The sequence below is a fragment of the Symphodus melops genome (assembly GCF_947650265.1).
Source record: "Symphodus melops genome assembly, chromosome: 2".
Classification (NCBI taxonomy): Eukaryota; Metazoa; Chordata; class Actinopteri; order Labriformes; family Labridae; genus Symphodus; species Symphodus melops.
This window is the reverse complement of record NC_136692.1, coordinates 5,650,453-5,788,481: the sequence shown is the minus strand read 5'-3', so window position 1 is coordinate 5,788,481 and position 138,029 is coordinate 5,650,453. Positions and strand designations below refer to the sequence as shown.

At 41.3% G+C, this 138,029-nt stretch overlaps 3 protein-coding genes and 3 long non-coding RNA genes across 8 annotated transcripts; 2 read left to right on the top strand and 4 right to left on the bottom strand.

Moving 5' to 3' along the window:
• Positions 1-48,429: 48,429 nt before the first annotated feature.
• LOC306820195 lies at positions 48,430-49,357 on the top strand. Its single transcript, XR_013778648.1, has 2 exons — positions 48,430-48,884; positions 48,922-49,357. It is a non-coding gene; the product is annotated as an uncharacterized lncRNA (long non-coding RNA).
• LOC306820194 lies at positions 48,939-50,102 on the bottom strand. Its single transcript, XR_013778647.1, has 2 exons — positions 50,021-50,102; positions 48,939-49,843 (listed from the first exon to the last, which is right to left on the bottom strand). It is a non-coding gene; the product is annotated as an uncharacterized lncRNA (long non-coding RNA).
• Positions 50,103-53,090: 2,988 nt separating this feature from the next.
• Positions 53,091-102,225, bottom strand: rab11fip4b (RAB11 family interacting protein 4 (class II) b). Of its 3 annotated transcripts, XM_079338270.1 has the most exons (16): positions 101,983-102,225; positions 99,034-99,121; positions 96,878-96,957; positions 67,887-68,137; positions 67,302-67,487; positions 65,490-65,624; positions 61,869-61,904; positions 60,554-60,653; positions 59,923-60,026; positions 59,686-59,826; positions 59,278-59,359; positions 58,706-58,843; positions 58,351-58,509; positions 56,755-56,835; positions 56,156-56,299; positions 53,091-55,502 (listed from the first exon to the last, which is right to left on the bottom strand). In XM_079338270.1, exons 1-16 carry the CDS (start codon positions 102,133-102,135, stop codon positions 55,386-55,388), a joined length of 1,995 nt encoding a protein of 664 aa, XP_079194396.1. In that variant the 5' UTR covers positions 102,136-102,225; the 3' UTR covers positions 53,091-55,385. The 3 variants fall into 3 exon arrangements, with proteins under 3 accessions (XP_079194396.1, XP_079194397.1, XP_079194398.1); XM_079338271.1 differs by lacking the exon at positions 56,755-56,835; XM_079338272.1 differs by lacking the exons at positions 96,878-96,957; positions 99,034-99,121; positions 101,983-102,225 and adding an exon at positions 79,340-79,813.
• Positions 102,226-103,982: 1,757 nt separating this feature from the next.
• LOC306820434 (uncharacterized protein) lies at positions 103,983-111,394 on the top strand. The gene is made up of 11 exons (XM_079338273.1): positions 103,983-104,072; positions 105,430-105,578; positions 105,669-105,831; positions 106,437-106,502; positions 106,629-106,910; positions 107,005-107,028; positions 107,212-107,313; positions 107,427-107,457; positions 107,824-107,873; positions 108,018-108,052; positions 110,909-111,394. The coding sequence occupies exons 1-11, from the start codon at positions 104,003-104,005 to the stop codon at positions 111,008-111,010; spliced, it is 1,074 nt and encodes a 357-aa protein (XP_079194399.1). The 5' UTR covers positions 103,983-104,002; the 3' UTR covers positions 111,011-111,394.
• A 6,482-nt stretch (positions 111,395-117,876) lies between these two features.
• misp3 (MISP family member 3) lies at positions 117,877-122,905 on the bottom strand. The gene is made up of 3 exons (XM_079338324.1): positions 121,428-122,905; positions 120,466-120,539; positions 117,877-118,680 (listed from the first exon to the last, which is right to left on the bottom strand). Exons 1-3 carry the CDS (start codon positions 122,806-122,808, stop codon positions 118,594-118,596), a joined length of 1,542 nt encoding a protein of 513 aa, XP_079194450.1. The 5' UTR covers positions 122,809-122,905; the 3' UTR covers positions 117,877-118,593.
• A 10,892-nt stretch (positions 122,906-133,797) lies between these two features.
• LOC306820447 lies at positions 133,798-136,671 on the bottom strand. The gene is made up of 2 exons (XR_013778669.1): positions 136,450-136,671; positions 133,798-135,642 (listed from the first exon to the last, which is right to left on the bottom strand). It is a non-coding gene; the product is annotated as an uncharacterized lncRNA (long non-coding RNA).
• Between the last annotated feature and the right edge of the window lie 1,358 nt (positions 136,672-138,029).

Here is a 138,029-nt window from a genome sequence, read left to right as displayed (position 1 = left end):
TATTACGTCGGTAAAGGAAAGTAGACACTTCATCGAACATATTAAAGTGTTAATTAACTTCCTTAAAAAATAGGTGAGTTTCTAATCTACTGCAATGAAAAGATATATGTTCGATTCTCAAAACATATTCACGATCAAGTGAAGAGAGTAGTTGAATGTTTAAAGCAGTGATGCACTCAACTATCATCACAGATTCCCCCCGTCGTAGCCCTTTTAAAACACACACACACACACACACACACACACACAGAAAGCAGATAATAAGCACTCTGTCCAAAAGCTCTCCATATATGCTGCAGGAGAGCACGAGCCAGCGCAGCTATGAGAGCTGAGGGCCTAGTAAGGGAGGCTTGGTGGAATGAGCCTGGTTTGAATAAGCAGCATGGCTACAGGGAGCTCTGGGAGAGTCACCAAGTGTGCTGATTAAAGTTGTGATATTAAACAGCACTGGCTGCTCCTGCCTGCCAAGCCTCTCTCTCTCTCTCTCTCTCTCTCGCTCTCTCTCCCTCTCTCATCAGTGGCATTTCACATTGTTTAAAAGGTCCAATCGGACTCATCTCGCCACTTGCTGCTCGCTGTTACTTACAACTTTTTTATTTTCCACCTCCCGTGTCTTCCATTGTCTGTAAGCAGAGTCCTAGATTTACTTTAAATAAGCTTTCACTGCATCAGCCACAAGCTTTTTCTGCTCTGGGTCTCTGGGTCACTGGGTTCTCTCAGTCCTCGCGTTGACCGTAGCGCTGAGTGAACGTGTATGTAATTGTGAGCATCATATAGAAAACTCTGCTGAGGTAAAAAAAAGTAAAAAAAAAAAAAAAGAGGCTCCACATTGTGTTTACGTCTTCTGTGAAAGCTGAACTCCTAACGAACACACCGAGCGCTCTTTCTCGGAAAGTCTGCTCTGAACTCATTCAACCCCTTTTAAAAGCGTCACTGCGAAACCCAATAAAACTCTGCCATTATAAATATACAATTCATAAATACTGGAAAGCATGCACGCTTTCTGTGAAATATGTGACCCGAGCCTTTTCTTAAAGGTCATATACTTAAAAGACGCTGTGGTCACTCTGACTTGTTGGATTACTTGAGCTGCTACTGAACAGATACCAAAAGTTATTGCACCAAATCGCACTCGAGGAGCCAGCGAGTGTTGTAGTTTGATCTGAAAAGTCTGGAATGAGACGTACGAAGATTAAGCTAGTGAGGGGAGGGAGAGAGAGAAAAGGCAGCAAGAAAAGTGAGGGACTTTTAGGGGCAGCTGTGTTTTATTAACCCAGTCATAATGCCCCTAAAAATCCTTATTGCTCTTGCAATGGTCAACAAATCTCCTGCTACAACATGAAGAGGATATCAGAGTGGGGTTTAGGGATTTTTTAAAAAACCTGCTGCACTTTACAGATCACTGGAAAATGTACACACTGGTTGATGGCTACATCTAGAGAATTTAACCTTAGTTTTTTGTCAGCATGAATGGAAGTATGCAATCTTGTAAGAGTTGCTGAAGTCGAACAGAAACCCTTGTCAAAAGTTTCTCAACATGTTTGCCGATGTAGATTAGCTCAGCGTCGTACGAGTTAGCTGTATCAGAACAATGGTCCCTTCGAGGGAACTTATCAGACATGCTTCTTTGAATATCTGCCCAAGTCTTCAGAGTTTAAAATGCAGACGAGGGAGTCGATGCGCTGTGTCCTTTGGTATTTTGACTTTGAAACCGAGTGCCAAAGGACAGATTGTAAAACACAGACAGAAAGGAAGGTCTGCAGGTAGACTGATAAATAAGACAGGCTGATGGCAGACAAAAAAAAAAAAATCAGAGTGCAGTTAAATATACGGTGCAGGCTGGTAGAAATACAGGCAGGCAGATGGGAGCGTAAGACAGGTAAATAATGAGATATCTTGACAAGACAGCAGCCGTTGAGCTAGATATAGAAAATTGCAACCAGGCGGGGAAAAGGACACAGAAATAGGAAGGGAAAAGAGACAGGTTAATACAGACTTGATAGAGAGACAGAAGAAAGCAGGCCGTGGAGGGCTGCGATCCAGGCCTGGGTGTGGTGAGGTGGGCTGTCCTGGCTAGAGGGCGGGTGATGTGGAGAGGAGCTCTCACTGTTGGTGAGTGAGTCATCAGAGGGAGACTATTCTGTTGAATCTCCCGCTGGGACGGGTCCTACTGCTGAAGGAAGATTCCTCTTCATTTCAAGGGACAGAGAGGGAGAGATAGACAAGGGGAGAGGGAAAGTGTGGACGATGACTCAGGGCCATGAACCACATGGTGACGGAGGAGGGAGGGAGAAATTACTCATCAGAGCATGTGGAATCTCATACGGCTATCACAGGACTGACAGCGTGCTTCCCCCATGGCTGTTGCTCAGCCGCCATGCAGCCGCCACGACTCCCTCAGGCTCCAACCGAACACTGATCAGCCTCGCTTTCACCAAATGAGAACAGAGCGAAGGTGGAGATCAGGGTGAGCCAGGGGTCAAATTCACACAGGAAGGGGTTTTTTTTTCTCTCTTTTTAATAAAATGATTTTATCAGAGCCGGGTCCCTGCCAGTCAGGGCACCTTGGGGCGTCACGAGGCACTAAACACAGAGAAAATCTGTGCTTTTATCAAAACGGAATCCAATCCAAAAGTGCAGAGTCACTTGACATTTTTCCCTCAAATATTGTAGACTTCTGTCACCTGGCTGTCTGCATCTTCTGTGGAACAAATGTGTGCTAATAAAGGCTGCACCATTATCTGACAGAGCAGTTTGAATACAAACAAAAGGGTGGAAACTCTCCTGATTAGCATGTTTTCATATTTAAGCTTCAAGTGTTTAGCTGTGAGAAATATACTTTAAACTGTAGAGCCATGGTAGTTTGAAGAAACACCCTAGCCTGGGAAGTCAGACTGCTCCAAGTTCTGGTTTTATTAAGAATGGGAACTATAATGAAAGTGTAAATATTGAGGTATTTTAAAACAGGAGTTTCGTCTCTGCCCCTGTCTGCTTATATTTGAGTTTTAAATTACAGCAAGTCGGCACAGGTCTCCCTGTTCTTGCTCCAAATGCAGCAGTCCTGACAAAATATTTTACAAGAGGAACCTTTCAAAGGGACCTATACTGTAGAAAAGGCTTTATAAATGTGCATCCACTGTACATGGTAAGGAGAGGGTGACATTTTAAGTCCAGCAGCTTCTATTCTCCTCCGACGCTCAGCTTACAAAACAGCTCTTTCATGGCTGCCTAGATCCATCCTTACAGTGATAAATGTGCCACTACTGTCAGCTCCTGGATGACAAAGTTGTACTGAGTTATGACAAGACAAGAGAATACAAAAGGGTGGACTACTGCCACGACATGCACTATAGCTTCTCTTTATGTACTGAAGACTCAGCTGCATGAACCTATATACTGTACATATATATATATATATATATGAGTGGTGCTGTTAGGTGTTAAGACATAGCTCAGTGGTGGAGGAGCTGCTTGTATGATGTTAAACTCATTTGTGCTGGTTTACTTTATATTTGTGTAATGGTCCAATTAACTGATGGCTACGGTTATTTGTAGGGATCAACCTTGAATACAAGTTTAAGGAGACAAAAAGGATAATGAGTCTACCATGGTGGCATGACTCAACAGGTGAAAGGACCACACCTATTGCCCCCCCCCCCCTTACCAGTGGCGGCACAGTCCCAGATCTGTCTGTAACCGAGGTTGTCATCAGGGTGTGGGCTAACGCTGCTCCAACACCCGAAGAACCACTCAAATCCAGAGCAAACACGGCACACAAAAGCAAGAGGGCAAGAAAAACTGGAGCACAGCTTCCCTGTGTGGATCCATCTCGTTTGAAAGAGAGAATGAACCATCCTGACCTGCTTTGAGCCAATCGGGCTGTCAGACGAGGCTTTGGTGTGACAAGAGTTAACAGACAGGAGGATGATTAGCTGTAATACTTTAAGCTAAATTAATGTGATGTTGTAGTGGATCCTCTGGAGCTTGTTGCACCAGGTATTTTTAAATTCAGGTGTAGTCATAATCACAGAATAGTGATTGTAATGTAATAGTCATTGAGTGTTAGTTAATGTAGAGCTAATGTATCACTGCGTTTAAAAATAGATTTATTCAGAGATTAGTTGTTACTTAATATTGACACCCAATAACTGCTAGGTGTAGGGTTTGCCTACCTAACTGACATAAGTAATACAGCTAACATTAGCCTGCTAATAGGTGTCATGGTTAAATTAAATACGACCAGATTCTTGTTAATCTTCCATAGATTTACAGTTTTTTTAAGTAACACAACATAAAATGCTATTCTGTTTAGTTAGGCTAGCTAAGGCTAGGCTAATGTGTTGCATCCCTGCATCTCACACTTGCATCCGTCACTTGCTTCTTAGTCCCTCTCACCAGAGATGCACGGAGAGGCACGAGGAAATGTTGCGAAGGAGAGAGGGGGAACGAGGTAATGTGTTTTACGGGACACAAGACTACTTCTGGCTGGAGCGAAGAGACCTCATGTGAGAGACTTGACATGCACCTTTACACAGCCTGCTTAGCAAAGCAGCAGCTTGGGTGCCCCAAAATGTGACAAAAAGAAAATCCCCAGTATTTTTCACATCTTGTGTCATAGCTTGATAGAGTAGAATGTAACTGTTCTGTCAAATGCACTGAGAAACATGTCTCCTTTGTAAACATGCCACAATCTTAAACTAGGTTAGCAGAGTCTGACTTCCTGCACTTGTTTTAAAAGGCACGAATACTGCAAACTCCAAAACAAACAAACACATTTCTTCACGATTCAACAAAACAATCTCGCCCTCAAAAAAGACATTTTAAACATCCTTGTCCATCTCATACTGCTACCTATTATTGTTAAATTTAAAGGAATAAATCAAGACTGTGTTGCTCACTGCACTACATTTAGGCAATAGGTGACCTCATGATTCTAGAGAGGATCTAGGAAGGAAGGAAGTGTCTCTCTGTTTCTAACATACTATATATATCAAAATGAGGTCTTTGGACTCAAAGGTCACATATGTGTACACTCTTTTGGTCTCAGTCACACGCTCAGTTCCACCTCTCCTCTACACTGAATGAAACTGTATTCAGCTCTCCTGCACTGCCTGCGTTCAGTTCAGTCGGCAGCTGGGTCTCATCTTCCACTGTTTGTCTTTGTGATTATGTTTGAATATACATAAGCGGAGAGCCGTTTCATACAACACTGCCATGTTGATATTTGTTTTCTGTGAAATAATTTGCTATAGTGTGAGGGGAAATACAGAGAGGTGCACCGGCCGTGCCTTAGCTCGAGTTCAGTCTAAATATTTGAAAAGTCACTCTTCCTTTCTTCTCCTCCATCCTTTGCCAAACACAGACAGGGGCACGTCAGTTTCCAGTTGTTTTCTGGCTGTTTGGGGTCATCGATGCATGCTGGCAGACCTTACAGGCACTTTCTCTTTGCAATGCATTGCAAAATGTGTTGCAGGCTGAACTCGACTCAGCGTTTGTGTGCCCCAGTGTTGAGTAACAATGAGCTCCGCAGGGCGATTGGCACATGTCTGTTTGATGCTGCAGATACAGTCATGCCATTGTGTGGAGTCAGCAAGTGAAACGTGTGTGTGTGTGTGTGTGTGTTCATATGTGTGTGAGGAAAACTGGGTGTTTGTTTTGGCAGAAAGATCATTTGCCAAAGAAGTTATGCCACTGCCAAAACATCCCCAAAGAACCTGAAGTGGAGAGTGTTTTATCTGCCAAACCTCTCCAGCAGTAATAATGGAAAAGGTGGCCATTTTACTCCCAACACCCACCTCTTCACAGCTCTTTTGTGAGCAAAGAGAGCTAATGGTGAGCTGTGGCAGGAACCTTCTTTAGTGTGGTGTTTAAAACGAAAGGACAGCAATGCAGGTTAGCTGCTGTTCCTCCAATCTTCTTCAACATGCGACGTTAACACGAAGATGAAGAGCTTTTTTTTTCAGCCCTTCAAGGCCGTGGCAAAGCCTCATGTTTGCGCTGATCATTTTGTCTATACTGCTGCGGCTCACATTAAGTCCCTTTGTCTGGCCTGAGCCAACATCCTCCACTCCAGAGAGGGCCTGTGTGCCATAACCACAGAGCCAAGCTGGGCACTGTGGTTATTACAAAAAAAAAAAAGGAAAAGCCCTCTTCCCAAAAAACCTTCTTCCATTACAGAAAAGAGGTTTTCCGCTTCTATCAAAGCTGTCAATGGAAGTTATTCAAGCCACTTGGAAAACATCAATTGCTGCTTTATTTTGGTCTTCATGTTGGGCAAATCATCAGTAATGGGGACAGCGTGATGCCTTCATAGTTGTTGTTGTTTTTTTTTTTTAGAAGAAGAAAAGGGAGATTGTGAATAATGTTGTATTACTATCCTGTTGATCAGCAGGGCATGTGTTCAGCTGGCAGTCCTCTGAAAAATCATCATCTGTGCTGCTTTTCTAACCGTAACCTAAGAAGCTGATGTGAACACGTATAAAGTGCTTGTGTGTTGAGCTTACCTCGTCATGTGCCGAGATGAAGAGTTGTTTTATGTTGGCACTGGTGCGATAGGAGCCACATTGTGACAGGCAGCCCCCGAGGCGACTTGAACCTCAGCTATGCGCCTTCTTGGACCTTCCCTCTCATTCCTGGGCATCAGAACAGTTGCACAGCACCCGTCTGACTCCAAAACCAACAGTTTTAGAAATATCTCGACTTCTGCATCCAAACTATTCAGATGCCCTTTCACGTGACTCCCTTTTGAGTTGATAGTGTTTTATTTCTTCCTTCTTAATGCCTCTTGTGTTCTTTGTTTTACTTGGCTCTTTTTGACTTGACTCATCTCCCTGGCATGTGGGATGGGTTATTTTGGGCAGTGTGGATGTGTGAATGTAAGCAATATGCATACAGTAGGACTACATGCATGAAAGGGTTGCGTATATTTGATGTCAGATTGATGGTGACAAATTCCCTTTGACGAGTCATATCACTGCTGTTGCAGAGAGACTACTTTCCAAAAGATGCTTTTTCTGTACTGCATCCTGCTCGTTATCAACTTATCAACAAGACTTTTTGGGGGAATACTCTCATTCAATATCTTACACTGAGTTAGATTAGAAGACCTGTACCAGCCTTTTGTCTGCAAAGTTAACACAGAGCAAACTTGAAGCTGCCCATTAGCTTAGCTTAGCATAAGGAAGGCAATCTTAATGCTGGTCTGAGCTTGAGCCACTGTTAAACTGAAGTCTATTCAATTACTTTTACATGAGGAACCTTTCTTAGGTTTAACACTGTGTCCAAACAGCACGCGATGCCAGCTACAAAATCAGCCTGATTCTCTTGTTTCCTATTGGAGTGCCCTAACTGCCCCCGAGCGACACGCTCTGCCGCCCCATTTCTATTTTCCTCTCTGTCGCTCGAGTCAATGGAGAGCAAACGAGGAAAGAGGGGGCTTCACAAGACTGACAGTTGTTTTTCTCACTCAACACAGCTTGGTAGCTCATCTTACAAAGTGGAGATAGAGGTGCATTGATAATATCCTCATCTGTGATTGAAATGTGGGGCTCTGGCTTGTGTCAACACTGGGAAAAAAATCATGCTGGACTTGATGTCTCAACCTAACTCAGTCAACCTGTTGATAGGAAAGAGCCAGAGACAGGTTTTAAAACTAATGACAAATAGCTACACCCCGTCTGTCATTCAGTCAGGTCCGCTTCACGTCTATCACCAATAACTCTTACCCTTCAAAACATCAAAACGGATGATTAATGAAAAATCCGCCCTCCCTCAATGTGTGTCGAGCCAGCCTCGAGCGAACGCTCATGTTACTGCAGGTTTTGCACTTCCACATTGGCTTCATTTTTCAACACTGAAGTTTGCCGCTCGTTTTCTCCACAATAACTGATAATGAGCTACTTAGCCGCTCAATAAACCTGTGGGTTTTTTTTTCTTTCTTCATTTCTTTTACTTGAAAAGATGGATGAAAAGTGGGGAGAGAAATTGGTGAATGACAAGGCCAGAAGTCAAACCTTCACCAGAGGCTGGATCTTTTTAATGATGATTAATAATGATTAATAATTTTTTGACTGGTTTGACTGCAGGCAGGAACACTGGAGCTAATTGTCATGAGGGCTTAAGGCCAGCCCAGCTGCACCCACCTCTCACGAGGTTGACCAGAGGCTTGGTTGAGATGGCTTTTTCAATATGGCGACCTACATTGACAGACTTTCAAAGTGCAGGACAAAAACCAATGGACGATGTCGCTGAGACGACGTCCATGAGCTATAGACTGATCTAGACAGGGTCATTTTCAGATGGCCATAACAGATGAATATTAGCAGCTTGAATTAAATAACACATTTTTAAAGAAATCAATTTTCCAAAAAGATTTACGTGCCAAATTGGTCTTAGATAACACAATCTGCCAACCAGCACTTCCGAAGCGCCCTGATTAACACTTTTTAATTAGTTTAAAACAAACTTTCACCTTCAAGTGGTTCTCTGTTCACTGTGTGATCTCTCCTCGCAGACAGTCGGGAGATAGTTCAGACTATCTGTGCATTTAATTGTCAAATAGCCTCTGGCTTTAAAAAGTGTGGGGTGAAAGAAGATGTCTCAAGGTAACACGGAGGAGGCCACAGAGGAGAAAGGAGTTAAAATTGAATGCAACAATCAAACCTTTAAACTTTCCGCTACAATCGTTTTATAAATTATTTTATTATTAAAAACATACGATCATTAATCGCAACCGTCCTTTTCTCCAAGCCGTGTTTGAGGATGAGGTTCGTAGCTGGAGAGGTGCCAGTTGACTTCCTCAGCACTACAGAGGTGCCCTTGAGCAAGGGTCAGAGGGGGTTAAATGTTGAAGGTAAGATTAGACATACATTATCTCCCCCCTTACATGTTAACAGCACACATACAGAGTGATAAGTTATTGAAGAATCTCAGTACTGCATCATTACCTATACTGTTGAGAACTCTAAAAAGCATCCTTGCATCCATTAAACTGCCCTCCAGGAAGGTCTAACACGAGTTCTTCTGTCTGACTTGTTCAGCTTTGTCTGTTAAGAGATTCACCAGCGACCGCATTTTCTCACCTAAATAATCCAATTCAGAACCACCAATACAAGATCAGGTCACATTAAATCTCAAACTCAATTTTCTAACTGTTAATGCAGAGGGGATTATCAGTTCTCCTGGAGTTCGCTGCTCATGCACTGCATACTTTGAGACTGTGCATCACGCTCAACAAGCTTCACAACCGTAATGTAAGCAAGCCGTTTGTAACGCTATACCGAAACTTTCACATCGACTGAAACTAACCTCCTGATTAATGGAGCTTGTTGACTCTACACCTGAGTTAATTTTAGCACAGAGTGCTCTTCTGGTATTTATATTTAACATCACTGAACATGCGATAGAAAAAGTGTCAGACTACGAGGTGACGCCCAATAGTTCTAAAAACACCAGTGTTTTTTTGGGGTAGCGATGTGTCCTCCCAGAGGTTCGCGTCAGATGCCGTCCACTACATAAAACCAGTTGCTCATTTCCATATTAACACCAAACACCTGTCAGGTTTGTCTTTCTTGAGATAATGTGACCTACAGCCTGATTCTGACAACTCAACACCCAGAGACCATTTTATCTGACTGTAGAAAGGATATCAGAACGTGCCCATAATTAGATCATTTTGTTGTTGAAAACCAACACAATCTCTATTATTTTATTGTTCTATAGCATGGAACAGTACAAATATTTAAAAAAAAAAAAAATCAAGCAAATTTTCAGTTAAGTTTTCACCCAAGGCTGCTGGGATCTAAATTGCACAAATACGTCGGCAACATTTGTTTGCAGAAACGTTGGCAATGTAACCTGCTAATTGACAAGAGAATTCCCAATATTGGGATACTAGGATGTCTATTTTTGTTGCCATGGTATCAAAATTGGTTTCAATATCAAACCATCAACCATTGGGGGGAAAAAAAAACTGATCAAACGTTTTCACCATTATTTCATTCAATTGGAAACAAGTAAAGAAAAGTCTTGTCAAGTGACACTTTTTGCTGTGTTGTCGGTTTTCTGCTGAGGTAATGTTATCAACCGGGCTCTGATTCCAACTCACTGCAGCTGTGTTAGTTCAGAACATAAAGGACGATGTGGGTGTACCCTCGGGCACGTTCTCTCTTTCGGAACAATTGCCTGAAGAGTCGTGTATGTATTTCCAGGATTCCCCAGTGCAGTGGATTTAAGATCCAACATCAGGGTTGTCAGAGTGAATAATAGATGATTCTTATGGATTAATGGCCAAAAAGAATTTGATACTCAATCCAATAATAGTAGTCACACAGAGACAGGTCTGCAACTCGGGCTGAGTCCTGGGAAAGCATTTAAGAAATGCTGACCATTTTAGACAAAAAAAAAAGGTCTTAATAAATGAGAGACCTATTATGGTTTGGGGATTTTTCACTCTCAGTTCTGAGTTGTTGCAAAAATCACATTCTGCAATTTGGCTCCAAATTAAAAAAAAAAAATCTACACAAAAAGTACACAAGGACCTTTTTGGGCCCACTTTAGCTCAACTCTGTGACACTGCTGCATACTTATAACCTTTGTGTCATTTTGGGAGTCATCTCAACTTACAACCTGATCCACCCTCAGTTGTGAAAACCTGTCGGGAGCTGTGTTGAAACTCTGGCTAGACTCAACCCAATTTCTTTTTTTTTCTGATGTAAGCCCGTAACCAGCACGCTTCACTGTCTCGCTCTTTGTGTGATGTGCCTGGCGCGGACTCAGATGTGCTGTGTTGTGTTTCAAACAACAAGATAATTAAGTGGTCACAGCGTAAATATGCTGGAAGTTGACTGCGTTAGTAATAATCTTCTCTATTTTCTCATCTTTGTTTTTGTTTTCTTCCTGGCAACCATCACGCAGAGAGCTTTGGAGTATGAGTGAATAAAGGAGGCATGCATGCTTAATGAGCAGAAGTAAAAACAGCTTCATTCTTTGTTTATTCCTCACAGTAGCGCTGCCTTGTGAACTGAATGTCAAGGCGTGGAATAACTGAATTAAGCTGCCTGTAAAAATAAAAGCAACAAACATGGACATTTGGTATTGTTTCAGCCAGATCCTATCTGTTTAATTTCATACTTTCTATTACAAAAAAAAGTCTGAAACATCTGCACCCAAACATTTCACCTCCTGAACTCACCTGTCTCACAGATTTACATCTGACTATGACTTGCCAGAAGCATACGAGTCCATATTAAATGTGGACAGTCATCTCTTCTGACGTGCAGTGTCAGAAAGTAAACGAGAGAAGTAATACAAGAAGTAAAGAACAGCCTTCAGCTCTCAGATTTACAACTGTGGGCTCAGCAGTGGAGCTGGAGCAGAGTGGTGCAGAGCTCTCCTCTTCCTCCCTCCTGGCCTCCTTCGCCTTCCCTGCTCCCACCCAACTTTTTTTTTTTTTTTTTTTTGGTGCTCTCTTGTTACTGTACATGGGTCATACTCACGATTAAGTGTCCACACTGGTAAATATGTTCTCTGTTCCAGGGAGGGTGTGGAAAGAAGTGCTCAAACCTTTACCTTGAAGTGAAGTGAAGTAATGCAGTGGAACAATGCTGCACTTAACGTAAAGGTCAGGCTTCTTAACGTTGTGTATAATAAAAATACATTCATCTTAAACTAGTGTGTCACTCATTGGGTTTGGAATGATTGATTTCATCAACAGTAGAACTTTTTCCTGATCTGTAAAAGCAGTTTTAACGGAGTTCAACTCAAACATGGGATCATGTTTAACTTCATGCTTAAAGATGTTCGTCCTCAAACTTCAGACTTGTGTCGTCATAAAGAAAGTTTGTACAAAACTGTCTAGGAGCCTGGGAAAGTGTACTTTGTCACGCTCCACTTCTGCTCCTTTCACGTCTGTTATCTGTGTGTACTGTATGTGAGTGTGTGTGTCAATGCACGAGCAGCCTAAGTCCTATGTAATCATTTACAGTGTGGAATCTATACAGTCAGGGTTTGGTCCTCGCCCTGCAGTCCCTCCCTTCACCTTGATTTTGTCAAATAGGGAAAATGGAAGTGTAATTATCACATCGTTGCCACAACAAACTTGATGGCAGTGCGAGGTAATATTTAAACTTACTGGTATGTGATATCACTCTGCTAAAAATAAACTGTGAAAGCAAGACAACTTCTGTATTTTTTTTTTTTTTAAGAAAACATTTTGGGTTTTCCAGTCACTGAAAATGTTGCTGCATCTTTCTGCATGTTAAGTGTGTGTTTGTGTTGTCACTAGTTTACCTGCGCCCCCCACTTTCCCATACACACACACACACACACACACACACACACACACACACACACACACACACACACTCCCCGTGAGAAAAGTCACCACAATCTCAGGCCGAGCAGGAAGGCAGGATGTTTTTGATGAAGCAGTGGGCTTAATTTAGGTCCAAGCATTCTCAGTATCTGTCACCCAACTCCCAACGTTCGCAACCAGCAGCCCGGGAGGCATGTGTGAGGTGGTGCTCATGTTTATCCAGGCAGGCAGGTTATAAATTCAAGAAATGTACACCAACACTTAGCCATGCTAAAAAGACAAGAATACCTGCACTATGTTAAGACGTGCCCGTCCTCTTTTTCACTATCTAAATAAAAAAAAACATGCTGATTTTCAAAGGTCTACTGTGTGGTATTTTGTCTCTTTTGAGAGTATTTTATGATTTAAAAAAAACCCCATTAACTCTGCCAAACACAAAATCTTGACTTCTTATTCTTAAGGAATTGGCTCAGTTGTAGCTCCTCTTGGCCATGAAATAACCAAACAGGCGTTTGCAATGCCAACAACCTCTGCTAAAGACTTCTGCTTGCACCCACTGTTCTTTCACTGGTACAAAGAGACGTTTAAATGCCTTCTTTTCTCAATTACAGCATTTTAACGCCTGTATGAAAAATGTTTTTTTGTTTTTTTTGAATAAGAATGAACAAAGTATGTCGTCATTTTGGCTACAAAGGTAATTGCACGAGCCTCGCCCTCTCTCTCAGTCCGCACTACAATATTTGATGAACATATGCACAAGCTGAAATGAACAGTGTGGGTCTTTAAAAAAAATAAAAAATTCAAAACCCATACGGGAATCTGGTGCCGTTCTGACCTCGGAGCTCATCGCCATTCGAGTGTTGCATTAAAATGAACGTGCTCGGACTTGTCAAGTGACTGCAGCGGGGCGCTGAGAGGGGAGGCGTGTGGTCGTCATGCATCCGTAACGAGTGGAAAGAAAGGAAGACCACACAGCAGCATGGTCAGATCAGGTTGTCAGAGACCATATTTAAAATCTGGGTCAGAGTCCAAAACCATAACCTCTCTCTCACTCACTCACTCACTCACTGTGGCTCTCAATTCCCTCCTCTGCTCCCCATTTCTCCTTCATCTCTTCCCACTCCTTGTCTCCTCTTCGTCCTCATACAGCTTTATCTCCTCCTCACACACTTAACAGACCCACACATCTTTATTTCATTCACTCCTTCTCATATCTCTGTTTGTCTTGCCCGGGACGTCCAGTTTTTATGACACAAAATTCAGATTAATATTATCCTCACCAGTTTGATTCTAAATGAATTAGATGAAAATTAACCCTAAATAATTTTACAGCCTGAAGATGTCATTCGTAACCTTAGATATTGTAAACATGAGAGCAGGTTTTAGTTTTGATCTTCTCTCATGATAATAAGAAAACGTGTGAGGAACAATTCTTTTAGCACACACTATCTGTTATCTATTTATACTATCTATTTAACTATTTAGCCAAAGCTAGGAACAGCCATATGGTTCATATGAAGGTGTCAGAGTTTACCAATAAAACAAGAATGAAAAGCTGCAGAGCTTCAACACATCATGCATTAAACTTCAGGCACCTCTAATAAATGGTAAACAAAGAGAAAAGCAAAAAAGAGAGTTAGAGAGCTTCAATGAAAGAAATAATTATGTCACAGAAAACCAATAATTCATAAAAAAACATGTTTAGTTGTGTTTTAAGTATCGCAGATTCTGTAGTTCTTTTAACCAAAATTCTTCTTTCCATGTTCAAAATGTGCAGAATTCAATGCAGACATTTGTCTTTCTTTTAACTTTTATCCAGGCTAAATATGATAACGTGTTTTTAGACGTGTTTGACTGACTCAAGCAGCAGGTGAGTATTTCAACTCAAAGCTGGAGCTCTTAGTTTATGTTGTGAAACTGTAAATTATCTCATGTCCTTTAAATAGCCTGCAGATGCTTTAGGGAAGTGTCACGTATTACTGCTTGGAAACCAAGATCCAGTGATGGAGTTTGAATTAAGATTGACGAGGTGCCACCCTGATGCCCATTCTCTCAGGCAGACCTGGCAGCGACTATACGAGTGCTCTAGCCACCATTCATCAGGGGAAAATGGCTAACACTGTGCAAATCAACTGGCATGAATGTCCAAGCTCCGCTTCAGCCGGGCGGCTTCGGGAGCTAATGTGGAGCTAACATGGCTGCCAACAATAAGACACGATGACATTGTCCGGTTTTCAAGCTGGAGGTCTCCCAGTAAGGAGCTTTCTTGAATGCCTCTTCAGTGTGACATGGAGACGAGCCCGCCGAGCAGCAGCGGAGCCGAGCAGAGCCCTGCTGAGACCTGCCAGACCCACAGCTTCCCCTGCCAGGGGCCTCCACTTGTACTCAAGAGTGAGTTACAGCCCATGCTCCTATCACACACATGCTAACAACATACATACAGCGAGCTTAAACATGCACAGTGTAAAGGCATGCAGGAGCATGCACGAGTGAAGCATTAAGGGAGGCAAATGTGCTTAATGTCACATAAATACATTCTGTACGTTAGCATGCAGACAAATGCTGATCTATGCACACGCGTGCTAAAACAGACACATAATTGTACCATTTAATACACAAGGAAGACTACTTGCATGCACCTCACATACACATGCATAGTCACAGTACACACACACTCTTGAGGAGTGTGAGCCATGCTTGTAAAAAAGCAGTAAAGTCAGCATGTCGTCTTCCAGCAGCTCGGGGTTCATTTCAGGTCACCGTACGGCAGCTGGATTGACTTGTCTGGGTAAACATGGAAGGTGAAAATGAGCATGTTTGTGATTAAGGGCTTAGCAGAGAGTGTGCATCAGTGTGAGGGTGTGAGTGAGCATCAATAAGTGACCCCACACTGTGCAGAAGAGAGCGAGAGCTTCACGTGTGGATGCATCTCTGATTACGTCTTCTCATTTAATATCACGACTTCGGTAGTTTATAGAAGGGAATCTCTCTCTCTCTCTTTTATTTTGCTGTTCTTTTTTCTTTCTTTTTTTTTTAAACAAGAACAACAATGAGCTGCTCCTCAGGAGGTGAAGTGTCTGGATGAGTTTCAGATTTACGGTGCATGTTCACATTTTCTTTCAAACTAAATTTTGGGGAATTTCCATTCTAATTTAATACAACCGTTATTCATTTAAATAATTCCCCATGTGTTGAAAAAACCCATTGTGTCATGCCGTCTCGAATACATTTGATGTTCAAAATGAATTAGTTAGAGGGCAATAAAGCCTGCTTTTGATATAATGAGGTAAATGTGGCTACAGTCATACAGTGAGAATCTGTTACTGACGGTGTTTACCGAGAAGAGGGACTTGTATTGTACGTACTACGTTGCCGCAGGGCTGAAACGCTCAGGGTTCATGTGAGGAAATGATCACACGGATGAACGTCAACCAACCATGTGTCAACACATCTCCCCACAAGCACAGTGGCTGGCTCTTTGAAGCTCGAGAACAACGTGACTAAAATCATTAACTGGACCTCGAGGGTCTTCCGTCATTCTTTTTTCTGCTGTTACGACAAGAACCGTCAATTGTAATGCAAATATTTTGATATTACAGATTTATTAGTCTGACATGGAGGCTGCAGCTGTTGTTTTTGAATGATGTAAAACCTCTTTCATGGTGAATAAAAGACTGTACATATGTTTACTGTAACTAGAAACACTTGGTGACAGTGGAACTGTGTTCCCTTTAAAAAGAAAAAAAAAGATTTATTGGTGTGTATTTTATGAGATAGGAAAGAGAGAGGAATCAGACACTCGGGAGGAAGAACATGGGGAACGACACGGTCTGATTTAAACCCAGACCGCCTCGCTCTAGATGATTTTGACCTCTGTACATGAGGCCCATGCTCTAAGCGCTAGGCAACCGGCACCCCATAACTCCATTTGTTTAATTTATTCTAGTATGTAGACAACTTTACTTCTGCACAAGCGAAACATTTGTATGATTGCATATGTGCAAATCTTAAACCTAGATTTTGGAGTTAGAAAGAAGTCCTACAAACTCGAGGCTACATTAGCTACTGTTACTAAAATGAGCTGTCAGCATCTGAGTTGGTTGTTTTTTTTGGTAACATAGGAGCCTTTTTTTTTCCTCTAAAAATTGGATTAAAGCACCTTGTGGAGGAATCCACTTTGATGTTTACAAACAGGGTGGCAAAGAAGGTGTTCTCATGAATAGTGCTAACCTATGTGCTACCATGCAGCCCTGCGCAGTACGTCTTTTTATGTCTATTGAGAAATGCTTTCAACAGTTTTTATTTTAGAACATCGAAACATGTGAACAGTTTTCTTCCCGCTCCAGCGAAAGCGATGTGAGAAGCTAAAGGATTATTTCGAACAACACGGCCCACAGACGGCTGTGTGAACGAGCGCTGTAGAGCCGTGCATACTTCTTGCGATGAAACAGTGGCCCGCTTCTACAGTTACAAAGTGCTGAAAGCAGGCGACCGGGGGTCGCTCTGTGGAAAAGGGAGAGACGCCAATCTTCCCTGTTTAAAGTAACTAAGCTATCGACTTTGAAAGGACTACTTTAAGGTGAAAAAAGTTGCATATTGCTTTAAAATAAGATGATTGGTGTCACTGCATTGATTTATCTAAATGTGGATTGTTAAAACAAACCGTCACCTCACAAAGTCGCCCAAAGTTCAGGGAAGTTTATCTCTATTAATTCACATTGCTGAAGAGGTCGGGGGTATTAATTCTCCTGGAGGAAACAGTCGATCATTTAATAGTTTTGTCATGGCCTACAGGCAACACAAACTTCACAATGTTGTATATAGACATCACATCTATTATAGATCTTGGCCTCTCACAATGGAGCAGTTTGTAAACACGAGCAGCTTTGCACTCACGCTCACACACTGCTTGTATGAATGTATCATGCAGCAGTGATATATAGTTTGGACAGTGGTAGCTTTAAAGCTTGTGTCTACGTTAATCCTAGGAATGTTGACGGGGTCCAGAGTTTTAGATGGAGGCGTGGGTGTAGAGTAAGAGTCCCCTGGAGCAGAGTTAAGGTCTAAAAAGCTCCGACCCAGACTGACGCTCCCACTCACAGAGACGCACCACCTCTGTCAGCCAGGCGAACGCTTTTTCAAACGCCGCCAATGTAAGAGAGAGCAGGACCATGTTCACGTAAGACGACATGCTGAAGAGGAGCACAAAATGTACCCGGCCGCAGATGTCGAACAAACACAAACGCTCATGCGAACACATCGCTGTTGTCTTGTGTTGCTCGTCATGCAATGAGGAACACATGACTTAAATCGGGTGTGGTGCATGACCTCTTATCGGACAAAAGCGTCCCACAGAGAGAGCCGATGGGGGAGGCTCATCTCCCCGCCTCTCCGCAGTCATGAGGTCTTCATCCCGTTCTCCACGCCGAGTCCCGTGGTTCAAAGACCATAAAAATGTTGGCGGCATCTTGTCAATAAATCAGCTATACTTAGCCTGGAGAGAGTGGCATTAACTTGAAGGGAAAGGAAGTGCAAAAGACTTCTTTTCAAGGCTTCGCAAGAATGAAGCCTTTGATAATATTTTGTGTTCCTTAAACGTCCCAACCTCGGGGGGCGAATGTCTGTCAGTGTGCATGAGGGGTTTGTGTGTCACATAAATCTAGAAGTTTCTACATGCTTATGTCGGGCGGGAGAGAATGTGTTGCATATGTTGCTTCCTGTTTTATCTCATTTACAGATCTCTTCAGGGGGACGTCATAAAACTGTCATGTGGTGTTCATACCAGCGTGCTGGAGTAAAAGCTGCGTCTCCTCAGCACTGCTGTTCAAACCTTTCTGTTCCTGAGTTTAAGTCACAGCAGTGCTGATGTTCTCACTGAAAAGCTGTGCAGCAGTTTGGTAACCCAGTAAGACTAATATTTTGATGTTGCAGGGTCGGTTTCATTGGCAGGTTGTGAAAATAGTTTTGAGAGTGTTAAAATGGCTTAACAACCTAATTGTTCCACAACAAGGTCGTGGTAATTGTATATATTTTTTTTGTAATCCACGAAACGAAGGTCGGCAAGAAGAGAAGATGAGGGTTGTAAAAGTTTTACAACTGAACATCCTCTGAGAAAAGCGGTCTCTTTGAATTGGCTGATAAATGAAACAGGCTGGCACAGTGTTGCTAAAAGAATGAAATCAAATTGAGCAGAAATGTGGGTCCACACACACTGTGGGTCCACACACACTGTGGGTCCACACACACACTGTGGGTCCGTGTAAGAGGCAGCGGTCCCATCACAAGGTACCATCACTGAGATGCCCGCAGGCCGCAGCACTCAGAGCTGCTCGTTGGCTTCGTCCGCTGTCCACATCTGAAAAGGGCCGATTGTCTGCTGCAGTGCTGATGGCTGCACGAGAATCAAGTGAAACAAAAAAAAAAAAAAAGCTTTAGATCGCACGACTATAGTGCACCATAGCTTACTGCGAAGTGTACTGAGGAACCAAACGACGGATCGAGGAGTGGTGAAGAAGGACGGTCGCTTCTCCTTTGAGGGGTTAATACCTGGAAAAATGACTTTTTCTAAATCACAATAAAGAGCAAAGTAAGGCTTGTATAGTCTGTCTCTGTGGATAATGTTGAAGAATGATGAATATGATGTTTAATAAAGACTCAATTAAACATTTACTGGGTTGTCTCTATGTGTTTAACATGTTTGTACGTTATTCTAAAAACAAAGGGAAGCATTCTGGTTACAACTCAAACTGAAATAAACAAACTTATATAGTAAGATATAAGGTTGGTGTGTCTTTATATCTTTTAAGCTGCCAGCAATTCCTACAACAAGTCAAAGCTTAATGAAAGACTTCCATGTTTCTTAAAAGAGAGATACAGAGGCTTCTCTAAAATCAACTGACTACAGGCTCTCTCTTATGAGGAGATATGTCACCCTGATGATCACCTTTAGACGATGAACGTCTGAAGACAGAGAACATAACGTCGTATCGAGCTCGAGCTTTGATAATTTTGTGTCCCTTCAGCTGCAGCTTTGAGTTTTACATTTACCAAGAACATGTAACTCCTTCTCATCTCAAACATCTGCCACAGTTCAAAACATTGAAAGAACTCGGGAATGTTTCATTACACACACACACACACACACTTAACTTGAAGAATAACCAGGAAGTGTGTCCTGTTCTCAAAGAGATAAAACACTTTGACTGCAGTTCTATGTAAAACAGAGCGGTCTATGCAAAGTGACAAACAAACTGTCCAATGATGAGACAGTTACCCTCCAACACACACACACACACACACACACACACACACACACACACACACACACACACAGGATCAATGAGTCAAACATTCCACACACTTAAGATACTTTCACACAAATGTTTGATAAGCTTCATCATTGTGTCTGACTTCCTCCGGTATGTGACATGCTGCTGTGTGCCAGCGAGACTCTTCAGAAAAAGAAAAAAGAGAAGAAGTTTCTGTTTCTGACATGGAAAGAGGATTGACTCAAATAGCGGAACAGCGGCCTTTTAATTGCAGCAGTTTTCAGTACCTTATCTGGTTTGTGTTAATGCTACGCACGTCAGAGGAATCTGTGGTGTTTGTGTGAGTTCCTGAGGCACGGTTTGGCCAACTATGAAATTCTTTCAAATCCTTCAACCAAATTATTAGCTGATCCGAACAAAGCAAATTGAAAACTGCTTGGAAACGTCAAAAGAAGCCAAGTTGATATAAAACAGAGTTGATGGACACAAGAGGGACATGATCCCTGTCCGGACAGGAAGGAGTGTCACTCTGGTTTAGTATCAATCCGTGCTCATTTGAAACTTTATTTGAGAGCTGAACTGTGAAAAAAACCAAAAAAAAAAAACCCTCATGAATGGAATAAAGAAGAATAAAAAGATCCGTTTTATATGACATGAGTCATTCCTAGCGTTCGGTGACATTTGAGTCCCCATGACATATTATGGTGTATTTTGTTTAAAACTGGGTCAATACTCTTTTTGAAACGTTTTTCTTCAAGTATAAATCTTACTCTACCATAGAAAAAAAGGATATATCCTCAGAATTGATTGTTTTAAATTAAATGTTCTCATGTTAGTGAAGGGCAGGTTAAAATGCCATGTCCCCAGTCATGTTTACGCAACTAAAATTGCATAAATATGGCATAAATATAAAAAAAAATTGAGATTTCTTTTTATTGGTATATAGTCTTTTTTTAAATGTTGCTCATCATATAATAGTTTTTGTCATTTATATAATTTTAATGCATAAAATCATTAAAAGACATTGTGTCCCTGAATTGACTGTCCACCCTGTTACTCTGGTGAGAGTCCCTTTGGACGAGCCCCCTAAATGTTCCCATGGTAACAGAACTCTTAGGCTATGCTCTCAAGAAGTGATACATTTTTGGAGGGAAACATCAACAAGAAGCCCAGTGAGTATCACTCTTTTATCAACCTTTTTTTCAATGTTTTAGAATTGTTTATAGATGTGGTAAAGCATAACATGTCCACTCTGTTACCCTTATATTTAGTGGAAAACAGTATTTTTTTGTGGTATTGAAAATATTGCTGATAAATATGTACAAAATACTCCTTAATGGTCGTTTTGTATTAGGTTGTTTTCCTTCATAGGGGTAGAAATGGCTAGGTTTAGGATAAAATGTCCCCCCTGTTACTGTCCACCCTGTTACTGTTATGATCAGTAACAGGGTGGACACGGTGAATGACAGCATGTTTTGACATTTGTTATAAGTGTATTATGTATTATCTATTATAATCATTATTTAAAAATGTATTATTTAAATCAGTATACATGTATTTGTTAGAAAAATGGCACCAATGTCTGCTGCGGAAAAGCAGCAGCGTTACAGGGCACGTTGTGATGCAGACCCTGTGAAAAGGTTAAATTACCTCAAAACAGAGAGGGAGAAATGGAGATGGGACAGGGAGGAAGGAAGGAAAAAGAAAATATCAGAACAAATGCCTTATCAAGGAGCCACTACCTCTGAATAAGAGGTCATTCAAGCTTGAGAAGAAACTATGGAGTTTCTTAGAAAAGAATCTTGGGATCTGGTTAGGAAAATAGTTAGCGTTTCCTCAAACATCTGTTGGTTAGTAACAGTAATTTTTTTTCCTATGTTGTTTAATGGGTAGGGAGTAAATATGAAGTTTGAGGTGGAAAGGTTCCTGTTTTGGTCAGGCGGTGGGGTAGATGAATTGTATTTCTTTAATAATAGGAACTTATTTGGTAATTTTGTTTATTTGTTAAGATCCCCAGTAGCTTCTGTGTTAAACAGTAGCTACTCTTCCTGGGGTCTCCATATTTTCATTGACAATATTTCATTAAATGGTGCATGTGTGTGTGTGTGTCCACCCTGTTACCCATGTGTTTTTGGGATATTAATAAAATAAAATACAACAATATGATGTTTATCTTTGTGGTTATTTGCAGGGAATAAATTGGTGAAATACAATCAATTAAAACATTTTTCAAATTCCATCAAACTTCCTTTTATTTCTAAAAGACTTATGTAAGAATTACGTTTTACGTCAAGCTATAACAGCTTTTTCAAGATAAAGCTTGTTCAAGAAGAAAAATGTTACAATGCTTTTCCAGTGTAAAGAAAGGGACATTTGAGCTTTAAGAAAATGTAATTAAGAATATGACTGGGTTTTCAAAACAATACGTAATAGAGATGATAATGTCTGGTAACAGGGTGGACATTTGACCTCTGTCACACGGAAAGAATCTATCTAAAATTAATAGATTATAATATCCTGAGCTGGACTAATATCATTTTCTGATAGTTTATAAAGCCCTCCTTCAGATCAAATGTTGAAATCATGAACATTTTGACATTTTTTTTTGAAAAGGTATCGAGCTGAAATGGCACCGAATAGCAGGAATGACTCACATGTGACTCCAACTGAGACCTGAAAATGAGTTCAACTGCTTCACTATGCAACCCATTCATAAATCCTATGAGCCCAACCCTGGAGCTGTATCTCAAGGTCTACCCACGCTGCCTATGAGCCTCATAAAGGAGCTGCATCAGGAGGCCTGCTCATACGCCCTGTGATCCACACCCTGGAGCTGCGTCCGAGGAACTGCTTACATAGTCCAGCGAGACGAGTCCAGGATTCGCAAACATGCAGACACGCCTTATCTCAGTTGTTTTTCTGCCAGACACTGAACAGACACTCAGAGATAAAAACAGCAAAGGCAATGAACCAACCAGTGAACTTTAAATACAACTCCTCATATCCTATATTGAAAAAAAAAAAACAACCTGCTGCTAACAATAGCTGAACGTTGATACAAAGCTGGAATATCGGCCATAAGTTTGTGTTTATAATTGGTAAATACACACAGCTGTTAGCGTCCAGTGTAGCTAGTGAACAATGCTGGCAGCTCCACACCTCCAGCACAAGGGACACATTAAGAGGAATAGAAGGAGGAACTGGCCCGCTCTCTAAAGTGTGTGTGTGTGTGTGTGTGTGTGTGTGTGTGTGTGTGTGTGTGTGTGTGTGTGAGTGGGATGAAAATCTTATTGGAAGTCTCAAGGATTGCAACATGACTGCAAACAAAATAAAAACAGAACAACCAAAAAGGAAGATGAAACAAATACAGGAGTTTAGGATCCATTTGAATGAAATCCATTGAATTAGACGTCACTGGTTCCCAGTCTGGGGAATAAGCCCCCATAGGGAGGGCGCCAAAGATCTCAGAGAGGTGTAAGGTTTTGTCTGCTCGGAGTTTGTTCAAATTAGATTCTCACATATTAACTTAAATCATGATAACACCCTCGCTGGATACATTTTAGAAAAAGATCTTTTAAGTACGAGTGTGTTGACTTTATCTATCTGTTTACTTTTCAAAAACTGCAACTGAACTAAGAGTTAAAAAGCTGTTTAGCGTGCTTCAAAATGTCGGCCCCTTTAGTTTCGTTTAAAGCTGATGGTCAATTTGATCTTATCTGAGCAACCTAAATGCTTACTAAGCTTTGAGCGTGTGCGGCTAGTGTTTCAACAAGCTGAGCTCTCTTAAAGGTGTCAAGCACGATGATGACTCGTGCCTTTGACCAACAAATGTTTTCTTACTTAGCCCTCCTGCATTAGTTTATTCCCACAGAGAGAGATGATGTTTCAGGAGCAACTAGAGAGAGATGGCTCGCTCGCTCGCTCACTGACATGTTTCATTGCTCAACCTGTTGATCAGGCTCTTTCCCAGAGGGCCTCAAAGCTAACTTCACTGAAGGCTGTTAAAAAAAAAAACCCAGCACCATGCTGAGATGGTGTCACTGCCAAATGCCCCGAGCTAAAAAGGATATTTATGTAAAGAATTGCCCTAAACTGGTCATACTGTAGGTACAGACATGCTGCATGTGCAAGTCTGTGCACATTCAGTTGATAACAAAGTAGGTGAAAGTCTGCACAAGCAGTGGCCAGGGAGCAAACGACAGTGTCCATCTTGGTTTTTGCAAGAGTATGAAATCTCCAATTTCAACAGCAGTCCCTATGGCTTACAGCGACACATGACCCCCCCCCCCCCCCCCCACACACACACACACACACACACACACACACTCGCTCACTGCTATGGTTGGCTGTGAGCACACACACACACACACACACACACACACACAGGAGGACCCCTGAGCACTCGCTCTTAGCAATCCCCCCTTTCTTTCTTTTTTTTCCGATGGACGTTGCGAGTTGTAGCAGACGGTTTTGCCATCTCACTCCCAAAATAGCCACCCGTTAGCACAGCCAGGTCAGATGGTTTTGAAACATCCATGGCAAACGGTGTTAGAGTGGAAGATCGGAGGGTTGGGTGGGGGGGGGGAGACAAGTGCGTGACCCTGCTCTTACAGAGAGCCCTAGAGAGGCGGTCATGGGTGGGCCTCGAGTGGAGGTTTCTTTCACACGTGGGTGACAATGAGTGCGAAGGGAGCAGAGCCGGGGTGTCAAAGAAAAACTGTTGCCGTGTGTGTGTGTGTGCGTGTGCGTGTGTGTGTGTGCGTGTGTGTGTGTGCTATCCTTTTTTACTCTTTTACTTAGTTGAAAAAATGCACATGCATCACACGCTCTGTTTTAACTTTAACAAGAGAGGCTTTAAGCAATGTAGATATTATTTATCATAATTATTATAACTATCCTTCTGACTGTATTTCATTATGATCAGTATTTTTTAATTAATATTTAACTATTGCTTGAGTACATTTTCCTCTGTTGTGAGCTGTTATGTCTACTCGCCGCACATTTTGACAAATAAAGGCGAGTCTCAGGTAGAGGCCCCTTTGCACTTAGTGTTGATTAGTTTGTGAATCAACTCACACACACACACACACACACACACACACACACACACAATCTCCCTCTCTGCTCCACAGTCCAGCAGGAGAATTTTGTTTTGTTTGTTTTTGACCTCCTCATTTTCTACAAAGTTGAATATTCTTTTTGTTGTAAATGTAAAATTAAAAGTCGGTCCTATATTTTCTGTGCATGAATTTTTTGTTTTGAAACAATTAAAGACCCATCTGTCCAAAACAAAGGTGCGGTTATTTTATAAACAGAAGGAAATAAAAGCCTGAGTTACTAATTTATGTTTTTTTAATGAATATCAACACATGAAGTCTACGTTGTTGTAATTGTTTTAATTCAGAGAAACCTAGCTGCAGAAATGAAAGTGTCATTAAAAAAGGCCATCCTGATTACGTCATATGAAGGCAACACTAGGATACAGTCTCATGAGAGGCTTGCTCCCTCGCTGTAAGTACATTCGCTTGTTGCTTCCACTGAAGGTATGGACACATTTGTCAGTGAGAGTCTCTGTTGTGTAGGAACTCTGCAGTGATTGTAATTAATTGCAACATATGGATAGAGCATAACTGGAAAGGAAAATGTAGGTTTTTATTGCCTATAGTAACCTGATACTCTATCTGTTAAGGCACCAACATATAAACAACCTGTGGTTTCTAGGAAACGTAACAAAGATCCTTCTTGTTGAATCCATTTGTGTTTTCATAGAGTAATCAGAACCACAGCAAAAGTGATTAAGAACGTCAACCCAGTGAAATTTTGCTGACAAATTTATAGGGAGTAGTGAGCAATCACACGCACCATCTGGTTTGACTGATGTCGTATGGAGAGCGCTCGTAGCCGCTCTCGAGCTCACAGTCTGCGGAGGAGTTGGCTAAAAGTTCAAAATGATCTGGAGCCAGGCGAACCAGAAGACAGATCTGATCTCACCCTCTGTTTGTCTCTTTCACAGGCAGCGATTTGCTTTATTGATTCATCAGAGAAGTAGGCCGAGCCTTGACAGAGCAGCCGAACATGCAGTCTCCTAATGACTTAACCACATCAGCTCCTTTTATTTTCTGTGTTCACCCTCCCTCCATCTTTCCCTTCAGGCACCCAACAGTGGCAAGAGCACGGTGAGTCACGTTGAAACAAAAAGCCCCATTCAAAACACACATACGCACACACAAACTCCTGATCAACTCTAACAGGCCTGCCTCAATAAAAAACTCCCTCTCGCTTCTTCTGCACCCCCCACCCCCCTCCTTCCCGTGCTCACTATTGCCAGGCAGAACCGGATCGCCATGACTGCAGGGAGACCAGATTAAGCCAATCCAGTTGCTTAGTGCAGATCAAGTCACCAAACTGGTGCTGCTCCCAGAAGGAACCAGGAGCCAAAGCTGCTCTCTCCACGCCACATGACAGAGCCGGCTGCGTGTGTGTGTGTGTGTGTGTGTGTGTGTGTGTCAATCGTGTCAATGTGTATAAAGATAAAAATCAGTGAGAGGAAGAGAGAGAAGCTAAGAAAAGAAAGCAGAATTGAAAAGATTAAAACCACAACAGAAAATATTTGTTTTTGTTGGGTGACTTCCTTCCTCTAGCGAGGCCTCCGTTGCCTTTTTTCTGTCCCACATGACACATCATCAAAGGCGCTCACTGGCCTCTTCACAGGCCTGTTGTGCTCAGCTGATTTTTATAATGTTGTTGAGTAATTCAAACAATGTTGGGGAATATTTAGTGAAACTCTGAAAGTCACCAAAATAAGTAAGCTGAGCTAACGAAGCTTTACACAAAACACACCTTTCCCCTTTTCAGTCGGCTTTTTCCTTTTCGATTATTGAAGGAAATAATATCCTAAACCGACAGCTACGCACTGAATTCAACTAAAGATGAAATGTCTGTCTCCTCACTGCGCTGCAGTCACCTGCGAGTCACTTCTCCTGATCAGGTCACTCATAGCACCTAGAGACGTAGTTATGTATTATAGTTGGGACGATCGGACGTCAACACTGTCTATTCAGAAGATAATGATCCTCTATGTGAGCGGGGGAAAGAGAGGCCTTTTGTAGCACTAGGTAAGCCACTCACTGTCTTTAATTCTGGCAGTATTGGTAGGCTAATTATATGCATATGTACTCAAGTTGGAAGCATTTGACCAAAACGGAGCAAAGTGCAAACATAGTTGTCTTAGTGGTCTTGCGTTTGCTTCCATAATGTTGCGTCTCGGTGTGGATAATGGTGAGCGCGGGCAGCAGGGGCTGATTCAACAGGCTGCTAGTAGCTTTCTTTGCACAATTGACGAAACAAAAACGTGAAAAAGGAAACACGAGTGATTCATTGTGAATGCTCACAGCTCATACATTTACTCAGGTTTAGTCAGAACAGAGGCTGAGATTAATCATGATGGAATTTATTGATCGATTGGCAGCTCTGGTTTTAAATCTGAGTAACTAGAAATAAAACATAACAGGATTTGGTTAAGTTTGAGGGAAACGCTGGTACAGATAGAGATGCTCACTTTCACTCTGGTTGACAGTCCCAAAAGTGCCACACTGATGTTACACTTCAACAGGGATTTTCAGGATCTCCTCACTGTTACCTGAACTCGCTTATCATGGCAGCGCTATAAAACTTTTTTTTTTTCTCCAGGCACTGTGCCAGTATTCACACCAGCAGTCGACACAGGAGGAATTTCACTGAAGGTCACAGAGTTTGAGTAACACGTGTGTGTGTGTGTGTGTGTGTGTGTGTGCCATGTATAATAATAATAATAATAATAATAATAATACATTAGTTTTATATAGCGATTTTCTAAACACCCAGAAACGCTTTGACAACAAACAAGCAACAATCAGTAAACGAAACATGAACTATCAATGTAAGGGGGAGGGATGGGAGTTAGTGATTGGAGGCGATGTTGAAGAAGTGAGTTTTTCAAGATTTCTTGAAGGAGGTGAATGTCGGGGAGTCTTGAATGTTTTATGGGAGGGAGTTCCAGAAGGTGCGAGCAGCAATGGAGAAGGTTATTGCATGTTCAATAGTCTAGTCTGTAAGTATAAGTAGACGAGGCCTGAGTGGCGTCTGCCATCTGTTACTTCAGGGGTCTCCGGAGCTTCATCGGCAGCCGCTGCCATGCTGGAAATCCTGTCTCAGTCTGACTATCGCTCAACCTGACGACAGGCGGGGAGTCGGAGCTGAGGTGGGTCTCGAGTCGTATTACAAACCGTCATATTGAGTCCGTCTGTCAATCAAGTCAGCTCCGCGCCTATAACACACATAGTTCATAAAAAGTGTGTATACGACTTCCAGGACTCAAGCGGACATCAAACAAACTAAAGGATTTTGCACTTCCACAGCAGGCTGCCTCTTGGTTTACAGTTGTGTTTCCTGACAGCAGAGTATACTTTCAACAACAAGTTGAAATATGCTTCATATACTATTCTAATCAATGCATTAGTGACATGGTTGAAACTGAGTTATTCCAGTTATTTCCCTCAGATAGACAAAACCAAACATATATTTACATTGGCTGAGTCCCATTGTGTGCACAGCCATTCAAACATGATCTATGTTATAATATATAGACATGAACAGCATGCCAGTACATTTTAACTCATATTATTTTTTGCCTGTGGCGAACAACATTTACTGTTTTCAGTTCTCATATAAGAAAAATATTACTTCCCAGGAAATCGGACTCAAGAAAAAGTTGGCGTAATCCTTGGTTGGAAATGAAATGTATGTGGCAGAAATGTGCATTCTGAAGTAATAAAGGCCAGATGTTACATGTTTTTGTGTCAAACAAGCTTAAGGGTCTGGGGGCCGAGCTCTATATGGCTGAGCTGGTGTGTTGAGCTCAAGTCTGACTCAAGTATGCTAATATCCTGGCTCAGACAATGCCATAGTGTTGTTGAGTAATGGAATATATTTCCACTGTCCTTGTTTTGTGTGTCAGCACATTAACATGTCCTGCTTGGACCTAAGCACAAAGCAGCACTGAGCCTGATGGGCATGTCTAAAGTGTAAATCTAACCTTTCAACCTGAAGCTTTCATTACGGTACTCTGTGGGGAAAAAAAAAAAAGACAAAACTGCAAGCTCATGTTTAATTCTCTTTGAACTAGGAAAGACGAGAAGAAAATGCATTTTTCCAATAACGGATTGTTTTTAACTGGAGTTGACGGAGATCTTTCCACCCATTGGTTGTGCACCAGTCATTTAAAAAAAAAGAAAAGAAAGAAAAAAAGACGTGACTTGACTCGAGGTATAATGTTACATTATAGGACCTTCAAGACTTGACAGCAGCATCTATAAGCTGGAACTGGGTTTCAATCAAATTCCCCATACTGTGTTATCAAGAGCCATGCCGTGTGTGTTGCTAAGACAACACAGTTTCTACATTTTTGTGAACTGAATAAATAAACAGTGTGTTGTAGAGGAAGCCTATACAGTCAGGTTTATACACTGTATCATGGCAGCAAGGTGCTACCTGATCAGATCTGGTTACAGCAGCGTGTGGTTGAATACATATTTCCGACATCTTGTTTTCCTTGTGAACATATTTTTTCAGACTATTCTGTTTGCTTATCTGCAGTATGAGTTGCATCATTAGGAGTCGACTACTGAACTGTACAAATGATGCAACAGCCTCCCTTTGCATGAAAAATGACATGTCTGCAGGCTACAGCGCACTTTCTCCTTACAGAGCAGAGACACAGGAAGGCTTCAGGTCTCTGTTCAAGAGTTTCACATGCTAATGTATCTGAATATTTGAGGCACATTCTTAATCTTTCCCTTAACTCTCAACTGGGTCTTGACCCAGATTTAGAAAAAAAGCCTTCAGGGGACTGTGCAGACCTACAACCCACTGTTCAGTGAATGCAACGCTCACATGATAGGGTGTGGTAAGAACAGTGGCCAACATGGAGAACACGAATCAGAAAGAGGAGAGCTTAGAAAGCAGGGATGACTCAGTGTCTTCACCCAGACTAGATCTCACTTTAAAGAGCAGGGGTGAAAACTGGCTTCCAAACACCCACTCCATCCCACCCATCTATTCACCACCCATCCTCAGACAGGGTGAGGAAGAGACCAGAGGGCGGTGAACGTCACCAAACCCTACGCCAACCCAGATTCAGAACTAACCGGCGCCAACTCAGTGTGAGTCACAAAGGAATTTCCTTGTCACATTTTTATTTTTTTTTTAATACCAAAGTCTGTCTTTCTTACCATCAACTTCCTATTAGACATGTGTGGCCTTGAGTAATGTAGGTCATGTGCTCAACACTAAAAGTGTCTTCAATAAAGATTCACCTTAACCAACGTTAGCGATCAACCAATTCAGCATCTGTTGTCACTTGTTCTTTACGAGGATGGGATGTTTATCTAACAATACTACAAAAGAAGAAAATTAGAATCTCTAAAAAATAAAAAAAATAAAAAAATCACATCCCCTGAATCCTATCGCTGCTCTCTCTTAATATTTTTGTAAAACTCCTTTTTTATATTCTATTATTGCGAAACTGTGTGTTTATTGTTATTATTGTTATTGCATGGCCTGCGGAAAAGTCCTTACATTTCACTGCACATCTGTATGAGCACGTGACAAATAAAAATCTTGAATCTTGAATCTTTTCTTTGACCAATCTAACCTCAGAGGAGTCTGAATAGAACCAACATACAGGACAAACCAATAAAAAATATCTGATTGACAAGAGAACCTGTGTATGTGTGACTGTATGGTTTGTTAGTGAGATGGACAAATACAGATAAGTGGCTGAAATGGAAGATGAGACCATATCATTCATTATTTGGGTGTCCCCATTTTTTTGTTTGTAATAATAATAAGGAAGAGATCGGCAAAGAGGAGGAAGAAGTGAGCCTGAGATCTATCAAATTGTTAAACAGTGTGTGAATACAGGCTGAAGGGCAAAGAGTTGAGGTGGTGTTTGATGCTTGTCTCAGTGGCAGGCTTCAAACAATGTGTCGCTCTGCCTCTGTCTAATTCATGCACACACACACACACACACACACTGAACTAACTCTGAAGCAGTCTTCCTCATCTTCTCTAGCTCACACAGGGATTTCTTCCTTCAACAGGGCCAACCTTAAAAACCCCCTGAGCCCACTGTGCTCGGCACACACAGAGTTTATATTCATGTGTGTGTGCAGCAGTGTCAGCTGCTCATAAGCATGCAACAGGCCAACAAACATACAATGACAAATCAAGTTCATTCTACACATCAGTTTGTACAAAACTAATTTTCTACGGAACTAATGTAAACGAGCAGTGGGAAGTATTGTCACACACATTTACACACACTAATGTATGCACGTCTGTGTGTCATCATACACACACTCCAAGGCACTATGCAAGTAGATAAAAAAGCAGGTTTATTCTTTTTCTCACGTACAAACATTTGAATAGTAGCTGGGGGATTTTCCTCTACAGTCAACATCTTTCTTAACCAGATTTATCACCATGCGTTGCACAAACCATTTGATAAGAGCTGTGTGTGTGTGTGTGTGTGTATGTGTCAAACACAGAGTGACCAACAGAGCTTCTGTGTGTGTGTAATTTGTTAAACAGACTGTAACATGTGTGTGTATCAGAGGGCCGTAGGCTGAATCTATTTGGATCAGTCGAGTGGTTAGATATGTGATCTGAAGGATGATAGTGCAGAGCACAGAACAAAGCAGATGCTATTTGAGAGAGGAAACTGTACTGGGCCAATATATAGGCCCTGAGGGATCCCCCCTCACAATGCTGGCTTTTAAGAAGCTATTACATTACATTTTGACATTTAGCATCTAGGAAAAAAAATCTGCCTCACCACATTTACAACATGTGAAAAAAATAGTTGATATTTCTAAGAGAAACTACCAGAAGCTATTGTGTTGATATGTGCCACACTGTACAGAGGTTAGAGACAGACAGACAGACAGACAGACAGACAGACAGACAGACAGACAGACAGACAGACAGACAGACAGACAGACAGACAGACAGACAGACAGACAGACAGACAGACAGACAGACAGACAGACAGACAGACAGACAGACAGACAGACAGACAGACAGATAGATAGATAGATAGATAGATAGATAGATAGATAGATAGATAGATAGATAGATAGATAGATAGATAGATAGATGGGAGGTTTAGAAGAGAGGAGAGTAAGATCAAGACAAAAGAGACCAGGAGGAAGGAGGAGATTGACTGATGGACGAGGAGAAGGCGTCTTGTTTACTGCAGCTTAATAATGACTAGAAAAGAACAGGAGTGAACAGTCAAGGTTGGAAGCAGTTCTGGACATGAATTTGCTGAGGTTACCGTTTTGAATGTTCTGGAGCTACACGTGATGACACATAAAACCTGAAAGAAAAGCCAAGTGGTCAGACATGAAACAACAAGAATGATAAGTCATTCAGAAAAACTGTTGGTGAGTCACTCTTTAAAAATCATTAGAAACCTACAGTGCGCCCACCTTTTCATGGATCGTTGAAACAGAGTTAGCTGTATCGTACATTTGGTTCAACTAAAAGAATTATGAACATTATGAAAATCATTAATTCCCTCGTCTTCTTTATTAAACTTTAACTTCTTCCTAAACTATAAAAACACTTATTTGATGATCATAATTGTATTTCCCTTGCATTCAAGATATTTGTTATACTTTTAAATTTGAACAGAGAGAGAATATGCTTTGTGTTTTCAGTAGCTGGCCCTGATAAAGACACTCATCATTTTTCAGAACTGCTTTTAATGTGTTTTCAAATGTGTTTTTAGGTGTTGCTGCACCCATCATGTGGAGTCATTTTGAAATGATGGCTGAGCTGCTCCCTCTGGTATCATATGACATTTTTAAAGAGATAGTGTCTGAACTATCGGACTACAGGAAAAAGGAATCGCAACAGCTTTGAATGGTGATTTATTAAACGAGGCACACATTCAGGAGAATGGATAACCAATCCTGCTCTCACTGATTTATTCTCCTAAATGTGTTACTCTTGATATTCAGTATTTTAACTTTAACAATGCAAACATTATTTTAAATGGAGCCTTTTTGTGGAGTCTTAGCATTTGTGTATTGTGATATGAGATGAATTTAAATGTTTTATTGCATTTTATGTATTCTGTGCTGACCTGCCCGGGGACTGCAGATGGAAATTAGCAAACTGCTATAATCTGATATGAAGCATCTTTTCTCTGTGAGCTCAATGTCATTTTTGTACATGTTCCCTGGCAACTAAACTAATCAACTAAACTAATCAACTAAACTAATCAACTAAACTAATATGTGTTTATGAATGTATCTGTAATTATTTTAACTGAATCATGTTTTGTAATTTTTTAGTGCTGCAGGGCACCTCGGTCTGGGTTCTCCCTGCTAAAAAGAAGATTACTAAAAAACAACAATAACAATAAAATACAGTGTTTAAATTATTTAATAGATAGGACATATTTTAATTTTTAATTTTGACTTAGATCTTTTTATGTTTAAAAATAAGATTTTAAAAGTTTTAACAACATTTTAGGACTTGTGATGATTTGAATCATTTATTCACTGGCCAGCTTACTGGACTGTGTCAGTTATTCATGTTGCTGCTTTTTAACAGTTATGAAACATTAAAGACCTTCTTCTGTAAAAACATCTGAAACTCTGTAAAAGCAGTTTAGGCAATTGTTGTTTTTGATTTTTCTACAATTCCGGTATCATTTCATATAACTGTATCGAAGTCTTTTGAAAAGAATGGAGAAAAAAAAGTGTGATTATTTAACAGTAATTTATTCTGTCGGGGACGTTTTAATACCTGCAAAAAAATGTGCCGACTTTCAAAAACAAAACGAAGTTCAGGAAACAAACAATTGAAGACAATTAAAAAATGCTCAGGAGCTGCTTTGAACCAAAATATGACCCACGGAGAAAATATATTTTATAAGTCCGGAGTTTCAGCCACTGTTCATGTAAACAATAAAATAAGTTATTTGAAAGCTAACAGCCGTGTGTCAAAAGGCATTGAGTAATTTTGAAATTTATTTATTTTTAAACAGATCTTATTCTCATCTTTCTTTTTCTTCAGAGCTCAAAGTCTTAAAACGCTGCTACGATCTTTGCAACTGTGCTGGCAGCAACATGCTGCCTTCAACTGGCTCCAGGACGACAGCGCAGCACATGAACACACACAAACACCTCTGGAAACATAATATCTGGTCTGTCTTCATGACATCTTTCACTTTTTATTGAACTTATTTAACTCCATTTAATCTGACAAAGCTTTAGCATCAACTGGCCAGTTTCTTACAAAGGGCTTTTCTGTCAGTCTCACTCTGTTTTCATCAGATCTCTGTTTGAGCTTCAGCAGCGGGAGCAGAGCCAAGCACATTTCTCTGAGTCATCAGATGGAGGAGGAGGGGGAGAAACGAAGGAGGAGAAAGAGGAGGAGATGAAGAAGAAGAATAAGGGGGAGGATTAAAAAAAAAAAAAAAAAAAGAGGAGGAGGAAAAGCAGGAGGTGGCAAGTCCAGAATTTCCCTCTCGCTTGTGCAGTTGAAGGCCGACACCGAGCAGCAACAAGCGAGAGAAAACGCTGCTCTATTGTTTCAGGCCCTGCTGGCAAAGGGAGCCTTCCTGAAACCCAGAAAACAACTATCTTTCTCACGCACGCACGCACACACACACACACACACACAAACACACACACACACACACAAGGGAGACCTGCCAAAACACTGCTCACTGAGAGACCTGCCAAAATGGAAGAAAGATGTTGTTTGAGAAGTTTAGAAGTACTTTCGTAGAATCTGTTGTTTTCTTTACCTGGCAGCCTGACAAGAAAAACTCTCAATACAATCTCAAAAAAGAAAAAATCAATGAAGCTGAGCGGTGTGCATTCGTTGCTGAAACATTTGGAGCTCAAATCTTAATATAAAACCTATGATTAATAATGAAAGATGTAAACTTTGAGGCAGTTAGAGCAGCAAGAATATTTGAGTGGCAATTTAAAATGACAAAGTGTCAACAAATGAAACCTTAATGAAAATGTAAGACACTTGTCCCATTAAACTGCATAATGAGAAGCTAAAATGTATAATCTTATTGTGGCTGTGAAAGCTGGGTGAGTCCTGACAGCTTTACAATGAAGTAATTACAAGGGCCGAGGCTTGATGTGAAAAAAGGCGGGACTTAGCAGCAGGAAGTGCGACATGGAAGTTTTCACTTGTATTTGCAGAGAAGAAAACCTCTCTCCTTCTAAGAATCTAAATAGATTCATAGAAGTGGTTTCACATGTTATACTGATTGTTGCAGCGTATAATTTAGTTCATGCTGTGAAGAAATGAAACCATCTGACAGCTTGGCATCCCCGGAGCAGGTGACGCTCAAACGATGAATAACTGCAGGTTGTGATGTAAGAGGGTGCTCCGGTCATGAAGGACGGCTTTTGTCCCAGTTTGTCTGGATATGTGGAGAAGTTCAAAGAAATAAGAAGAATGACAAGAAAGGAAACTCATCTTTAAAGTGCAAGCCTTTTTTCTTTTTTCTGTTCCCTGTGTGCTGTCCAAGCAGTCTGCAGGTTCCTATGTCCCGCTGGACCGGCCAGGTAGATCCACTGTTTGTTTTGAACTGCAAACGTGGGGACACATTTGGACACGGGTGACAGCGGAGTCTATTTTCTCCACCTGGCAGCTTGGAATGGAGCGGAGGGGGAAACCCAAGACTGGTTCTACCCGCTTCCTGGAAACAGTAAAGCAAGCAGGAGGCTGTGCTGTCAGGGAGCGGGTCGAGAGAGACTGTAAGACAGCGTTTAAAAGAGGGAGACTTAAACCTCTGAATGACAGATAAGAATATGTGTGAATGCATAAGGGGGCCATTATGTATCTGTGTGTGCTGAAGAGAAAATGATGGAAAAGTTAGAGCACGTGCCCCAGCCACGAGATGTGCTGATGCCCACAAAGATCTGTTTACAGTGAGTGCCCCCGATGACCCCCCAGAGGATGCAGGAGCCACTGCCAACACACACACACACACACACACACACACTCCCACACATCATCCAGGCCACATACTTCAGCAGACATAGATACAGGGTGCCTAAGGGCACCTGTTAGAAACATCCGGAAGGCTATATTCCAGACAAAGCTTGTATCCCTATCATAGCACAAAATCCCAGCCTGGAGGTAGGTGTTAGTGGACGAGCGACAGGGGAGAAAATGCACCCTGATATCCAGTGAGACCACGCAGCCATGCAAACTACATTTTACAACTGCATAGCTTTTTGAGGTTATGTACGAGAAGATAAAATAGGCAATACATACTCAAGCAGCAACGGAGGCCAACAAGGAGCACAAGTGTGGGAGTTTAAAGGCTCCTTTCAAGGCCTGAAGGTAGAGAGAGTGAGAAAGATTTGCAAAAGAAAAGACAGACGACAGCAGCAAAAGTAGAGGCTGAGGGAAAAAGACTGTGGGAGAAGAAATCTAAGGGGTTAAGGGAGAAAAATAAGGTGAAAGATCTAAGGATAGAAGCTAAAAATGTTAAAAATATAAACACTTTTCACAATGGTCGCCCCATTGGAGGAACGTTTGAGCGTTCTAGGAGACAGGCTTAGCCACATCAGCTGCTTAGTTTAGCTTAGCATGAAGAATACAAACAGGGTTTGGCTTGTTTTACTCGCACCTCTAAAGATCACTTATCATATGTTGTGTGTGGGGACAGCAGTAAGATAAGTATATAGGGACCAGTCCATCAAGTTCATTTAAAGTCAGTACTAACAGGCAGGCTGGCTCATGTAAGGCCATTAAAACGTTTGTTTGAGTCTTGCAGCCTCATAAGGGAGGCCGCACGGTTTCTGACATTTTGTTTACTTTATTTGTCTGTTTACTCATCATTATAGTCACTAGTTTAACCTGCTAACTTGTCTATTCTCACTATTGCACTTTAATATATATATCACTGATTTTTGTTTATATCTATATCAATACTGCTCACTTACATTTTTACATCATTGTTTTTGCACATGTATGTTAAGTCAGTTAAACATGACTTACAAATGTCACAGTTCATTTATCACATTTTTGACTAGTTGGTATACAATTAATTCCTGGTGTATAAATTATTCTTACTCATTATAATATGTTTAACGTTTTTGGTGCTTTTCTACTTTGTATTCTATGTTATATTGTTTTGTTTCTAACACTGTGTTTGATGTCCTACTACTGTAACGATACAATTTCCTAGCTTGGGATCAATAAAGTACATGTATCCATCTTAATGAGCAGAGGACCGAGGGAAAATTAGATAACTGCTGGCAACATATCCAGACAAATACTTTTCTTTTGTCAGGGTTTAATATTAGACAATTTGCTGACATGCTTTTTTAATTTTCTTTAGGGCCTTGTGTGCTTTTATTGGAGCGACAGCACAGTGGATAAAGTTGGAAGTTAGGGCAAGAGAGAGTGGGGAATGACATGCAGGAAAGTAGCAGCGGGCCGTAATAGAACCCGATCTGCCAGCTTCAAGGACTTCAGCCTCTGAAAATGGAGCGCAAAAACAAACCACACGGCCACTGGCAGAGAGGTTCGGACTGGCACTAGGTTTTACAGTGACGTATACTGTAGCTTTGTGTCATCAGCGCCCTTTTATAGTGCAGCCAAGTAAGAAAATATTATTGGAAAAATAAAAGTGAGACCCAATATCCACTGTGGAGATTTTAATTTTGTAAAAACTTTTGTCAAAGTGAGCCAATAGTTTTTTTTTTATGAAATGAAAAAATTATCGGGCAAATCTGGAAGTTTGTCATGGTGAGCTTGAGGAACAATCCTGCACAGATAATATTAATTAATATATCCAAATAATTGGAACATTTTTGACGTACATACCAGGCGATAAATTCTAACTGGAATAAACAAGGCACCGTCTTTGGTTGAGGTATCTAGCTCTTGATAATGCATCCATTTCTCTGCTAGACACAGGAGGGTACTGGTTTCCACCTGTTTCAGTCTCGTCCTGAGCTAATCAGGGTTATTACCTTAACATTAAATTACAGGGTGGTATGAGTCTTCTCACCTTTGTCTTGGCAACTATGCAAATAAGCTTAAATATTCCTTTAAATCCCGCTCTTCCTCCACAGATCAGCCCTGCTGTGCTTTTCAGATTTGCACCTGATGGCTGCGTTTGAAGCACGCCGGTTACATTTCAGTGGTAGACCCTCTTGACACACATGGACGTGAACGCCCGCTGACTCACCAACCGGCTTGTCTGTCGCCATGATTAAGTGTGATCAATGTTGTGCTGCAACCATGGCTGTGTTAATGTAGCATAATAAGAGCTGCACAAAAGGAGCCGGCGGAGATGAATAAGGCTGCTGAGACAAAGAGAACCCGTAATGTGGGCTCCAATCACAGGGTGTTACTTTGGTTTTCATGTTTCATAAACAAGGTCAAGGTCCAAGGCGTTCACACCAGAGTACACTGAACATGCACACTGTACTGTATGTACTGTAGCAAATAGAAATAGACAGAGCATAACTTTTCCCTGATAAGGATGCATAGTGTACTGTGCAAATAAGTGAGTTTATGGGAACAGAGAACCTGTGAGTGTGACCAAAGGGACAGATGTGGAAAAAGAGAGAGAGAGAGAGAGAGAGAAAAGAAAAAGTGGGACAGACAGCAGCGACACAAGCTCTTAACTCCCTCCTCTTCTGCTTCATCCTTCTCTCTCGTCTGCCACTGAGGGGACGCGAAGGAGGTCACCCACTCCTACAAGCACTCAATCAACCTGCCGACGACCTTGCTCGTCCCGGATACAGTGCCCGCTCCCTCTGCTTAACTGCTGCCATCTCTCTGCAGCTGCTGCCAGCCAACACCGCCACAAGCAAAGAGGTGCCGCTCCACCAGATGCCCACTTTTCTTTTTTGTCCGCTATGTGCCAAGACTCAGTGGCAGACAGCTCTGTTTAACGTCAGTGTATGGTGTTAGGAGACGTGTGTGACAGGGAACATGCCCAGGTTCATTAGTAAGTGGGGGATCTTTTCTCTCTTTGTATGTTGATGCAACTGACAGTTGAATATCTGGACCTGTGCCAAAGTAAAATAGAGAAATTGAGCGAGAGCGACCCCTCAACAGTGTTGTGCATTAAATGATGTATATGAAGCATGGAATTATGTAATCTATTCATTCATATTTAGTTATTGATTGATCATACCAAGAATGGTTTCAAATATCAGAAACAATTGATCTCTCAGAATTATTCCTGTAACATTTCCCGATACAGAGGCCATGAAGGCCTACAGTATGTAGTATTAAAACGAGTTGCTCGTTATTGCTGAGAATAACAGCAGAGGCACAAGGATCTGACAACGTAAAAAACTTCTGTCCTCAGAGACCCGAAAAAGACATTGAAATATTTCAACCTCAGAGCTATGGTCATCATGGTGTTATAATCAACGGCACCATCGGTCAACTGTCTTTCAAAAATGTTGTTACAGTTTTGCAGTCGTATCGATTCTGTGACATCTGCATGAAAACATGTACTGCAAGGAGCACAGCTCGAGTACACGCTTCTTAATAATATAAGGTCGTGTAGTTTGCGAGGCAGGTGAAATGTAGGGATGATGTAGAGGGTTTTAGCCCTGTTTAAAGGAGTTTACTGGTACGTCACCGACGTGTCTGAATGATGTCACACACAGCCAACAGCTGATTCCTGCGTGAAAATGCAGACATGGTGAGATGAAACGGTGAAAAGTCGAAGGCAGCCTTTGAAACACAGTTACCATACACTATTAAATTTGACAACACGTTTCTATGTAAAACTCTGCAAAAACGTGCACTTTCATATCATTTTACTGAATTTACTCCACCGGAGTTTATACACTGGATCAATGACGTGCCGCTTGAACCGAGGTACGTGACTCAAGATCATTGAGCTGTGATCCATTTCCCCTCTAAGGAACAACTGACCAATGGCTAACTTATTTCAAACCTTGGTATTGGATTCATCCCTTGTTATTATCAAAACTATTGCAGATTAATTTTCTGTGGATAAATTAAAACAAAGTTTGTTTTAAGCGCTGATGATTAAAACCTCATATTTCTACTCTGTTTATTTAAGGCTGAAAGAAGACACTGCGATTTAAATGGAAGTAAATATCATGTCATGAGTTTCATCTTTTAAGACTCATTATGAAATCCTGGAAGCATCCCAACACAGCAGATGGCCAAAAAGCAGTTGCCATGTTGGAATCTGCATGTAATTGCTAAATGAAAGGTGCCGCCTCTCACCTCCAAAAAGGATTGGTTTTTACGAGCTAATTCCCACACTATGATTCGACTCTTGACCAGGAGGTAAAGCTTGTTGTGCAGTGTATTTAAATGAGTGTTACTGCTTCATTAGAGAACTACTGTAATATTGTGAAGTCAGACTTGTTCTAACAAGACAATTACCCGATACTGTACTTCACCACAGCTACTACTAGGGTGCAAATTAACACACGAGGCTTGCAGATCTCTCTATCAGCTGTGACAGGTCCAGGCACATTCCTTTGTTATGTGCTGTCCGATGGGTCTTCCCCTACGGAAAGTTAGTTATTACTGTGGATACAGCTGCAAAGATGGCTCCACTGACCGCAGCTACAAAAGGCATGGAAAGACAACACATGGGTCGAGGCAGAGCGGGGAGGATGAAGGGTGGAAAAAAGGTTGGGTTTTTCTGAATGGATGGCAGGATGGCTGAAGGACCTTGGACTTAGCTGTGTATTAGCCTGTTTGTATATTTAGAGTGTGTGTGTGTGTGTGTGTGTGTGTGTGTGTGTGTGTGTGTAAGAAAAAGGGAGAGGCAGACAGACACAGGAAAGAGAATGTAATTCATCTCTGAAAGGGCAGATTCCTGGGTGATGTATGGTGTGCACAGTGCGAGTGTGTGTTTGTGTATTGAAGAAAATGAGTGTGGGAGGTGTGAGCGAGCCAGCTACAACTCCTCTTATCGCTCCATGGAGCAATGTAGAGAATGAGGAGTCCGGGCTCTGCCCCGCTGATCAAAGACACACGCTGAAAGGCTGAAGCAAAATCCCCCCCTTCTTCCTGAGCTGCTCTTCCATTCGCACACGAGATACACACGACCAGCAGATAGCATCATGGCTAATGCAATGAGCAACTGCTCTCTGACCAAAATGCAGGGGAGGGGTTGGACCTTACATACAACACCTGTTTTTAGAGGCACTTTAAGTCCATTATATTTCATAACTGTGCATGTCACACATTAGAGAGCCGAGGATGACTTTATTTCATTATTTCTGATTAATCAATGACTTTTAATGCTCAATAAATGGTCTAAAAAAGGTCCAACAAATTTGTCTTGAGCACTAGTTTTTGTTTAAATGATACTTCATGTCAGATTGATGAGTTGGCAAAGAAAGCTTTTTAGTTTTTCTGCACCTACTGCTTGTAACAAACAGAAACTGCAAAATGTGATTATATTAAATGTTTTTAAATCCTCATTGGCATCTCTTGAGTCCAGTCTCTTCCTGTAGGTGTTTGAGCTCATCATTTCAATGTTTTTTTGTTGTGTTTTGTTTTTTAAAGCTACCGTCAGGTCTCTGATCTCATTAAGACAAACTAAGCTCAATAAAAATGTAAAAAGCAGAAAATAAATTAAGCACCGTGATTTCTAATTTACAACGGCGGCAAAGCTTCACATTCATCAAGCAGGAAGCAGAGAATACTTGATTCAAGTAACCTTGTGAAGCCTGAATCATTGACAAACTGTGGGCTTCAGCCCTACACAGGAGTCATGATATCATTGCATACGTTGATTTCCTTTCTAAATGCTAAGTGTGACAAAACCACAGTCGACGCAACTCATTACTTTGAATGTTGAATTCTACCAAAAAAAAAAGTTCACGGTAACTCAAAGTGCAGGCTTTCACACTTGACGGTCTGATCTGTATTTCAGATGCAGCTCTCGTAACGTGCACACACCCGGGAGTCTAACGTTACACGTCTGCATGTGTGTGAGAAGGTGTGAGAGCCCTATGCAGTGGGGTTTTTATATCGTCTCTCTCTCTCTCTCTCTCTCTCTCATAGTCAGACAGCTCTGCTCCCCAGTCTAACACTGCATCCGCGTGTTAATTGAATAAAGAAACAGCAGCCGAGTGGAAGCCTCTTAATAAGCAGCATGACTCGACGTTCTGTCGCTGCTTCTCTTGTCACGCTGCTTTTTTCTCTCCACTTTTCACCTTTCCATCTGCTCCCGTCATCGCCTCACTCTGCTCGTCCTTAACGCACGTCTCTCCATGTGTTCATTTCTTCCCTGCCTCGCACTCCTTCCTCTCCGCACCCTCTCTTACTGTATGTGTGCACCCTCCCTTATCCCTCCTCCTCCTCCTCCTCCTTCTCCTCTTTCTCCATTTATCTCCCCTTACATTTGTCACAGCCTCCTCCACCTGCTCCTCCTCTTCATTCCTCCCACCCTCCCTCCTCGTCTCCTTTCTTGCATGCGAGCTGTGGATCCTTATTATCCTACACCTTTCCAGACATCCCTCGGCTGCAAAGCCAGACGGCCAGACGGGTAAGCGAGTAAACGGGACGACAAAAGAGAACCAGGGAGGAGGAAATGCTGACAGCCTGGCACCTGACAGGCAGAAAGAAGAGGCAAAAAAAATGTAACTGGACAGGAGAGAGGCGGGGCTGAGACACTCCGAGTAGCGAGTAGCCTGACAGGAAGACAGAGAAGCTGTCAGTAAGAGACAGCCGAACAGGTGGGAAGGCAGGCGATAAGACAGCAGACAAGTAGGCAGAGTAGCCAGACGAGCAGGTCGTCACAGGCCGATACGTAGCAGCCACGAGCACAGCATCCCAACAGGCCACAGGGTCAGTATCTGTACGGCTGACAAACACTGCCTCTGTCTGGGCCTGGTACGTCACTGCAGCCGTCATATGACGACCTGCACGAACACCATGACCCTTTAACGACTGAGTGTTCAGACGAAAACTCCCAAGACTGGAACATTTGACTCTTTTTAAACCCCGGGTGAAGAATCCTGCAGTACTAGAAACTAAAGGGCTAATTTGGCCTCGGCTGTCGTCATCCATCATAAAAAAAAAGGAGAACATTTGAACCTTGAATATTATGACATTAAACGGATACATGATGAGGGTTTAAACAAGTCAAAGTTATAAGGCCAATCTTTCAGGTTGTACTCAAATCAAATACTTCAAAGCCAGGAGGACATCAAACAATATCATACCTGAGATGAGCAAATCATTTATGATTTCACATACAAAAGCTAATACTGCATTGTCATCATGCTCACCTGTACGTCAGGGAGGGTGTAAGTAGAGGTGAAACTTTAACAGCCTTCAGAGAAAGATGCAGGAAGTTATTACTCAGTGTCCACACACTACTCCGTTTGAGCATGGCTTCTCTCTCGCTCTCTCTTTGCCGTCACTAAAAACCAATCCATTTTGCCCATCGCACAAGTTAACCGTATGTTTACAGTTATTTCTGCTGGCTTTCTTTCTTCTCACGCGGCGCCTCTCCGTGAGGTCTTCTGGATCCTCGGGGGGGAGCTGCGGCTCACACTTTGAGAAACGCCGTTCTACACATGTAATTCATGTTAAGAGAACGTATCCAGCAACTATTTTGACAACCAAATTGTCATTTAGCTATCAAGTTTAAACCCCATAAAAAAAACATTGAAGTTCAGCTGCTTGATGTTGAATATTTGCTGCTTTAAATAATCACTGCGATAGTAAGATAAACAGGTTTTGACGCTGGAAAACTATCCTGGCACTGTCATATTTCCCATTTTCTCTTCGAATGCCTGTCTAAATGTCACATGAAACAACCAAGCATGAAGCAGTTGTGATCAGTATGTGTTGTGAGAGTCAAAACAACTGGTCTGTCATTGTTTAAGTCTGAAGTATGTCTCTGTAATTCAAGGCAGCAGGGCCTTCTGTCAGAGCAGATGTATTTCCTTAACTGTACCCTAATAAAAGCAGTCGTGTTACAGCAAGAATGTCCGAGAAATAATGTAACAGTGACACTCCGGACATGAATTTACCAGACGCAGGCTTGTTGAACTGGTGCACGCTCCAGTTTCACCATATGGTGAAGGTTTCACTCCAGGCAAACGCCCCTCTTGATTCCAATCACTCTGACTCAGCGAAATCTGTCGCCCTTCCTCTGTTCCCCAGATGTGGCAACGCTTTCTTTTCTGTCTTCAACATGAACACACACGCACACACACACACACACACACACACACACAGACACACACACACACACACACAAAAGGCTCAGGGTTCAGGCCCAGAGATGATTTTAAAAGCTAACTCCAGTTGGATGAACTGACAGGAGCGTTGCAGCACCTTAAAAGTTTCATCACAAAGTTGGCCATCAGGCGCTTGTTGCCTTTGCAGTCCTGGCTGCCAGCTATTTCCACAGGCTGTGTGTGGTGTGACTTTTTTTTTCTTTTTCACAATGGTCTGTCACCCAGATCTCTACACCCCTGGCTTTCTTCCTACTAGGCGTCACAATGACAGGAAACCATGAACCTTCTTTTCAAACCTCAAGAAATGTACGTGATCACATCCTCACAGCCTAAAACAAGCCATTAAACGACATCCAACACTTCCAGACAGTTAGGAGAATTCAAAGTGCCAACCAATCATTACATTTTACACTGCCAGATTTGTGTGAGAAAAATCCTGACTGGCATGCATCTCGTCTGACTGAAGCACATTTTCCAAAAGGAGCCTTTTTAGTTTCCATCTTTTACCAATTTTCACCATTAAACTGAAGATATTTGTTCTCAGATTTACCAGAATCACTGTTCCCACCTTAAACAGCCAATTTCTTTCGGTTTTTTTTCTTCTGCTGGTTAGCTCTGGCTGTGGTTAGCTAACCGCAGGCATGTTTCTGTGTTGCCAGCATAGCATCACGAGATCAATCAGGACAAGGCAAAGAACAAGACCGGACACACTGAAAAGAGAAGAAGAAGAAAAAAAAGCATGACTGGATGTGAGTCACAGAGGAGAAAGAGATCTAACCAGTATATTTTATGGCAATATTTATCATGCACTGCAGGAGGTCATTTTAAGGAGGAGGACAGGATCTTATCAATACAGCACAGTGCTGTGAGGTTTTAAACGAAGAATGTGAAGGAACGAAGGAATGTATGTTGTGGTCATTCCCTCCCAATGGTGGCCTAATTAAACCAGACCAGAAGACTTTTTCTGTTTCATTTTGTGAAGAATTTGTTAAATTCAGAACTTGGGAGGCTGCAATTGATTGGCTAAAATGAGAGTTTTTACAGAAAGATGAAGAGGAATGTTGAAGAGATCGTTCTTTTTTTCCCTTCACACTTTGATTAGTTGAGCCTCTGTACATGGGGAGCACAAACTAACCACTAGTCCACAGGAAGTGATCCGTCTGATATTAAATCTATTATTCAAGCTACATGCTGGAGCTAATTATCAGTTAACTGCGAGTAAGTTGAGGAGGGGTATTTGTTGCCATTTTAATCAATTACAAAGTGCTATCAAGATTTAGACGTCAAAGCTCCTGTAAGGAACTTTTCATTTGTGTTAGCTTTGGCGCCCCCTATTGATGAAATGGGGTACGTCGTCTTTCAATTCAAAAAACTTTATTTGTCCCCGGGAGGCAATTCAAAGGTACACAGAACCACAAATGAACAACAGTGCAGCTGTATTAAAGTTACACAAAGCAAATGAAGTGTTGATAAAAATATATACATCAAATGAAATATACACACACACACACACACACACACACACACACACACACACACACACACACACACACACACACACACACACACACACACACACACACACACACACACACACACACACACACACACACACACAGAGCTATGTGTGTAAGCTAGTTTCTGCAGCATGGTGTATATCGCCTAGCTGGACATTAGCCTGCAGAAGCTATTTGAGCTATTCAAAATCTCTCTATAGAAATAATCAACATTCTCTCACTGATGGTTGTTTGCTTTTGTGTCTGATCCTTAGACATCAGTGTCACTTTCTGTCTGTGCTGAGGCAGCTCAAAACTCCTCAGAGCAGCTTTAAATGCTAAATACATTTCCATGAATGTTGAATCCAAAGACCATTTATCCTCTTACTGATTATTTAAAGCATTTATTTATTTATTAGCATTAAATTTAAGAAACAGAAGTTGAATCTTCTATTTTAATTTTTTAACTCCTCACTGGTGGATCGTATGGAGCCGTACCTGTGCAGATACTGTTTTATTTTACAGTCAATTATCTGAAGGACAAGAGCGAAAACCAACAGCCTTCTTTGTAGCAGGTGAAAATGAAGCAAAAGAGGTTGTGCTATAAATAATAGAGGAGTATATCAAAGCAAAGAGTCAGTCATTTTATCTTAGATTTACAGGAATATACGGCAGTGTATCTTCTGTTGAACTCATCCCTCAAGTTAAATAAAGAAACAACTTGGTCCTACACCGAGGGCGACTATTTAGCTGCAGCTCTAGTGAACAGGGACGATTAGCAACCCAGGACAGCTAGAATCACTGTGATTTTAGTGACAAATGTCCGTCTGTTTGGTCAGCCGAAGGAGGTTAAACTGGCCACACGCTTCCTTCCCGTCTCCTCCTGGGTGTCTTCCTGTGCCAGGCTAACAAACCATTATGTTGCCATATCAATCAGAGACGTTGAATGCTAAATGACTGGTAAGACTGGAAGCGGATGGAATAACTGGTGGTGATTCACATGTGAGAAATGTGCCGCTGAGGGCCTGGAGTTGATTTTCATCTCAGTACCGGGGACTCATATTGGAGTTCGGGGATATATCTGGCTGTCAATACACAAACATGACGTTGTATGCTTCTCATAGAAATGTGCAAACGTCGTATTAAAGTACTCCACTTAAACATAAACTACATGCTATAAGTTACTATTGACCCCTAGCATTACTGCAGGATGGAGGTAGGAGGGCATTCAGTACAAACCTCCAGCACTCTGCTTATTTGTCCAAACACAGGATGTGAAGGAAAGGTCCACTGAGACACATGGGGTCATTAATCACTCACCACGATTACTCCATGTATGAGAGACACACACCACTTCTTAACTCTCCTACCACCCTACACAATTAAAATGCTTTTACCCAGACTGCGCCCCCTTCACGGCAGGATCCACCCCACACAGAACACACATCATCTTTTTGAATAAATGCTGCTGCTCCAGTGAACACTGAGGGAATGTGAAGCAAGTTTTCCGAGAGCTAAAAAGTGAGCAGAGCTGATCCAATAACAATGAACAACAGATGGACTGTTTGTGAACAGATTGATGGCTTTAAGAGGAACTTTCAATGAACAAACAGGCACTTTTTTATTTTTTATTGAATGCCATTTTCTTTTGAAACTAAATAGCTCACATGGAAGACTAAAGTGTGACTGTTCAGCACTTCCTGTCAAAAGAAAAGCAGCCATGAAGACAATGTTTTCCTGATTACTGGATTTTGGAGAAACTTGTGCATGCACACAAATATTTATTGAAGTGTCTCAGATCAAACAAATAACATATGTGAGTGCTGCTCTGGAGCCGAATTCCACCACAGGGGCACGTGGAGTTCGCAAAGAAAGATCATGGGTTCAGCAAATGAACACTGACACTAAATGTGGGTCAGCTTCCTGGAAACTGATGGTTTAAATAAATAAGACAAACTCAGACTGCAATTCAGACTGATCATTCATCCATGTAGTGCACCACTCATCCTGTGCCGGGGGTGGGAGGGACAAAAGGGACCCTCGCAGACCAACGCGCACTTCAGTCCATCCTCGCCTTTATAAAGTCGCTTTTTTTTTCTCCCCACCAAAAAAACACCTGAAAATATGCAGAGCTGGGAGTGTGAAGGACACGTTTCCTGCCAGTTTTCAGGTACATTTTCTAGTGGTAGTCGCAAAGAGCTGCGTGTGTGAGCACAGCAGGTAAAAGGCAGGACGATTCACCGCAGGCGAGCAGGAGGGGTGAGGACGATTCTGTCAAAACGACTCGTTAGCAACCAGTGCGCTTGTCATTCAACAAAAAGAATCTGTTTGCCACTATTTATTCTCCTCTCCTTCATTGGTACTTAGAGAATGTCCAATAACACGTAGCATTCATATGATATCAGAATAGACTTGGACCTAGCTTTGATCGCTACCACCTGGGAAACATGATGTCCTTCCTCCTGAGACTCTTTCACCCTTTTCTCCTTTAAGAGGGGAAACTTCACCCTCTGAGGGACAAGCGTGAATAAAGACTTTGTTCAATATCTCTAGAAATATACCTGAAAGCAAATGTGATGACAGCTGTTATTGTACCACCTGATCTCGACGTAAAACGTTTGAAGAAAAGTCCCTGAGAAACACCAGCAGGAGCACTCAAACTTCCTGCCATGACGGGACAGATCGAGCCAATGAGTCACTGCTCCTCCTGAACAGATTATCTTTGTGTCATGTTTTTTCCCCCTCATTGTTCCACACTAATTCTCAACTGTTCTATTTACATTTCACTGACTCCTGAAAAGCCCATAAAGTGCTCAGTGGGTGTTCAAACACTACTGGAACTCCAGAATAAAAGCTTCCTCCTCCCCCATCTTCATTACTCCTGCAGTCACATTCGCTCTCAACATCAACAATGCAATTCACATAGAAGACTGGAGAACATCAAAAGCCGCCTCAACTCTTTGAAAGTGATGTTTCTGATCTTGAATACTTGGTTACCCCCCCCCCCCCCCCCCCCCCCCCCCCAAAAAAAAAAAAAGAAGCTCTGCTTAAAATTCAACTACACTCATCAGAGCACACGGCTGTGGACTGTGACCTCAATCTATTATTGACAGCATGTCTGTGGACATGAATGATTAAGTATAATTAGATGTCATTAGTCAGCTTAGTAACCGTTGTCTGCTACCCCATCAGTAGTTGCACTCCGTATGATAACTCCATGGAGGATTTGAACAGTGTGCAAGGAAGTGTTTGTGTCTCTCCAGTCCTTGGGAATGAACCCGATGAACTCCCAAAGGTGTGTGGAGTTACTGTGAGGAAGCTCATTCTGACGCCCACTGCTCCATCTAGTGGCAAAAATATGTCAACACGACTATAAATCCCTTTCAAAATAAAAACGAGGCTAGTGCTGCATGTGTTGAAGAATATGATTGGTGATCAAATGAGAGTGAGTGATCTGAACAGAAGAGAAGCTACCCGAGTGACAACTTGAAAAAAAACAAAAGTGCTTAGAGATGAAGTAAGAAGTGTGGATAAACAAGCGATGTTTGATACCACCTCGAAGAAAATTTAATTTATTGTGCTTTTGAAAATGAATATTTGAACATTATCCGGTAACTATGCGTTTTATGCTGACACAAAATCAAACCATAATCTTGTTTGGCTGTCTTTACCCAAATAATAATTAAAAAAAACGCTGCTTCATGTGCTTGCTGTGAACTTCTGCAGTTGATAAACAATGGAATTAAAAGTTTGGCTCAAAAGATTATTATGACAAAAGCGTTATTCTAAAAGAAAAGAAAAAAAAAAAAAAATCAGATAAAATCATTTTCGGACAACGATTGAAATCATTACAGTATGACAGAAAAAACAACCAAAGCATCTTCAGAAACATTCAACGGAAATATAAAGGAGATCGCTAAAATCATTCCTTAAGATCAAAGAAGTTCAACATATTCAAATATTTCAATACGTAACTGATATAAAATCTGAATACAATAAAAAAGCAACATGCCTGCAAAGAAGACTGGACCTGTGATAACATTAAACTATTTGATAAGCTAAACGCTGCAGTGCAGTAAACTAGACTACATATCTTTGTAGTCTAGATTTTTTTCTCCTTGATTTTTATGAGGAAAAAAGACTGACTAAAAAAAAAAAAGGTTCTACATGGTACTGTGGATTCATCAGTCACTAACGGCCAACTACATTCGCTGCAGAACTCAGTTAATTAATGTTTGGAAGTGAACATTCTACCTATCCTCTAACATGTCAGCATGTGTCTCGCTCACTCGTCAGCGTCCACAAACTGGTCTGGATCAGACGGGATGCTGTGGCAGGACCACTGGATGGGCCGCCGGTGATGTGCTGCTGGACTGTAGCTGGCTGTCACCGGCGGAGGGACTGTGTCTCGTTGCTTCAGTGTCAAATCCCGCAGAGAAAAATGAAGCAAATCTTCTGGACCTGGAGGAATCACAGAGGGTCAGTACAACACAAGGATTCACCACCATTTTGATTTTAGCCACACATTAACTGTAATCCCCTGTAGATTCATGTTTATGTACAGTATAGTTTGGGCATTCTGTCTTCAGTAAAATAATGTATGCATTTCAGGAAGAAAAAATGTAGTTTGTTCTTTACCATAGGGACAATTCCCAAAACACATGTCTTCCCAGCCGCTCAGAGTGACCTCCTGGATCTCCTTCTCCCAGTCTTCCTTCTCTTGAGGCGGCATCGGTGGGGGTGGGGGCATCTCTGGACAGTCAGCATTGCTGAAAAAAAAACAAAACAACAACAGACAGGTCTCAGTTTAACTTCTTATTACAGTCATCGTTTTTGTTGCAGAGATTCCAAAGAAAGGTTTCATATATATATCATTGTAATTTGTGGTTGTCTGACACTTTAATTGTTTTTTGTCAATACACACTTATATTATATATCACAACAGAAGACAGGAGGACTACATTTGTGCTACAGTCTTGGGACTTTTTTGGAGCAGAGAGTAAGCTAAAGTTTGTTTACACATTTTAAGATTCCTTATTAACGCCTTACAGCTTTTTAAGTTCCTGACCCACCAAGCAGGCGGTACAGAACTTGTAGTTTTGCCTCACATCGCCTTTTTGGTCAAAAAGTTGCACTGGAACACACCAGAAAAGACTACAGCCGACGGCCACGTTCGCTCTGTGCACACGTGAGAGGAAATAACTCTCCATGCCAGCAGGCGGCGGTAGTGTTATGATACGAGAAGACCATTTTCACGCCACTGTCACGCACCACTTGTATTATAGGCAGCCTACTAATCGAGAGTAATGTCTGATGAAGTGAAAAGTTGAAAATGACACTGGCGTCGTCAGCCTCTGGTCTTTGGGTGGAGAGAGAAAAGAAGAGGAGGAGAAGACAAATAAGGAGAAACATCACTAAATGGGTGGAAGCATGGATACTACAGCAGCAGGTTCAGGGGGCTTCCCTGAATACTTGCTCACGAGCTGGAGATACATGAAACATCTGAACAGCCAAACAGAGAGATTCCTCTCACAGACGCCAATTAAACATCGAATCAAATCGGCTAAAAGAAGGTTGAAGGGGGGCAATTAGTAGCACACTGCAAAAATCAGAACTATGACCACTCACCAAACTCTTCCCCTTTAACTATCAAGTGACGCACTCATTGGTGTGTCTGGGCCTTTAATCTATTTTTGTACAAAAAAATCGATTTATTGTTTTAACCTGGATAATGTTTATTTGAACTGATGTTCCCTTTTTCTTAGTATTTTTCCAACTTAAGAATACAGAAGAGAGCCATTAATGTTCTTATCTAAATGAGTTCAACTGTAACAAGTATAATTCGCTCTTCGAAATCTCTTTCTAGCAAACACTTAACTGCAAAGCTTTTTCCAACAGCAGGTTGCCCAAAATTAAAATTCAGGAATCTATTTCTCTCCTGACAAATGAGCCTCTCCATTTACAACGGCCAAGCACACCGATAAAGACCTGCACCCAGTCAAATGTCTCTGTCATCATCTGACAGAGTGGATACGTTACCGTTTTAACAAATGCAAGTGTCTTTTTAATTAGCCTTGTAACAGCTGACACTCAGGTCATGTGGGTCTGATTTAACTGACAGCTGTGAGTGGTTATGCATGAATAAACATTTTGATAAATTCACATCAACTGAAAATAAGATGTCACACCTCTTGAAGTGTTTGAATCTCTTCCTTGGTCTCCAGTTCTTTGCTTTGGCTGGGAAGCTCGACTGTGGCGCCATTTGGTCTGAATTACGGGGTGAAGCCTCAGTGTCCCCGTTCACTAAGATACCACCTGCACTGATGACCCTGCCAGATGCTGAGGCACCAGTGACCGTTGAAGTTGTGCTTCCTTGTTTCCTGATTGTCTGTGGTGGCACTGCTTTTTTTCTCTTGTCCTTGTACCCATGGTTGATGTAACCGTTAAGCCCACACTGAGGCCTGATACCATTCTCCATGCCATGCAGTGACCCATCACTGGTCCAAGAAGCAGCAGCAGGGACACCATTGTGAGCCAGGGCTCCATTAACCAAATCAGTGGCTGAGACCTGACTGTTGACTTTACAGGAGTTGTAACGTGTTCCTCGTCTTCTGCCCTCATAGTTCAAACCATTCTGAGGCATCACGCCACCTGTAATGTATATTTTAAGAGAGTTATGTAGAAGAGCAAAACCAAACACCTTAACAATACTGAAAACTTCAACTTTAATAAGTTTATTTTTGAGGGTTGAACCTCATGTTTTACTGGTCACAGAGAGAGACTACAGTTGCCTTTTTTTATACTATAAAGTTGAATTTAAAAAGGATATTACAGTGTTTATAGTTAAGAGATATGTTTTTTAACCAGCCTGTTAGATTCTGTTGTTAATCTAGGCTCAAACTAAATTGAAAGCAATATCTTGTAATCATTATCTAGTAGCTTATTTGTACTTTCAATATTTCTAAAACACATTTATTTATACTTTTAGCAAAATTACTTTTAGAAACTGACCCTGAAGCTTTTAACAAAATACTCAGGACGTTCTCTAAAAGGTTTTGCTCAGCTCTTAAAAGTATTTAGCCTGAATTAGCTTTCTTCACTTTGATAAAGAGGAAGATTATCAAGCTACATGTTGTTCAATTAACTGAGATTAAACCAATTAAACCAAATCTCCAATATTTTTTGACTAAATAATTCAAATAGCCCAGATCACTGTCTCTTCAAATGTAGTTAATTCACGTGTTAAAGTTGACTTCTCTTTTTATATAACATTAAAGAAAGTTTCAGCTTGCTAACATCACTGTCTTGCCTCCTCGGCTAGCAAACTGTTAACGAGCTACCTGCTAGCTAACAACCGCCTTTATTTGTTTGTTTACCAATCTAAAATTAAAGCTGCAAACAAAGTTCACAACACGTCCAATGTTAACACACAAAGCTTAAAGTGTGAACCACTCGAATAATTTTGATTTAAATTGTTACGCTCTCCAACTCACCTGTACGTAACCCTCAGCTCCACAAACACGCGCGCGCAGGCAGGTACACGCACACACACACACACACACACACACACACACACACACACACACACACACACACACACACACACACACACACACACACAGACAGACACGGGACCATCAAACAGAAAGTGTGTTTTAAGTAATTATAGTTTTCTGATTTTCTAAATGAAAAACACCATGAGTCAGCGTCACTGCCAAAGCCATTTTTATTGCTATTTAAAGTGACTACATCGCGTCGCCCTAATAAATTAAATTTTAAGAGCTACAAGAAATGAGTTTGTGACAAACTTTACAGCTTGATGTACCGTCGTTTATTTCTTTTTATCCAGCTAGAGTAAACGATTTGTGAAGCAAACCAAGACACAAATCAGCAGGAATTGTTAAATAAGTTAATATTGCTCATAATGCTCACCATTTAGCTTAAGTTAGGAAGACAGTTTACAACCATATAAAAACCAAGTTTGAAGCAAATTGAAAAGAAATGGACTCGCCATGACTAACGAAAACGGAGAAATACAATAAAACATTTCCCCATTGCATTAAAAAAAACTTCAAAATATTTCCAAAATGCTAACCTGGCCTGTACAAAGCATTGTGCTATTCTGCTATTCCTATAGGACAACTAAGCGATCACAAGTTCCTGATAAAACTGTATAAAATAGTTTTCATAGTATCAATCTGAAAAAGACTGGTGAGTGGCACATGAATACAAATTATCACTATATAATTACAACATTTACAAGTCAAGAAGAAAGGTCAGACTTCGACATAGAATGGAGCTTCAAAAAACTATGTCAATCATCAGCAACATTGTCTGGAAAAAAATGTCCCCAAAAGGCACAGACAGAAAAAAGGTGAACATGCGAAGGAAACAAATACGTCTCTTTTTTGTGTGTGTGCAAGGAAGCAAAACTCAAGTTTAGAATAATGACATAATACAGCAGATTTATAGCTTTCCCTCTTCATTACAGTACTGAATACTGTACCGTGCATTCTTATCTTTACTTTCATTTTTAGGTCAAAGCCTTTTTGGCCACACAGTGAGAGAGAGTGAAATATCCAGATGTACATTCATGATATTTACAGTATAAGAGAGTTTCACAGAGTCATCTGACCTTCAAACACAATCTGCAGGCTTCAACGAGATTGTTAATCCAGTTTGTTGTGACAAAAAGTAAGTCTCCTGTGCAGACTCACACACACACACACACACACACACACACACACACATTACTGAGATGATTCCACTGAGCACGGAGAGATGATTAAACCTAAGTAAACCATGTTACACTGGCTTTCTGTTAATCCGTCAGACATTCTTTACATTCATATCCTTACATTTCTGTGCAACGTCATCGGGCCTTTTTCTAGCAACAATGTAGCTTTTTAAACTAAGGCATTGCTAGCAAATAACCGCTATGGAAGTTACAGTTAAAGACACTCCTTGGTTGCAGCTTCTGTACCATAAAGTGACACTCGACTTCTTGCCTGAACCAAATAAGGGCCACTTCTCAGTTTTAAAAAATCATTATCGGACTGATTGACTGGTTGCATGTTTACTGGAAGACACGGTCCACGGAATAGACAAAAAAACTTACTCTTCACCTTCAATTGGCCATCATAGACTTTGCTTAAACCCTGTTTTGCTAGCACACGTGGTCCATTATCAACCCCCCCCCCCCCCACGTCTTTTTTTAAGAACATTTTCATTCCTCAAATTCATGACTCATCTGCTTCCCTTTTTGTTACAGAGGTTCTCATTGTTTCTTTCTTCTTGCACTTTCTCATACTTCTCATTAGAAACATGCTTATCAAAGTTCATCACCCATACTTTAGAGAACACTTGCATAACAGAGGAGAAAACATGGGAAGCGAACAGAACAGGGTATACGCCACTGCTTCACCTTCATGTCTCTGAGAGTCAGAGTCGGGTTCACAGTCTGCTTGCCACATCTCTGTTGATTTTCCTCAAATGTTTCTCTCCTGAACAGAGCTGCTTCTCTGTGGATGATACAGCTAATATTACACCAGGATACAGTCTGACCCACATTGGATTTGTTACATTGTTCCGGTATGTTATGCTATGGTACATTACGTCCAGTGTACTACATCGAGTAACTTTGTCGATCCTCAACGCATGTTGATCCCAGGATATGCCATTGAAAAAAATCTCCAGAATTGTCACAGAGATGGGAAAGGTGTGGCAGTAGCTACAGTTCACAGCATACACAGCAGTAAAGGAACAGTTCCTGGTTGAAATTCATGAAGTTCAGTAGAATCCCAGTCTACCTTTTCTGCAAAGAAGAAGTGTTTTGCTTTCCCACCTCAAACAGCAGGGGGCGATGTGTGTCTATTTATATTTTCCAGTTTCTAAGCCTCATTGCCTTCCTGGTCAGCACCCTGATTAAGGTTGTGTTCATACAACTGGAATGGTCCTCATTCTCCTGAGACTCGGAGGGATTCTCATTCCAGTTGAGTCGCTGTTAGTTCTTGATCTCCAGGATGGATGGGTTGTGGTCCAGGATGGACAAGATGATTTTGTCCATGTACTGTCGAAGACGCAAGTTGATTTCCTCCTGCTCCTTCAGGGCCTCCATTAACTTAGGAGAGAGGAGCATGTTGTTTTAGTTCATGAGTTTAATATAATCTTTCCATTTTTAAACAGCACCATTTGTTAAAAGACAAGACTTCTTGGTCATACAGCTCAAATATTTCACACTTCGTACAGCTGACATACAAGGTCTGTTTTGCAGAGATGCAGCTAAATGCTGAGATGTACTTCATCAATAAGGAAACTTTCAACAATTCTGATTATTCAGTTAATCATTAATAAAATCCAGCAGGACAGGATAAAAATACTCCAGGAGACAACATCACCTTTCTGTCTATGACAAATCCTCAAATAAATCACTTCATCCCAATAAAATCACGTTTTCTAATCTAAATGTACAGATTACAGGGGCTAGAATCAGTCTCTATGAAACTAATTATTTTCTAATGTTGTGATTGCTGCACATTTTATACAAAGGGTATTTTATCAAAGGCATCGAAAACTTATTTGACCTGGTTTCTGATGGTGTGTATGTGTGAGAAATAACCACGGTGATGATGACCTTCATATTATGCAGATTGGATTCTAATTTATGGTTGCGTCCTATCTAGAACACTGGGCTATGCTGTGGTATGTCCCAGAAAAAAAAAACAGTGTTATGACATGGAATCCATTTAGAAAGCTTGTTAGTCTTAATGTTACCTGGTCTCTGGAGGCGTTGTCTATCTCCGCTGCTAGAGACTGGGCCTTGGTCTGTGTGGCAAACAGTGTCTTTGCTTCATACAGACTGAGGCTGAGGATCTGACCGTTGAGCTCATCGTTCTGCTCCCTCAGCTTCTGGTTCTCCTAAAAACACAGAATCAGGATGCAGGGCAGAGGAGAGAGAGGTGGGAAGAAACATATCAGTATTTTGACCACACGTGTTTACAGGAGTGATGATGCGTTTAAGAAGCAAATGGTTGCTACTCAAGCCACATGATGTAACACAACGCTTTGTATCTCAGCCAGCAGCAAACGCAGCAATGCATGTCTATTTTGGCAACACCTACAGGACATGACACAGGTTAAGCGTGTTACAGAACAAACTGCTCCCCTGCTGGTCTGGTGTGTTATAAAAGCTCCATGATTGAGTTGCCTTTGAGTGCTGACATGAGGTCAGTTTGCGTTCTCCTTCCTCCATTCTCACTCATTAGTCAGGGAACTGCAGAACTGACCCCAATTCAGCTCGGGCAGGCTCATTCTACTCCGTTGTGATTAGTGGTTAATGATCAGGAAGGCAAAGTTCACGGCAGCAATTTTACCATCAGACCAGGACGGAGCCAGGCCCCAGACAACACCAGGTGCTGGAATTCAGGGGGGAGAAAGTCCTGGGACACAAATCGCTGGACACACACACATAGACATTTACAGAGGTGCACAGGCAGAAATAAAATAGAGGGCTAATCTTTGTGGATGCCACAGGCTGTGTGGCTAAAATGGCTTTAACAATACAAAGCTACAAAACCTGTTCAGTCACAAGACGCTAACAAAGTGAAATACTCTTCAATCTAAACCTGCAGGAAGAAGCTTAATAAAAGAAGTGGAGATGTTGAAAGAGAAAGACATAAACACTGAAGAATGAAGCTCATACAAAACCATGATCATTCTCTTTCTTGCTTTACAGCTCTTAAGTTTGGATGAGGCTGCATGAGGACAGCCTTATCATGTTCTTCCCCGATAAGATACACTCTGCAAATCAGCAATTCTAACTGACTAGCTGTGCATCTGGTAAAGATTTACAAGTTACCAGGCTGGACTGCTTTACTTCTTACTGCTTCTTATGCTGATTTTTGTCTTGGACAAAATGTATTTTGTATTTTGTCCAATTTTTTATGCTCAATGTATCTGATGCATTCAACTTGAAGAAGCATACAACTTCTTCTTTCAGTAGTGTTATCAGGAGGGACATCTGAAACACACTCTTACCTCCGATGTTGACTTTGCTTCAGGTGTGTAGACTTTGCAGTAAACTTAGTCACAGCTTTGAGTATGTCACTGATGCAGACAAATGGCCTTGTACTGACATAGTGAGAATATACAGATCTAGTGTTGACTATAATGCTGTTTGATGTTTTAAAGGAATGAGGCAGATCAGAGATTCTTCTTTATCCCCCCTGTATTTTATTTGTCCTCGTTCTACTTAGCATCAAGGATTGTGTTGCTCCATTTATAAAATCAGTGAACTTTATGTCTCTCTAGCAGCAGATACACTGATTTATTATGTCAAATGGAAACTGTGGTACTTACTGTAAGAGCACAGTAAAGAGCTGAGGTAAATATATCTTCAGTATAAATCTATCACTTTAACAAATGGCATACATCAGCCGTTGGACTCCGTTCTTTTTGAAAAACAAATCTGCACAGTTGTCACTTTTATTGTCACGTTTAAAGTAACTTTAAAACTTTTTTCATTGCTTTCATTTTTTTTTTTTTATACTATTTTTATGTTTTTTCTTTATAACACAGATGATGTCATTGAATGTGAAATATAACTGGGTATAACGACAATATGACCCATCTAATTCAAGGTGAGGATTATTGGAGCTGAACTGTTTCCCAAAATGAATCCGCTTATTCCTTGAAAATCAAAATGAACACGAAAGGAACAGATATTTACTACTAAGCATTCATTTCATCAACAGCATAGAGATGATAGGTTACCTGCTGTCTCATGTTTAGATATTTAAAATGACTGCCACCTCAGAGGAAAAAAGCATTTGAGAACTCTGTTTGTCACGTGCCATGAGTGGAAGTGTCTTAAGATTCCTTGGCATCTTACAGCTCACTCAGTAGCCTCAGTAGATTACCGAGCTAACTATGCACGCCCAACACATTTGAATGCATCATTTCATCAGTACCTGCTTGAGCCTCTTGACCTCGTGCTCCAGCTCCACCTCCCTGGTCCTGCAGCTGAAGTCTGCCACACTGGAGGAAGAGCTGCGGCTGCGTCCGGGCCTCTCCGTCTCCAGCTTGAAGAGTTGCAAATGCTCCAGCTCACGACGCAAATCCTCTATCAGCTAGGCAAGGAGAAAGGACGGGTGAACAACGTTACATAATGACAGTGCAGTATTTTGGGGGTGTACGTGTGTGAGCCAGTAAAAATGCAGCGTGGGAGAGGGAGGGGAGTGAAAAAGAGGAAACGGAGTGAGCGGAAGAGCAAACAACCCACACTGCTCATGCATGTGTGTGACTGCGTAAACAAGTCTCTCCCACCTCCTGCATGTCTTCTTTTTCCTTCTGAAACTGGTGTCTGTTCTGCCTCAGCTTGTCCATCATTTTCCTGTAGAGGTCCATCTCATCCTTTAGGCGCAAACTGGTGTCCTCCAGCTTGTCTGTCATCCTTTGCTTCTCCTGAGGAAGGACAGACACACGCTCATGAGATTAGCCTTTCTACTAACAGTATACAAACAAACGAAATGTGGCTACATCTAAATGGGAAACTTTAGTCAAACATTTTTGATATGTTGTTGTTTGTGAGCGCACATGCTGATCTTTTCATTTGATGATTATATCACTTTAAAAAGAGACAAGTGGAGGTCTAGAGACAGACACATGTGCTGCACGCCAAGACACTTTGAGCCGAGTGTTCGATTGGGCCAATAGTCTTCTGCCCTAGACTGACCCTGACTCATATGACATCACTTGAGGCAATTTGTCAGACTTCATACAGCTCTGTTTTAGGCAACAAAAAGGCTTCACACAACCAAAATCAAATGTGCAGAAGTTCTTTTTAAGAAAACAGTGTGAGACAGAGCAAAAATATACAAAAAGCAATTATGTCTTACCTCGTCCAGTTTCTCTGTCTGGGATTTGAGTCGACACATGGTCAGAGTAAAGTCGCTGTTCTCCTCCTCCAGCTGCTTTACTCTAAAAACACAAAACCTTCAATATTAGTTTATTTTCATTTATAAGCTCAGTGTTTCTCATCGTCAGCTAGAACAATGTTGAAGCGGACGTCCACCGTATATGCTGGAGCACCAGAGGAAACTAAAAAGTAGCCCTCAGGAGGCATCTCTAAGCTCTGATTAGCATAAAGTTTTACATTCTGCATTTTCTCTGAGCAGACAGTCGCGTCCACATCCAGGGGATTTAGATTCTTTCTCAGAAATAACAAACAAATCAGCAGTTATTAGATCATACCACGCAATGTATGCTGACTAAAGACTTTGTTTGTGTGTTGGTGTGTTCCTCACCGGTTTGTCAGCAGTTCCAGCTGTGTGTTTTTGTTTCTCTCCATCTTGCTGTAGGCCTCTCTGTGTCGTCTAAGCTCAGCCTGCAGAGTTTGTTCTGCTCGTGTCTCCTGGTCCTTCAGCTGCTCCTCCAACTCATTAACCCTGAGGTGAAGAACACGGCACACAAAATTCAGTGAATAAACTACTTCTGCATTATGATTTCAAGAATAGAATTAGGATCCGATTTTCTGACTCTACCTGTGAACTAGTTGCGTGTTCTCCTGCTTTAGCTTCGACTTGAGGTCACCGTTCATCAGAATCTCACTCTCCAGTTCTGCCACCTTCTTCTCCAGAGAGCTCACCTGACAGAGACAGATACAGTTTCAACACACTTGAATGTACACCATAAAGTAAAATAGATTTTATCATAACGAGGGATATTGCATGCTAAACTGATGCATGCTAAAAATGCAATTGCATTGCAGTAAGACATCTGGCTGTCTCCTTCAACAGAACGACAGATAGGTCAAATAAGTCTACAGTGGCACTAAACAACACAGCTCTGCATGAGCCATTTCCTCAAGTTTTTAAAGGCTTGAAAATGCTAAGCTCTGTAGTCAAATTTGCAGACGTTAGAGGTATCCTGAAAGGGCCCATCCTATGAATAAACATTCTCAGTTTAAACTGCATGCACTTAGACTCAGAACAGATTTTCTCCCTCTGTGGTTTTAGCACCAGTAATGTAGAGGAAGCTGAAGGTGAGATATATTTGATCACACAGAAAAGCAAAGGTCATTGTTGCCTACCACGTGCCTTTATTCAAAGAACTTCAGTCCATAAAGGACAGCTGACACAGATCAACATATTAAGGACACAGACACATTCCTACCTTCTCATTGATGTCGATATCACAGGAGTCGATGCTGTCTCTAAACAGGTCTTCTGTGCTGCCGTTGCTGCTGCTCAAGTTGCTGTTGTGAAGCAGCTGCCTGCTCGACACACAAACACACACACACGCACACACACTTTAAGAATCTGTGGGAATATCCAGGTCAGAACCAGCTGGTTCGGATGTGTGTGTGTGTGTGTGTGTGAGAGAGAGAGAAACTGAGAAATGGAAAGGGGTTTGTTCTGTTCTGTAATGATGGTGCCACGTAAAGAAGCTGGTGCAAACACACATGATTGCGATGCATGAGGCAGACACCCACATAGGTGTGTGTAGTTCTGACTCAGTCACACAAACAAGTGTGACATTCGTGGTGTGATGTGAGTACAGCTGCCCCCTTTCACTCTAATGGAATAACTTGAGAAAAGCTTCTGATCCATTACTGAGATTAGCATTATGGAGAGGAGAGGAGACAAGAGGTGATAAGAGGAGAGCAGAGGAGAGGAGAGGAAACGAGAGAAGAGGAGAGGATACGAGATGAGAGGAAAGCAGAAGAGACGAGAGGAGAGGAGACGAGAGAAGAGGAGAGGAGAGCAGAGGAGATGAGAGGAGAGGAGGTGGTTGGAAGGAAAGCGAAGTAAAAGGGTATAGAGAAGATGAGACAAAAGTGAAGATCAGATAAAGAAAGCAATAAGGAGGAAGAAGAAATCAAAGCAGACAGAGAGGACAGTAGACTGAGCAGAGGAAGAGAGCCAAACCTTATATTGAATGCATAGATCAGGTCTGACAGGCCATTTTCACTCTGTCACTATAACTCAGTTAATGTGGGTGGAAATAGCACAAAGGCCCCGATACACAAAACACTTCACCCAGTACGAGGACAAAGGACATGAAGATGGAAGCATGGCTGCCACTAAATACTCTCAAGACCAAAATCTTTTTCTCACCTTGAGGGGAAGAAACTTTTAACAGCAAATGAATCCGACCAGATTAATTCCACTCAGATGTTTCTCTGAATAATTAGTCAGTAATTAACTGTCTGCTAGGGTACAGTGGCTGGGCAGCTGACTGATAAGGAATCAGTGTGTTATCTCGTGTGTGTGTGTGTGTGTGTGTGTGTGTGTGTGTGTGTGTGTGTGTGTGTGTGTGCCTATGTCAACATATATGGCCAACCATGTGGTAAAGGCTGTGTGATGTGGAAACACAAAGAGTACAAGAAGGCAACCTTTTTTTCAACTAACAGAAGCACACACACACACACACACACACACACACACACACACACACACACACACACACACACAGGTGGATGGCATACCTTCCAAATGCTGTGCTGGAGATTTTCCTGTTGGGGCTAAAAGAAAAAAGAAAAGAAAAAAAACAGTGCATTTGTATCAGAATGAGTTGCCATGGATATGTCTAGACTTTCAGATCTACACTTCTTAGGAGCTACATGCTGATGACAATTAAGATTTTGGCTTTTCAGTGAGGCTGGTTTGTAGGAAGAACAAAGAGAGCGAGGTAAAGAAGCACTGAAGGACATGTCAATGATAACAAAATTCCCCTCCTGGTTCAGTGAGCTGGATTTCTGTTGGCTCAGCGATTGTCTCAGAGGGACAAACGCCTGAAGTCTCTCTCCGTGTGATGTGTCTGTCTGTGCCGGGTGTCACATTGGATTAACAAATCGTAAACTGAGTGTAGGGTCACGCAAAAGACAGTAGATGTAGACATAAAACCAAAATTAACAGCTTCTTAGTTAAGACAGTAAAATGGAATAAAGATAGTGTTGTCGCAACACCTGAATTTTAAAGGTAAAATGGTGCTGATTTCTGTGTCGATACCAGAACTCAACATTCAGACAAACTGATATGTTACATGTTGTATTTCTGAAATGTAGTCAGCGCTCTCTCTCTTTAAAGTGCCTTGTTGCAGCTTTGGTTTGAAACTATATTCTATGTTACTATCAATCAAGAAAGGAGCAGACTGTGTTGTCTAATGGAAGACTTTTTAAAGAAAAGTACGGATCACTTTGCCAACGTTAGACACTGAAAGAGAGCAGCGGGACTGTAGAGAAGAAGATATGTTTTAATCTCCACTGTGGTTTTCCCCCACCATTTACAGTCATGTGAAATAACTTGGTGTTCTCAGGATTATGGGGGATGTTGTAGATTATATCAAATATTAATATTGTGTCAATAAAAGATCACGCAAAAATGTCTCACATTCAATTATTTTCATTCAAAGACATCAAACACACCGTGATGAAGATCTAAACAGATATATGGCATTCAGGACAGACAGACAGAAGTCGTTGGGGAAAAAATGAATCGTAAAATATAACTTCTGACTGAGAGAGTGGTACAAAGCAATCAGTGACAAGAGTGTCTAACAGGCTGATCTTCAGGGAGGATCCTTACAGCACTGAGATAAAGCACAGACTGTATAATCCTGAGTGACAAAAAAAGATTACCCTGCAGCTGCTGTTTCAGTTCACCCAGTGTCGTCTTTGGTGAACAGTGAGAGGACAAACTTGGCAGAGAAAAAAGGACTTCTTTGTTTTTAATCTTTCAAGTGTCATCTACACAATTTCCACTCATCAACAACTTCTGTGTGAAAGTCCATGTATCAGTGCTTTTAAAAATCCACTAAAGGACAGGACAGAGGACTTACAACAGCTGCTTTTTGTTCTTACTTTAATAAGAAATTAATTTTACTTTACATATTGTAGCGCACACCTGTACCTTCAGTTTTCTTCTGTAACTTCATAACTTGTATCTCCTTCTTTTAAGATTTAGCTAACCTCACATTGGATTTTTGTTTTTTTTTAAATTGTGGAAATAAATATAATATGAATCAAACACCAGAGTAGGTTTGTGACCCTGTAGAGACCAGCTCTCTCAGAACGCTCCGTTTTGGTGAGTGTGTCTCTTTAAATGCTGTTTTTAACAGTTGACCCAGCACCACTTTATCTACCCATAAACAAAATATACAGGTCCCACTATGGACCAAATGTACCGTAGACATATCGGACTGGCTACTGGAAAGGTAGCAACAACTAAACAACTGAAACAACTAAAATGTCTCTTTGGGGTTTGATATGTTAAAAAAGAAGAACAGAATACATCTTTAACTCCCAAGAGTCTGTGGTTTGGTGATGATCCCTTTTTTTTTTTTTTACCCATGAATGATTGTGCCTGATATAATTTCATTTGTTTGCGTGAAAAGCGATTCACAATGCAGATTCTTTAAATTCTGCACCCTGTCTCGCTGCGAAAGCCTCTACAGTACCTCTCACCATTCTGAGTCAATAAGTCATTCTTTGAATTGATCCATATGGTCGCTTGTTTCTATTTTGAGACATGAACATATTCATCCACATAGCCTGCTATGTACACCTTAATATTTAACCACCTTATCATCAAAATCTGTTCTGTACACCTTCATAGTCTTTATCCAGTCTTTAAGAGCTTACAGTTCAAAGTCATTTCTGCATCGATAGCATCTCGCTCACTCCCTTTCTCTTTTTCCACTTTCTAATTCTTCCCTTCTGCCCATCGCCCCTTCATTATTCATACAGGGAAAGCAGGGGTCTAATTAATGAAGACATGTTGGATTATAGAGCCCATCTCCTCCAGGGAGAGAGATCCTGCAAAGTCAGCCGAGAGTTCAAGGAACAAAGACAGAAAGTTTGCACTAAATGAAAACATTACTCAGCATTTATTGTTCTCCGAGAGCTGTCATGTCTGCATGTGTGGGCACTCTTGTTTGCAGGTGGACAGTGGAGCCGTTAATGGTCATCCTGGATTATGTTTCCAATAATAGGTTCCCCATTACAATAGTGATGAGGTGAGTACAGGAGTGACAGCCTTATGTAACAATCAATGAGAGTTTGTGGGCATTTGTCGGTGCATGTGTCAAACAAAAGAAGGAACACCTTAACACCTCTGTTGCAGTATTATTTCATTACACTTCAAAAGAGACCACAGAGCAAGATGATCCCTGAGTCCGTCCCATGTGGATGGATCAATACTTTTTAAATGGCTGCACTTCATAGCCGACAGCTTGCATAGTTACTGTCAAGATATTGTTTTTCAATATAATCTTCCCGGCCTCAATAATTAGCACTGATTTGTCACATAAAAAGATTTCAGTAGAGATGTCGAGATTAGTCATAAAATCGTGATAAATCGATTAAAAGGTGTCAAGCTTCACATCCGTACTCTGAAAAACGAGTCTCAATAATATGGTGAGCGTCAGCAGCTGTAGAGCAGAGGAGGAGTTTGCAAGTTGCAGAGCAAGATTTTTAAATTGAGGACGCACCACATGTTGCAAGACGACGGGAAACAACACAAATAACACAACCAACACGATGCAGCATTTAATCGACAGCATACAGAGAAGCTCCAATCACCTCCCCTTGTTAAAGGAATAAAACCATTAAAGGGCCAAACCACAATGACAAGCAGGTTTGCAGCCTCTGAAGGAATCTTTTTCACTCATAATTCTTCTTCAGTCTCATTTTTTTTAAATAAATTGTGACAGAATCGTATCATGAGCCCAGTACCATGAATCGTATCGTGAGTTTAGTGAATCGTTTCATCCCTACGTGTCTTCATGAGAAGCTTTTCTTTATAGAGATTGTCATTGTGCAGCTGCTTCAGGACATTTCATGACAATATGTTAAGTTGAATTTGACTAAAAGTGACAGAACACTCTGCAGTCATCAAACACATCTTTGTGATTTGACATGATGGGCCTAACGTCAGAAGAGATTATGGCGGTCAGCGGGAAAGGTTCGAGGTGGTTTAGAGATTGTAATGACGTTTTAACTCAGACATTTTCTCCTCATTGAAGTCGAACTAAAATCTTGAATTCGCGGTGTGTTTATTTTCTATCATGCTGAGCTGTATGTGTTTTTGTGAACATGGGTTCGACTTACCTGTTAGCCTTGAGGTTTTTAAGGCGAGCCTCCAGGTCATTGAGCAGGTTGACCTTCTTGCTGCACTGAGAGCAGTAGACGTCCATCAGTTCACCGGTGTAATGCTGACGCACCTTACGGGGAGTCTGGCCAGCACTGTAAACACACAGACACAGACACGCACAGCTCTTATCTTCCGAGACACTCAGAACAAGTAAATCCACATCTAACTGACGTTCATTACGTGCTAGAACAGGCAACTTCTTTAGACACAATCAGAGAGTGTAAAGAGGCTGCCATGACAAGACACTCGGAGAGAGAAGTAATCACAAATACAGAGATATAATAACAGAAATAAAACTGAAAGATGAACTGAAAGAGAGATTGAGAGGGAGAGTACAAATCTTACCATGAATGAGATTATTGACATTGTCTGGGGCCAAATGATGTGCTCAAGGAAAATGAATACCTGAAAATATATCTTCCCAGTCCAGGTATAGTTTGTTGTTTTACAGAATTTGGCAGATATATAAAGTAAAGGACGCAAACCAATTAAGTCATATAGACATTTTTTGCCCCAAAAAAGAAAAAACAGTTTGATTCATAATCACTTTAAAGGTTTAACATTCACGAGAAGACAATCTGAATGACTGTCTAATAACATCCAACAATGATGTCATTATTTTCTCACGGCTCAGTGTTATTACAGGCAACGCCCCGCCCAGAGTTTTAAAATCTAAACCATTATAACCTTTAATAACCTAACCATAATAACCTTTATGGTTTAGGAGGCCCTCCATCATTATGCTTTAATGTACCTTTAACCCACTTTGTACTGTAGTCTTTCATACTTCTGGCCCATGCTGTGCAGTCTCGGACTTCTTGTAAATCCAGGCTTCATTTTGAATCTAAATCTCCACGCCGACTCCATTTGGGGACTTTTGTCTGCTTGGTATGCGTGGAAGGAGCATGGAGCGGTATTGCCTCTCTATCAGGCGGGAGACTTAATCCTATTAAACACAGGCCTTTGATGAATATTAATGTTTCCTTAAGGGCAAAAAAAACTTCTTAGCTTTACTTCTGGAGTCAAGTCTCCAAATAATACGAGTCAGGTAATGATTCTGGAGCTCACAAACTGGAGGAAGTAAAGCTACAGAAACTGGTTGATGTCTGCATCAAAACTCAACCTAATATAATAGAAACCCGTTCACAGAAGAATTGTATAATTATCTGCAGTGGTTTTCAACCTCTGGTCAGAAGCGCAACATTTGCATGTAGAAAATGCTATGAGTCATCAAGCTAGTTGAGTAATTAATTAATTACCTTTACACTGCAATTTCTCTGGACCATTGTTACCCTCCCTGCCACTCCCCAAACAAAAAAGGATCCACGTGGAAGCCATTAGTCATTAGCTCATCTTTGTCTTCGAGCGGCTATTAAAATGTACCCTTCATAGCTGTTTTCAACCAAGCAACACTTCAAAACAACCTGCCTCTGAAATCACCATGAGAAGCTCATTCACATGTCTGTAACTATAACGACAGTTTTTACATTTATACCAATGTTTTGTGTTAATTGGTTGAATTCACCAGTGGAAACAACATACTGGCAAGAACAAGCTTGACTGTGATTTTGTTGACATTTGAAAATTAGTCAAAATGTTGAAGTTTCCACAAAGGGAAGGGTCAGGTTTGGGGAGGAGCTCCGGCAAGGTCGGGAATCACAGCAGCAGCAGATTTAAAATAAAAGTTTCCATCCAAAAACTTCAATCATGTAAAATCTATTTTATCCAAACATTTGTGTCAGTAGCAGATAAAACGGTTTCTTTTTTACCTGGAGGGAACAGATGAGCCGAGATCGGAGTATCCGTTTGTACGGGTCTCGTCGTCTGGACAGGGGCTGCTGGGAGTGTAGTCTGGTTCCTCTCCCTCTCCGTAGTCCTCAAACTGCTCCTCGTTCAGAGAAGCTGAAGAACGCGTCGATAGGTCGGAAGTCACAGAGATGCTTGTATGACCAATTCTTGAAAAAAAAAAATAAAAACAGAGAGAAGTCTGTGGTGAAAAAAAAGCCCCATTTCATTCTTCATTTGGGTGAATCATAACAGGTGCTCAAATGGTAAAGGAAGCAGAGCTAAAGTTGTCATACTGATGACAACAAACAAACCCTTTAGTTTAATAACTGCTACTTCACCTTATAGGTCTTTCATGGACTATTGGGCAAAAGAGTGAACACAGTGTAGAGAGGAATAATGCTGCAGCTGGAGCTTAAGGCAGTGGCCTGAAGAGTGTGACATGAATGTTTCCAAATCTTACATTTTGAGTCTGAAAACATGGAGTCTAATCAGATGCATAAAGAAGTCTGTTTTAGACAGTGTGAGCCAGACAGCAGTAGAAGTAAAAAAGAAGGGACAGCACTTACTTCTCCCCAGGGTAAAACAGATCCCCCAGTACGTCTTCCTTGTCTCCCGCTCTGATTGGCCCGTCTGATGTTTCTGACCCTTGGGTGCTTTCCACGGCACTGTCTCTATCTGACTCCCTCTCCCTCCCCTCGTCTGTCACCTCCTCCTCAGGCTCGTCCACCTCTCCTGGGAACAGCTGGCACTCAGGGACGGGGTCAGGATCGGCCCGTGTGCACATGATGACCGGACACAGCCGCTCCTCCTCAGCACCCTGAAGGTAAAAAAAAAAGGCGAAAGAAATGAGAGGACAAATTAACAGACACATTTACTGGTCCAAACCAACCCAAATACAAGTTTTATTGTGGCTGATTGTGTACAGGCGGTAAAGTGGATGACATTGAACATACTTCTCTACGATACACAGTATTCCTGCTGGGAAAGATTTTTTTTTTTTTTATGGCAGACAATTATCATGGAAAAAAAGCTCAAGGACATAATTCTACTTAAACTGACATATTTTCTTTTTTTTTTTTAAGGATTATTTTTGGCCTTTTTGCCTTTATTGATAGGACAGATAGAGTCGGAGAGGGGGAGAGAGTGGGGAGAGACATGCTGGAAAGTGGCCACAGGCCGGACGCGAACCCGGGCCGGACGCGAACCCGGGCCGCCCGCGCGAGGAGTAAAGCCTCGCAACATGGTACGCGCGCTGTCGCTGCCGCTGAGCTATCGGCGCCCCCGAAACTGACATATTTTTACCTAACATTTTTCCAGTACTTGTTTTTCTGATTAGCATCACTTCTAAAAATAAATACATGCTGAAAGCATGCTAAGAGATGTAGGAGAGATGCAGCTCCATTACATTTTCTTTCTTTCACAAATACAAATGCAGTGTTTCCTTACTGTGTCAGTATTTTAGCAAGTTGGCCAGTGGGCAGGAGATGACTTACAATTTTTAATTTCCCAGTATTGGATGCCTAACACTTGAATTTTGATTCTAATAAAATTGGCATCAACATTGTTTGTTTAATATCTACTTAAATAACTGTACTGTATGACAACCTTTCTTTCAGTTTAATGAGATGTATGCACAAAAAAAAAGAAAAAAAAGGAAAAAAGGAGAGTGCTGTTATTTGTCAGTGTCGAATGGATTCTTGTCCGTGACGGATTTGTGAATTCCTTCACTGTGGGAATGGTCTTAAGTTGGCCGAGGAGGTCTGGGGGGCTGTAGTGGGTGGGAAAGAGCAAAGGGTCGAGGTCACAGGTCCCCTTAAGTCTATTTCATTCTTCCACGGCTCCAATCCAGTGTGATGCAACAGAGAACAAGGACTTATCTTAGCATGACTGAGCAGCTGAAGGAGGAGGGCAGGTGAAGAGGTGGGGGGGGGGGGGGAGACGAACAGAGAGGTGGAGACCGAGGGAGAGGAACAGGCAAAGGGTGGAGGTGGGGAAAAGAAGACAAGAAGAGAGCTTCCAACACACGAGGAGAAGACTAAGATGGCACAGGGAACAAAGCCAGAAGGAACGGAAAGGGATAAGTATAAGTACAGAGTGAGGTGAGATTAGACAAGAGAGAGAGAGAGAGGGAGAGAGAGAGAGAGGGCTGTAAAGAAAGATGTAGGATTGGCTGAGAGATAATAGAGTAGACGGAGTACAGTCAGGTCAGTATTAAACAACATTACAGACCAAGAAAAGAGCTCAGCGACTTAGATTCAGGCTGCTTTCTTTCTCTCTCCACCAAACACAAACACCTCCAGTGTTGTAAAGACCATGGCGGCACATGTCAACATCATATCCTGAGTTAAGAAACAACAGATCCTGTGGCCTTTACGCAGCTTACCCCGGTTTTTAAAAGAGCCTCAGTCAAAGTGACGTATCATTTAAACTCACGTGGCGGCAGCAACAAGAACGTTTTACAAAAGGACTGCGAGGAAAATGTGTTCTGTCTTTCCTGTTGGTAAAACATAAGGTGGGTACACCACATCTGCAAAAACAAGGCTGGCAGTAGCCACAGCGGTCTCATTGCCGTGGTTTGTTTTGTAAAAACGAAACATCACAGGTGCCAGAAACGGAGATAATAGTATTTAACACGTGAACAAGGAAGTGAATCAACAAGTTCCTCTGTGTGCATGTAAATGCAATGTCCTGAATATGATCAAAAGGGGATAAAGCTACTGTCTGTTTCAATGTGAAAATAAAACATCTCTATTTCTATTCACTGGAAGGAAGCTGGAGATACGTCACCAACATGGGACAGAAAACAAATGGCTCCATTTCTCTGTTAGATTCAGTTGAGACTAATTATCCTCATCTATTGATGAAGACAGACCTGAATCAATCGTTGAAATATTTGAAAATGTGTGGGTTTTTTTTAATAGTGTTTGAAAGTGGGATAACACAGGACAAGCTAAGCAGCGTACTGAATGGAAAGCAAAGTTGGTTGGAAGTTTATTAGGAGAAAACTGGTGAATGGTTGAAAAGAAAAAATGAAGTGAACCGCCTCGAGAGACAAATTCTTTTATATGAAAAAGGGAACGTCATAAAAAAAGGATAAAGATTAAAGGAAAGGAAAGTTTAAAATAATTACAGCAACAGCGGTTCTGCTTTCAGCTCACTGTTCATTGTCAAATAATGCATCTGTGTGCGTCCCTCACTTAAACCTTAAAAACAATAAACACTACGCATGCCAGTAGAAAACTAAATTAAAAAGTATACAGTATATATTTAACTCATAACCCGAGGCTCTGTTCTGTAACAAAGAGCCAACATGGGGGCTGGCGCTGAGTCACACTGAATAATAGGAAGGCTGAAGGTCTCTTTAGCATTCCTCAGTCCGCTCCCCTTATTTCCCTGAAGCACAAAACGAATCAGTGTGAGGTAAGAAAACAGGGGCAGACCCCCCCTCTGCACGGCACCAAAACAAGTCAAGAGACTGAACGAGCTGAGGCGGCGGGGCGTTCGACACCTGGGGTGCCCGCTCTGACAAAGACAGAAGTTAGCCTATTTAGTTAGCCAATGAATAAGTAGAGAATAAAAGCCTTCAGTCCGCGCTGTAAAGGTCACATAGACTTCTTATGAAACATGAACTGTAACCATTATAAAAGACAACTTCAATATATTTACTCTGTTTTATTGTCCTTAATAACATGTCTTTTTATTTATTTATTTATTTTCATTCCCTGATGGTTAGATTGCGGCGCGCTCACCGCTGCGGCCGGGTTCAATTCCCACTCAGCGAACGAATGGGGACTTGGGTTAGAAACTGACGGTTCAAGTAACGGTGCGGAACAGATCTGAAAGTTGGTCTGTTAGCTGGAGAGGTGACAGTTCACTTCCTGAGCACTGCCTTTGAGCAAGGCATGGAAGCCCCCTCTCCCCCAACCACCAGCTCAAGAGCCCTCGCTGTGGTGTGTGTATTAAAATCTATGAACGTTACCATAATAATTCATGTGAGAACCTTGGATTGAAACATGAAGCGGGTTGCTTTTAGAAACGGTGCAGATCAAAAGAAGCGTGTGTGCCATCATTCAGGCTTCTGATGAAAGTTTTTCTGACATCAGTAATTTCAGGCAAAGACGCTGAGCGACACCTCTCATACAGCGTGTGCATTTTAGAGACAGAGGAGACCTGATGAGAATAGCAAGACAGCAATGTGTCCAAGAAGAAGCTGTGTGTTTGTGTCTGTCTGTGTTTATTGTACGCCTATCTCTACGTGTGCTTGTGTGTGTGTGTGTGTGTGTGTGTGTGTGTGTGTGTGTGTGTGTGTGTGTGTGTGTGTGTACAGCCTGGGGCCTGAAACTGCCAAAACATGAGCCTGCAGTGTGTTTTGAGTAGCTTGATTCCCCAGAGCACAAACACAGAGATCCTGCCAAACAGCGTCCATCCTGCCGCTGGCTATAAGGAGAGGACGCTAAATTCTGCTGAGCTGTTCACTGCCTGAAGCCCGACACATCTTCACATCATCCTTTGGCCTATGAAGGATTCTTTTAAGCATTACTAATGTATGCACGGAAAAAGTCTGCTCAGAGATTTTGTTTTTTGCAGATTTTGTAACATGAATTTATTAATGAGCCTTTCTGTGTTTGGTGGTTGTATACTCAATATATTATACTTACTAAAACAGGTTCCTTTGTTTTTACTGACAACAATGAATCAACAAGGAGACGAGAACTCCAGATGAGGTTGAAGATCACAGTGAAGAATAGTGAAGTAAAATCCTCTCCATATCTTTTCTCAGCACAGCATGCGCCCTGTCGAACATATTCTCGTTTCATATTGTATTTGTTCCTTATGAGAACAGGAGGACGAGTCCTGATCCCTCTCTCAGTCTGTAGCTGCAGGCTCTGACCTAGTTATGATCCAGACGTTCTATCACTTCTTGCTCGTGTTTCCTTCAAACCTCCCAGGTGAGACTTCAGTCAGGCATGGAGAGAGGAGACATTCGGGTTGAGAGAAAAACACATTTGCTGTGTGTTTGAGTCTTGAAATGATGTTTTTTTTTTGGTTTTTTTTAGGAAGACAATGCAGTGAGTGCAGTGTGTGTTAACACCAACCAGCAGCCATATGTCTCAACGCCAGCTTTGTTCAGTTCCCTCTCCTCACTCATTCCCTGTCCAGGTGCTGCGTTCAAAGCTGAGCTGAAGAACTCATATGTGGCCGGTTTATTACATGCCATTTATTACATGTCATGTCTGTGTTAATAAGCATGTAAAAATACAGGTCAGCCAGAATATTCCAGGTAGAGGAAAAGCTGTACAGCAATACTAGTTGAATGTGTCCAGCATAGAAAGACTCAAACAAAGGCTCCACTGGAAAATGATACTAATGACATGTTCTGCAGATTAAAGAGAGGAGAAAAGAGAAACTCGACCGGAGGGACACTTGACACTACTTGACACGAGGTTTAAAAGAGAGATTACAACATGTGAAGAGGAGAGACATAAAGACACCGCTTCATATCTGTGCCGAGACTTGGAAATCAACTAGAAGTTCCGCTAAACTAATTTAACCTCCCGATGAACTTTCAAATTAGCTTGGCACCAGCTGTGCATTGATTGAAGCTCAAATAATATGCGACTTATGTCATGTTGACACAGACAGGAAACATTGAGCAACGCATTTGTATAGCTGCGTCTTAAGCAACAGCGTGCTAGCTTATGGTGTTACAATAGTATGATGTTACTGATGTTGATTCAGTTTCCTGCTACAGTTGCAAAAAAAAAAAAACCCTGCAGTAGCTTTTGGTTGCAAAATATGAAGTATGTGTTAGGTAAGAGGAAGATTTACAACAGAAGAGCTGAGTGGGAGAGAAAAGTGCACTGAAGGTTATCTCTTCCTCTCTGATGTTTCCTATTTCCACTTTTTATGTTCACTTCTCACCTGTACTAAAGCTGTCAACCATTCCAAGTACGAAAAGACGGTCAAGTTACCAAAACGTCAAACTGGATTTCTTAATTTGGATTCCTATTTGGGATATTACATGGGATGTAATAACAAGTATTTCCCATGTAAAATGGGAAGTTTACACTCTAGTTATCACACACATGTATGACCTGAATCACACACATGCACAAACAGGACCTGCTCGAGGGATGTCAGAGGACACTTGGGGGTTTGGTGCCTTGCTTATAGGCAGCTCGGCAGTCCTTGGGACTATGACCAGGCACATCCCACACACACACACACACACACGCACGCACACGCACACGCACACACACACACACACACACACACACACACACACACACACACACACTTTACATTAAGGACAGCCTTCCCGGGTGAGGGGACATGTTGTCTTTAAATCTAAGGTTACCTTCACTTTTGTGCTGTAACTTATGAAAGTGTAAACATGCAGTTCTGAAAAGTGAAACGATGAGTTGAGACGATAAATGAGTTCAATCTAATGGCTGTAAAAGGCTTTTTACTGCCGTTTTCAGAAGCTGAACACGTCTAACAAAAAAAAGTGCACAACATGCACAAAACACTGTGTTACAGGCGGAGTGACATGAACTAATCACTTCCTGAAAGGCCAATTAATTTGATGTTAGTGATCAATTTTAAACTCACCCGAGGCCCAATCTCAGGTTGAATTACAACAGTATTGTTACAGCAGTCATTAAAAAGATGAACTCTCGAGCCAGCGCTCCTTGCACCCTTTTCTCTGAGTGCTGAGAGTCAATACCATTTTAGTGCTGAACAAATCATTAATCTGCCCCTTTTGGCACAGCGCAGAATGATGTGCATGACGGTGCATTTCAGGGCCCTTTCTTCCAAAGAGAGGGAGGGAGTGAAGCCAGTAGAGGCAGATTTACATGTTTTTCATTTGTTCGTCAGAAACTTGCAGACCCTTGTTTTTGACTGCGGGAAGTTGCATAAAACTGCTCAATTAGGGAACAAATAAAACAGCAGATAATTCCACAGAAATTCAAATTCATGGTCTGCATTTGATTTTTTTTCCACATCTGAAATGTTAGCCTTCCTTTGACAACAGCTAAGGAAGTGTAACTATAGGCTTTAAATGAGATCAAATCACTCTATTGCAATTATTCAGGAGCTTTTGTGTTGCATGTCATTTAAGAAAACCTCAATTAAAGGATTATAGAGCGCATACAGGTAGGGATTTTTAAAGTGTAGTTCCTGTTGTGTGCTTGTTGTATATCAAGTAAACATAGCGTTGCTGTGGAATAATGCAAAACAAGTGTTGTGCAAAAGACTGAGAAGACAAAACAAAAGATGCAGAGCTCCATCGGTGTGGGCTGGGTCGAGCTGAGCAGAAGCATGAACAGACATCGCCTGGATCGATCCACACTGATGAAGCTTTCATTTAGTGTGAGTCAGCAGGAGAGGGACCGGAGGATGAAAAGGGGAGAGAAAGTGATGGGGGGGGGGGGAATATAGAAGATGGATCAGGGGGAAAGGGGGGAAAGAGAAGAGATGGGAGAGAGAGAGAGAGAGAGAGAGAGAGAGAGGGAGAAATGCAGCCGAGAAAGAACAGCAGTGTTTGTCAGACTGAGCTCGGGAGAAACAAGGCGTTTCTCTGCAGAGGCTTTACATCTCTCTCTTTGTTCATTTTATCCCCTCTTACACTCTTTCTCCTCAATCTTCTAAACCCTGAGCTCCTCAAGTGAACAGAAACATCTACCTATAAAGGGACTCATTTGATGCCTCTGCTTTGATATTCAGTATTTCAACTGTTATCAGTGGGTGCTTCTGTCATTCTCAACCTCAGATCTCACCTAAAAAAATCTCTGAGATGAGAGGGCATAAGAAGCTTAACAGAGCCCTTAACAAAGATGTCTGAAGTCACACATGCAAAAAAAAACAAATCTTCAGAGTCACTTCTAAAGATCAGAGCTTGTTGCACCCTCAGTGCAAACAAACATGTTTTCATTAACCACAACATGTTCTGTCGATACCCTGACAGGTGAACATGTGCATGTGTCTGCCCGAGTGTCGGTGTTATTCAACCCTAATACTCGTCCTACGCATTCACACGCTCACACATTACACAGACGGGAAATAATGATGACTCATAACTCTGACTATTTTGTTAAGTCAACACTGTGGGAAACCAACACACTTCAGCAAATGAGACACACACACACACACACACACACACACACTCTTGATAAACACACCTGAGACTCCCCGGTGTGAGACCGTTCAAATAAAGCCTCTCTTCCTCCCCGCTCATTAATCTTTAAGTCAAAGTGAAGAATCAACAACAGACCTGCTACAGAGCAGCTCGACACACACACACACACAGCTACGCGTCTATAAAAAAACATGACGGGTGAACAGTCTGCACAGCTTCACAAACAATCACACATCGCACATATATTGGTTTCCACCTGAGTCTCCAGGGAAACAGGTAGCTGATTGGATTACCAGGAATGCCGCGGCACAAAGGACAATGTAGGGAGGGAGTGGATCAGCACACTGGAGACTGTGTGAGGGTTTCTAAATGAACCCATTTTACATACACACAGGAAACCCCAAGAGGCCTCCGTGTGTGTGTGTAGGTGTGTGTGTGTGTGTGTGTGTGACTTCAGAAGAAGAAGAAAACGTCACTGAGAGGCACAGAGACAACTGTGGCTCGGCCTGACTTCGTTGGGGGGTTTTTAGAGGTAAAAATGTGCATTGAGAGAGATTAACCCCCAGATTAGGATTAAGAGTGAAGTAAAGGGTTAAAACGAGGTTGTGGTGACAGTTGAGGTTAGTGGATAGAAAATGTCTGAAGTGTTTCCAGCTCCATTACCTGTGTGTGTGTGTGTGTGTGTGTGTGTGTGTGTGTGTGTGTGTGTGTGTGTGTAAACTGTTGGCTCGTTGAACAAGGACAACTTGAAATACATCCCTTGATTGCGAGTCGACTATATTCTTCTGTTTGTGTTTGTGTTCCCATGTGTCTGAATCAAAAAACAACAACAAGAACAGAATTGCCGAGGACATGACAGGACCATTTAGCTCCAATCATTGTTAATCACAGAGCTGCGTCCCAAAACAAGCGTTGTCTCCTGCTGACAGCTACCGGAGCACGACGTTGAAACAACGCTCTGCAGAAGACAGTATGTGTGTCACTGTGTCAATGTGTGGACGCAGAACAGACACCAAGTGAAGGTTAAACCAAAGAGCTGTTCTATTTGATCCAGCTCGAGGTGCACGTGTCATAAATCTTTGAAAAATGAAAGTCACGTCAAGTTTATTGATGCTGCACATGCTTCATGTAAGACATCAAACCCATCAGGACAAAGAGACAAACAAGGAAGTCATAAAAAGACTGATATTTATGAGGCCATGTTATTGTAGTGTTGTGCCCTTTATTCTTTATTTACCCGTCAAATTATTAATGAAGCAAAGAAAAAATCCCAAAACTTTCCATCCATAACAAAGATAAATGCATTGTAATGCACAGTACAAACTGTCACACAGATGCAACAGGTGTTTGTGTTGAGAGTTTATTTTCACTCGAGGTGTCAACACCCTGTTCCGGCCTCTCGAGCCTCTGACAACGTCTGATCAGAAACAACACGCGGCAGCTTTACACCAAAACAAGGAAGTCGACACGACCTGCGGGAGTCAGAGCGAGGTGAGCAGTGTGCTCTCGGCGTTTCTACACCAGAGCAGGCCGCGTGATGCAGCTCACTGGGGCTGCACCACAACATATCGGCTCAACAGTTACAGTGATCCTGAGTTGTGTGATGCGTTTATCACAGTCCTCGGGCCAAATCTCAACATTTACATCATAAAACAGGTTTAATGGCACTACTATCAGGTTTTCCCTGGCACTTCAACCCACTGCATCCTCACTTCATGAGTCCTCATGCCGGCGCTTGTGACATGATTGATTGAAGAGTGATTAGACCTCAAATTGGATTGAAGCAGTAAAAGAAGACAGCTGGATAATTTCAGACAGCGGAATAATCGCTGCTTACTTCCTCTTTAAAATCTACATTTTGAAAAAAGAAGGCTTGAAACTAAAAAGTTTAGCTGTTTCACTTGACTTAACTCCATATCCTTGATGACATTTTGACACGCTGTTTAGCTCTCTGAAGTTTCCCATGATTAATCACCACTAGAATAATCATGGCATGGAGACAAGTTGGACTCATCCTGATGGAAAAGCACCGCCACGACTCACACGCACCAACCACTCCCGCTCTCACTCGCTGTGCAGGTCTGTCGTCTCTGAGCCACAGTGTGTTCTGCCGACGTGTTGAACGTCTTCACTCTGAAGCTCATCCAGCTCGCGTCCAGTGGAGAAGAAAAGAACGCTTCTCGCTGTCTTTGTTAAACAAAGTGCATTGTCTTCTCTTTGACAGCCTTGTTGCTCTCGTCCGTTGAGTCAGGGTTTTTTCAGTTGCAGACCCTCAGCAGGTGGTCAGGCCACTCGCCGCCTCTTGTCAGCTGCTGCTTGCAAGTGCTGTCATATAATTGTTGTTTCTATGTTAGAACTTCTAAATTAAAAAAAAAAACAAGTGAAGCTTCTGCAAAGGACAATATTTTGCTTTCAAGCCACGGTGCATTGCAGGATGTGAAGGCTTCTGTTTAAAGTTTGGTCTGCCGATCGTTCTTTCTTCTCACTCAGTTTCAATGTATTAGAAAGCACAAAAGAAATCACAGTGAGGAGTGACTGTTTTACCTGCCATGGATTAGCCTCCATTCATCCAGTACAGCTCAGCACTGCATGCTAATCTAGTTATTCTCGTCCTGGTGTACATACTGTGCACGGACAAAGACACTTGGCTCAAAGTCAAACTTGTTCAGGTACAAAATTAAACTAATGGAAACAGCAAATGTATTTAATGACATACAAAATAAGCAAATGATTTGAGTGGATAACAGGGTTGTTCGGGGCTCTGGGACAATCATCAGAGAATTTCCTTTTGGCGGAAGAAGAGTAAATCTCATTACGTAACGTCCAGTCACAGACCAGGAGCATTCAAAACCTCGGCAGAGTCTGACGTCACATGTAGCTGTTGAGAACCTCACTAGACAAACACAAGCTCCCCTTCTGTGTTTCTATTCTCGGAGTAATGAATGAAAACAAACGGTACACAAAGTCAGAATCAGTAGTTTCGTCAAGATCGAATTGTATTAAACATGTTAAGTTTTTTTTTTTGATCTTTTTTTGATCTTATGCTGAGAGTTTTGAGTTCATGGCTAAAACATCTTTAGGAGTTCTTCTTCAAAACCAAATGTATCAATAACTTCTGCATTACACCTCCGATGTGTATTATCCATTGTGGTGGTTTGAAAACACAATGGGACTTTTTTTGGTTATAAAGAAAACATGCTTTACTATCGAGACACTTTGAAAACGATAAATAGCACTCAAAGAGTGTGAAGCTTCTCAATCTTTTTAATTTCACTGAATAATAATATTAAAAATGTCAAACACTTGAAAAAACTCAAATTACAGCCTCCACTGTCTTCATTAACGTCAACCCTAACTCACCTCCTGATATATACAGAAAACCTGTTGTTCTCACGTTGACAGTTCACTGCACACTTTTAATCACAACATCTCTACTTACAGCTACCCTACCTTCCAACTAATCCCATTACACTGAAGAGATGTTGAGCCACAACAGAGGTAGCAGCCACTGATTCAGAGAGGCAAACTAGTAAGAAGGGATAGTGGAAAGCAGAAGTGACAGGACGGTGCAGGGTGATGATACAGAGGCCAACAGCTGATCAAGACAGACATGCAGACGAGGAAGCTGTGAGGCAGGGTCAACTGCAACACGCACAGGCAACACATTCACACACAAACAATGGACTCTGCACAAGCTCTTTTTAACCCACCAGTCTCCCCGCTCCACCTCAAAACTATCTTTTTTTTCCCCTCACTCAGTAAACCCCTCACATCTCCTGTGCTGTCTGTGTATTGTTCTCATTCTGTCAAAAATAATCTTCCATCACCCCCCTCCCTCCGTTTTCAGCCGGCTGGGTGCAGTCTGGATGCTTTGCTTACCCCTTTTACTAGTGAGGAGGGGAGTCCATGGTCAGCAGTCCCCCTTGATCCAAACGCCAAAACCTCAACCACTGAAGTCATCCACTCGCCCTGTTCACCAGGGCTAAGTCCGCTGTGTGCCCGCTTACACACAGAAACACACACACACACACACACACACACACACAGCACAGGTGTTCCCTTCAAAGGCGAGAGGAGGAGGAAGCGTCGGGATAGTCCAAAGGGTGAGTCCCTGTTAGTGGTATAATCCAAAGAGAGGTAGAGGAGCAGTGCAGGATGGTGTGTCGTTCACTTTAAAACACAGCACCGGCTGCCTGGCTTCTGTAAGAGAATGCCTCTCTCTCTCTCTCTCTCTCTCTCTATCTCTCTGTTACACACACTGAACACAAGCAAGGACTCTGGACCTTGCTCTCTCACACTCTTTCCCTCTCTGGTTCGCCGGCTGACTTGCATTCACACAGTGAGAGCTTAGATCAGGCAACAGTTGTTGAATTCATGGCCCCTCCTTCCCCTCTTCCCTCCTTCCCCCTTTGCGGATGGTTGCTTAGCGACTAGCTTCTGTGGGCGTGGCTTGTGAGAGTCCTCACATTGCTGCACACTCTGCTCTCGACTGCCGCCCACTCAGGCTATATTTGCATATGAAGTCCTGCCTGCCTCTGTGTTGTGTCCCTGCTGTAGAAGAGGGCAGAGTCTGTGTGGGCTGAGGAGAAAGGGAGAGGGGGGATGGAGGGGATTGTTGTCACTTTAACCCAAACAGTTAGTCTTCTGTGATGCAGTAGATTTACCAAGACGGGTCAAAAAGGAAAAAAAACGCTCACAATGAAGGGAGCGAAGGGGGGAGGAAGCATTAGAGAGGAAAGGAGGCGCATTTCACTGTCAAATTAGTTGAGAAAGTCATCCTTATCTGCAATGAGTTCTTTAACATGTGAAAGAAACACCAATCAAGCTGAAGCAAAAACTCAGCAAACTAATAAGTCAACCAACATTAAACCACTCCCGAAGAAATCAGCAGTCATCAGACGAGGACTCAACCCCCGCAAGCCGCAGTCAGCTCTTCAGGGCTTCTGGTGAAGTCATCGGTTAGAGAAGAAAAATCTGTTCTTTATCATTTTATTTTAGGGGTTTTTGATGCTTTATTTTTGAGATAGGAAAGTAAATAGATTCAGAAATCCAGTAGAGAGAGAGTGTGGGGAGTGACCTGCTGGAAAGGAGCCACAGGTTCTATTAGAATTCAGGCCGCCCGCCTGGAGGAGCATGGCCTCTGCACGTGGGGTGTGCACCCCCAGGAAAGCACATTTTCTGCCAGGTCTCTCCCCCCCCCCCCCCCTTGTGTTAATTTGTTGATTGTCTGACTACAATAAAACGAAAGCAACAATGGAGTCAGATTTAAGAAACTTCTGCAGTTGAATGCAGGTATCTGATGAAAGAGCTTTTCTTTAATAAAGCTAAATCATTGAGAGACGACTGCTCGTAGGGTTTGGGATTGCATTTTGGGCTTCCCACATTTTCTTTCTGAATACAGTCATTGCCACAGAAACACTGGTGGACACTTCTGACACCAACATCTGGTCCCACTTCTACAGATTCTGAGCAGAATTATAAAAACCCTTCAACACAAGAAGATGTGGTTTTTTTACATGTTGTAAAAGTGAGGAAGGAGAAGGAAGGTTAGAACATTCATTCATCACAAGCACAACCTCTTGAAAAGAGGTTTCCCTTCGAGTGATCATTTTGTGGTAAACCACCTGAAGAAGTTGTTTGCTTGTGATTGTGATGAGTTTAAAGTTAGTGTGGCATTGGAGTAAGTGTGCAGGTCTACCGTCTTCCTCAGCCTGTTACTTCTGCACGGCCCTGTGATGTGTGTATAACTACCTCCTGTCTCTATGTTGTAAACATTAATATCATTGATTTTGGGCTAATCTATTTTGAAACAAAACATGCAACTCAAAACACGTACATGACAGACTTATTACAACCCCCTTCACTTTAATGTTGGACATTTGGTTGCAGTGTCTGTATAGCTCAGAGGTCAGAAAAAAGGCTGCTGGTTCCTTGTCCTGCTATATACTATAAACTCTTACGTAAGCATAAGCACATAAGTTTATTCTAGGAAACAAACAGACGATTGAACTAAAAGTAGGAAAAGCTTCTTGGAGTGTGCTCTCCACAATATTTACCATCATTCCTCTTTCTACACTTATCTCTGACGTCTGCAGGGCATTTCAATCATCTCTCAGCTGCCTCTCCAAGCTTTACTCACACTTCTGTTCCAGTCAGAGGCCGAACAGGCTCTCTCATCAGAATCTGAGACACAAGAAATCAAAATGAAGCCAGCCCTGAAAATCCTGTGTTTCTAATCACAGCTCCAAAAAGGTGAATCCTGGATTTCTTTCATCGTTTTTGATCTCAGTCCAGGACAACTTTAGCACCAAGACTATTTTGAATGTTAAATAGTCTATACTACTACTACTACAACTACTACACTACAGTATTTTGAATGTTAAATATTCTTTACTACTACTATACTATTTTTTAATCCAGAGGCCTTGTATGATATTGTAGTTTTTTTGGGGTTTTTTTTTTCAGATAGACCCTGATGAGCTCCACTTCATAATAAATTCAATGTTTGTTCCTGTAACCGTGCTGTATTCAATTTTTTTTGCATTCATAATGATTCCACTACATTGCAACACTGGTGTCCCAGTCTGTGAATTCACGTTGGTACGGCACTGCAGAAGCACGACGTGAAAACAATGTGAGCTCCTCAAACTGTACGCGCACTCTCAGACACGCACACAGGCTCTTCACTGTTTTCCTCTGCTGCCTCCGCTGATCCTGCCCTTTAACGCCTCCTTTAACTACCTCCGCTGGCGGCACAGAGGGGGGACCTGTTCGTCCCCTCAATACGCCAAGGGAGGTTTGTCACAGGGGCAAAATATCCCGCCTTCAACGGGCTAATTATCCAAATGATGCTTAATTGTAAATTAACTTTTTTGTTACATCGATGTAGTGTCACTTATCTTATGTTCCTGTTAATTCCTGAAATAAGAATGTGGGGGAATATGCAGGTTATATGACAGAGAAAGAGCATAATAATAAAGGTATGAGCTAGGGTAAGAAAGGTCATCTTATTCTTTTTCACATGTGTTCTTGTGGAGATGTGTGCCAGTCTAAATCTATTTGATGCGTTCTTGTTTTCAGATAAAGAACCAACCACAGCGTGCTCTATTTCACTGCATGATTGATCAGATACAGTATGGGGCTGCGGTGCACTTGTGCATTATTTTCCCTGAGTGAACGAGCTGCTATAATAACGCTCGGTCCTAATATGTTACCTGAGAAACTTCCCTGACTTCCACATTGCCGTAGTCCTACTTACATGTGAAGGAGCCGTCCCAGACTGTGTGCATGATATAAATCACAAACTCCACTGCCTCCAGAACAAATCCTCTCTGATCTCTGAGCTACCTGAAATAATAAAGAATTCTGTTTGTTTCCCTTTTCTTCGCTTTGCCCTACTTCTGTTTTTTCTAAATGCATTACTTCTTCATGCTGTCTTTAAACCTCAATACACCTAACCATTATGATTTATATTCTTAATCTTATCAAGTGAATTTCACTAATGCACGTCTGAAAATGTCTTCCCCACACTTGTGTCCGACAGGTGCTGGGGTTGGTGTCACAGGTGGTGGGACACCACTTAAAAAAAGACACTGTGCTTGTGTTTACAAGGTATCCAAGATGGCAAGCATAGCAACACCTGCTGCTTTAATGACCAGTGTTTCTGTTGCATTATTGCTCCCTGTGATGGGACAGTTCCATAGTTTCAAAATAAAGAGCAGAGAATAACATACTGTGAAGCTGCTTTATTACGTGTACGATGGCACCGGTCGCTCACTGCTCGTGTGCTGTAAGTCGACGTGAACGTTTGTTTTTCACGCATGCAGCATTTGTGGAAACACATTACATTACATTTACATTACAATCCTCACTAAAATCTCCTATTTTAGAGAAGGGTCAGCTGTGTGTTGTTGGGTCAGGTTTCGCCACGTCTATTTTTGGCAACTTGACTCAGCAGCTTTTGTCAAGAGCTGACTTCATTTGAGTCAAAACATAAATCCTCCCTCTGTCTCCTCCGCTTGTTGCCATATTCTCAGTGTTCCAGTGTTAATTTCATGACTTATACTCTGCCTGCTGCTGCTTGTGTCCTGATGCTTGATGTAAGTACTTTCATGCTGATGAGCAACGAGGGAGAGGTGGTGAAAGAGGGGAAGAGCAGAAAAGAGAGAGAGGATGCCAAATAAAACCCAATTATGTGGAAAGGAATGCATCCTTCTCGTTGTCTCCTTTCTTGCTCGCTCTCCTTCTCCGTCACCTCTCAAGGATGTTGGCCCGGTCTCAGCCAATAGCCTGAGGCTATTTGTTTATGTGCAATTTGTTAGAGGGCTGGCCTCTTTCCTTCTTTTCAAAGAAGCCATTTACAATTCTATTCATGTCTACCTGCCTCATTCAGACGGCAACACATAGTTATGGAACAAGGGCTTTCACAAAGTGTGAACACATTTATGTTAATGCTATTCAGAGAGGGCAGGATGTTATTACAATTCTTTCTTTTTGATTAAAAGACGAGGTTGAGAATCTACATAATACTCTCCAATGATGAATGGACGCAGGGCTTCAACAAACCCAAACACACCTTCAGACGCCGACTAAAAATCCTGCACACGAACAGTGACATTAAAGACCCAAACCTAACAAATGTGCAGGTTGCAGAGTTCAGCTGAAACAGCTCAGTGGGGATTCTCAACCAGCTGCCGGGGTTCGCAATGCAGCAAGACGAATGATAGAGAGGAAGAGGGTGGGGGGGAGGGGAGAGAGATGGATGAAGAGAGGGAGAGGGAGCGCGGGCCTACAGACTCCAAAAGAGAGAGAGAGAGAGAGAGCGAGAGAGAGAGAGAGAGAGAGGTGAGCAGAAGCAGCTTTAAAGAAATAGACGAGGCAGGGATGCTCTTCATGGGCCAGTGGGTTGGTGTTTAGGTGTAGCTTTGCGAATGCCATTAATTGTGTTATTCTTTTGCACATATGCACACCTGCGTACTAATGAGAAGATCTTATACTTGCTCAGCATGCTCTCTGAACGTGCACTCGTGCACTGCCACATGTGGGCTTAGGGTTTTCTTTTGACAGTGTTGTCATTCACAACTTGACCTTGTTACGGACCGTTTGGCCAGCTTCCTTTAGCATTTGTCCTTGAGCTGCTCGGCCTCCCTCGTCCTTGTTTTCAGCTCTGCACACTGCAGCTGATCCTACCGCCTAATTAAAGCCTTCGGTGCTGCAATAATTCCAGCCACTCCATCTATAACATTATTCACAGGCTCAAATAAGTGGAACAGTGGTGACACATTCAAATACTTTTTTTTTTGTATTTATAGATGACAGGATCGTCCTCTATCATTATAGTGAGTTAAGGTTTAGAGGAGCATTTTTATAGCCGAGGTTTGGTAGACAGCCTGCGTCCTGACAACATGCAAGAACTAACTGCACAACATTCATGGATTCACTATGATGACTAGGCGTCGAGAGGCGTGGAGGCGTCGAGAGGATGGGGGTCACTCAGAGTCTGAGCGAGCAAAGTGACTGAGACTGAGAGGCCTGAAATCTGCAGCCTCATTTCTCTCAAGTTTGCTGGTTTTGACAGAAAAAAAGAAAAAAAGGAAGAAGTGAGACCATGAATAAATAAGTCTGAGTATGTGTGACTGAAAAATGGAAAACATGAATTTGACTCGACAGGAACAGAAAACACAAAAAGGCAACTGGGATGAAGATAAAAAACATACAGTGATGCATCATGCAAATACACACACACACACCCACACACACACACACACAGACCGTGCAGACCAACCACACGGTTAAAACAGTAATATGAATATATCATAGTTTTTTAATAGAATACTAATAGCAGACATTTATAAAATACTTTGATTGAATCGTTCACAGAAGTGTAACGTTGAATTCAAACAGGATTGTATGTAAGCTGAAGCCTTCCCTCAGCAGGACGTACACATCTATCTGTTAGTGTGAAACCAGGCCACTAGGTTAGAGATGCCTGCAGGGAAGACTCACACATAAATATGTGGAGGTATTGATTTCTTTACACATAGTGAAAATGTATCTGCCTATGGTGGGTCATGATAATCATTGGAACTGAAATTGACGAGAAAAAGTTCTCGCGAACACTTTTAAACTTCACGAAGTGAGGACGACGTTCTTTGAATTTGTACAACTGTTTTTTTAGTGCATGAGTGTTTAGATGTCTTTTAGTCTACATCAAACAGCACCACATTACAAAAAGTCGCACGCACACACACACACACACACACACACACACACACACTGTGGGCGCTCATGATGCAAAATGTTGCACATATATTCAAAGTCAATTTTGAGAACGAAGTTCTGTTTGCTTTTCAGCAGAAAGCTAAAGATCTTTGACCAACTTACCGCAGGCTCTTCTGTTTTTCAGCGAGGGCTCAAAAGATCAATGAGCCAAATGTGTTTCATGTTTTCTGATACATGAAAGCTTCTTTTTTTTTCTCGTGATCAGGAATTGGTCAACATACATCATAACAAAACTCCTCTGAGTTGTTCTTTCTTAACTAAAAGGCAGAAGAGAGAATTTTTCTCTTTTGCAGTACTGACGTACCTGATATGGACTATAACCTCGTTCGAGCGAACACTGACGCTGTCTGGCATGTAACCTTGTTATTATGTGGTTACATGTATGGAGACATGGTCAGCACACGCAGACTCTCTCGTGTCAGTATGCTGAGCAGGCCGGGCTCACAAGTGACCGACAAAAGATCAAAGCCTGATGATCAATACACGAGAGGATCGTCCATCCGTCAAATCATGACCAGACAACTGGGACGGCATGTGACAGAGGGATCGATGAGGAAGAGAGGAAGAGGAACGTGAAGACGGGCCTGATTTCAAACTGCATCAGGGCGGGAAAATAAAGGGAGAGTCTGGAAAGCGAGAGAAAAAAGGTCAACGCAGAACAAGAGAGCTTTGTGTTTAGAAGTTACAACAACGTTCAACGTTCAGAGCTTTTCAGAGGAGAAAAAGTGTCACAGAGCTTCAGTAGGAAATGAGGTTTTTTTTTATTTCCTCTATTAAAAGGTCACAGTGGTTAAGGATATGAATGACACTGGAACAATGCAACGAGACAATGGCGGCTAATTAGCCTGCAAAACACAGAAGCATGACAGAGGTTATCGACCAAGGTCATGGAATGAAAAGCACTTTGCAAAAAGAAGAACAAACACACCAATAGAAATGATATATTTGAATGTAACCACTACACAGTGTTGTTGTTTAGAGACACCTGGGTGCTGAAAACATTTACACCAAATGTCTCCATCCTTTCACTCACAGTCGTCGTTTACCTGGGGACAAAAGAGGATTTGAGGATTCGAGCCAGCTGTGAGGTGACAGTGCGTGTCTGTGCGTCACCCTGTTGTGACACTGTGGGAGTCTCACATGCTGCAGAAACACCTGTTGAAACAGTTCATGCAAGCGTGAACTTCCTTTATTGGCTGCGTCGTAACCCTGAGCGGATGTGTGAAACTACCTGGTAAACTTTCTACATGGAGAGAAATCCGAACAGAGACAGAAGCACGTCCTTCTTGTCTCGGGTTCAACCAGGAGATGACAGCAGTGTCGAGGTGCATAAATTCACTTTTTGAGTGAACAATGCTCAACTGTATGCATGACGGTATAATACTTTGTTTTGATTTTCCGCTGTGATTTGCCAAACAACAATGCTCATGAACACTGCAAATATTCCTCTTTCTTCAAACAATGCAGTCCCTCACAGGTTTATGGTAATTCACAGTCAGTTTTGTGAGTCACCCCCCCCCACCCCCAAAGTGTGATGCAATGCCACAACTCCCACTGTGAGTGGGAGTGTGTATTTCTGTGTTGTTTATTAAAGGGGGAAGCAGAGGGAGAGATAAAGGGGGAGAAGGAGGAGGCAACCATCCAGCACTGAGCTCCTGTGACAGCTTTTCTATTCAGTGCTGACATCACAGGACAATCAGCGACCTAATTAAACAAGCAGAAAGAGAAAGGGGGAGCGAAAGAAAAAAAAGAAAAAGAGAGAGCGAAAGAGAAGGAAAGATGAGGGGACGAGAGGGAAAGTGATGCTGGTGGAAAGAAAAATATTGGGTGAGTGCTGGTGAGAAAAGAAAAAGGGAATCAAAGAAACCAAACGGCAGCGAGAGAATCTAAAGTGAGAAAATCGACAGAGTAGAAGGAAAGTGAAAAAGGAAAGAGGGGCGCTAACAGGAGTCGTGAGGATGGCTGCAGTGTTATACACATCGGCCTTCAGCTACTTAAGAATACATGCTGGCTCAGAATTGGGGGAGAGAGAGAGAGAGAGAGAGAGAGAGAGAGAGAGAGAGGCAGCATTGCTGTAGCGAGCAATTCCGATTATCCACTTCAGGAAGAGGAAGACGAGGTCTGGACACTAATTGTGCCTAACAAGAGAGACAGGCGGAGCTTTTCCCAGACCTCCAGCAGGAGTCACGGGAGATAACAGCGGGGACAGATGACAGCAAATTACAGAGCGAGGGACAGAAAGTATAAGGGAGAGGGTTAATTATTTTATTTAATAATGATCAGGGTGAACAGATAGCACGGGGGGAGGGGGGAGATACCCAATGACTTCCTTCCTTCTGTAGGCCAGCAGTGGAGCATCAACACACACACAGACTCTGCTGGACGAGAGCAACTATTACAAGACATTCAGGACATCATCTGTCCTTTACCCTTTTCATTCATCCATATCTGACGAACACAGGAAATAGGCCGTCAGTGTTTGGACAGGTGTGCTGTTATGGTGACTGTACTTTACCATGTATATGAAGGTTTTAGAAAATTAGGAAAAATATGATAAAGACAACGATAAGGAGCTGCCCTGAGCATAACACACATCAGCTCGTTTCAGTCTGGGTTACAGCCTTGTTCCTTTTGTATTTACTTCAACATGTGCACGTTTTATACGCACGTTACAGACATGGATATGAAATGCACAATAACTTCCCGTGATGCGCTCAGTACTTCGACTCAACGTTGTTCATATATAAGGGTAGATAATCAGTGTGCCAGTTTACATGTTGTCTGCTCTGTCTGGCACAGATCAACGACGGAGGCAGACTCACAGGCAGACAGAGAAGCTGTCTGGAAGTGACAGCTGAAAGTGATGGCAAAGCAAAGTGTTCAGACGGCTGTTGTACAAAAGGAAGGGCCGGAAGAGATTTCACAAACACACACAAGTTGAAATGGATGAGGACACAACATGGACATCAGCACAGTTTGTTCCAACAAGTCCTAAAAGATGTTGTTAGTGTTTTATAGTGTACAACAACGTTTGCTTGTTTTTCCTAATCCGAGCACAACAGCGTCAATTTGTGCCGACATCTTCCAAAAGTTTACAAGTCCCAGTTGATTCATTATTCACTTTAATGATGGAACATGATGGTTAAAGTACGTTTTATAATAAATACTTGATGTTAGCAGAGACTAAACAAACCAGAGAAAGCATCAGTGCTTGCAGCAGCTGACGGAGCTGAAACTTGACTTCTGGGTCTGCTGGAAAAAAGGTTTACTTTGAATGAATGCAGTAAAGGCTTCAGACTGTTTGAGGTATCTGTAGGGGTCACGGGACAAACATTTATAGGTTTGTGCTGTGCAAATGTCAAACCTTAACATTGGTGACAGAAAGCCCAATAAACAAAGTTGTTGTAAAGACGCTGAGAGAAACTATTGTGGGGAAATAAATCAGTGGGAAATCTACACTCTGTCTTCTATCTACACCTTTCTCCAGAGTAAGTCTTAGAAGACTGAACAGTGGCCTGAAAATCATAGAAATAATAAATACAGCTTCTCCACTTTGTGTGTGTGTGTGTGTGTGTGTGTGTGTGTGTGTGTGTGTGTGTGTGTGTGTGTGTGTGTGTGTGTAGGTCTGTGTGCGTGCATAAATTCTCATGCTTCATGATCTCTGTCCAGATGTTGATGGCAGGGGGTGACCTCTATCTACGGACAGACAGTCCAGACACACACACACACACACACACACACACACACACACACACACAGTAAAGCCTGCTCAAAGTCAGAAGGAGGTCATGTAAACTTACAGGAGAACTAGTTAAGGGGACAACAAATATAAACAGGAAAACCACCTTCCTCATCTTCTTGACTCCGGCGTTGCACACAAATGCTAATTCACCCCACAACACTGCCTCCAGCTTGAAATGCAGCCTCCCATATCAGCAATATGAATGTTGCTATAAAAAGAGCTTTCATGGAGCTGTTAAATATTGTGACTGAGATTTGATTAACTTACTAGAAAATCCCTGAAAAACACACACACACACACACACACACACACACGCGCGCGCGCGCGCACAAGCTCATAAACACCAACAAAGTGCGGTCGTCTGAGGCAATCAAACACCAGTGAAAAGCATCATCTATCAACAAGAAACAGAATCTCTTATGTGTGCAGTCTGACTTCAGACACGATGAGGGTGAAAGGAGGAATAAGAAGACTACAAACGTGTGAATATTCATGGGAAAAAATAACAAGTATGAGAAGGGATAGGTAAACGACCTCTAGTATATGCAAGAGAGAGAGAGAGAGAGAGAGAAGGTCTTGGGGTGGACGAGTGATGTTTCTGTTTAGCAGTCCTGCCTTATAGCCGGACAGTAACAGCATAATCACGTCTGCTCACTGTGTCCTTGATTGTCATTGGTGGGACTCTGCCTTGCCGTTGTCTCAATTCCAGACTGTGTGTATTGTGTGTGTATTGTGTGTGTATTGTGTGTGTGTGTGTGTGTGTGTGTGTGTGTGTGTGTGTGTGTGCATCTCTATAAATCCTTCTAAACTTTAATTAACTAACTGAGCCACAGACGTGGGTGCCAAAAAAACTGTAAGGCAGCAATGTTTGTGCACTTCCAAATAAACTAAATATAATCCCTTCCATTCCCGTCGGCCTATTGTGTGTGCTGTTTCTAATCCTCTGAGAATCGGATGTAAAACTGAGACAGCAACCAGTGCCAAGTTCTGCTTTTAACATTTAAACGTCTTCGTCTGGTAGCTGAAAATCAGGACTGGAAAATGGAGGAAACACAACAACGGTCTTTAAAAGAGGTTCGGTGCTGCGGCACTAAGATGCATTTCTTTATTGATAATATCCATTGATCTGTTTCTGCTTGAACAGATCTTGCAACTCCACAATACTGGGATGACCTGCAGCTCTGTGATCGATGCATGAAAAACAGAGCATATTTCCCACACAGCTGCACAAAGCTTACACTTTACATAATGTGATGGTACGCTGCAAGTGTTTTTTTTTTTTCTATAGTGACAAAATCGATCAATCAACCACAGATGAAGTCCAGTTAAAGACATGAAGTGCATGTACAATTTCTCTCAGTCTGACTTGAAACATGAAGCGCAGAAGTTGTTCAAATCTTAAAAAGTAACTCCTCCTCTCTGACTGGTAAGATCGTCAGCGGACATAGCTGATTACTTTGTATGACCTGTGGACACAGTGTTCATCTTTACGGGCGAGAGAGCCCGTACACTTCTTTTTGTCCATCATGATCCATTTCTCTGTCTGCACAGTTACTGCTGTAGAAGAAAGGTCTAACGAGTGTCCCCTTCACACTATCATGCTATCCTGATTTTGATCATGGAAAATGTAAAAGAAGTCAAATGTCATGTTATTTATTAGAGGGTAAGACTATGTGGTGGAAAGCATGACATTTAATTAAGATAATAATAGATTTTCAAAAGTGTCCCCTTCACTAATAGGCCCTGTCACTCCCATCCACCGGCTTAATGGCTCCCTCATTAATAAATTAGATAAAGGTGCAGCTTGGTTTATCTGACTTCTGTTCTCTCTCTCTCTCTCTCTCTCTCTCTCTCTCTCTCTCTCTCTCTCTCGTCATCCATCTCTTATCTTTTCTTTGTTTTGCTTTCCTCTTCTGTTCCCTCTGTTTCTTCTCTCCTCTGTCTCTCCCTCATTGTCTGCATTCTTTCCGCCGCTCTTATCTCTCCCCAAACTCTCATTCCTTCACATCCATCAGCTCACACTCCCCCCTACTGCATCTCATCTATCTTTCCCTTTATCACCATTCCCTCTGCTCAGACTGCCGTATTTTGCTTCTCCCTGAAATGTGTCTTTGTGTCATTCTTCTTCCCCTTGCCTTCCTCGGGATAAACAAAGTTTAGATGGTACCTACATGTACACATTATTCCATAACCTCCATTAGAGGTTCTCACAGTCAATATGCAATCATTATAACAAACGCAATGAAGCTAATAGATTTTAGCTTGAGGCTAAATGTGCTCCAGCGCAGTCCCGCACTACGGCCCCTGCTACAGAACATGCAAGGAGTGCTACTTACAATACATAGATATATAATAATAATCTGTTGTTTGAACAATACACTGCTAAAGTAAGATGAATCTTGTTGGGCTGCAAAAAGAAATTATTGGCTCTGACACAAACAAACAAAGAGGTAGTTTGTATGTTGTGATGTTAATAAGCTACTTGTTAGTTGTGTGGAGAAGCTTAAAAGAGATGTTCAGACCGAGCTTACTCACCTCACATTTAAAGTAAGAGGTGGGGTCAAACTGACTGTTTCGTAAAACTTACAGAAATCCTGACGAATGTAACAGCACGTTAAGTATAGCGAAGGTCGAAACCAACATTTTAAAATACCTAGCGCTCCACTTTTGTTATGTTTGGACATGGAAACGTCTTGTTTCAGGTTAGGAGAGGGCGTGTGGTCATTGTAGGAAGAAGCTAAAGTTAGAGTGTGTGTAGGAAACAACACCATAAAACCAGTCTCCTCAGACTCAGTCTTTGTGCACATTACCACCAACATTCACCTTCTGAAAGTCAACCGTTACAATCGTTATGCTTACCTGAGCTTCATGACAGGAAAACAGAACAATTCGATATTTAATATGAAACAGAAAACACAGAAAGTTGTGATGTAGCAGCTTTTGCTATTGCAGAGAATATTTAGCTCTGGACAGATGAACTTGTTTTTTAATGTGGTTTACAGCATAGATTTACAATGCTGCACTGAAGAACAGAACATGCTGAGTTAAAGGGACAAAACAACCACGTGCAAAATGCATGAGCAGTAACACGTAAACGTGTGCAAAAGAACTGTTGTTGAGCTCCGATCAAACTTTCACGTAGATATTTAAATCCTAGAAACTATTCACTTCCCTTCTCCACCTGTTCATGAGTTAATACGTTTTTACAAGGAAGTGTTCATGTAGACGACAGTGACAGAAGAACTGATCTTCCCAGAGTGCTTTGCTGAATCAAGGATCAACAACAAGTAAGCCCTTTGCACTGCCGCTCTGTTTTCCCCCTTTTTATTCCTGTTCTGTTATCTCCTTGTTTTAACTTTGTTATCACCCTCTGCCTCCCTTTATTCCCCATCTCCGTTCTTTAATCAGACCATGAAATGAGTGCAGAGGGTGACGGAGCCAAACCCCCTCCTCTCTGCTTATCTGAAGAGGAGAAAAAAATGATACGAGAGAAAATTCAAAAGAAGAGAGAGCAAGATGTAGAAAAGCAAGGGAGGATTGAGTGGATAGAGAGTGAGCAGCGTGATAAAAGAGAATCCCAGAGAAAGATGAGAGCAGAGCAAAGTACAAACAAAACTGCAGCAGAGAGTGATGTATAATGAATAAAACGCAAGATCTGTGCTCTCAACAAGTGTAGATAAGAAACAGAGGTGGAAAAAGCTGAAGCAGAGCATAACAAACAGAGATCAGAGTAACGAGAAGATGTCCGACCCTACACTTCGCCTGCAGCCGTGAAATAATCAGCAACGATAACCCAGGAAGGCTGTTTGCTCACCCTAACCCACCTATCAGGAGAGGAGAGAGAGAGAGAGAGAGAGAGAGAGAGAGAGAGAGGGTCAAGCTTTGACAGGACTGTAGGAGCTGGGATGATGCCTCGGACCTGCTGGAAACCCTGAGGAGCTAAGGATTAACATCTCTCCATGAGAGGACCAGTAATGAGTTCATTATTGATTATTTTTCCTGCTGATGGTGAGCAAATCTGGGGCAAACCGTTTTCAGGATCAGCTTCACTGAGGTTTAGGGATTAAAAAGGAAAGTTGGATGTGTCGGCAACATGGATGTATACTGAGGCTAAAAGTTCTCTTTCTGAATGTGAGCGATATGAATAAACAATGTTTAACTGTGTGTGAATCATTCAAAATGATAGTCCACTATGAAACGTTGAATGATATTATTGTGTGTGTGTGTGTGTGTGTGTGTGTGTGTGTTTAAAATGGAAAGAAAGTTTAAACTTAGTTGGAGTGTCTTTGTTGACACTCTCTTTTATATTTAAATGAACCTGGAAGTAGAATGATTATTAGAAGTTTAAAGATAGATTCAGTAGCTCTTTCCACATTATTAAATATAGACTTCCACAAAAGTAATGCAGCTTAATTGTCACTTGTGGGCCTCCATACATGTCATGTATCATGGTGACTGTGTCTGCAGAGACTCTGTCCTCTGCCTGGATTCTGATGTTTGGTTTTGGTTGACACGGGCTGTGGAGCTGGGCTTTTTTTTCTTCCCCAGACAATGACAGCAGGTGACTTTAGGAGTGGATTCAATTCCACTGTTGGATGCGATTCAAGCCAGCGACTTTGACGGACAAGGAACAAAGGGCAAAGGTGGCAAACACCTGCTGTGAGCTTGTGCCATTTCTGTACAGATCCAAACAGCAGACAGAAAACGTGTACAACAGGGGGATCAGAGATCTGCTCATTCTTTAAAATCAAAGTAGTTTTGCCCAGCAGAAACATGACTCAGACATGGATGTCTGAACTACATGCTAATGAAATCTTCTTTATAAATTCAAAATATTGTAATATGTTATGAGGTTATACGCAAAGCCAAATTAAATGTTAGTTTTTTTCAATGAGGAATATTCCAAACCTTAGATATATGATACATCTCTGTATTTTGTTCAAGTGACAGTTCAAGTGACAGTGCCCATAATATGCATCCTTTGTAACCATGACGATCTGCTCTACTATCAATCCTATGTTCAGAATCCTTCCAGCTGCTCAGTGCACCAGAGTCAGTTACATTCTCATCATGCCAAATTCATTTCAACACCTGCCTTGGCCATGCAGAGTCTTTCCCCTCTCTTTACTAGTGTGTGTGTGTGTGTGTGTGTGTGTGTGTGTGTGTGTGTGTGTGTGTGTGTGTGTGTGTGTGTGTGCGCGCCTGTGAATCCAAGCAGCAGGCGATAGTAACCTAATAAATCCTCTCTTACTATGTCTCCTGCAATAATGAGACACTTCTTATCTTTCCTCTCTCTCTGTTTCCTCTCTCTAACACACACACACACACACACACACACACACACACACACACACACACACCCACCCAGGGAGATTCAGGATTCCTCTCTCTCCTTGCTATGGCAACACAACTTTATACCAGAACATTTCTTCCCACAGTAAGAGACCCAGCACTCAAATAGTTCAGATCTTACTCTTAAAGATCTGCAGCCTCCAGAAAAGAGGCAAATGTGAAAATGAGACGGTTAACCTCTCGTGAGATGAGAGGTTAACTAAAGACCAGGTTAAGCCAGTCGACTGAAGAGATGTTAACAAAGTGAGAGTTGCTGCTGTGACGGAAACACAGCAGTTATTACTTTCAAGTTGACTTTTTTTTTCCCCACAAGATGAAAAGTCTTTTCTCCACAAGTGTTTAGTCTCTATAAATAAGCATCAATACTCACTTCATTTAATGACAGACCAAATGTGCTCAAAGAGCTCAGAAATCCTGGCATCCCAATCAAGTCACATGACACTCTCAGAATTCCCTCCCATTTAAAAGACTTTTAAAAACGTAAACCATCAAACACTCAACCGAAGCCATACACGCAACTCCAAATCCCACCTACCTGCATCTGTGTGGAGGGAAGCTTGAACTACCACAGACTGGTAAATAAGCGATGTTTCAGGGGGAAGTGCAGAAATGAGACAGCGTTTACAAAGAAAAGAGAAGTGTTTCATGTCGCCTGTCACAGAAACGGCAGGCAGCGACCGTATTGCATTTCACCCGGTGTGAATATTTTAGAGCACTTCTCCATTGGTGTAGTGAAATGTTACACTGAACCAGCAGCAGTGATAAGACTCTTCACTTCTCTAAACCTGTGGAGTCAGGTTTAAGGAAAACCATGTTTCTCTTTTGAGGCCGCAGCACCAATCCTCTTGATTCTTTTAAAAAGCAGCTGAAAGCGTTGATGTTTAGTCCGGCCTGAATGTCCACCCGGTCTACCTACTGATCTATGTTTTACTCTGCCAATCATTGTTCCTGGTGATATCAGGGTGTTCAACGTCAGTCCAAGAAGTACTCATGTGTTCCTGTTTTTACATGTATGTTGTTGTTTCTGCTTGATGTAAAGCACTTTGTGAACTTTTTCTGTGAAAAGTGCTGCAAATCATTGTCACCTACTTACAGTTTAAAGTGAAAATATTGATACAAACCGCTCCTGAAAATACTCTCCAGCAGTTATTTTCTCAAGTGTGATGCTGAGCGGATGTTCACTTTGACTTTGTTGTTGTGCTCGGTGTCCATGTAATGCTCGAGGCTGTGCTATGTACCAAAGTTACACATTTCCCCAGAGACAGCCCCAGGACTTTATGAAATAAGTCACATGTTGCACCTTGGGATCTTATATAACACAACCAGGATGAAATACACCAATTATCTCAGAGAACCTGAGTAAAACAAAAGCAACATATACACTCCACCTAGAATAATTTTCCATTTGGAAAAGGGAGAACAGTGAAGGAAAAAAAAATCATGAAAAAGGAATAAGAAAGTGTGTGCATTAGTCCTCTCTCTGGACTGGATGTCATCTGTGTCTTTGCTGTATATGTCATGCAGCTCAACACTACCACCCAGTGGTCAAAATAGTGAAGTACAAGCTCAGCTTTACTTCCATTGTTACTGCTGTTGCTTTGTCCGTCAACTTGTTTTTCTGTCAAATTGATCACATTACAGATGACACTCAGTTTCAGTGGTCTAATACTGAGCGAAGTTAAGAATTAATATAAAGCATTTTATTCTACTTATTTCAAAATTTGTTTTTTAAATATTGGACCTACTGTATCTATTTTCTTTTCATTACTGTTAAATGTCACTAGATGTCCGAACGGCATGAAACAATTCTGAACTGCTTCTTAAGAGACTCTCTTTAACAACTGCTCACGTGTGCACAACTGGACAGAGAAACAAATCAAGAAGAGACAGTGAAGCCACGATTCCCTTCTTAAGAGTCTGACTCTAAATCTGTTGGTATTTTCACGCTGAAATTAATCTAGCTACATCCAGCACTGTCAGCCTAGTGCAAAATGAAACCAAGCTCTAATCTTCGTGAAGGATGAGGGGAAACCACATCTTACCTTGTTGCATCTCTTAGTTGTCTCATACGGCCCTGTGATGAACTGTGCCCCACTTTTCTTTTTGAGGATGTCAACATAACCTGCAAATAAAAAAAAGCTTGCATGACACATCAAAGCCTTTTTAAGACTCTGCAGACAACCATTTCTGTTCCAAAACAGTAAGATTACGTGTGTGAAATACTGGTGCTTTGTAGTGCACACAGTGTGTGATGTGTTGAGTCCAGAATAAATGACCTGGCAAACTGGCTTTTGTGGTGTAAATGTAATAACAATGTGTTTTTGGATGTACTTCCCTGAATATTTGTGTTTTTATTTACTTAAAAAAATGCATTTAAAAGAGAAGAAGAAGAAGAGAGGAAAAATAGTAACCTACTTTAAAAGGCCCACACCACTTCAATACTGTGGGTCAATATCAGGACAATAAAACTCTTTGTTATAAAAGTTGCAGAAAAGAGCAGAAAAGTGGTGTACTTAATGAGTCCAATACATTATTAAAGAAGCCAAACCATTCTCGTTAAACACAAGGTGTGGGGGGGGGGGGCATAATTGCATTGGTGGTTGTGTTGTAAGAGGCATCATGGGATGCAAGACTTTTAGCAGCACAGGGATCAATAAACTGCTGTGAATGAAAACTGTCCCTTGAACTTGTAATAAGTTAGAGTTTCCTGAGTCACTCCATCCAGTACTCGTATGTCAGGCTGCTGTTTGGGGCTGAGCAGGTGTATGACAGTGGATTTTTAAAGATTTTTCTTCACAAACAGCTGAAAGCAAAGAATCGCACTCAGAGCTGTGAGGGGTGAAGTGAAGTCATGAGAGAAATATACATGAGCTTCAAAAAGCTCTGAAGCTTTGTTAAGCTGAGGGAAGCACACACGTTCAGGTTATTATTTTGACCTACATCACTCATTATTCACATTATCATTTCAGCAGTTATTCCAACAATTTTTTTATGGTTGCTTCAAACACACATTGTTGATCAGGGATTAGCATACATGATGCTGCTCTAGGGGACCTGCTAAGGAGAATTTAAATTTGACAGCACTTGGAAGTGATTCAAGTCTAATGGATGTCACTTGTTTCATAAAAAGAGTATTTACAAACTCTCTGGTGCTAAATGAAAAACCCTATTATCATTGGCAGGTCAACTCTAACAGCCTCCAAACAATGCAGAACTAGAAAAGGCCCCTTCCTGTGTCCTGGTTGGCTCTATCCACTGTGATGGACAAATTGACCTGGTTTGAAAAGACACTCACTCAGAACACAAATAGAAGAGAACTGTGAAAGAAGAATTATGACGAGCTGGCATAAATATGACTCATATACCTTCTAAATGTACAAAAACATATATTTGTTATGTCACATATCATATCATATTGAAGAGAGAGTTACCTGATGTCTCCTTATTGTGAAGTTTAAAGAATATTAAATGAATCTATGTGACACAAAAAGCTGAGTTCATCCTACACAAACAGACAACTGAACCTTTAGTGGTATCTGTAGTTCAGCAGAGAAGATTTACAGATTACACTAAGAACTGCAGGTTAAAATATCTCAAATAATTAGTCCTAAAGACCATCCTTCACCAGGTCTTTCTCTTCTCACACTCAAAAAAGAGATAAGGACGTTACTGTGAGTGCAGCATGCAGGAAACGGAAACAGAATATGACTAGTGGCGCACTACAGCAGCTTTATTATGATGTGAAAGCCCTTTGTGATACATCTTTGTATGAAAAGTGCTATACAAATAAAGTTTGATTGAATGATTGATGTGCTGTACAAAGTCAAGAGACAGGCTACGCTACATTAGCTTTACATTATATTAGTGCAGGGACACAGCAGCGCAGTCTTTACCCACTGAAGACTCAAGTGGAGACAAGGGACTTACTCAAGACGACAGAACTCTTGTTTGAAAAACTGGACAGATAAAAGTTGTGGTCAGTGTGTTAATGTGAAAAGAAGAAGAAAGGAAGCCTGTGTTAATTATTTCCACAGTAAAAATAAAAGGCTTTTAGAAATGCAGAATCACAACGTTCACGCTAAACCAGCACGACGCACACAATTCTGCTTTCATGAATCGTGTTTCTGATGTGCATGCATCACACATTCACACACACAAAACCTGAAGCCACCGCTGACGTGTCCGACTTTCTTCTAACCTGTCATGGTGAGGACGCCGCAGCAGAAGTCTTTGAAGCTGATCCTGCCGTGAGAGTCGCAGTCCAGACATCTGACCAAATTCTTCACCTGGTGAGAAACACAGAGAGAACGTGAAGCCAATCAGAGAACACCGGACGCATTTCTGATCACTGATGGTCATTTTCAACGCAGGTTATTTTCTTCTTTGTGACTTAATAAAACATTCATGTCCGTTTGTTTAAAACGGAAACATCTCTTTGTTCCGTGATGCTGAAGTTGCACTGGAAATGTTTATTGTATGTCAAAAATGAACAGCAATTCAGAAACATTTACAAACAGCAGCCATGTTTAATTCTTCTTTAAAGATTTAAAGAGAGAAAGCGGGCAATGACATCAGGGAAAAGGAAGTCCCCTCAGATTTGAACCCGGGTCGCCCACTTGGAATACTTTAGCATCTATGCATTGGGTGTGGGGGGGGGGGGGGGGGGGGGGGGGGCTAACTGCTAGGCGAATCACACCCAAATGTACCCTACATTTATATAATAAACTGTTGCAACATAAAGCAGACAGCTAACAAGAACCAATTTAAGCAGCAGATTTAGTAAACCTTTAAAAGCTAACTGTTATTTAAGCTCCCCTTTTTCCCTGACTGAAGGCAGATGGAGGTCTGAATCAAACAAACCTCACATGAGCTATCCCACTTCAGTACAATGAAAGTGACCAGGGCATGCCCTCTGCACACAGTGACTCATGGACCTCCCACATTCACATCGCTGAAGAGGCCTGCAGCTGAGGACTCGCCATTGTTGAATAACACATCACGCTCTTTGCAACCCACAACCAGCACAAATTTAACTGCTCTAATCTTAGCCAGGTTTGGAGTCAAATGGAAACTACCTCAGGGATTAAAAAAGAGTGTGATGTGACTTGAATGGGATGCCAGGATTTCTAAGCTCGTGACAGTATGCGAGACACATGTCCATGCAAACGGACAATTAAATTTTATCTTATTTTAGAAGAAGCTAAAGCTAACTATAAGCTACCCTAGGATCCTCCAGTTAAGTGGAGGACAATGAAACGTTTTAGAGGATTTATTTTGGATTCATGAGGGACATGTTTCAAACACAGGAATAATATTTTTCATTTAACCTTGAATCAACCAGGTGATAAACCCATTGAGAAGAAAGTCACTTTAACAAGGCCGACATAAAGAACAATAGAAAGTGAGCTCGTTATTTTTTGTGTATTTATTGCTATTGACATTTTCATTGCATATGTTTCTCATACGGTGCAGGCCTATACTCTTCAGGTGCTGCTAAAGACTGCTGACAGACTAATTAGCGTTTCTGATATTGCCCCATTTATCGAGGACAAACTGAAGGGTAAAGAAATGAGGTCAGAGGAGCAAAGTGTAGGATATGAGCAAGTGCACATCTACATGTGACAGTTCAACTGGGAGAAAGAGTCACCTCCTGCTGTGTCCCATTGTAGGTCAGGTCGTCACCGAGCAGCCGCTGGGATGTACGCATATAGGACAATGACATGAGAGGACAACACATGAAGTGGAAGGAGTATTTGACTTAATGCAGCTCATTAGGCGTAGTCGAGGTTTACATATGGTACTTTGAGCTGTGTAAAATAGAACCTGTTCTGTTTTTACCTGTGTTAAATAATGTATTTCAATACCAGAATATCAACTTTATAATTCAGTCACTAAATACAAAAGACCCCTTAAAGTAATCATTAAAAAAGTCAAAGGTTAAAAACGCTGATGCACTGTGAAATGATGAAGTGTGGGATCTTCTTTCGACTCTACAGATTGCATCTACATCCTCATGTCATCCCTTTTCCCAGGTCAATGAAAAGCGTTCCCCCTGGAACTAATCAGAGCATCTGCAGCGTTCCTGCTGATGAGCAACACAACACTGGGGAGCCAATCAACGTCAGCGATCCATTAACCTGACACACGATGGGAGACACAAAGCAGCGCAAGGGAAGACAGACTTTTAAAATACAAGCAGTCATGTTCTGGATTTAATGAACACGAGGCTCTTTGGGTGAAAAAAGTTGCAGAACATGCAACATTATTTTACCCTTTGTGTTGGAAGTTTGTCTTTCAACATGACCTGTACCTCAAAGCAGTCACATGAAACTAGTACTTAACTACACTTTGGAGAAAAAGGCTTTAAAAGAAAAGTGTGTTTATTCTTGCAGAGGGCAGAGAGCTACACGTATGAAAAAAAAATCATTAAACCCTTTTTGAATATACATTTCACCACAAAACAAACCAACAGAACAGGTTGGTGGTCTTCCTTAAATGACATCTGATCTGACATGTGAGGGGAACGCTCTTTGAAGATTGTCTTTAAAGATCAATACACAGTATTTACATTATTCATCAGAAACCTTCATGGTGAGTGTGAAAGTATGTTGTCAAGATATGTAATTTATTCATATTTCCAAAAACAAACTTGAGTCAAAACTATTTCTAGTAGGCCAAATAGGCTACATTAAGCCCTCATTTTATAGTCAAATGACATTCCTAGTCACTGTTTTGATTTGATTTGATGGGACTTTATTGTCAGACATGACAATAAAGGGACCAAATGTGTCTATTATCAAGCCTTTGCAATTAAAGTGGTAACAGTGAATCCACTCGTTCAGATCAGACAAGGACCCTAAAAGAGGAGCAGGCTATTTGCTGAACTCCACCTTTACCCTCTGCAGTGCAAGGAGACCAATTCTTCTTTCTGATCTGACTCCAACCGTGAAAAGCTCTCGTGTCAAACCCTAAAAAAAGAACTACATGCACGTGAAAGCCTTTGTAATATATATTCAAGAAGCAAAGGCAGCCTTTAGTGTCATGCAGAGTTTGGGAGAATGATGAGTGTGTTGCAACGTCTGAGCTTTATAATGGATTTGAAAAGGAGAGTAGGCACCACTGAAGATGGAGTAACATGTTCTCTCACCTGTTCTGGTTTACCGAACTGTGAGCCCAACTGCACCAAGTCTTCAAGGAGGATGAGACCGTCCGAGTCCCCGTCACACACGTCAAACACCTCTTTGAGTTTCCTCACCAACGTCAGCAGGTGCTCCGGCTGCGGCAAACAGTCTTCATCCATCTCTTTTGTGGCTTTGTTAATTCGCTTTCGGGATGTTTCTCCATGGCGTGAACCTCAAAGGCACCATGTTGCTTGAATGCGCTCGGGCTGCGTGCGCGCGCGCGCGAGTGGGAAAAGTGGAGGAGCTCGTGGATGCTGGGTCTGCGCGCGCGAGAGAGGGGGAGTGATGCTGGAGAAACAGATGACTGGTCTCAAACCGGAAGCGAAGGTCTGATAAACAATGTTTTTCCATTCAGTGTAGTTTAGTCAATTTTCGTACAAACTTAGGCTTCACATTGTGTTTGTAAAAATGTTGTTGCTACAGCCACACAATGTAAGAGCAGGGGCGTGTCCAGACTTTTTTGAACTAGGGTGGTTCAACGAGGCCACTATTTTTGTTTACCCTTTCTTTCCCCACCAAATATATGGAACTTGCTTGTACCTCTTGAAAGGTAGTAGAATTGTAACAGTTGAAGAAACACTAAAAATAACACAAGCATTTTTTTTTTCCTTCATTGTTTATTGTGACATGCATGATAGCTTTTCAAAGTACTTTGTGCAACTGTTTCATGTTGTGTTTTACTTTATCTTTTACCCATTAGCTTTATCTACAGAACAACAAAAACCAACGCTAAAAAGTTCTTTACATAATGTACTTATCCTGACAATACACAACACTTCAATAGATTAAATAAAACTCTGAAACAAAAACAACAATGTAGCAATAAACATGATGGCACAGCGCTTTCACACTTGCAGAAAACTCCTGATATTTTCCAGAGCACATCCCAGATCACCTGCACAGATAAGATGAACTTTGAATGTTGCCTAATTTATCCTGTTACTTGAAACTCAATCTTATGATCCCAGTTCATTGCTGCATTCACAATTTATAACTCATCTTTAACTTATTTTACTTACTCATTGACTCTTAATCTTTCTTGGTCTCCATGAAAGTAATGTTCATAGAACAACTTGATCTAAACCTCTTTTTATCTTTTGGAATATTTAACCACCTTGAAGTAAACCAAATTGATCACTCACACTTAAATTCTGCCTTAGGCTTGCTGCTTGACTCTCTCTGTTCCCTATATTACGTCAGAAAGATTCAAGTTCAGAGTTGTTGATACAGTTCATAAACATCTTTTCCCATCTGACCGTGACCATGACCCAATTCTTGGTCTTAGTAATCCGATTTCTCTGTTCTTCCAGGTCTGCAGGGATTTGCTGAAACAAACCTTTTTTTCCTGTTGTTTTTTTTTTTAAATCAATCTAACCTTTTTGTAGACAACTATTTCAATGTTTTAGAGCCATTTTTAAGTAACAGTCATTGAAAAACTGAGGGAAAAAAGTATATGCTCATTATCATGAATATACTTAGCATATGATAAATATGTTCATATTTGATCTCCAACCAAGGGAAGATCTTACAGCATTAAACCACAGCAGCAGATGTTTATAACTGAATGAATGCCGATTTTTTTTCGGTCACAGAAACAGGAAATATTATTGAAGGGATTTGTTCTCATTTTAATGGGGTTGCAGAAGCTCTTTGAGGAACTTAAGTTTTTTAAAGCACGTATCTCAGCCGAGTGTCACAAGATGACCTGTTAGGGAATATTTTCTTCATTTACACAGATATATTTCTACGTCAGGGTCAGTGAGACACCCACTTCGCTACTATTTATGTTTATCATAGCATACATCCGAGCAGGGGACGCCTAAATAGGAAGTGTGTTTACTGTTTCAACTTCCCCAATCGTTTTGTCTTCAAGAGGATGTCATACATATTACAAAAACAGAGAGAGAGAGAGAGAAAGAAAGACAGGGAGAGAGCCTGCTGGTTTATTCTCACTTTGATGATTCAGTCGTGTTCTTGCAGTCAAACATGCAGGTTGCTAGTGGTAGAAAATCATTTTGGATTTACACTCTTCTACTTTCCTTTCAACATTTTTGGGGTGAGTAATTTAACTCTAGTTAATCCTAAATACTTTATTTAATTTTACAGATGTACTGATTTTGGAAATTAGGGCTGATGCCGTCTGTTTTTTCAAATGAGCTATGAGATTTAATGTATGTAAGTTGTCCCTCTTGAATTGTCACTGGAACAGGTGATTTCTTTTGCTAAAAAAAAAATCTTTTGAAATTGGTGCATACAAGATTATTTGCCAGTTACATGTTTAGCTGTGGAGTTTAGAAAAGAGAGAAAAAGGGAAGTTGTCATAAAATGTACAATACTTTGAACAAACAATGCTGTGTACCGTAAATTCCGTACTATTGAGCGCACCTGGATATAAGCCGCACCGGCTAAAAATAAGTAAATAAATGTATTTGTACATATATAAACCGCACTTGATTATAAGCCGCAGGTGTCCACGCTATAACAAGAGCTATTTACACAGACCTAGGCTACCGGTAACATCCGCAAATACTGTAGCGTCCGTACGGACGTTAAAGGACGACGAGAGCGTTCAAATAATAACTTTTAATAACCCGATCACTGTCGGCCGTGACCACGCCGTTTACAGCAGAGAACAACACACATAACTTGCCGTAACAATCCAACTCTCTCCCCAGCGTTCTCTCATACAGCCACTCAACACGTTCTCACTGGTGCATTCACTGACTCTCCACATAATCGGAATTATGAACACATTATCAACTACTGACTTTACAACATGAACCGTTACAATACGAAGCCTAGCCGACGGTGTCTGTAACACGGCTGATGAAAAAGATGACCGTAATATATTTCACAAGAAAAAGTCCATCCATTCACTGCCTCAGAATGACTTCATTACTCACTTCCTCAGTCTCTGTTGTCGCTGTCAGTGTCATCTTAACGTGCAGCAGCTCTGTTAGCTTATTTGACAGCCAGGTCGATCGCCTTTAACTTGAAAGCTGCATCATATGCATTTCTCTGTGTGTTTGCCATGATGAGGGTGCGTGCATGAAGCGCAAAATGACTGATATTAAGATCCGACGTGACGAAGTCAAATGTTTTTGCGGCAGAAGCTCATTGTCCCCCATAAAAAATCCATGCATTAGCCGCACCGGAGTAGAAGCCGCAGTCCTCGAAGTGTGAGAAAAAAGTAGCGGCTTATAGTCCCGAATTTACGGTACTTTACGTTTTTCAACACAAATTGTTCCATCAGCTGCAATCACTGGTTTGGTAAAGATGTAGCGCAACCACATGAAGCAATCCCAGCAGTGTTTGAAAGTACATTTTTCACAGCTACACACTCTCTTTAGCTTAAGCAGGAATTTGTGCAACTCATTTGATGCCTGTTGGACTTCAAATTCTATTGTTGATAGGAAGACTATCAGCCTCCACGTCTTCTCCCACTCTTCCAAAACCTAAACTTCACATCCACCTGAGGACCGAGGGATCAGTGGTACTGGTCTGCAGGGCCTCGCAGGGCCACCGAGGGGTCCTTTTCATGTTGTACAGACACAGAGAATGGGTAATTATTTGGGGTTTTATATTGTATCTTTGTACTGTGGTGGGCCCCTGTGATTTTAGTTTACTTTGGTATTTTTCTTGCTTGCTTGAGGTGGACTCTCAGGAGGTGCAGTCAGGTGCTGAGGAGGTACAGTTCACTGTGAGGTTGCAGGACGGAGATTCAGGCCAACATGAACTCTTCTGCTGTCTCTACAAAGACCAGGTCGGTCAATACAGTGCCTTCAGTCCCTATTTGCAGCTGGAGCTCCAAAAAGGTATGAAGCTGCAGCTCCCTATTTTGTAGAACTCAAAAGTGGTTGTACGGTTAGTGTGTTGAATCTGCACCCTGTCCTGATTCTACATGTGGTTTAAAACAATAAACACTCCCATCCGCTGCTGCATGCAGGTGCTTTCTGTTGTCTCTCATTGTCTTCAGCACTGTGGGTGTGTGGTGTAGTTACATCCTGCTCTTCATACAGAAACCACACACCCACACACACAGTTAAACATTAAACAGAATGAGTACTGGCTCCAGAGTTGAGGGTTACAAGTAACGGTTTGGCTGGTTAATGTGGCAAACCAAGGTTGTTAGCATACTTAAAGACCATCTGAAGAATGTTTGGCATTTGGCCACAGCCATAGCATGAGAACGAGGTGTTACAACCAGTGAATATTGTTAATCCGTAACCATTGTATTTACCATTAAGTGAGACTCTGTGGTGGTAGTGGTAGACCACAACTGTTTATTTATCCGACTAAAAGCTAAGAGAGCTTGTGGAATGCAGTGGAACCGCAGCTTGCCAGAATCTCCAGTGAGATAGTCGCAGGTGAAGGACACACATGAGGTAGCTTAAAATAACAAATCTTCTTGTCCTTATAGAGAACCATAATCTTTCCGGGAAAAGGCAGACAACAATCCTGACTCCAACGCAGCCGGGGCCAACCAGTAAATAATTGTTTGATATCACCGAATGAGCTCTCATTCAAAAAAGAATCAAAACATATTTTGCGTGCAAAGAACCCAGATCCGATCCACAATAAAGTTTTCTTTTAATTTTTTTTTCATGATCAGACTTGTTGCCGCTGCCCACCCTTGTTCTGCAGCAGCAGACAGACGTGTGGCATTTGCTCTGCAGAGGCTCGGCTGCGTACCCCGGTGGTCTGTTCTCCCTCTACCTGGCTGATCATGAACTACCTGTTGACGTTCAACGTGCCAACATCATTCACCATCAGGTCACCTTCCCAGTGCCTGTCCAGGACACTCCACTGGCTTTATACCAGTGCCAGTACAGTGTCCTACTTGGAAGACAATGGAGCAACTCTGAACGGAGCCTCTCATTGGCTGTGTCTAGAGGTACGGATTTACGGTCAAATGCATGTGTGTGGTTTGGTTAGAGCGTAAATTTTAACATAAAAATTGACTGGTTGCTTCTTTTCTCCTCTCTCAGGACTTCCCCCTCCCTCATCATCAGGTAAAAAAACATGATTCATTATCATGCTGCTTGTGAATTATGAGAATGATAGTGTTAAATAAAGTAAAATAAAGTCATACATACGCTGCAAAGAAATGAGTAATTGAGCAATGTCAGTAGGTGCATTTCCTTCTGCTCCAGTGAGCATATTAATAGACCTCACACTGATTGTGATGTCTGCAGATTTACCTCATGTGGACTGGCCTCTCGTTCTGGGCTCCTTGGCTGCTGTGGTTTTGTTTCTCTGTTCGTTGACACTTGTGGTTATTGTGGCACACAGGAAAGGTATTGCAAACATGAACCTCTGACTTCTTCTGTTTTCTCACTAATAAATTACACTGTCATGAGTACTTTCCGGTGTGAAGAGTAACACATTTACTTTTACTCCTACTTTTAAGTAAAAGCAGCAGCAGAAGAAAAGAAAAAAAGGTACACACTACATTGGTGATAAGATGACTTTGTGTGTTAGAGATATTTATGTGAACCGCCTTACAGCAGTGACTCATTTAGAGTATAAAATAGTACAAGATTTAGAGTATGTAAACAGTAGAAATCTTCATTAAGACTGCAAATTCATGCTGTTCATGTACACAGCAAGACTGTGATTTATAGTTTGACTATGTATAAATGGCAACAGAGGAAAAAGCGGACTTTATAAAACCCTCTAAAATATCAATTTCTTATTATAGAATTGATTTATAGTATTGATTTATGGCTTTTAGAGGTTGGTTTTTAGATTGCTTGTTACTTTGCTCTGCCTTGTTGGTAATAAATGTCACTTCTTTCCTCTTTCAGAGAGGAAGCACAGTTTTGGACCCAAGTTCATTCTAAGGATCACGTTGTTGGTGTGTTCATAATCTATCTTTTATCCAGCTTTCTTTCTTTTAAATGTTTTGAGGCAGTGGCAGCAGTTCGACAGTTATTTGAAAGAATTTAACGAAGCAAACCAGACCTTGAAAATGTGCTGTCTTCTTGCTGTTTTTTTGCAGACCTGACCCTCAGACGTAGAAGCTTCACCTCTCAGGTAAATATTCATCTCATCTTGAAGATTAAATATTCACTGAGGATTTTGAAAACATGACTAAGGTGCCTACCTACCTTTAAGTAGAGCTAAACAATTAAAAACACAGGATAATAAGAAATACATGAACACACACAGACAGATTTACACGGATGCAACTTTGCCAACATCTCCAGAACCGAGACTATAGTCGGACTGTAATGCCACTTGATGCTCGACACAATAAGGGATCTTCAGAGGCATCAACTCTGCACATAAACTGGTTCACAAGACTTCTTAGGGCAGCTTTGAGAGTATTAACTCTTAAATTCATAAAAACCTCACTGGCACTGCAGACGCTCAATCTCTTGAGTAATACTCTGAAATTTGCAGCCTCAGCTACTTGCAGCCTCTGTTGACTTGCTTCCGTGTGGTTTACCCTTAAGTGTGAAGTGCACAGGTGTACAACACGCTCTTACCAGATGCTGTTTGACTCTTTCGTACACAGTCTGAGGTTAGCGTGTGCATACAGCTTACACTATTGCCTGTAAATATCATCATCTTCTCTCTTTTTTTTGTGTAGTAAAGGGATCAAGATACTTCACCATATAAGAGATATCAGCATAATTATCAGTCAACAAAGTTTTGATTCTTGTCCTCTTTGGTGCAACAGATAAACCCAGAACATGCAGTCAGCAGTTGTATCAACACCAACTTTTCTTAGTCTGAAAACAACAACATCATCTGCATGCATATAAGAGTTCACTAGACTGTTACAGGTCATGAACCCACTGTTACCAGATTTCAACTACAGGGACAGACAAGCGACATAAAGATTATTAGAATAGTTGGAGGCCGATAGCCCCATGTACGGCGGCATACTAAATCTGACCTGTGGCTCCTTTCCTGCATGTAGTTCCCCAGTCTCTCTCTCTTCCTGATTTCTGACTCGGTATCCACTGTCCTATCTCTAAAATAAAGACATAAAAAAGCTGCCCAAAATAGAACTGGGGACAAAATTACAACTTGTCTAATGCCATTACTTACTGCTAATGGGGCTGAAATACTAAGGCCCCTTAATACCAGAATAGTCTGGTGGGTGTGCCATAATTACCACTATGTGAATCTTAAAAATAGACCCCATGCAATAGTGCTTATAAATTGGATGAATTTACTGCTTGTTGTAATACTTTCATAAAGAACATTAAATTGCTCTTAATTTCACCTTAAAGCATGGTAAACACTGCAGTAGTAATGTTCATTTTTACACATGAAGCTACCCATGTCTTTCTTTCTGACCTCTTCCTTTGGTATTTGCGGTATTTCTGCAGCCTTCATGTTTGTCCTTTAGATTCCCTTTGACAAACATCTATTTACCTCTCTCATTCCTGTGCTGTAAACACACAAAAGTACACACATACTGTACGTATTACACACTGTCACTTAATGTACATACAAACCCACATACACTCCTTATCATCCCAGATACTTTAACAATGTTGTGCAGGGTTCGGATCTGCCTTTGGATTCATTGTAATAACATTCATATTTGATAAGCTGAACTGCCCTCCAGGCTCTCTCCTTCTCTTTGTGTTACCGAAGAGCCACGTTAGAGGACAGAACACTGTCATCACCAGCTGACAGAAAGACCAACAAGCTACAGTATCATGAGACGGCCCCGACGGGAGGCGAATATTTAATATCAGATGTGTCTGGATCTGGAGTGTCCTTGTTTTATCTTGTACTCAAAGAGAAGCAAATTGACCGAGAAACACAACCATTTTTTAATTCCTCAAGACAAATACATCTTATTTTTGTACATACTACTGCTGCTATTTCATTTAAAATTGTATTCAACTTTAGCTGTTTGAATTTGCTGTTCGTGCAACCCAACTAAAAATGAATATGTTAAATAGAGTTGTAGGACAAAATGTCTGTGCAGTCTTGGGATGCTGTGGCTAACAACATCTTACTGTTGAATCTCTGTGAATACACCAAAGGTCATTGTTGTTATTTCTGATTGTCTCTATGAACTCTGGTGTCATGGGATATCAGACGACTCAAAACTTAAATCATGTGGGAAGGAAGAGGTGACTTCTTAGTTTTAAGGAAGTGCAGAATACAGCCACATTTGCAAAAAAAGAAAACACTTTGTTCATATCCGTTTAGCTGGAGAGCCGATTTTCTTCTTCAAAACAATCATGATGAAAAATGTGTGGAAATAAATAAGATTGTAGACTACAGTTATTATTATATATTATAGTATTGTATTTCTTGGAAAGGGTTTGACAATGAGAAATTTTAGAGGTTGATGTACTGACAACAAGCGGAAACCTGAATGTTAAGAAATGAATCAATAGAAGAAGTGCAACAAGCTGTAGTGGCCACTTGAGTGTCCACTTGAGGCTGGCTGCTAATTCAGGCAATCCCCATTAAGTCCCATTTTTAACAGTAATGTGGTTGATTTTTTTTTTTTTTTTTTATCAAAGTCACCCATCTTAATTTTATAACGGTGAATACGTAGCTGTTTGCAAGGAGGTTACAAGCCACCTCTTTGCCTGTTTTTAAATTGATCAATAGTTAAATGAGAAATCATTTCCAATACAGTGACAATAACCTCTCTTCAGAAATCAACGACTGATGTCACTGAAACTACGTCCAGCACATGACTGGCAATGATGAAAGGGATAAAATAGTTACAATATACCTACAATTTCCATACATTCAAATATAAGCAGTGATATGCATTAGACAAAAGAAAAAGGCCGAAGTTAAATTCCATGTGTGTTAAACATACCTGGCCAATAAAGCTGATTCTGATTCTGACATCATGCTGAGATGTATAACAGCTTGCTCGTGTGTTTTTATGTTGTTGTGCAGGAATGGACAAGTGCTGACAGACTGACCGCAGAGGGCGGCTCCAGAACTCCTTTATGGAACTCAATGTCAACATTCACAAGCCCGATCCATCAGATCCATTAGAAAAGTTTCTCTTTCTCTCACTCTGCCACCTTAATCTGCTGAAGGAGACTTTCTGCATGCGCCTTGTTTGGTCCATCCAACACATGCACAGCACACTTTTCACACACCCATTCACTCTACAGACATCTAAACTTCATTTCTTTTGCAATTCAATCAGTGTTTATGTAAATAAATCAGTTTAAGTAAGTGTTGATTCAGTGTCTCTCCCTTTAAATTGGAGGCTCTTCTAAACTGAAAAGTTCTGGTTTTGTTCAAATCGGTTTAGGTTGTTTTGGTTTTTTGTAATTCCATTGTGCCTTGCTGTTATTTGGTAAGGTTTCCATGTGGTGATATAAGGACTTCCCTTTGAGCAGGCCATGAAAATAAAAATACAGATTATTATTATTTTTAAAAGTGTGACTGTGGGTTTTTTTCATAATATGCTTTACTTTATAAGACGACATAAGAAACACCTCAGCTCACATCTTTCAATTAAAAGTTAAATGTAGTTCTGTTAAATGATCTGCAGAGGGCACTGTTAAGACATGATTTAAACGTTAGAAACATATTTGCAGGAAAACAAAAAGAGCTCCTTATAGTGAAGCAATGAGTCTGTGATATGCCTAAAGCCTGTCATGCACTGAAAAGTGCTTTTTGCTTTAAACGTGGGAACAAGAATCAATCTAAAGGACATTGAATTCTGGCACTCACTATTCTTGTTTTTTGATCTTCTACATTGTTGGTGAGTGTGCTGAGACAGTGTGAAAGTAAGAAAGTGAAAGGACACAGGTGAGATACACCTTCCACCTGTTTATGTGGGGGTTTTTTTATGGTGGACAATAACTCAGCAGAGAAGGGCTGTCATTGTACTACAAGAAGCTACAAAAAGTCAACTCTGTAGTAACATTGAGTTTTATTGAATTTGCCTGTACAGTGCTTTCCATCAGCTGCACACCCGGACACAGGGATTTGTATGCATTTGTTCATTTGTATTTCCTAGACATAGACTCTCATACATTTTGTCTGAGCCATTGTGTGGGAAGCCACACAGAAGATATTCAGCTCCAAATAGCGATGAGTGATGAAGTTAAACATGCTGATGAATTTGAGTAGCACTCTTGCTGTATTGAAATTCCTCATACAGCAATTGCTCTAAGCAGCTGATGCCGTCTCCTATATTAGTGAACAAGTATGTGCAGGGGCTGAATAAGGAAAAGTGTAGGCTTTTCATTTCCCACCTGAAAGTTTTGGCGCCTGGGTCGGGTTAATAATTCAGTTCAAGCTGATGCAATGCACTTTATTCACCTGGTAAGTCATGACTTTAGATTAGCAGACAAATCAAGCCTTTCATTTTTTTCAGGTTGTTCTCCTGTCTCTAATGCCTTCACAGGCACAATATCAGAAAGCCTTGTGAAAGATCTCATGTTTCAAATGCAAAGGCAAAGGTGAATTCTTGAGTGTTGCCTTTATCAAACACATGGAAGTGAACAAAGCTTGAATTGTCTGCACCATCTTTAAAAGCACCGTTGACCTTTACTAACTGGCTAGCAAGCAGACCCTAAATGAACTTAAAAACCAGTTATATCATTACAAAACGAAACGTCTACTTTAGAAATGCCAGGAGATTCAAAGCTTGTCTGTCTTTACGACCATTTCACATTAAGCAAATGTTTGCAGAGTCTTTTTGACAAACTGAATTATCTTGTTTTATTGAGAACATATCAACTCAGATATGTTGTACTGTTGTACTTACAAGTCATGTCACCTGATTAGATAACTGCAGGCTGACTCTACCTCAACTGTACTCAGAGACAGTTTGACACATATTCTGTACATATGAGTGCATTTGTTTTATTATCTGACTGTACAAATGGTTTTTTTTTTTGCTATAAGAGCTACATTTAAAGTCAGGTGGTGGGGGTCGCCGGTGGCGCAGCGGCAGCGCGCGCGCGACCCCATGCATCAAGGCTCAGTCCTCACGCGCGGGCGGCCAGGGCTCGCGTCCGGCCCGTGGCCCATCTCCCGCATGCCTCTCCCCACCCTCCCTCCCCGACCTCCGACTCTATCCACTGTCCTCCCTCTATAATAAAGGCATAAAAGCCAAAAATAAAAAAATCTTAAAGTCAGGTGGTGGATACAAGTGATAATCACAGGTTATGTACATTATGCTATATTAGTTTTAAGTCTAATTGCTAATGCTAACTGCAGAGGTTTAACATATAATTATGTTTATTCTTAGTCACATAGGGGCTGCTAAATCTTGTTTGGGGGATTTGTATACAGAGGGGAGGGGGGACAGCGGGTGTGTATTGTAACTAATGTCTTGTGTCCTGCCTGTCTGTATACTGCTACTGGATGCCTTGAATTTCCCTCGGGATCAATAAAGTATCTATCTATCTATCTATCTATCTATTATATTATTACACAAAAATGTTGCCAAAACTTAATAGATTCAAATCACGAATGTCCAAACTGGAAAAATTCACAGAATGTTACAGAAACACAGCAAGCCACGGAGAGTCATAGGGGAAAGGATCTGACATGGTAAAATCTGACACGTAACATCCAAATAGAGGGAAGGAACACTGCGGCTAAAGAGACACAGGGGTATTCAGACACAGGTGAGATGATTGACGCAGTTGAAGACAATGAGGGCAATCAACACAGGAGAGAAACACAGAGACAGGCATTAAGACAAACTACAATATAAATGTGGAAACACAGAAGACACAGAGAACTCAAGAATGTAACTGGATTGGAAATCTAAACACTGAAATACCCAAAATACAAAACTAAACGGAATAAATCATGACAGTTTGCTAAATAACCGTTGTGGTTTTTTAGGATAATGAGTCTACAAACAAACTGAATCTAATTGTCGTTTATTTAGCCGAGGTCATCAAGAGGCTATATTCCTCAATACGCAAAAAGACAAGACAACAAATGAATGATTCAGTTAATGCTTCCAGTGAATGACTGTTAAATATGTATGCTCCATGTATTTATAAAACACAATCCAGACTGCATCTAATGTGCTGTCACATAGGTTTATGTTGATTCTGTGTGACTCAGTGACGCCTTTGTGTGACCTTCTATCTCGAACATCAAAGCAGGAAACCCACATCAGGCATTATACAATTCTAAGGGATAATATGGGAGCCAATCAAAGAAATCAGCTCCGGGTCTCTTTTATTGTCTGTTGACAGAGCAAACAGAGGGACTGGAGATCATTCACATACTGTAGTCAATACACTGTAAGTTATTTTACTGTAAAATAACAGAAAAGAGCTTCTTGAATTCTCTCTTGAATTGCCCCCTGGGGACAAATAAAGTGTTTTAATTGAATTGAATTGAAGAGCTTATAAGTACACTTTGAGAGGAGAGGACCAGGATGACACTTAAAAGTTGAGAGTTTGTAAAACTCCAACAGCAATCTGCCCAAACATAGTTAAAATTTAAATTAAGTGTATATTTGTATACATTATCCTGGCTGTTATTCAGATTGTTAGTTCCTTTCCATCAACTAACATATCATGTAATTGTCTTGATTTATTTGAATTATCATTACTACAAATTTTAAGTTTTAATAATTTCAGTAATTTTTATTATTATTAACTTTTCTTTCCTCTGCCATGATGCTTTTGATGTCTTGTGTAAAGCACTTTGAATTGCCTTGTTGTTGAAATGTGCTATATAAATAAACTTGCCTTGCCTTGCCTAGTAATGATGATGGTGGCTATAATGATGATGATATTGTTGATGAATATCAGTATCGTTGCTATAAAAAGTACAGCAACAGGGACTGGACCACTTCCCAGAGACGAACGACGGAGAGGAAATGGATCCACCTGTTAAAAACTATACATCCAAGTGATTTAAATGAAAAATACTAGGGTGGATCCATTTCCTACTTTTGGATTTTAGTGTTTATTAAATGCTGACCTTCTGATCTCCCAGGGCCTCTCCTACAGGTTTTATGATTTTCAATGCTTACACATCTTAAGCATGACTAAGTCAAGATCCGTTTTAGCAACTGTAACTTGTACTAGACACAGAAGAAAAAAAACTGATGAAACTTTGTTTTCTAAACATCTTGGAAAAGGACAAATTGAGCATTTTCTGAAGTAACTGTTACAAATGACTGTAAAGAAATGATGAGGTTATCTACTTTAGCACACCTTGGGTTTTTATTGATGACAAAGTATATTTCATGGAGCACATTTAGTATGGTACTAAAAGGCTGAAGGTTTTACGAGGACCTTACAGTCCCGTGTAAGGAACTAAGTCCACCTTTTTACCTGACCTTGATAGTTGAGATGTATTGTGCCTCTGCTTTAAGCCTTCATTTGCTGGAGAGAGAGAGAGAGTATAATGATGCCCTGAGATTTATTACAAACTCTGGTTTTCTTACTCACCTTTTTCCATATTGTAAACTCAACTGGACTGCTTTTAGTACATGCCGGCTCGTGCATTGCTGTATATCTTTAAAATAAAACCAATCATGACTAAAATACAGTCTACCTTTACTGCTTCTTAAGCTTTAGGGTTTGCTGCAACTTTCCTTCACATAACTCTTTGCAGTCTGACGTTCAAACTGCAACACTGAGTGACCCTATTTTTTTTTATTTTTTTTTAAATCTCACTGGTTGTGAAAAGTCTTGAACATATGGCTTTCTATATCTAAATCTTTCAGCTGATCTTTCTATATGTATATTGGACTATCCTTACTAAATAAAGAATACATAAAAAGTGACACTTTATTTAATTTTGGTTTTAATTTGCACTTTTAAAAGAATACACCAAATTCATTCTGATCTCCCCTCTTAAAGAAACACAGCTGAGAAAGTACCGGAAAATTGTACTTGTTCACAGGACTTTAGTGACTAGATTTGTTTCACCCAACCATTGAGAGACTATTCCATGCACACTCACAAATCATTCACATATTACAGTTAATCTGAAAATGAAAAAACAACACACACGCACACACACACGCACACACACACACACACACACACACACACACACACACACACACACACACACACACGTCCTTCACGTCTTTTCGTACTTTTGTCCTCGCCACAATGAGGCATTACAGGAGCAGCTGCTAATCCTCTGAATGCTGACTGTCTCACACAATGACGTCGGGCTGACTTTGAGCCAGCAGGACTTTGAATGACGATGATAATGAAATATCATGGAAATGAGTCTGGAGCTGAGCAGGTGATAGACAGGTGTGCAGGCTTTTTGCTGGTTCACCGCATCTGAAAAGCAGCCAGATTAGATATCAAAGAGACAGATAACAGTCTGTGTGGATGGGTTGGACGGTTTCAATATAAAAGAATAATCTTTGATCTTTGACTCAGACTTTATTCCTGGATAACAAAATGGAATTCAAATTTTGTATAATCGCATCTCCTTCAAACTTTGCCCTTTTAAGGAGTGTCTTTTTCACACATGAAGAAAATACATCTCTTGCTAAAATAGCAGGATAAGGTATACATTGTGCCATTGGAGCTGGTATTGTGGCAACATGGGGGAAACTGCCCTGTGAGGAATGAAGCTTATTAATAATTTTGAGCACTTAAGTTGCTGCAGCTTCACCATAATAATACAGAGGCATTGTGGCAGTGGGCTGCGTCCAGTCAGAATGACTTGATGAATTATTCACAGGAGATTGGGAGGTCAGTAAAGCGTGGTCTGCTGAGCTAACCTCCACACACACACACACACACACACACACACACACACACACACACACACCTACACAAACAAACATGCACGCACACGCGCACACACTGGTACAGAGGCTTGCTCGAAATTCTGTTTTATTCAAATAAATTCAACATATTTCAAAACTGTTTCCATGGTGATGTATTTTTGAATGATCACTGACAGTTTAAGGGAGCAAAATAAACACAAACTTTGAAATCAGTATTTGCACAGGATCTGGAGCATTTGTTTTGTGGATAAAAAACATAGTCTTAGTGCTAGCAGGTCAAGCTCTGCTGGAGAAGCTAGACCGACATGGCTCCATTATTGCCATCAGCTCAACCTACTTTAATAGGAATCTGTGGAACATGAAGAAGTTGAAAAACAGATCGCTCTATTGTACATGATGTGTGTGTGTGTATCAGTCAGGTACAGACAAAGGATAAAAGATGTGCATCAAGTCAAAAAAAAAATCATGAGAAATCTATTACAAGTCTGACAATATTCATTTAGCCATATCGGCTTTGCACTTAGGTGTGATGATGCTTAACTGAGATTTATTACAAAGGTTAATTCCAACCAAGACAGCTCATTGGACAGGGTTCATATCATGGGTGCTGATATAGAGTTAAGACTTCAGCTGTGTCTGAAGCTTCATACTAACAAACTGCCTGTTGCATACTCAAACAGTAAACACACAACACTAACCTAACAGTAAGCGAGTCCTTTGCACCAAACTGAGTCAAGGCACTTCATTAATCACGCTTTTCTAAGCTCTGTTTAATAAGCTATCGTCAAGCTAACTTAACCTTTGAACAGTACATAGAATTTATCAACAGCATTTACATTCATATTTATACAGCTGCCTGATTAATTTAATCATATCTCACCACATATAAAACATTACAGTATGGTTACTTTTATTTGCATAAGCTCTGCCATTAGATAGTCTAAAATGTACAGTGCATCATGGGGCCGTTGAGTTTGACAAGGAAGCTACTGCATCGTCCGCTATTCTTTTTACAACATGTTATATAGTTGAGATTGTTTTTTTACCCAATTACTAAGATTCAGTGTGCATAGCATAAAAGTGTGCTGTTTTGTACACAGCTTTGTCTTGAGCTTGTATCTCTGAAAAACCAAACTGAGTTATTTCAATGCCTGTTTGCTATATCAAAGCGTGTATAATAATATATGTATTTTTTATTCTCGACGGCAGGAGGCTGTTTGGTTTGCTCGCCAACTGTAAACAGAGTAAACTAGTGCGTGCATAAAAAGGCATAAAAGTGCAGGAAAAGAAATGTACTAACCGCAGAACAAATCTGCACACTGTTCCACTCCCAGATTATATTTTATTTAGACATTTAGACAACTGTTTGACTAAAATTGCCATTAGGAACAGTGTGCACCTCATTTTTTGCTCGCCACAAAGTCCAGTTGTGGGAGTAGCTGTGTTGGTGAAACAGAATTATCAGTTCTTATTATCAGAATTATTATCTGCTTTCAAATGCAGAGTTATCACTATTTTATTTAACCTTTTTACATTCATAACTCTCCCAGTTTTCCAGTGCCAGAAACAGGCCAAGTGCTTTATCTGCTAATAGGTAGCCTTCCTCCTCCTTTTCCTCTCTTCTCTGCTGAAGGGCTCTTCAGGGTTTCAGGTCCACCATCAATCCTTTTCCCTGTTCCCAATTCTCTTGACCCCCTTTGTAGCCTCAATTCCTGACCTCTTTCTCGCCTCACATTCTCTCTTTCCTCCTCTTCATCACAGCTACCTTCTCTAGCCTATTCCCACTTTTCCTGGCAAAGCTAGCTCTTATATTTATCCCACAATCTTTTCAGCACGTTGACTTCAAAAAGTGCAGGTCTCGGTTAGCCTTCTTCCATCCTCAGTCATCTCCCTGGCTGTGTCCGTTGATCAGGCCAGCCTCCCAGCGTTGCACCAGAGGAGTCTTCTTTCTGGGACTGTTGAGGACCTAGGTTTCATACAGAAGAAGAAGCCTCAGTGGTTATTGCCAGGTAAAGGGCGTGGAGAAGAGTATGTAAAACAGAAGGAAAATTCTGAACGAAGAAACATGAGATGTGTGGGACCAGAAGACAAGTATGCCACAGTGTCTGACTAGATCCTATGACTGACTTTTTGTCTACCTTTTTTTTGATTAATAAATCACACCCTCTGAAAAAAAATGTGTCATGCTGTACCTAGTACCAGGATCAACCACGCCTCTTCACGAAGATAAAAGTGTCTTTCCATTCTTTGCTCACAGTTGCTCTGAAAATGTTACGAAATCACTCCAAAGACTCCTTGCTAGGGATCTTTAAGCTAAATTTGGAGCTCTAGAGGATTCTCAGAATGTTTTTGAATACGGGCCCTGATCTTTGGAGATGTGTAAACAGGCCCACTTGGTAGAAAGAGAAGAAAGAAGGAACAGAGGGATGAACTCTTGAGCCAGCGAGAAGACGGGGAGAAAAAGATTAGCTTTGAAGATAATGCCATAGCTTGAATTTTGTCAACTAAAAATGGATTCAGCTTATTTTTATCCTGATTCATTACTAAATGGTCATATTAGCATTCAGCAACTTAGGTAGGCAGCGGCTGAATGGTAACATTATCTGTTGTCTGACCATATATATATATAAAACCAGGAATATGGAACCAGAGCGTAAACTCCCATAGAGAATGCTAAAGCTAAGAATTTATGCCTTTACCATTAATAACACTACAAAATGGTTACATCACCTTTCTGCCACAGAAGTTATCTAGTTAGTGGCTAACTGTTAAAATTAGCGGTTTTCTAAATGCAGCAAACGGCTTGTCAAATATGTTGTTTAAACTTGAAATATGCTCTCCGGGCATCTTTAGTGGCTGAGAATAGTAATATATCAGATTCCCTTAATTTTGTTCCACTCTCAGCCTGTAAGTAACAAAACAGACCGACATTATAACTGTGTTTAAACTCCGAGTGTGTGTCTGGTTTCATTCATTTATTCTTGAACTGTTATCAGGAAACAGGTCTATGCAGAGAGCAGATAAATAGAGAGAGAGAGAAAAAAAAGGTGGGCGAGGGAGAGACAAGTGAGACAGTAAGAGGAAAGGGAGAGAAATGGTGTGACTGCCAACATCATTTTGAACTCTTAGCTTAAAAACCCAGCCTGTAATGCCTTACTGAATTAAGGAGCGAAAGCCATGGAGCAGCACTCGGCTCTAATCAGAGATAGCACAGTTTCAAAGAGATGCAGGTAACGGGATATTCAATTGACTTTTCACTTTCTCTGCTGTTCACTGCACACACCATCCTCACACACAAAGCCACTCTACAGACTCGGCCTCTCTGTCTCAGGGCTGTTTGCCTTCTTCTCGTTATCTATAAAGATAAGCTCCTTACTGTGTGTTCAATATGTTATCAGATGTTTGTGGCCCACATTCGCCGCAAAAGAGATGCTAACATCCTTCTCCCAAGAGCCTCTCTTCATCCCTTTACAATCTGTGCAGATTCAAACATGCGTTCATATTCATGCTGCTGAGAGACTAATTGAAGCCCCAAAGCAGCGTTGCAATTCATGTATTAACTCTCGGTTAAAACCGCTTTAAAGATTGTGCAACTTGATATCCTCTTAGCTGCATTCAAGGGAGTCTCAAGAGGCTGATTTGCCTCCATTTTCATGTTATGTCACTAATTTCAGAAAGTTGTTGCCAGCAGTAGCCAAAGTTGTAATGTTTAAACTTCCTTGCAAAAGAAATACTGGCAATCATGACTCACCTCTGGGCGGCTAATCTTCCCTTCTTCAGCCTGGGCCGGGGGCCACACACCCAACTTGCCAACTGACTGGCGTACTGAAAGAGAAGAGAAAGAATGGAGTGGCTGAGGGCAAAATCAGAAAGACAAGGGCAAGTCTCAGGCAAATCTGTTTCTGTGATTTTGTTCCAAAATGTGGACATAAAGCCTCCTCGATTCTAGTCAGGAAGTGTGTTTGATTAAATATCCTGATAGAAACAGAAATTAAAAAGTGTGACCCAAAATCAAAGAAACACAGAAAAGGTTACATGACTCATGTTCTATGAAATATCACGAGTCATGTTTGTCAATTTTTCTTTTAAAGTAAAATCGGAATCACATGGAGATTGATTTAAAATGTCCTTTCAGCAAGCGACACAGGAACTACTCTTTGAAATGTTGCTGTGATTGTCTTTAGCCATTACACAGGATTTGTACTGAGAAATGTAAAAAACAGGTTGTATGCAGTCATGAATTCTTGATTAAAAATTCGTTTTAAATCCACTTTTCAACATGCAGCGCTCTTGCTGAACAAATTAAGTCTTAAGATATGAATCAGGGCTTTTCCTCAGCCAAGGTTTTGCAATTAACATGACAGACGAGAAGCTTTATTTATTGTGGAGTTAGAGAATTTTATTCTCTTGTCAGCCAGCTTATGGTCTCTGGTGCAAAATTATTGCCCATAACAGCTAATGCTGGTTTCGAATAGCTGTTGAAGGTTTTCCACTGACCATGAGAAAAATAAAATAATGTGCTCACTGTGCTGTTTCAGGAGGTTTTCATCATCTCAGCACAGATATAAAAATTTCACACATACACAGGCACTAGCATCCATCCACACAAACTCATTGTCTGTGCGCTGTTAAACCCCGCACGCACACACACACACACACACACACATACATAACACAAACGCCTCTAGCCTTAAAACTCACGACTCCACTCACCTGCTGGGGGTCCAGTTACCGGCCTGGATAATGAACCTGATGAGTCAGTTACAGGAAGTCTATTCAGTGAGGATGACCGAGTCAACTTGGTATTCCCTCTTTCTAAGTTGGCTGGCCTCCCTCCTCCCTCTCCTCCCCCACCACCATACAGACACATCCTCTGCTGGAGAAGCTCCTTCTCCCTCTCTTGAGCCTCCCTGATGTCCTTCTCCACTTTAACCAGATTTGTTGAGGAGCGTAACTTGAAAAAGGGGTTCTCCTTGGGCGTCGAATCCACCTCTTCTTGCTCCTCTTTCTTCTGCTCACTCGCTTTAATCTCGCCATGTTCTTCTGTCCTGTGTGATGGGATATTGGGCCTTGCAAAGTCGACAGCGGTGGTGGCCTCTGCCTTTGGTTTAACGTGGTTGAGATTCTGTGCCGCGGCACTCAGGTTACTTTCTATGATGATGATCTGGGAGCCTGTCCCCTCTGAGAATCTCGGTTTTCTGGGAGCCAAAGAAGTGGAGCCTCCACCCTTGGCTGGGTTTGGGCTCTTCTCTACATATGCACGTCTTATGGTGGATGTCTCCTGGTTCACCAGGTGTGAAATGTCATTGGGTGTAGAGAAAGGCCAGGACTGGGCCCTTGTCCTGCTTGGAAGAGGTAAAGTTGAGACAGTTGGTGCCTGAAAAGCCTCAAATAGCTTTTTTCTCTCCTTCAGCTGGCGGACTGTTCCTTTGTGGTAGAAACCTGGAACTTTCCCAAGCTTGACCAGATCCTGCTCCCTCTGGACCTCCTCGTGGATTTCATGCTGCATCACCTTGCCTGCAAACTGCCTGTCTTTTCCTTGACATTTCTCAGGCTGAGTTATTTGTGGCTGAAAAAGAACAGTTTTCTTTACAGGGATCTCTACATACTCTGGCAGAGTTGGTTGCTTCAGAAGCCCTCTGGATCGTCTCAGGCTGTACTCACGCTCTACAGCCCGCCGGATCTCTCTCTCAATAGGAGTCTCTTTGATTGCAGGAGCTGTCGCACCAGGAGAGACAGTGGTGTTGCCCTCCAATGTGTTACATGGGGAGAAGTCTGCTGAGACTCCACTGTCACTTTGGCTATCGTCACACGAGTCGCTCTCCATCCTGATGTGTTTAGAAGGCACAAATCTGAACCTTTTTGGCTTTGGCTTTCGGGTTTGAGCTGCTTTTGAAAAACGCAGTCCTTCTCTCTGCTGCTTTCCAACTGCTTTGCTCTTATCAAGTCCACCGTCTATCTTCTCTTCCTGTCCACCTGTTTGAGCATTTTCTCCGTCTGTTCTTTCCCCTGACTTGCTCTGCCCTTCTCTCACAGCTACAACATAACTAGAGCCCTGAGAACAATCTGCCCCTCCCTTATTGGGCAGCTCCATGGCAACCGTGGACAAAGGTGGAAGGGCCTGGCTGAGCACCTGTTGTGCAGCTTCCTGGTTTGCTCCCCTGAGGGCAAGTTCACGCCGGATCTGGGCCAACAGCTCCTCACGCAGTTTGGCTTGGGTAACTGCAAGCATTTTTAAGGTTGTGTCTGACAGACTGACAGAATTTGGTTGTCGGGGAGTCCTATTTTTGAGTTCTTGTTTCGTCGGTTGCTTCTGACAAGACATGATATTATTGCTCACATCGTTTTCTTCCTCACTTTCATCAGCAGAAGGCAGAGAGCTTATTGTGTATACATCATCTGCGTTGTTTCTGTCAGAAGGAGAATAATGAGTGGTTGAATTCATTCCAGCAGCTGCAGGCTGTGGTGTATTATTTTCAGCTTTATTGTTGTCAAAACCATCTGGTGATGAGTTTGGATTTGTATCATCTGTCTTTTTATCTAATGTTGAATCTATGTTTTTATGAACTGGCTCAGTAAGAGGGGGTGTCTGTTGATGTTCTTGACTATTATGGCTATCGGGAGATAAAGGTGGTTCTGGTGTGTCTAAAACAATCCCTGAATCACTGACACAGCTTGCATCCTCTCCCTCTGGGCTGGAAATTCCTGCTTTTAGTGAGACTTCTTCCTTAGTTAAAGCAGTGAAAGGTGGAGAAAAATGGGAAACCCCCAGTTTAGCCATTTCTTGATTACCCCTCGCGTCCAAACTAATTTCTGTTGATTCCTGGTTTTCCAGTGTGGTAACATCAGCTTCCTCCTGTCCTGAGAGCATGTGCTTCTCTTGCAGAGTTTCGTTGTGCCCTCTAGGCTTCAGGGTATCTAAATCATCTTGAGGTTCTGCTCTGGGATCCTTTTGGTCTTGCAGAGACAGGTTGTCACTTACATTTACACCCAACTCACCTTGTGCTTCAGAATCATCGACCTGATCACCATGCAGGTCAACAGGGTCATGTTCCTTGCACGCCAAGGGCTTTGTTTCCATGATGACAAGTTTTCTGCTTTATAACCTTTTGGAGTAGTCACAATATTTGACTTCTTGATGGGCAGTCTGAGTGAAAGTAGAGAAACAAAGAGGGGAAAGGAAAACAGCAGAATCATAAACAGAATTCAACATCCAACATAGCCACACATTTTAAATCCAATGTTTTAGTTGCAGATAAAAAAGACTTCCTATAGCACAACCAAGAGAGTGAATCATCAAACTGTCTTAACTGTGACATTTACTTTGGAACAGTGTTGAAATGCTAAGTGCTATATTTTCATTTCTGTTCCCAAACCTTGGTCAACCTTTGGTGGAAAACAACATCTTGATCACATTGTTATTTCAAAGCAAATGTTGAAATATTATAGGGTACAAATACCAAATAAACAAAAGCTTCTCATTTTGACATGTGTTCCTTCTTTCTCATTCTACGTCTAGACCTGTGCTAACCCGATGTTTGCTACCATACTCCTGATCAGTGGTTTGAAAACTTTATATGTCCTACCCCTGATCCTTGGAGGAGCAAGAATGTTATCCATAACCCGATCATCCAATAGCACTTAGAGGGGAAAGTTAAAATCCACATTCATAAGTTTGGGTTTGTGCAAAGAAAGCAAATGCAAAAGAGGGGCCTTGGAAGACTTGAAAAGTATGTTTGTAAGAACGACTCAAGTTAAATGGTCCCAATTAAAAGTTCTAACAAAAGGAAATGTGCCACATTGACTTTCAAAGACAGCTACTAGCTGACAAGGCGAATTGCCAATAATGGTGGAGGAATTTGGCTTGGAGCCTGAGATTTATCTTAATGATAATTAAGTAGAAGGTTTCCCTTTGTTTTTGACGCCTCATTGAATAAGAAACAATGCTCATTCTTTTATTTTTTTGCTGGTTTCTATGGAAACATCTAGTATTCTCTCTAATTATGTCAACAAATGTGCATGTAATGTCAGGATAAAAGACAAGGACCATGTGCAACACCAACAACATATCATGTTTCTCCAATAAAGATTAGAAAGGTTGACAGACTGTTAACAGTCGGAAAGACCAATTATTTTTTTCGGACAGTTAATTAAATATCAGGTCTATTGTATTAACAGCTAAGAGGATCAGCATGATGACCTTCTGGTATCAGGTAGATACTAAATGCTCTTGTTATTGCATTACTGTTTATGACTTTGTGTTTGGCTTTTGCTGTAATGGCCCATCTCTAATCCACTATGCAATGTAAGAAGTTTTCTGCTGAACATACCTTTCTTTTATCAGCTTACAGGCTTGGTAAATGGCTCAGTACCACACACACACTAATAATCAATCTGAAATAAAGCAGGGAACAGTGAAAAGAGGAGTCCAGCCCCTCTAAGATGAAAGACGCAAACTGTTTTTCAATTCAAGTTTGACCTGACTCCAATCCTTTTATACGAACACAAAGATGCAAAAAACTCCTGTTGTCTTAAATTGGGACTGCATTCTGTCAGACTTCCATCTCCCTCAATGTTGATTCATGCCAAGCCACTGTGGCTGGAATCCAGCACTGTGAGCACTAAGAATAATGTAGATCACAGCCCTGCAGATGACGAGTCTCTGATGAATTGTGACAGATTCGGTAGACAGCTAGATAGTTATGGTAGGAGTAAGAATATTTCCCTTTTCATGTACAGGTAGTGGCTGACAGCATGACATGATTGGAGTGCTGTAGAAATTATTATAGTTGAGCATGTAGGTGCAGCAGAAAGAGACGAGAACAGTAAAGGTGAAGCACGTCATGAGAGCTGTGGCAGACTCTGTTTACATTCAACAACAGTTGGTGTGTGAAACCACTCTCAAACAGCCCACCATCACTTTGCTCCACATGGACTGCTTTATACTGTATTGTATTCTTATTCGCAACTGATTTCTTCTGATGTCACACAGAGAGGACATTTAACGGAGCTCTGATGTGATGTCTCTTTACATGGCTGTGTTACATACTTGATTCTGATTAGTCAATGATGGCTATTTTTCCATGGCAGACTGCAGCTGTGGAGAAGGTTGGTTTACATTTAGTGTTAATTATTGTCCAGATTCACCCTTATCCCTTTTGCAACCACTATAACAATATCAATCTGCAGGGCATGAAAAAGACTAAAATACACACACACACACACACACACACACACACACACACACACACACACACACACACACACACACAGTGTGCTGGATAGCCTTGCGGTTATGTCGCGCACCCTGTGCAATATCTAACTCCTAGCTCCATCAGCTAAGTAAATGTTGTGTTGTGTTATTGCTGTTTTAGCTTTGGGCCACAATGTTCACAACAATTATATACAGTAGCTGGTAACTGGTTTTCTTCTATGTTATGTTTCTTCTGTTCACAATTGTGTTTTAGCTGCTTATCAATTAAGCATATTGAGATTATATACATTGTCAGATAAATGTGTCTTATTTTGCATAATGAAAAGGAGAACCCACATTCTGCCTACAACAGCTCAAACAGTGGCATACTAACCTGTTAGTATAGCATACGTTGTGAGTGTGAGTAGTAATTAATTATGCACATGCCTGTTTCCGACACTGTCACTATACTGTACCAGCATTGCAGATTCTGACCCTGAGCATGATTATAATGGCTGCTCTATATGGTTTAGCCGATTCTGTGGCAGCTCTTTAGTGAGGGCTCAGCATGTGCTATTGACTCAATGAAATGTATCCTGGCTGCTGCCTGACTGGTTGATTTCTCATGGGACATGAGTGGGGAGGAGAACGGGATAGTTGGCACAGTTATTACTGAGTCAAAAGGAGACCAAACCTCAGCTTACTAATTGAGTTTATACCTTTAAAGTCACAGAGAATAACAGGAGAAGGCTGTGTTTATATCACAATAGTACTTTGGTCCAGCTCTGTCAACATATGATGTATAATACATTACATGTTGACAGCCTCAGCCTCATGCAGTTCATAATAGTAGCATAATATGTCACTCATTTGTTGAGTGTTCAACTTCAGGTTTTATTGTGAAATAGAGCATGAACACGAGTCTTTGTCGCAGTGAGAAGGGGACTGCTGTAACAGTTCACACTTTCAGAAGAAATCTTTTGAAAATCTCAGCTTAAACAGTTTTTTATACACGTTCTTGTGAAAATCCGGCTGAAAACAAACAAGCTTAAATCATTAATACAATGATCCTTCAGCACTACAGTCGTTAGGCAATCTGCTCATTTACATAGCGATGTGTGTGCTCATGTACTCTGAACTGTGATTGTAATGTCTTCCAAAAGCTAAAGGCATCGCATATTTAATTTGACATGTAGGCCTATTGTTTCATTTTTGAAGAAAGTTTGCATACATTTCCAAAAACTCTCTCATTGAGTAAGAAGGGTTGCGAGAGATTGCAGATTAAAAGCCCATTACATAACAGACTTATGTTTTGCTCATTATCTACAAAGGGGCTCACTTTATATCAAAAGAACTGGAACATCATGATCATCATTAAAAATACATTTGTGTCCGCCCTTACAAATAAACGCGCCCCCCTTTTTAAGGTCAGCGGTGTCCTGAGGTACTTTTAGATCTGAGGGCATTTGTCAAAAATGCAAATGAATTTAAATAAATTCAGCCAACCTCATCCCTAATTAGATAAATTCTGTTGCTCTCTAATAGTTGCTGACATTGTTCTGTGCACATTTTACAGTCACTTGCTTTGATATGCTTTAGTCATTGTGGAAAAAAGTTACACCAGGGAAAGCTCTGCCAGCTCTGCTCTTTAGAAGCATTTCTACAGTCCTTTTGTTTGCTTTGAATAAAATTGTTGTGTTCAAGAATTTCCGATTAAAAACCACAATACGTTCCCTTTCCCATAATTGTTTAATAATGATAATAATACATTTTATTTATAACGCACCTTACATTTAAAAGAAAATCTCAAAGTGCTCCAGTCCCATAAAAACTATAGTAAAGAGTTAGACAATTAAAATCAGGCAGAGTTAAAAACCTAAGCATAAAACAAGATTTAGAAACAGTGGTTATATTGACAGGGTTTGTTTTTTGTTTGAAATGTCTTAACATGTTCAACAAAAGCAGAGTTAACTACACTGAACAAAACTATGCAGTTGTACATACCTGTTGGAAATATGCTTTAAAGTTGCCCTCCAAATGTCTGGCTCACATAGCTGAGGAAAAAAAAAACGGTTTACTTTACTTTTCTTTTACTTAATGGTCACAAAAAGCACAGTACTCTGCACAGAACAAACTGCCTGTGTTTCCTCCGGGTGATCACTAACACCCTCAGTTAAATCTCCTTTCTGCACGCCCACATTTTGCAATCCACTCTCACTCTAGAAAACATTCACTAATTAAATGTTTTTAATTATGTGTGCATGCCTGTGAGCCTGGATGAACATGTGTACATGCACAAACACATGTCATGGAGGATTTTGTTTTTGGTTTGAAAATGTATGGTGATAAAAAAAATTATGACACATGCATGTGTATGGAGAATGTCCCATGAGGGGTAAGGGAATGATTATATCACTGCACTTTCTTATTTCGACCTAAATCTTTAACAAAAAATACAACATGTGCTTTTATTAGAGATTTAATGTTTCGACTTTTACCATCAGGGGAATGTCCAGACCTCTGTGACTGGTTTGATCCAACAGAGGCACTGACCTATGTCGGGCTAGCATAAACTAGGCTGCACAAAAAGACATTTCAAACATTTGTTAACCATTTCTTTCTCCAAGATTACACAATGATTCCATTCTTACATTGCAATGTGTTGTATGTGTGTGTAACAACCTATAAGTCACACATATTTCATTTTTTATTAACACTGAAAAAGTCACAAAAAATACTTCAACCAACGTGCATTATTTAAACACCACAAAAGCTATTGTAGAGTTTTGCAAAACAGCAATGTAGTTGGAAAAAATTGCACAACCTCTCAATGGGTATAATTCAGTTCATGAGGGGGCCCCTGGGTTTGCCAATCAGAGTTCAGGGGTTGCCATGTCAACCAAGCAGCAACCTCTGGTGTTGAGAACAATTGAAGGCAGGGATGATGATTTTCGAAAAAATTAGCATGATTTTGAAATTAGCATTCCCTCTGTGCTCCGTCTTCAGCCACCCCCTCCCCTCTGTGCTCCCTCAAAAGCCCCGCCCCTCACCTATATGCACAAGCGCCATTGCTTTAGGAGTGTGACTCAGCTCATGCTTTGAGTGTGTACTCGAGCATGCATGGGGTAGAGAAGGAGCAGGGAGAGAGGGAGATGTGTGATTGGTTCATCAGATTGGTACCTCATGTCAGACATTGGTCAAAGTTTTCTCAGGCTTACAGCTGCTACAGACAGTTTTTCTTTGTTGCTTTTTCAGAGCACATGAGTTAATAGTGTCTGTCAGGACCTGAAGATGAATTCGACCAAAATATAATCTTTTCCTTTTCAAGACTGATTGAAAGAAGCGTGTAGTCACAGAGACTTTAATACGGGCTAGGATGTCACTCCACGCCACACTGTGGATACGCCCTGCTGAACATGACTGATGTCAATGATCAAACACATCTTAATGAATTCAGTAAATGTATCAAGATTTACACCTCTGTTATAGATACATTCATTTATTTCATAATACTTTCATCAAGTTAAAGGACTTTTCTGTTAAAAGACAAAATCAAACTTCATATATTTGCCCAAGAGATACATTTAAACAAATAAAACCCATCATGCAATTGGCAGCATCCATGTTTTTAATTATCATGCTTATCATGCAGTATTGAAAAAGTAAAGACTGTTAGTAGAATACATAACAAATCCAAAAATATTAAATATGTTATATATATAATAGCTGTCTCTTATATTTCACATACTGATGAACTTTCTAAGAGTCCTTCATGCCTTCACTTCTCCCATATTCTTCACCATCTAAACTGTTTCTGCTGGTACAGTGGGTCTGCTCTCGGTCTCTTCTGGACAAAGCTCCTTGGAAGGATCCATCACAACAGGTGGAGGCATCTGATAACACTTGACCTGAGCCCTGAACTCCTCCATCTCCAGCTGCTCCACCTGCTTCCTCCTGCTCAGCAGGTACAAGTCCTCAGATACTCTTCTCTTTGACCTCACAATCCACCGCATCACGATACAGTCCGGGCAGGAAGTAAAGAGGAGAGACCCTGCGAGGTCGAAGCGATTACCCACGTCGAAGGTGAAGGTGCTGCCTTCGAAGGAGACGTTGTAGAGCAGGGACCGACATTGATCCCCAAAGCGGTTGATTTGGGTATAAGAGACGGTTGATGTTTCACTGGAGTTGGCAAAGTACATTGTGATGCTGTCTCTGAGCCTCAGAGCGTCCATGGATGATGAGTGGTTGATACTTCCTGCAACCAAAGCCCATTTTCCCTCCAAATGACCAGGCTCCAGCAGCTCCAAAGGCTTTATCAAGTTCTCACAGACCGGAACTGAGTGGCTCACAGACACCAAAAAGAGGAGGAACAAAGCAAACATCTTTTACTGATTCTGTTTGGATCTAGTACCCTCCTTTAAATCTGCAGTCGCTGAGATGTTTTCTCCTCGAGAGTAGATCAGTGTTTGGAGACATCGCTTGTTTTATACTCTGGATTGCTTTTTAAATAAAAAAATTCCATTCTTTCGACACAGTGCAGGATCATTCCTGCTTATCAGAAAGTGGACTCTGTGATTGTGTAATGAAGGAAAGTTTGATGAAGTAGCGGTGTTTGTTGGTTTATTTATCGTCTACGTAGATATGTTCTCTCTCCTCCTCTCCTGTCGCTCTGCAGGTCGGTGATCTCCTTACTGCAGCTGGTGATTAAGCTCACCTGATGCCAACTATTGTAGCAAACAAAGCAAAGGGGAGAGCAGATGCCAGTGGATCATGCAGCGATCGTGTGGAAGCAAAAACTGAACTTACTTGGAGTGGAGGGAAGGTGTAGTCGTGGTTTCTCTTGTTAATTAGAGTTTTATGCCTTTAAATTTGTCTATTTGGCATCTGTTTTGTTATTTGTTTGATAGAAGGTTGTTTTCAATTAAATTGTTCATCCACTTGAAGTTTTAAATAAATAATTTTTTTGTTTTTCTAAATCCCCTTTAATTTTTGTTCATTCTCGATTTCCAGGGACAGGATAATTAAAGAAAACACACGTCTTATGAGGGTTTTTAAAACTAATTTCTAAATTGTTATTATTTTCTAACAAAATTAATCTGGATAAAGTCAAAAGTCAAAGTCATCTTTATTGTCAGTTTTTTGCCAAATATACCAGAAATAAATACTCACTCTCCGAACCTTTTTTACCTGCTCTTTAAAAATATGAAATAACAAAGAGCAAGGTCTTTTTAGCTCCTTTTTGTGAGGCGTCTGGAGATAACACGTGATTTTTCACAAGTGTATAAAGATGTCTTTATAAAATCTGCAAGGTGATCATCGTCATATCTGTGTCTTTAGCCAGTTTTTGTACTGTATTATGAAAGAACAAACTAAAAATCCTTGAGCAGGATTATTTCTGCAGAAATGCATGTTATGAGCTTTATTTGCCATTTGTACCTTTGCTTGTTTGTCATGGAAATAATCTTGCGTTGTAACACACAGTAAAGCTTAGCTCCCTCTGAATGTTGTTAATGAATGCTGTGGTTTACTGAACGATGTTGAAGGTGGTGATATTTGGTGTTGTAAGTGTGTGTGTGTTGATGCTATCTGCAGAAAAAGAGAAGGAACACATTTGATGCCCCTTTTTGAAAACCGTTGAGCAAATCCAACTGATATTTCAAATGGCATGCATGCATTGGAAGCATTTCATGTCAATTCAAAGAGATCTCCCATAAAAAAATAAATAAAATAAACTTATGCTTGTTGGAGTAAAAGCAATCAAAGGTTGTGGTTTCAAATACAATGTTTGTTTATTGTCCTGTTAAAATAAATCACAAGCTCATTCTTGCTTTCTTTTTCACATGTTTTATTGTGGGGTTCAAAACATACAAGCTCTAAGCTCAAGTGATTTATTCTTCTCCCTGCACCTGTCAGAACAGGGATCAAATTATGGATCATTTTCTGTGAACATCATGTGTTTTGACATGTGCAGAACAAATACAAATTAAATTTATAGGATACATTCCATTAAACTTCAAACTTGTCTTCATTGTTATGAACCAAACTCAATAATTAAAGTATTTCCTTAACATTTGTTTATTCTCACAAGGCAGCAAATGATATTTTATAATAATCTCATGGGAGCATGTATCCTTCGCTACAGTCCTTAGGCCTGACTTTCAGCTGCTGGTTGGTCGGCGGGCCGGTCTGGACACAGTTCTTTGGTGGGATCCATCATCACAGGTGGAAGACTTTTCACACACTCTGACTGAGCCCTGAACTCCTCCATCTCTGTCTGCTCGATCTCTCTCCTCCTACTGAACAGGTAGATGTTGCGGAGTTTTCCTGAATCGACGAAGCGCATCAGCAGGCAGTCCGGACAGGACGTGTACATGAAGGTAACGGTCAAGTTCGAGCGCCGGGAGGTGTAGCTGCTGCCCTCCAGTGTGAAGTTGGAGGCAAAATATTTACATCCGTCTTCGAAACGAAACAGACGATCCATTAAAATACTGGAGGTATCGCTGGCATTGGAGAACTTCAGCACTGCGCTGAGTCTAGTTTTGTACCTCTCAACGTAAACAGGATCCATCAGACTGCCTGCAACCAAAGCCCACCCGCCCTCCAAATGATGAAGGTCCACTTGATCCAGAGGCCGGACCAGGTCATCGCAGCTCAGAGGAGCTGAACAGCTCACAGACACCAAGCAGAGGAGAGCGATGGCACACACAGCAAAATACATGATGTATTCTCTGAAGGTACTCACTGGGATCAGTCTGTCTGTCACACTGCTGGGTTACACAGATACTGCAGGCAGAGACGAGTTCTGGCTGTGTTTATTAAGTTGTTACAGAAACATTTCTTGTTTCACAATTCACAAAACTACAGAGCGCAGAGTCCTCTTTTCACCTGTTTACTCTGTGTTTTCCAAGTATTCAATATTTGAGTTCTCTGGAACTTCTTTTGGCCAACACTGTGTGCACACTGAGAACATCTAATCCATTGCATTTTTCTATTTACTTCTCCCTAATGTTATATTAAGCTAGTCAATAATTAAATACTTATAGCAAGGGGAGTCTTTCTAATGCCTATGAAGGACTTTAAACACAACATTTGATTGGAGCTGATGCCAGCTGTCACTGGGCCAGAGGTCCGGTACACCCTGAACAAGTCATGTGTCAATCACAGTGCTGACATGGAGAGACAAACAACCAGTCACTCTCACAAACACGCCGCCGGGTAGTGAGAGTCACCAATCAAACCAAAGAGGCATGTTGGCCGATGCATATAAACAAGAAGCACCATCCTCGCCATCACCTCCACGGCACCTGACGAGCAAGCTTAGCATGTTCTGTTCAGTTTAAATCGAAGCTTGCTCGTCTGGTGCAGACTGCCATGAAGGTGATGGGCAAAAACTGTCAATCAAATCAGATCCAGACTGATGTTTTGTCAGGCTGTGTGCAAAAGTGTGACGGTGTTCCTATATGTTTTTATTTGTTCTTACCTTTGATACCTTTCTCTCTCTTGTTGGGTTTTTGCATTTCTTGTGCAACATTGGTTATGTGCATATGTGTTGTGTTGTCTTGTATTGGTATGTGCCTTTCTGTTTCAGCTTTTTTTTTAAATGTACATTTTATTTAGTTTTTTTTTAATATTACAAGAGAAATCAAAGACAACAGTTTGCGACAAGACAAAACAACAAAAAATTAAAGGCAATAAAATAAAATTAAAAAGTGCCTGCCAGGTGACCCCCAGACTGTCAGAACCCCACTTTGAAAAGCATTCAAAAGATTAATGACTCTTTGTTACTCATTTGTGCTGTGTACACCAGCTAAAAGGAGCCAAATCACAAATAAGTAAAACAAAATGCACAGGTGAAAATGAAGTATTTCCATTAAAGCTGAAAATCCAATGTTGTATCAAAATTAATTTTATTGCCAAGAACATTTACAGGTGTATTGGTGCAAAGAGAATAAACAAGGCTAAACTAACAAGTACTTTCATAAAATAAAATTTGAGAAGCAATTAGCAATATGTAAAAGCAACCATACCCCTGATTATGTGAGTGTGAAAATAAAACAATATTCTGTGCACAGTCTGGAGCTAATGCCGGGATTTAGATAGAACGTGTTACTTGAACAGAACTAAACTGCTTCACGTTTATAACATAATTTGATTTCATGTTTTAATGTCAAAATTGATATGATCAGCTCTTATTTGAAAGCAGTGACGGGTCAGAATATTTACTCTCTGTTGGAACAAACATTGTGTCAATATTTAATTGGATCTGAAATGTACAGTTTTGCGACACTGTCCCATCCATGCCAGAGGACAGAGTCCTTTCTCCATCTGTGGATTCTTGGATTGTGAAAAAACAGATTAAGGTCCACTGTGTGTTGGTCATGCACAGCTTCAAGTCATTTTAAGCATTAATATAGCAGATATAAAAAATAATCATCTTTTGTGCAGAAGATAATAACATGCACACACAATAGGATTATGATGATAATGATAATAATAGCTTGGATTTATAAAGCGCCTTTCAAAAAACCTACAAACAATAGCACAAAACAGGGTCGTAATAGAAGACAAGAAGAGAGAAATAAAACACAAACAAAGAAGAGAAAATAACAAAACACAAACAAATGAAGGAAAAAGAAGTGGGTGCTGGGGAAGTGTTAACTGAGGCTGAATGCTTTAGTTAACAGGTGATGTTGGAGGAGGTTTTTGGAGATGTGCAGAGATGCAGCAGAGTGGATTTCAGCTGGGAAAGTGTCCGAGACAGTGGATGGCTGAGGCACTGAAACTTCTGTCACCAAAGGAGCGCAGTTTGGTGTGGAGGTGGGAGAGCAGGCCTGTGGCTGAGTGCTGCAGCTGACCGGACGGGGTGTTAGAATGGAGGAGGTCGGTGAGATACGGTGAGGCTTGAGCAAGTTAGAGAGTTATAGGTGAGCAGTAGGAAGTGAGATGTTTTTTATTTATATTACATTACAAGTTATTACAACTCTAATTTGAGCTTTTTGGGACTTCAGTGGCTCCTTATGAAACTGTTAACGTTTTTGTTACTCTTACAAATGTGCTTGCATCTATTCTGTATTAACAATTTAAAATATTTTCCCGTAATCTGAACAGAGTTGTATCTGTTACCTAAGATATATTTAAACAGTTGAAATCAACACAAAAACTAAGTTGTGTCTTCTAAAATCATTTGTTATTTCACACACACTCTCTCAAGCCTCATGTCCCTCTCTTTGCTCCTCAGCTGGTACGCCAGCTGTCTGCTCTGGACAGAGCTCCTTGGTGGGATCCATCACGAGAGGTGGAGGCATCTTCATACACTCCACCTGAGCTCTGAACTCCTCCAGCTCCTCCTGGCCCACCTCCCTCCTCCTGCTCATCAGGTAGAAGTTCATTGTGTTGTAATGAGGTGACGTCACGTTCATTGTCATCACAACACAGTCTGGACACGATGTGTTGAAAAAGGTCGCCGTCATGGTAATATCCAAAATCTGTAACTTCAGGAGGTTCCTTTCTTTGGAGACTTTTCGAGTATCATACCGACACAGGCCTTTATATGGGTTTGCTTGGGTGTATGAGGAGTTGTAGAAGTCGATAGCCACACTGTCTTTTTCTTTCAGGGAGTTCACGAATATAGGATCCTTCATACTGCCAGCAACTAAAGCCCATCGTCCCTCCAAACGTGCAGGATCCAGCTCCTCCAGAGGCCGGAGCAGGTCCTCGCAGAGCGGAGGAGCTGACCTGCTCACAGACATCAAACAGAGAAGAGCGATTACAGACAGAGCAAACATGCCCGTGTGCGTGTGTTGTCTTGTATTCGGGATGAATATCAGCTGGAGTCTGAAGGCCCTTGATAGAGGCTTCACTTAGTTGGTTAGAAAACGCCCGGTTCTAAAGTGTTACTCTCATATCGCCCTTTGGAGTGCGTGATTGTGAAATGAGACATGATGTCACATTGTGGGCTGCTCATTGTTTACTTTGGCTGGATGTAGTCACATGAGGTTCTTCAAATAAAGTGGGAGAGTAAAGTTATCATTCAATCAAAATGTGTACAATTACTTTCCCTTATGGTCGTCACATTTAATGCACACGCACACTTAAAAAAAATCATGTTACCTAACACAATGTGAATAAATACAAGAATGAGTGGAGTAAAAAGATAGACAGTTCACTCTGTTATATTCATTTAAAGAGACCCGACATCTATCCGCCATAAGCAATACACACTGGAGACTGTGTTGGGCGTGGAAATCGGGACACATGAGATGCAGCGAGAAAGCGATAGAGGCAAACAGAAAGTATAACAACAAACAAGAACAAATGTTGCAGAAACTTCCAAAAAAAAAAGTCTGATGCAGTTCTTGTAATGATGAAACGAGACACCATGCTACGCTGGGGGCTGTTGATTTTTTCGCTCTGGATCTGTTACGATTTCCAAATCAGTTGTCTTAAACTGGACTCAACAGCAGGGCCGACAGAGAGAAGTAAAGGGGAGAAGGTGATTTATTACACAAACATTGAAATAAAGCACTGAAGGCTCTTATATACTGTGGCCGGGTGAGGTAAAGCAGATGGAGAGAGGCTGGGAGGTGTAGTTGAGGCACTGGAGCGCAGTGGTGAAAGGCCCTGGCAAGGGGAAAAAATACAAAACAAACAAATCCAAGGAAAATTCACAAACTAGTTGTGAAGACAATCTTACAACATGAAATTCACAAGAGTTGAGCCAACAAAACCACCTGAAGAGCAGAAACTATCCAGCAGCATAGAAGAGTTTGACCACGGCTTTTAACAAGCCACTGATGAGGGGGAAATGAGTTGCAGGTGTGTGTGTGTGTGTGTGTGTGTGTGTGCGTGCGTGCGTGTGTGTGTGTGTGTGTGTGTGTGTGTGTGTGTGTGTGTGTGTGTGTGCACCCGGAGCTCTAGCATGAGGAAGCTGCGCCCAGCCTCTGAAAACACAAAGAGCCACAAGAGCAGCACGGGGAAAAAAACACAGTACAAAAAAACCCATTTCAAAACAAGCACATGATCGTTCTAATCTATTGAAACTTGTGAGGTTTATGGTCTGTTGGTGATCCAAAGAAGTGGGACCTTTGTTTGATTTATATGATTTAGATGGTATTTCTTCACTAAATGGTGACAATCAATAAGTTGTCATTGAATGGAAAATTTGATGTGTTAATTGCTCCTTTTTATTTTATATGTTAGATTTATACTTTAATAATTCCAGAGGATGAATCCAGGTTTACCCTCTCTTACTGGGAATCATGCTCCTTACACACAAAAGCCCAAAATACACAACCTGAGGACATGCATTGATGGAGAGATGTCAGAGTGAGAAGAGTGCACACAAGGGGGCGCCACTGAGCACTTCGAATTTTGACACTTTACTCAAGAAGTGAACTGACACCTGTCCAGGATACAGAGCCCTTTTTTTCCCATTGGTTGGATCATACTGGGAGTTACACTGGTGTCTCTCAGGTCTGCACGGACTGATGTACTACAAATGGGATGAGCTACGAATTGTGAGAAAAAAAAAGGAAATAATGAAATTGGCAAAACATGTCTGTAATGTGTCATCACTGATCACTAGTTTATTGTGATGCAGTTCTTTTAAATTTCTTTTTTCTTTAAAGAAACATTGTGGTGCTTTCAATGCCACATAAAGAATCAGAAGACGAAAGAAGAACAGACAGAACTTTTAGATCTGATACATTTTATTCACAGTCACAAAGCCGTGTCAATCAGCAGCTCTCCCGTCACACGATGATCCGTATCACTCTGATATACACTTTCTGATCACCTTACTTCCTCACTTTAAAGTTCTTGATTTCCACTTTTGGACTATTCATGGTTCACAGGTCATTTCCTAATCAACGTGTGTCACAGGTCAACAGGTCATCTTTTAATTCTACACTCAACAAAAATATAAACGCAACACTTTTGTTTTTGCTCCCATTTGTCATGAGATGGACTCAAAGATCTAAAATTCATTCCAGATACACAATATTACCATTTCTCTCAAACATTGTTCACAAATCTGTCTAAATGTGTGATAGTGAGCACTTTTGCTTTGCTGAGATAATCCATCCCACCTCACAGGTGTGCCACATCAAGATGCTCATCAGACA

Coding starts and splice junctions, on each gene's coding strand:
- rab11fip4b (XM_079338270.1), bottom strand. CDS start 102,135: ATGGATGAAGACTGTTTGCCGCAGCCGGAGCACCTGCTGACGTTGGTG. Junction 68,138..96,877: donor CAACTAAGAGATGCAACAAG/GTAAGATGTGGT, acceptor TTTTACCTTCAG/GGTGCTGAGGAGGAGCGGCT. Junction 59,827..59,922: donor AACACGCAACTAGTTCACAG/GTAGAGTCAGAA, acceptor TCTTCACCTCAG/GGTTAATGAGTTGGAGGAGC.
- LOC306820434 (XM_079338273.1), top strand. CDS start 104,003: ATGCAGGTTGCTAGTGGTAGAAAATCATTTTGGATTTACACTCTTCTA. Junction 105,579..105,668: donor TGTACAGACACAGAGAATGG/GTAATTATTTGG, acceptor TGCTTGCTTGAG/GTGGACTCTCAGGAGGTGCA. Junction 107,458..107,823: donor GCAGAAGAAAAGAAAAAAAG/GTACACACTACA, acceptor TTCCTCTTTCAG/AGAGGAAGCACAGTTTTGGA.
- misp3 (XM_079338324.1), bottom strand. CDS start 122,808: ATGGAGCTGCCCAATAAGGGAGGGGCAGATTGTTCTCAGGGCTCTAGT. Junction 120,540..121,427: donor GGTAACTGGACCCCCAGCAG/GTGAGTGGAGTC, acceptor CTTCTCTTTCAG/TACGCCAGTCAGTTGGCAAG. Junction 118,681..120,465: donor GGAAGATTAGCCGCCCAGAG/GTGAGTCATGAT, acceptor TATGAAACCTAG/GTCCTCAACAGTCCCAGAAA.